Source organism: Ricinus communis, chromosome 6 (genome assembly GCF_019578655.1).
Source record: "Ricinus communis isolate WT05 ecotype wild-type chromosome 6, ASM1957865v1, whole genome shotgun sequence".
NCBI classification, from domain to species: Eukaryota; Viridiplantae; Streptophyta; class Magnoliopsida; order Malpighiales; family Euphorbiaceae; genus Ricinus; species Ricinus communis.
Genome location: NC_063261.1, coordinates 22,753,869 through 22,895,884, shown reverse-complemented (window position 1 = coordinate 22,895,884; position 142,016 = coordinate 22,753,869). Strand labels below are relative to the sequence as shown.

General features: G+C 33.0%; 15 protein-coding genes, 1 long non-coding RNA gene and 1 other non-coding gene across 28 annotated transcripts; 9 read left to right on the top strand and 8 right to left on the bottom strand.

The window, feature by feature from the left end:
• Positions 1–3,981: 3,981 nt before the first annotated feature.
• LOC8287469 (ultraviolet-B receptor UVR8) lies at positions 3,982–10,370 on the top strand. Of its 5 annotated transcripts, XR_003079706.2 has the most exons (12): positions 3,982–4,304; positions 5,137–5,210; positions 5,313–5,397; positions 5,519–5,650; positions 5,729–5,953; positions 6,101–6,337; positions 6,546–6,589; positions 8,070–8,252; positions 8,661–8,751; positions 8,875–8,949; positions 9,422–9,465; positions 9,971–10,068. XR_003079706.2 is itself a non-coding variant. In XM_002524175.4 (11 exons), exons 1-11 carry the CDS (start codon positions 4,112–4,114, stop codon positions 10,091–10,093), a joined length of 1,431 nt encoding a protein of 476 aa, XP_002524221.1. In that variant the 5' UTR covers positions 3,983–4,111; the 3' UTR covers positions 10,094–10,370. The 5 variants fall into 5 exon arrangements, 4 of the variants coding, with proteins under 4 accessions (XP_015577916.1, XP_002524221.1, XP_048231921.1 ...); XM_002524175.4 differs by lacking the exon at positions 8,875–8,949 and having other exon boundaries at positions 3,983–4,304; positions 9,971–10,370; XM_048375964.1 differs by lacking the exon at positions 8,875–8,949 and having other exon boundaries at positions 4,126–4,304; positions 5,347–5,397; positions 9,971–10,370.
• A 1,241-nt stretch (positions 10,371–11,611) lies between these two features.
• Positions 11,612–15,344, bottom strand: LOC8287470 (putative disease resistance protein At1g50180). Its single transcript, XM_025158253.2, has one exon. It carries the CDS (start codon positions 15,157–15,159, stop codon positions 12,343–12,345), a length of 2,817 nt encoding a protein of 938 aa, XP_025014021.2. The 5' UTR covers positions 15,160–15,344; the 3' UTR covers positions 11,612–12,342.
• A 17,752-nt stretch (positions 15,345–33,096) lies between these two features.
• LOC8287471 (wall-associated receptor kinase-like 20) lies at positions 33,097–35,864 on the top strand. The gene is made up of 3 exons (XM_015722415.3): positions 33,097–34,100; positions 34,174–34,233; positions 34,590–35,864. The coding sequence occupies exons 1-3, from the start codon at positions 33,311–33,313 to the stop codon at positions 35,648–35,650; spliced, it is 1,911 nt and encodes a 636-aa protein (XP_015577901.2). The 5' UTR covers positions 33,097–33,310; the 3' UTR covers positions 35,651–35,864.
• A 6,096-nt stretch (positions 35,865–41,960) lies between these two features.
• LOC8287473 (wall-associated receptor kinase-like 20) lies at positions 41,961–44,230 on the top strand. Its single transcript, XM_002524179.4, has 2 exons — positions 41,961–42,858; positions 42,981–44,230. Exons 1-2 carry the CDS (start codon positions 42,066–42,068, stop codon positions 44,099–44,101), a joined length of 1,914 nt encoding a protein of 637 aa, XP_002524225.1. The 5' UTR covers positions 41,961–42,065; the 3' UTR covers positions 44,102–44,230.
• Positions 44,231–44,565: 335 nt separating this feature from the next.
• LOC8287474 (eukaryotic translation initiation factor 3 subunit G) lies at positions 44,566–48,131 on the bottom strand. The gene is made up of 2 exons (XM_048375653.1): positions 47,692–48,131; positions 44,566–45,315 (listed from the first exon to the last, which is right to left on the bottom strand). The coding sequence occupies exons 1-2, from the start codon at positions 48,023–48,025 to the stop codon at positions 44,777–44,779; spliced, it is 873 nt and encodes a 290-aa protein (XP_048231610.1). The 5' UTR covers positions 48,026–48,131; the 3' UTR covers positions 44,566–44,776.
• Positions 48,132–59,764: 11,633 nt separating this feature from the next.
• Positions 59,765–62,811, top strand: LOC8287475 (probable mannose-1-phosphate guanylyltransferase 1). Of its 2 annotated transcripts, none has more exons than XM_002524181.4 (5): positions 59,765–59,950; positions 61,021–61,153; positions 61,290–61,352; positions 61,477–61,716; positions 61,835–62,811. In XM_002524181.4, the coding sequence occupies exons 2-5, from the start codon at positions 61,043–61,045 to the stop codon at positions 62,504–62,506; spliced, it is 1,086 nt and encodes a 361-aa protein (XP_002524227.2). In that variant the 5' UTR covers positions 59,765–59,950; positions 61,021–61,042; the 3' UTR covers positions 62,507–62,811. The 2 variants fall into 2 exon arrangements, with proteins under 2 accessions (XP_002524227.2, XP_015577909.2); XM_015722423.3 differs by having other exon boundaries at positions 59,765–59,964.
• A 3,307-nt stretch (positions 62,812–66,118) lies between these two features.
• On the bottom strand, positions 66,119–70,867 carry LOC8287476 (CASP-like protein 5B2). The gene is made up of 4 exons (XM_025158254.2): positions 70,602–70,867; positions 70,273–70,417; positions 67,618–67,750; positions 66,119–66,452 (listed from the first exon to the last, which is right to left on the bottom strand). The coding sequence occupies exons 2-4, from the start codon at positions 70,401–70,403 to the stop codon at positions 66,252–66,254; spliced, it is 465 nt and encodes a 154-aa protein (XP_025014022.2). The 5' UTR covers positions 70,404–70,417; positions 70,602–70,867; the 3' UTR covers positions 66,119–66,251.
• Positions 70,868–71,276: 409 nt separating this feature from the next.
• Positions 71,277–73,576, top strand: LOC8287477 (uncharacterized protein At2g39795, mitochondrial). Its single transcript, XM_002524183.4, has 3 exons — positions 71,277–71,730; positions 72,555–72,895; positions 72,984–73,576. The coding sequence occupies exons 1-3, from the start codon at positions 71,491–71,493 to the stop codon at positions 73,141–73,143; spliced, it is 741 nt and encodes a 246-aa protein (XP_002524229.1). The 5' UTR covers positions 71,277–71,490; the 3' UTR covers positions 73,144–73,576.
• Positions 73,577–74,424: 848 nt separating this feature from the next.
• Positions 74,425–83,104, bottom strand: LOC8287478 (delta-1-pyrroline-5-carboxylate synthase). The gene is made up of 20 exons (XM_002524184.4): positions 82,722–83,104; positions 82,083–82,154; positions 81,852–81,955; positions 81,533–81,635; positions 81,195–81,356; positions 80,293–80,570; positions 79,699–79,849; positions 79,374–79,538; positions 79,114–79,191; positions 78,755–78,844; positions 78,033–78,119; positions 77,841–77,927; positions 77,637–77,733; positions 77,438–77,541; positions 77,206–77,281; positions 75,882–76,032; positions 75,692–75,760; positions 75,411–75,477; positions 75,256–75,326; positions 74,425–74,833 (listed from the first exon to the last, which is right to left on the bottom strand). The coding sequence occupies exons 1-20, from the start codon at positions 82,782–82,784 to the stop codon at positions 74,710–74,712; spliced, it is 2,199 nt and encodes a 732-aa protein (XP_002524230.1). The 5' UTR covers positions 82,785–83,104; the 3' UTR covers positions 74,425–74,709.
• LOC112535612 lies at positions 76,734–77,199 on the bottom strand. The gene is made up of 2 exons (XR_003079702.1): positions 77,028–77,199; positions 76,734–76,925 (listed from the first exon to the last, which is right to left on the bottom strand). It is a non-coding gene; the product is annotated as an uncharacterized LOC112535612 (long non-coding RNA).
• Positions 83,105–86,347: 3,243 nt separating the features above from the next.
• On the bottom strand, positions 86,348–90,618 carry LOC8287480 (protein YIPF1 homolog). Of its 3 annotated transcripts, none has more exons than XM_015722417.3 (6): positions 90,280–90,618; positions 89,914–89,956; positions 89,663–89,749; positions 88,321–88,486; positions 87,022–87,295; positions 86,348–86,905 (listed from the first exon to the last, which is right to left on the bottom strand). In XM_015722417.3, the coding sequence occupies exons 1-6, from the start codon at positions 90,331–90,333 to the stop codon at positions 86,864–86,866; spliced, it is 666 nt and encodes a 221-aa protein (XP_015577903.1). In that variant the 5' UTR covers positions 90,334–90,618; the 3' UTR covers positions 86,348–86,863. The 3 variants fall into 3 exon arrangements, with proteins under 3 accessions (XP_015577903.1, XP_002524232.1, XP_048232024.1); XM_002524186.4 differs by having other exon boundaries at positions 86,348–86,924; positions 90,280–90,608; XM_048376067.1 differs by lacking the exon at positions 89,914–89,956 and having other exon boundaries at positions 86,348–86,924; positions 90,280–90,613.
• A 735-nt stretch (positions 90,619–91,353) lies between these two features.
• LOC8287481 (phosphoglycerate mutase-like protein 1) lies at positions 91,354–95,087 on the top strand. Of its 5 annotated transcripts, none has more exons than XM_025158259.2 (11): positions 91,786–92,064; positions 92,157–92,189; positions 92,420–92,512; positions 92,607–92,714; positions 93,403–93,482; positions 93,562–93,655; positions 93,737–93,811; positions 93,963–94,051; positions 94,184–94,303; positions 94,698–94,742; positions 94,833–95,087. In XM_025158259.2, exons 1-11 carry the CDS (start codon positions 92,044–92,046, stop codon positions 94,846–94,848), a joined length of 774 nt encoding a protein of 257 aa, XP_025014027.2. In that variant the 5' UTR covers positions 91,786–92,043; the 3' UTR covers positions 94,849–95,087. The 5 variants fall into 5 exon arrangements, with proteins under 5 accessions (XP_002524233.2, XP_025014027.2, XP_025014026.2 ...); XM_025158258.2 differs by having other exon boundaries at positions 94,825–95,087; XM_002524187.4 differs by lacking the exons at positions 91,786–92,064; positions 92,157–92,189 and adding an exon at positions 91,354–91,779 and having other exon boundaries at positions 94,825–95,087.
• Positions 95,088–95,836: 749 nt separating this feature from the next.
• LOC8287482 (PRA1 family protein A3) lies at positions 95,837–98,392 on the bottom strand. Its single transcript, XM_002524188.4, has 7 exons — positions 98,005–98,392; positions 97,780–97,820; positions 97,590–97,668; positions 96,527–96,613; positions 96,357–96,445; positions 96,162–96,233; positions 95,837–96,085 (listed from the first exon to the last, which is right to left on the bottom strand). The coding sequence occupies exons 1-7, from the start codon at positions 98,160–98,162 to the stop codon at positions 95,982–95,984; spliced, it is 630 nt and encodes a 209-aa protein (XP_002524234.1). The 5' UTR covers positions 98,163–98,392; the 3' UTR covers positions 95,837–95,981.
• A 67-nt stretch (positions 98,393–98,459) lies between these two features.
• Positions 98,460–98,533, bottom strand: TRNAV-CAC. Its single transcript has one exon. It is a non-coding gene; the product is annotated as a tRNA-Val (tRNA).
• Positions 98,534–100,820: 2,287 nt separating this feature from the next.
• On the top strand, positions 100,821–102,074 carry LOC8287510 (probable glycosyltransferase At5g03795). Its single transcript, XM_002524189.4, has one exon. It carries the CDS (start codon positions 100,875–100,877, stop codon positions 101,886–101,888), a length of 1,014 nt encoding a protein of 337 aa, XP_002524235.2. The 5' UTR covers positions 100,821–100,874; the 3' UTR covers positions 101,889–102,074.
• An 8,228-nt stretch (positions 102,075–110,302) lies between these two features.
• LOC8287484 (folylpolyglutamate synthase) lies at positions 110,303–117,886 on the top strand. The gene is made up of 15 exons (XM_015722428.3): positions 110,303–110,704; positions 110,779–110,844; positions 110,956–111,065; positions 111,290–111,350; positions 112,443–112,526; positions 112,642–112,698; positions 112,838–112,898; positions 113,211–113,257; positions 113,378–113,455; positions 114,533–114,697; positions 114,801–115,094; positions 115,594–115,672; positions 115,917–116,069; positions 116,449–116,609; positions 117,346–117,886. The coding sequence occupies exons 1-15, from the start codon at positions 110,555–110,557 to the stop codon at positions 117,403–117,405; spliced, it is 1,626 nt and encodes a 541-aa protein (XP_015577914.2). The 5' UTR covers positions 110,303–110,554; the 3' UTR covers positions 117,406–117,886.
• Positions 117,887–123,589: 5,703 nt separating this feature from the next.
• LOC8287485 (putative disease resistance protein At1g50180) lies at positions 123,590–125,822 on the top strand. The gene has a single exon (XM_015722408.3). The coding sequence runs from the start codon at positions 123,590–123,592 to the stop codon at positions 125,801–125,803; it is 2,214 nt and encodes a 737-aa protein (XP_015577894.2). The 3' UTR covers positions 125,804–125,822.
• Positions 125,823–142,016: the final 16,194 nt, after the last annotated feature.

Genomic DNA, 142,016 nt, shown 5'->3' with positions numbered 1-142,016 from the left:
TTCATTTATACTTTCTCAATTTGTATTAGGGTTAAATTGTACTTTATGCCGTTAATTAAAGATGATGCTATTGATTTTTTCTATTAAAGTACAAAAAATAATTATTTTATGATTTAAATCCACTAAAAACGGAAGTAATAATTTCTCACGTGAAAAAATATGATTTGGAAAGTCAAATATTTATTTTAGCGTCTAAAACTAATTAAATCTCATAATATTTAATAGAATAGGCAAACTAGAATAACTATTATTTTTAAAATTTATAGAATAACTTTATTATACTCCTCCATTCATTAGATGTCACAATTCTGATGTAAAAACTTTGCCTTTGATTAACGTCCATAACTTTGTTGTCTCTCATTATATGTCATTGGTTCGGTTCCCAATTGATTCTATTTTTAGTTTCAGATAAAAGCATTTCTCATCATGCTGCTCCTTCATTTATTTCAACTCACTTTTACTGCAAAGTGAAGATTTAGCTGTTATGTCATTGCTGATTAGAGTTTAAATTTAAGTGAAATTTTTAGAAATTAAGCTGAAAATAAATTATATTTGAGTTAGGTCGGTCCAAATCTACCTATGCCTCTTCAATAAACAAGCGAATTAATGTGTAATATGAAAAGTAACAACTGTTTAAAAATATATAAAAATTTTATAAAATAAAATAAAATAACATCATTTATTATCAAAAGAATTAAATAGTATGAATTTTAACTATTCTAATAAATAGATTTAAATCTTCTATTTTAATGCAAAATAGATCTATCATTTGATAAATCCAATATTTGTATATTACAAATATATAATTCTTTATTTAAAAAAAAAAGGATAAAAAAGAGAAAGCGAGAGGCAAAAAAATGAGATTGGAAAAGATGATTGAAAGGATATGTATATTTTATTGTTTGGAAAACGAGAAAAGCAAAAGGGAAAGAATTGTATATTTGGGAAAAAAACTTTTTTTCCCCGTAATCAAGTTTATCACATGTTTTTTTAATAATGTATAAAATACTCAAACATTTACCCATCTTTTACTTTTCAATCATGATTTATTCATACGTAATTTAAGGAAGAAAAATTCATATTTAATTACCTAAATAATCTTATTATTAATTTATGACAATTATATACTTAAGCTAAAGACAATGAACTTTTTCAATTTGCAGAATGGTTGTGGAAACCCTGTTAATTTACTTAGATGTTAACTAAACTAATTCATTCAATCATTTAATTAAAATATAAATAAATAAAATATTATTACTGAGGGACACATGTGAAGTTTCAACTTCACCTATTATAATCAGGGTCTTAGATAAACCTTTTATTACTAATAGAAAAAATCATATAATTAAAATAATTGTGACATTAAGTTTATATAGTTTAATATAGCAGTTTAATAGTATTATTCTATGTAATAAGTCTAAAAGTTTATAAATATATTTATATATTTTTTCAAGTTTGATTTGAATTTTTTAACAAATTTAGAAAAAAAAAAAAAAAGCTTCAATTGTTACAATTTTTTCAATTCGAATGAATTAATAACAAATGGAATCCGAATCAAATTCAGACTGTTGAGATTACAATTATGCCTATGATTGCCAAATTGAGCTTATCAACCAAAACGAAGCTGATTAGAAGGATGAGCTTCCAAGTAGTAGCAGCAGCAATAACATAAAAAGATATTCCAAAATGAAACTCACCCATAACCAAACTTTAGCCCTAAATTTCCAGAAAACAGAATATACAAATTAAATTCTGTGTGATATGAGAAAATAATGGTTGAAAATGAGAAAGAAGACTGAAAAGGTAAAATTAGTGTCAATAAACATAGAATAAAGGTAAGGAACTGAAAACAGGGACACAAAATTGCAATAGTGACAGTGGTAAAAAAAAGGTGACAAATCATATAAATTTATTTTGACACATTTTAGCATATGTTGTAAAAGAGCTTGAAACACAAATACATGATATTAAAAATCATCTCTCCCTCTCTCTCTCTCTCTCTATATATATATATATATATATATATATAAATTTAACTTTTTTTATATGTATGCTTAATTTTTGACATGTGTATTTACTTTTAACACATAGAATTCAAGCTTATATGTTTATTATTGATTCATAAGTTATATTTTTAACTAAACTAATAAATATATTAATTAATATTAACTAATAATTCTAATTTTAAAAATAATATCTTAGATTATATTATTAATATCTCTAATAATAAATTAATTTTTAATTATATAATAAGTTTGTAATTCTAAAAAATAGTAATATTAATTATATTGATGTACTAATTTATAATATTAAAATTAATTAATGAATAAATAATTTATATTATTGTATTAACAAAACTTAAAATTTTAAAAAATTAAAAATAGTTAATTTGCTATTATTTTTAAAATTTTATAAATTAATATTAAATACTAGAGATGTTATTAAATTACATCTATCGACTTAATTTAATAATCAAAATAATAATAACAGTCATAAAATGCACGAGTAAACAACTAGTATATAATTAAAGCTTTAAATAAAGTGTTTTATCATCTGGAAGAGTCTTCTCCATTATGTATTAGATTAATAAAAAAAAAATCAAATATAAAACTTAATACATATAAGATTAAATAAAAAAAAGTATCTTTTAATTTAATTAAAATTTTAAATTTTAAGTTTAGATAAAAAAATTTATTGAAATCTTTGAAATAATATTTTATTATATATATTCTATATTACTTAACTTATTAGATAGATAGAAAAAAGAAAGACTGATATTCAAAATAAAAGACAGACAACGTAAAAGAGTATAAGAGAAGTTCGAGAAATTTTTAGAACATGTCTGAGAAAATGTTACTGAACTGGCAACGTACATAGAACTGTCGATAGTGAATTGGTATAGACTTAATTAATTAACTAATCAAGCACATTAAGATATTAATTAAGTTAATATTATCACAACAGATGGCTAAGTGCATCATTCACATGTGTGCCTTTCATTATCCTTTAGTTTATCATAAGCCTTAGAGAGTTCACATGATTTTTTAGACACTTATATAAATTAAGGCTTTAGGACTATTCTCTTTCTATATAATTTAAGGATTCATTATAATCTTTCAATAAGCTCAAGCTTTCACTAAGTACTTGAAAAGCCAGATTTGCTTCGGTGTGAGTGCTTTTTCAACAGGCCGTTATTAGGGTTATTAAAATGAAAACAAAGGGGCAAAAGTAATGCCAAACTGCCCTTACTGGTTTTTTCATTTTGACGGTTTTAATAAACTTAATATAAAAGGCGCAATTATTTAAACTGTAATTTTCTTTTGATAAATCTGAATTTTAGTTAGTTATATATTTTTTATATTAATTTAATAATTATATAATATTTTTATTTTTTAATTTAATTTAACAAATATTTTTTTTCATTTAAATAATGAAATATGCAATACATATAATTTTATATAAATATCATAAAAATAAATTCTATTAAATTATACTAAAACTAGATTATTAAAATAATTAAATAACTAAAAAATTTAAATGCTAAAATTTATATTTAGCGAATTTAAAAGTAAAAGCTAGGTAAATCATCCCTAATTAAATAAAAAATATTAAAGCAATTAGATACTCACATTGACCCCCAAAGAAACCCTAATGACGCAACGAGAAATGACCCCACAAAAAGAACACTTTCCCTACCTCCAAGTCTAAAGCCCCTCAACAAGCGACACGTGGCAATACTTAATGATTGGAGTTGCATAGAGAAGCAAACACGTCTCGCTTAATCAAGCCCTCCACGCCAATAATTCTGTTTCTCTTTGAGCTCTCCTTAGTTTTACAGAGGAGACCTTCCAGAAACTTCCTGCCAACTCTTGGCTACAATTCACTCAGTCATCTACGGTTAATATTTCGCCACGTGTACTTCTCGTCCCACGTGAGCAATCTATGTGGCACCCCCATTCTCCTGAAAATGATACGATACAACCGAAAAAACAAACCATAAACCTTTCCTTTTTATGTATTCACTTTCGTTTCACCAAACTCCATAACATTACATAGATTTTTCTTTCTTTCTCTTTTTATTTTTGTTCGTGCTGTGTTCGGATTGCAAGAAATGAATGGAGAAGGAAAGGAAGTGATGAAAATGGAGGAAATGGTAAAGGAGAAGTTGGTGTTTATGTGGGGATATCTACCTGGAGCTTTGCCGCAAAGGTCGCCGATATTATCGCCGGTTGTTGTAAGGGCTGATGGATATTCGTGGAAAGATGTTTGTGGCGGCGGTTGTGGATTTGCCATGGCTATTTCTGGTACTTTTTTTTTCTTAAAAAAAAATTATTTTTTATTTTCGAGTTTTTGATTATTTTGATTTATTTGTTTGGTGTTTTGGTGATTTTGAGACCTTGGTTTGGGAAATGTGATTCTCTATTTGATTGAAAAGGGTCTTTCTTTTTCTCTTTTCCTTTTTTTTTTACTGTTTGATTACTGAGAAAATGTGGGAAAGTTGTTAAAAGAAAGATCTTGAACTATGTGTTTGGTGTTTTTTTTTTTGGTTTTATATAATATATGGAAGTTGAGTTTAAAGTAGTGATATTAAACCCAGTTGAAAAGCTTTTAGCTTTTTTTATATTTTATTTTTTATCATGTCAATGTATTGATTTTACACTTTGGTTGCCGAGAAAATGTGGGGAAGTGGTTGAGAAGTCATTTAAGATATGCTTGCTGATGATTGGGTCTTAATTGATGAAAGTTTTAATTCTAAGTAGTGGTATTAAACAAAGTTTAAAAGGTTTTAGGTTTCTGGGTTTTTTTTTTTTTCTTTCCAGTTTTTAATATGACCACATCCGTTTTTAATGTTACAATTAGTTTTCTATGGAAATAAAGCTAGTTTTTTTTATTGATATGCACTAATTTTGTCAGCTTCCTGTAATTTACTTTCAATTATGTTTAAATTTGTGGTCAATGGTCATAATCCTACTTACTTTCTTCTTAGAAGAGATTTTTTTCTCTGGGTTGTTGCTTAATTTGATTATGGCTACCAGCAAATTATGTGTCTCTTGCTTCCCTTTAAAGATAATTATACTTGATTTGAAAGACATAAGTTCTCTTTTTCTTTCTTCTCATGCTTGTTTTTTTAATCAGAGTCCGGAAAGCTTATTACATGGGGTTCAACAGACGATCTAGGTCAAAGCTATGTCACATCCGGGAAGCATGGGGTAGTATAGCAAAACATGAGACCCAAAGTTCGACTTAAATGCATCTTTTATTTTTCTTCTTACAGAACTAACCTACATTTTCTTTTTAATTTTATTGCTAAGGAAATTCCTGAACCTTTCCCTCTTCCAACTGAAGCTTCCATCATGAAAGCTGCGGCTGGTTGGGCCCATTGCATAGCAGCTACAGGTAATGTAATCTTCTCATTGTATATGCTAGGGCATAAAATTGGTAATTTGAGTAACTTGTTTTAAATTATCTGATCAATCGGAGTCCAATGCTCTGAGCTTCTTTTGATTTCTGAGCGCAGACACTGGTGAAGTTTATACTTGGGGTTGGAAAGAGTGTATTCCTTCAGGAAAGGTCTTTGGCGATCCATCGGTGGCGGGGGGCACAGAAAAGGATGTGTTTGAAAGACATAGTCCATTTTTAACTGAGCAAGGTATTTTCAGTTTTGGTTATTTCTCAAACACAGATAATTGATTAATGATTTGGCTAACGCTTTGATGAGTTATTGCAGTGAGCCCTCGTTCTCAAAGCTCAAGATCTACTGGTGGAATTGATGGCAGAGGAAGTGGGGATGAGAGTACAAAACGCAGGAGAATATCATCTGCAAAACAATCAGCTGAAAGCTCATCTTCCGGCGATGAGACACTATCAGCATTGCCATGTCTAGTAACATTGAATCCAGGAGTGAGGATTACTACTGTTGCTGCTGGTGGTCGCCACACTTTAGCATTGTCAGGTAATTTCAATCATGGGGAGAGAGCTTTTCTGACCCAGAGTTCTGTGTTGTAGTTCTCTCTGCAATATACGAAGTATGAAGATTGAAGCTATGGAAGATCTTTTATGTAAAAAAAGAAATTAGTATCCTAATTTACCAAAGTTTCAGATATAGGACAGGTGTGGGGTTGGGGCTATGGAGGTGAAGGGCAACTTGGTTTGGGCTCCCGGATACGCATGGTATCCTCTCCCCATCCTGTACCTTGCGTCGACCCTTCTTATGGAAAAGATAGACCTGCACCATTTTCTCGAGGAGGCATGACTTCAGAAGGACATGGTTTTAGAGTTCCTGGAAGTTATGTGAAGGGGATCGCCTGTGGAGGGCGACATAGTGCAGTAATCACGGGTATGCATCTGATAAAGTAACCTACCTATTAGACAGAAGGAAAGTAATTTAGTCTATTGAACAATTTCTAGTCATGAGTATGACAACATGTTTAGCAGTGAGAATCAAGCATGTTTGGAAACTGGAATGCTCGATTGATTGTATACCTGTTTTACCTCAATATATGTTGATATATTTTGCTTGCTCATATATGTTTTTGCATTAACAGATGCTGGAGCGCTCCTTACTTTTGGTTGGGGACTCTACGGACAGGTAGTTTAGACTACTAAACTTGTCGCAATTTATATTCTCTCTTAGTCCTCACCCAAATTTCTTGCACGCTCACCAGTATGTGCATTCATTTGTGCGTTTGAGGAAGTTCTTATTCTTATCTCTTCTGTCAAAGTGCTTGTTGTTGCTGTCATTCAAGATGTTACTGGGGTAGATTTTGATTTTGCTTATGCTTTTTGTAGCATTAGCATCGCCAAATGGTTTTTGCAGGAGTATCACTGTTTCAGCAAATTGTCTTTCTACATGTTAACCCTGTTTATTTTAAGTCTAACAGAATCATATGAAGTTTATCACCATTTAATAATTGGTTACTTACTGTACTGGTCTGTTGAATGTGTGGTCAATGACTCACTATTTTTGGTTATCTAGAGATGAATCCATCTGCTCCACTTTGTACTAGGTTATTCTTATTAATGGCAAAATTAGCTTTTCCGTCACCTTACTTATGAAGTAACATTTTGCTTTTTGGAGTTTAAGAATATTCACTTGTACTTTTTTTATTTTCTTTTATCTATATACTGTAGCTTTATTGATTAACTTCCTGGCCTTGGGTTTGTTATGTTTTAGTTATACATATTTACTAAAATGCTGATGCAGGATAGCATGCAGGTTAGTTGTTTAGGACTAAATTTGAAGTTCATGAGGAAGTGATATTAGAGTACAACCTCTAGTGGACTAGAGAGGCTGAATTTATAGGCGGAAGCTAGCAGTTATTGCGGAATTTTAATTCTGGTTTCTGTGAAAAGTAAAGAAAAAATAGGAGACCCTCGTGTCACACTCACTTCTCCTTAGGGATCCCACTGAGAATCCCATAAAGACTGTATCAAGACTAGAAAATGCTCATTGAAATCCCAAATTAGCCCATTTGACCCCAAGCTTTTTAAATTTTTCAACTTGAATTGTCATTCTTTCTTGAGATCCTTGTCTGCATATTAAGATAACTTAAAAAAAATCCTTGAATGATATATAAAGAGATTTGCCTCCTATAGTATCCAGTGCTTGCTTGTTTATAGTTAAAGCCTATAATGTTGTCTGAATGTGCAGTTGATTTAATCCATTAACTATTTTACCTGTTGTTGGAGTTGGAAATCATTTTGTTTTTCTGCACATTTGATTTCTTGATTATCAAATTAGTTTATGGTAACTCTGGGATTGGGTGATACTCTCAATTAACTGCTTGCACAAAACATTTCAATCTCTGCAACCTTCACTGTCTGGTTGGAGTTTCCAATATTAACCATTGTTCAGGGTCAATATGTAGGTAAAGTAGATAATGGTGAAGAAAAAAGCTCTGTAGATGTTGAAGATGAGGTTCATCTAACAAGGGATAATCTACTTACTCTATTTCTTTTAAAATGCTTATCTTGTTTTATTTTCTCGGTACTAAATTGTTTCTTGCATGTTTAAGTTATCTTGGAAAAAGGGATAAAATTAATTCCTTTTATTATATTCTTTTGTTAAGTGTGGACAAGGGAGTACAGATGATGAGCTGAGCCCGATTTGTGTATCTCCATTGCTGGGCATACGGATAGCTGGTGTTGCTGCAGGCTTGTGGCACACTATTTGTGTTTCCGCCGATGGTGATGTTTATGCTTTTGGTGGAAATCAGTTTGGACAATTGGGAACTGGTAGTGATCAGGCAGAGGTAAATAACACATGCCAATTCCCTTCATGAGGACAGAACATGCATGGTGTCATTTTATAGTGGGAACTAGGATGGCTTGCTGATCTTGAAGAGAAGAGTAGGCCTAGCTGTATTTAAAAATATTTGAACAACAAAATGCTGAAAGGATAACTACTTAGAATAACTCGCTAATTTTAGTTTCTATTCAGAACACTGAAAAAGTATGTCTAGGTTACAATTATCACCAGTTCAGAGCTTCTAGACATAAGCAGAAATGTTAACATTTTACTGTCATTGCATCTGCACTATAGTTTGAGTGATTGCTGCTAATTTCTTTAGGCTTTGCCAATAACCTTTTGCTAACAAATGCTTTTCATCGTGCAAAGTCTGTGCAATTAACTTCCACAATTTTCTGAATTTACAAACCAGACTACCCCTAGGCTCTTGGATGCTCCAAGTCTGGAAGATATACATGCAAAAGTTGTCTCGTGCGGGGCTCGTCACAGTGCTATAGTTGCAGGTATATAAATCATAATCAAGTATTTCCTTCCACTAACAACAAGCATGTTATTTTAGTGTATGTTTGGTATTTAGTTTTGTAGCTATTATAATAATTTATTTTAGTGGTGTGGTGATTGGGCAGCATTCCTGACTTAATGGACAACTCCACAAATAGGATGGTTGCTTGTGGTGTCTCTTGCTTAAAACTTCTTCCATGGTATCAGCAGCAAACTCATTGAATGCTAATATCTCGGTTGGGGATAGAGCAGTAGTTTAAATGCGTTTCTAAATCTGTAATTTGATGATTAAAAGGATGAAGTAGGCATGCTGAAACAGGAAAATCATGGCCAGTGTGAGACACAGTTAGAAGCCTTGAGGGCACACATTGTTCTGTTAAAAGGCATAGGTAGTAACTGTGATTGAATTAGAACCCTTTAAGAGCTTTTAGGCGCATATACATGGGTAGTCATAATAGTTTTGACACATTTTAATCCAGGATGGCAAACTATCACCATGAGTAGCCCTATCTGTTTTTGGATTTTCATGAATTATATTTTAAAGAAGATTGTTTCTTTTCCCATTGTTTTCTTTTTTGTCTTTTTACCCATCTGAGTTTGATCTAGGATTTATATTCGGATCTTAGTATCCATATAAATTTGAGGCTAACTCTCTGCTTTTGTTTCTTGAAGAGGACGGGAAAGTGTTTTGCTGGGGCTGGAACAAGTATGGCCAGGTATTATGCTTAATGTTATCTGTCAACTAGGGAGCATTTGTAGTGTTTTTGGATTAACCTCTTTCTGTAATATCAGCTCATAAGACAAGTCTTCATTACTCCCACTCAGAAACATTTTATTTATATTTTATATGAATTGATAAAGAATTTAGTCTGTTGGCATTAAATTATACAGGCATGTATATGTCTGCAACTTTTCAACATCATTTTTAGTTTTTGAGAAACAAAGAATAAGAGGCATATTTGTAGACATAAACAAGTTTTCATATGTTTGTGCGGGATGATTATCATATAATGTAAACTACGTTTTGAAAAACAGCGTCAAATTTGGACATTTGAACTCCGCTGTCATGTTATCTTTGCTGGGGCTGTGATTTTCTTTCTGGCTCTAGCAAGCCCAGCAGGCAGGGGCGAAATCACCTCCAATAACTGCAGATGCTCACACTATGTTTCAGTAGAACATGAGATTTATACTACTCTTTAACATGTGTGTGTTGTGTGACAGCTTGGGTTGGGGGACGTGATTGACCGCAACATTCCTTCTCCGGTTACTATAGAGGGTTGCATCCCTAGGAATGTAGCATGTGGCTGGTGGCATACCCTACTTTTGGCTGAATCACCTCCTTGAGTAGCTGACACATACAAGCCCTGGCACAGTTTTGTTAGGTTAGATGTTCTTCCAATTGCTATATTATATATGTATATGTAAATACAGTAGCTGCAATACATATGCATATGCTTGTATTCTTCTATGGTTTAGGTTCATTACTTCTTTTTACAGTATTCTGAGAACAACATATTGTTATCTAGATGTACAACGTTATGTAGGTTCATTGTGTATATTCTTCTAACAGAATTTAAACATCAATGTAATGAGATGCTATGAAAAGCTAACTGTTATTGTATATGGGCTGCTTTGAAGTCTCAAACCTAATGCAAGTTTATCCTTGTGAGCTTCACTGATAATATTATGTGAAGTGTGAACTTATGTAAATCCTAAAGAAATTTCGTATTCTTAATTGCTGTGTATGCTGAAGTCAGAACAGGTGCAGTAATGGCTTGTGCTCATATCACCTTCATAGAATTTTCACAGAGCAAGGCTGTCCCTTGGTTTTCTTGGGCAAGCTTTCCTTTTAGTTGAGCTTTGCATTTGTAAAATTTGAATCACAGACAAAGTGTTAAATAATTTTGTATATAAACATGAGATCTTGCTCAGAGAGCAATTTATCAACCTTGCAACAGCTCTTTCTTTCCACTTTTGTTGCTTTCTGAAGCTACAATCAGTTTCAGTGCTGAAAAGGTTGGCGTTTGCGATCTTCTAAGGGTTTTTGAGGACAACTAGGAAATGTTGATGCTGATACAATATAATAAATCTATAGTCTCATATTTTTATTTTGAGGATTTCAAATAAGTGGAGGGAAGAAAAAGAAAATACAAATACATAGGATTTCAAATGAACACACGAACATATGACACGTTTCGGTTGATCTTTTATTTAAGACGACAAACTATGGGAACCACTTGAACAAGCTGGTGTTGAGGATGACAATCTGTGTCTCAAGAGAAAACAACCGAAAGGAGTAACCTCCCTTCATAATAAGTACCCTGGCAAACGAGAAAAATAGAGTTTGAAATGGTCAGTAATAATTTCTTATTTTGTAAAACAAACTGTGGCCGTATTATCAATAATTTCGACTTTGGAAATTAGAAGCCATGCAGAAAATCGTCTCAACAAGGAAAATATTTGGTGGTAATATATATATATATATATATATATATATATATATATATATAAGACAGGCAATGGGCAGAGCAGACCATTTTACCCTTTTTTTTTTTTGTTTTTTTTTTTTAATGATAAAGGCTAGCACACCAAACGAAAAGGAAATAAAGCAAAAACATGTATTACTATTCTTGATCACCGTCGTGAAGTTGGGTTGCGGATTGGTGCGCGCCTATGACAAATGTCACGCGGCTTGGACTATGATCTTCATGCCTGTGGCTACTGAAAGATGCCTCATCAGTGTATCATCATATGTATATGTAAATACGATAGTTGGAATGAATTTACATGTAACTGCCCTCATTCTTTCATGGTTTACTTTTATCTAGCTATTTATTCTGTAAAGCAACAATGCCATCGAGATGTAGAACACACTCTAGCTTTATTATGTATATATTCTTCTAACATAGTTTAAACATCAATGTCATCACATGTTATGAATTTCTAATTGTTGACGTACATGGGTTGTTTTGAAATTCCAAATTTGCTGCAAGTTTATTCTATGGGACAAAACCGTATAAAGAAAAAAGAATACCATCCCATCAACAAGCGTTCAATACAAATTCACTAGCTATGGCAATCAGCAATTAAAAGGTAATGAAGCAAAGGTTGGCAATCATCCTCAGACCAGACAGTAAAATCCTCCAATCTCCTAACATGACGGGCAAGCTCATGAGCAACACCATTAAAGTCCCTAGAAACATGTGTGAAATGCTGCACTTGAACATCCGCAACAACATACAAAATATCAGCAGTTTAAATACTAGCTTCCATCAAGCTAGAATTTGTTTGAATTAGGTGCAAAGCATTGACAACATCTGATTCAACAACTAAACATTGAAGAGCAACATCTTTAGCAAAGAACAACTCCTCACCACTGCTAATAACTCTGCAATATCTGCTGAAAGTGACAGCAGTCTAGAACGAGACGAGTGCAGCAATATACAGACCGAATAACAACACCAATACATACTTAATGGAGGAAAAGTCAAATGCAACCTCAACATTTAGTTCCTTTATGAGTACCATTTATTATCGAAACCTCATCACTATCATGACCTCATAAAGGAGAGGAAAGTCGGTTCGTGCCACAACTATATGCTGTGGTCACCAATATTTGTTGTGATGGAGGGTATGTGGCGCACCTTGTCAAAATCCTCTCCTTCTACTCCGTCTATCACTCGAACCCGCCTTTCGAATTCTTCTCGGTGGTCACAGACTACCAATGTTCGGATTGTGGTGACAAACTTCAATCCTTCTGGAATTGTCTTCATTTGACCCAGATACATAATGTATAGCACCTTGAGACGTGGCATGGCACCTTCATTTATTTCCCATTCCTCTACTTCTTCTAAACAATTAAGCATAAGAAATTCAAGTTGATGAAAACCACCGAGAGAGCATACCATATTAGACCCCCTATATGCAGAAAAATGCATGGCCAGATACCTCAATTTAGGAAGCTTCTCCAAAATACGCATAGGATCTTGCTTTAATTCAGTCCAAGCCAAAGTCAATTTGGTAAGGCTTTCTGGTAGCAATGTCAGGCTTTGATAGGGGGATCGTGGATCTTCTGGTATGGTTCCCTCTAACCCTAATTTCGTGATATTACGACAACCTAAGAGCAGCTTCCAATTTGAAAATGAGCTTCCAAGCTCGATGAACATCTTCAGGGAGCGGAGACGGCCTAATTCAACTATGGGAGATTTTAGAACCACCTCAGCTTCCTCAGTTGTCTGGAATTCAATTGCCAAATCTCGAAGATTCGTCAACTTGAGCATCGCATCATTTCTAATTAGATTCTTAGCTTTCACCCACTTTAACGTCTCCAAGTTTCTTAATGTATCCAACCGAAACTTCCCTCTATGGTCTCTACTTAAAATTAGATGTCTCAAACATTCTAGTTTCCATAATACATCAGGTATTCTTGCTGAATTATCTCTTAAATCAAGGGTGTACAAACTCTTCATATTCCCAATGGATGTTGGCAATGTTGTCAGAGGAAAACACATGCACATTGAAGTTCTATCTAAACGAGTAATCTCCAATCCAAGGTATCTCAAGTGAATCAGATTACCGATCTTTCCAGGTACATACTTGGGATCGAGAAATATGTTCTGAAGATTCAATACTCTAAGCAATTTGAAATTCTTGAAAATTAAAATTACCTGATGTTTCGTCATGTCATGTACGAAATTTGGGTCGAAGTATAAAAGAGATCGAAGACGTAGACCGCGTTCTTTAGTGGGTATTGCGGTGGGTAAAAAGGAGTCCTTGCGACCATGTTGGCTAGAATGAACTGCAATCCTGCGTGTCAAAGGCAAAAATATGGAAGAACTGCTATCTCTACTGTCCTTTTGAGGCTCAGCCACGGCTAGAAAGTTCTCTTCTTTTGCTTTTAGCAAACACATGTCTCGCATAAGATCATGCATACGGCATGTTTTGATACCAATTCCTGTGTGGTCCCTTCGACTCACTTGAATCATACATCTATTCACCAGCTCTTCTAAGTACTGTTCACCCACATCTTCCATTGTCTCATCTCCTTCTCCTTTTGGTGGTTGTGGTATAAAACCTTCAGCCATCCACATCCGGATTAATCTCTTCTTCCGAATATTCCAATCCTCTGGAAATTGAGAAAGATAGAGGAAACAAGGTTTTAGCCTGAAAGGCAAATCATGATAGCTCAGGCCTAATATCCAATTCACACCTGCATACATGTTACGCTGTTGTAACTTGATGAATTGTACACTGATATCTCTTTCTACAACCTCCCACTCCTTCAATGACTTATTGGCTAATAAGCCTCCAAGGACAGCAATTGCTAGAGGTAGTCCTCCGCATTTTCTCCCCATCTCCTTTCCTAACCTCTCAAATTCTGCCATGTCAATTTGATTGCCTGCAGAATCTTCCAGAAATGCTTTCGTCCTGAGAAGTTCCCAGCCTTGTTCATCTGTTAAAAATGGTGGTTCCACCGGAGAGCTTCGTGGATCAGCATACAGAGCAACTTCTTTGATGCGGGTAGTGAATAAAACTTTGCTTCCCTTCTTCCCTTTTGGAAATGCTTGTTTTAAACTATCCCATGCTTGTTCATTCCAAATATCATCAAGGACCAGCAAATATCGCTTCTCCTTCAACACATTTTTGAGTGTTCTAACCAGCTCATCCTCGATCATGCTTCTCTCCGCACTAGGGGAAACTTCCATTAAGATTCCCAATAAAACATCTCTTGGAGAATATTGCTGAGATATGAAAGCCCAAGAACAGCAATCAAAGTGTTGCTTGACATCAATATAATTATATACTTTCTTGGCAAGAGTGGTTTTACCAAGTCCACCCATGCCAACTATTGAAACAACACGAAGTTGATCTTCCTCTTTCATTAATTGAGCCATAACATCCTTTGTGGTACTATCCAAGCTGATAATATCCTCCTCATCATCATCTGGATCTGTTCTTCTAACTCGTCGTTGCATCTCACTCGAAGAACTAGAACCCTCTCCTTCATCAGTAAATTTGATGCCATAGATTTGCAGACTATTAGAAATACCTGCAAGCCTAGCACAGATGGATTTGATCTTTGTTCCGATTTTGTGGAGATGAAGAAACTCGTTGGCAGTAAATTTGTTGATAAATTTACACATCCCCGCTTCTCTATTCACAACCTTTAGAAGAAAAGTGTCAACAACATCATCAGCATCATAAGCAAGGTCTCTGATTTCAGCAACCCAATTGCGAACACGTTCATCTTGGTCTTGCTTGCGGTGTGTGTCTTTCAGGAAGCACTGCATCCGCTTCAGTTCAGCTTGAAGTCGCTCAACATCTTCCCTCACACTAGAAAGAAAACCAATCTCATGTAGGAGCAAATTGGAAATTTGTTCAATGACAACAGAGATAATAGCATCTGCCATTTTTCTTTCAAGCTGAGGGAAAGAAAATAAAAGCAAAGAGAAAATTAATAAAACGGTTGCTCTGATTGCAAATATGTAATGATTATTATATTAATGAAAGAACATTCAAACAAACTTTCTTCCCCCATCTTTTTTCCGTCTGGTATTTGTTTGTGAGCCACTCTTTTCTCTGACGAAATAGATTCTAATAGAAAAATAAAGACACAAACAGGACCAGGGATATATATAGTCAACCTTTAATTAATTATTGTTCTTCTTATACTTCTACCATTATGTACTTTGAATTTTTTATTTCTATGGGAAACTAACATTTCGTGAACTAAGGATTAGGATTAGGTTGTAACCGAAGAGAAAAATATGAACCTCATAGAGTAAAATTACAGCTAATAATTTGAGAAAATAAAGATAAAGTAAGATAAAATACCCAATAGAACATACAGATTTACGTAGAAAACCCCTAAACAAATTAAGATAAAAACTACGGGCAAAGATAGAAGAATTTTACTATAAAAAAATAATAGGAGTTACAAATTCTCTATTTATAAAGGAGAAAACATTAAAATTCTCTCTTTATAATAGGAGAAAAATAATTGCTTAACTCTTTAATATTTTTCTCTTATTTTTGGGATGATAGAATAACAAGGTGAGACCTCTATTATATAGGCTTGGAAGGTACCTCAACATTGTTAACTTAGCAATATGGGAGAAATACTCCTCAAAAAATTAATAACTTAACAATGTGGGAGAGATACAAATCCCTAAATATCAACAATCTCCCACTTGAAGATTTGATTGAGGATCAGTCAGATCTTCACACCGTTCTTTCTTCCTTGCCTTTCCATGCTGCTTATACTTTTATCAGGCCACTAGAGGATTGACACCAAATAAATTTATCAGTGTTAACTGCCTTCGTCAAAAAATCTGCTAGGTTGTCTTTAGTATGAATTTTTTGCATATCCACAGTGCCCTCTTCCACTTTTTCACGAACGAAGTGATACTGGACTCGTATGTGCTTTGACTTTGAATGAAAAGCTGGATTCCTTGCGAGATGCAAGGCACTCTGACTGTCACAGAATAGAGGAATATGCTCTTGTTCGTGCCCGAGTTCCTCCATCATCATTTTCAACCATACTGTTTTTTTACTAGCTTGTGTAGCTGCTACATATTCTGCTTCTGTTGTTGATGTTGCCACAACTGACTGCAGTTTTGATACCCAGCTCACATCTCCGCCAGTAAGTGTGAACACATACCCTGTAGTAGATTTACTTTTATCAAGATCACCTGCATAATCTGAGTCAACATATCCTCTGATAATAAAGTCTGATCCTCTTTACAGCATTCCAATGCTCTCTACTAGGATTCGCCATGTACCGACTTACTACTCCCACTGCATGTGCAATGTCTGGTCATGTACAAATCATCGCGAACATTAAACTCCCCACTACTGATGCATACGGTACTCGAGACATTTCCATCATTCCTTCTTCACTGCTAGGACTCATACTGAAGGATAATTTAAAACTAACAGGAAGTGGGGTAGAAATTGACTTACAATCTTGCATATTGAAGCGTCGCAAGACCTTCTTCAAATAATTTTTCTGAGAAAGCCAAATCTTTCTATTGTTTCTGTCTCGGTGAGTTTGCATCCCTAGAATCTTGTTTGCTGGTCCCAAGTCCTTCATTTCAAATTCTCTAGCCAACTGTGCCTTTAGTTCTTCAATATGATCTTTGTTGGAGCCTGCTACCAACATGTCATCTACATACAACAGTAAGATAATAAAATCACTTTTACCAAACCTCTTGAAATATGCACAAGGGTCTGCATTAAGTCTGTTGTATCTAAGGCTCATGATGAAGGAATCAAATCTCTTATACCAACACCTCGGCGCCTGCTTTAAACCGTATAAAGATTTGTTCAACCTACAAACCAAATTCCGCTTTCCTTTTAATTCAAAACCTTCTGACTGGAGCATATAAATTTCTTCCTTAAGATCTCCATGAAGAAAAGCTGTTTTCACATCTAGCTGCTCTAGATGTAAGTCAAATGTAGCACACATCGCCAAGACTACTCGAACAGTTGTTAATCGAACCATAGGGGAAAATATTTCGTTGAAGTCAATCCCCTCCTTCTAAGCATATCCTTTCATCACCATTCTTGCACGAAACCGCTCCACTTGATCATCACTATTTCTTTTGATCTTAAAGACCCATTTGTTGTCAATGGCCTTTCTTTCTTATGGTAGTGGCACAAGCTCCCAAGTCTTGTTCTTATGTAGAGTTTCCATCTCTTCTTGCATTGCTGCCATCCACTGAGATGCATCTGAACTGCTCATTGCTTCTTGGAGAGTTGATGGCTCCCCTTCCTCAGTTAGAAGACAGTATGCGACATTACTGCCTATATCATAATCTTTCTGCCAGGTTGGTGTAAATTTTATACGTTTTTTCTTTCCAAGTTCTGACTCTTCAAACTCAACTGGCTCTTCAAACTCGACTGGTTCTTCCTCTTCATGCTCTGGTGCTGCTTCAGAAGAATCTTCTTTTGTAGACTTTCTTTCCACCTGTATAGTTGTAGTCTCTGAATTTTCTTTTGAAGTGCTATCATCTTCTCCTTTCAATTTATCTTCTAAGAAGATTACATCCCTGCTGATTATAACCTTGTGGGCAGTGGGATCCTATAGGCGATACCCCTTCACACCATCAGCATATCCCAAGAACAAACACTTCCTGGATTTTGGATCCAGCTTTGTAGTTTCTTGGGTATTATACATCACATACACATGACTTCTAAATATATGGAGGTTTGAATAATGAACTGGCTTCCCAGTCCACATCTCCATCGGTGTCTTTTGATCAATTGCTGTAGATGGAGACCGGTTAATCACATAACAGGCAGTGTTAACTGCCTCAGCCCAGAATGCCTTATTTAGGCCTGCAGCTCCCAACAATGCTCTAGTTCTTTCTAACAGAGTTTTGTTCATCCGCTCTGCCACTCCATTTTGTTGGGGAGTGTATGCCGTAGTGAACTGCCTCTTGATGCCTCTTGATGCCTTCTTGCTTGCAAAAGCTAGTTACAAACTCTCTAATATTTTTCTCTTATTTTTGGGATGATAGAATAACAAGGTGAGGCCTCTATTATATAGGCTTGGAAGGTACCTCAACATTGTTAACTTAGCAATGTGGGAGAAATACTCCTCAAAAAAATAATAACTTAACAATGTGGGAGAGATACAAATCCCTAAATATCAACAGTAACCAAATTTCTATATTACATTATTTCGACTTTGTTTAGTGTTTGTGAAACTGGAAGGATAACATCTAACTTAATCTGAGTAAATGCATACTCAACTTGGAACTCATTTCTATGGTTTGTAATTAAAAAACATAAAGCTGAAACAACCCAATCCTTTCTAGTATTTCATATTTTACACTTTGAACTTAAATTTTACTAAGGAAATCAAGTTTGCGTTACTTTGTTATATAATTTTGTAACGAAGATTCTCAATTTTCATTAGTCATGTAATCTCAGTACCTAAGTTTTGAGGTTGTGATTACAATATAATATAACACTCGTTAAGAATAGATTCCTAACTAGATTTGTTAGTTGTTTATGTTTTTTTTTTGTGTAATTTTAGATAAAATTGTATCGATTAATTTTTTTATAGAAGTATTTAGGGTCACCATTATATGTATTTGCATAATTCATTCTTCTTTATCTGAAAATGATTAGATATCCATCTATTTAAGAATATTCAAATTCAATTCCGATTAAAATATATGTACTCGAATCCGTCTCAAACCCGTTTAAAAAATTATTTTTGTTATCCGAGTCTGTCCTAAATCCGAATAAAATACACGCATATTACCTGAATCTGATTAAAATCCGTTTAAATTAAATAATTAGTAAATATATTTATAGATATTTAAATGGATAGAGGCTACCCTACCTGTTTATATAAATATTCAGATAATTATTTGGATATCCGTTTACCGAATCCATTAATAATAAATAAATTTTAAAATATATTAATAAAATTAATATAAACAAAAAATATAAAATATAAACTAATCAAATTTAAATATTTAATATATTAATATAATTTAAATATAAATTTAATAAAATTTTAAATAATATACTATAATATAAATTTTAATATAATAAAGTTCGGATATAAATTTAAATCTGAATTCAATTTGAATCTAATACTGAATAATACAATTAAAATTAAAATTCATTCCAAATTCACTTATTATTATCGAATTCTTTTTATTAAAATTTTATCGGGTTAGATACCCGAAAATACGGTCCGACGCCGTTCCCAGCTTTTATCTCTTTCTCCGCGGTCCTAATCTCTATGTCAATAATGGTTTGCAGAGGCAGAAACAATAATGATTCTGGTGATGTCCCATTCTTTTTCTTGTTCTGATGCAACTATTTCCACCATTGCATGTGGAATATTCCAGCTGGAACCTATTTTACAAAAAGGAAATAGAAATTAATCTGCTATATTGTCAGTTTGTTTAGTTATTAATCGATAAAGCCAAAAAAAAAAAAAAAAATGAAATTGACTAAAATCGATCGCGAAGTCAAAAAAATGTCATCCACTTTCTATAATTAAGTTTACCTTTATGGTTAACCTCATCATATACGTAAAACCTGATTCACCGACCAAATTGTGTCTTGCTTCTATCTGAACACTGAGAGTCTTTGGATCTGAGAGCCTATAATTAAGATGTGAATTCAAATTCCTGCAACTGCTCTTTCTTTAATTACTACTCTTCAGTAATTTTGCTGCTGAATATTGTCTTTAAATGTACTCTTATGGGTTTAAAGGACATTCAGAAAAGTGATGGCAAACTGCATGATTTGTTCCTTATTTAAGAGGCAAACTTCAAATGAGTGCCTGAAGAAGAAAGCAACCAGCTCGTTGTTGAGACGGTGAAAGTAGGCATATAATCGAGGGGGAGCCAAATCAAAAGTAGCTTAGGCCATTTTGGTGGAGGTGACCCGGCATGAAGCCCAATATCACGCCTCAAAGACCCAATTGGAAATAAAGATGATGAAGCCCAATTGATGCAAAAGTCCAACAAGCCTAGTATTGAAGTCCAATCAAGTGAAGTCCATGGATCCAAAAATTCAAGGAAAATTTTCACAAATACGGAAAATTGTGCATATTATAAAAAAATACTCTCACAAAATTTATTAATAAAAGATCGAAATCTTTCAAAATAATATAAACTATAATTGAAATTTTTAAAAATAATATAGAAAATACTTGATTTTTTTGAAATAAAGCATAAAATCTGAAAAATAAAGAATAAATCAATACAGATCCACTGGATCAAATAAAAAATAAATAAATTGATGAAACTTTATTTTCCGAATCGATTTTAAAGCCAAAATCTATAACTATATTCAAAAAAATCAGAAAAAAAAATTAGTTTCGAATCTTTAAAATAAAATTATAAATCTCACAAAATCACTTTGTTTCTTCAAATTTTTGTTTGTTTTGGTAGATTTCTAACTACACGGATGAAATTGACACATTTATAGGAGTTTTGAAGAAGATAAAATTTGAAAAAAAAAAGGATAGAAAGTAAACCCATAAATAATATTGATATGTTATATAACAAAAATAAAAATAAAAAATAAAAAATCAACATGCTGAAAAGACATATCTAACATGACAAATAAATAACAATATTAATTTATCGTAAAAATAAACTAAAATATAAAATAATGAAAGATAAACTATAACATAACAAAAAATAAATAAAAAAGTAGCTACTTTAAAATAAAAATATTGATTTGCTGTAAAAAGAAAACTAAAAAAAAAGAAACCCAAACATAAACTAAAGAAACTAAAAAAATAGCATATTGGAAGGTAAACAATAGCGTGACAGAAAATAAACAAAAAAAAATACTAATTTGTTATAAAAATAAACCAAAAATGTTAAATTATTGCAAAAATAAATATAAAAAAATATAATTAAAGCTAAAATCTATATGTTTTGAAACAAAAATATTAATTTGTAGCAAATGAGAAATCAAATATAAATTAAAAAAAATAGAAAAATAATAAAAACCAAACATAACATGTATATGGCATACAATACGATATATAACACATCAAATTATTTTATCATCTAATCCAAATAACATAATAAAAGAACACATGACATGCATATAAAATGTCACACTAAAAACACTTAAAAAGAAACGTCAAACATGATATACATGTAAAAGTAAAGATTTTTTCTCATTTTTTTCTTCTACCATTCTCTATTTTTTGATTCCTTCTTCAAATTTTCTTCTTTAATTACATTTTTATCTCATTGTCTTCTTCAAAATAAAGATTCATTCTTTATTTTCACTTGAAAGATGACTCATTTTACCATTTTTTTTCCACTTAAAGAAATATCATACATAGCATGTATGTAAAGGAAAATATTCTTTCTTCTTTTTTTCTTTGTCACACATTCTCAAAGACTAACAATTCAATTTTTTTTTCTCTCTTCTTCAATATATTTTAAGATTATTCAATTTTCTCTTCTATTTCTCTTCAGTTGATGTTTAATTATTATCAAATATTTTTTTAGCTATTTAATTATAAAGCAATTTATTCTAATTATTATTAATCTTTTCAATACCATATTTAAGAAATATTTACTGATTAAAAGTTTAAATTTTCAAACTCATAATTTCTAAAAATTTAAAGTTTAGTATTCTTTATAAGTAAATATTAAAATTCTGTTTTTCATATATAAAATTCTATTGCACTTTTTATATTAAGAATTATATAGAAGTTTTATAATAAATTAAAATAATTTATATATTTTAGTATTATGAAATATATGCTAATATAATTTTAGTTTTTAATTATGAAATTTTATTTTAAAAAAAAATACTAAACAGTCATATTAAAAAATTCAATTAAAATAAAAAGTCTAGAAGTAAGAAATATTTAAAAGTTATTTTTATTTTATATCTAAATTTATCTTTCTCAAATTAAAATTTTTATAAAATTTTAATTATTTAAAAAACAGTACAATTTTATAAATCTCTACAATTTTTAATTCTATCATTATTTGCTATCGGAAAAACAAATGCTAAGAGAAAAAAGGAAAAAAAGAAAAAAGAAGAGTCAGCAGATGGACATCATATAGGGAAGACATGTGGTCTAGGAATTGTTTGAAGAAGCTAATATTAAATTTTGATTTTATAATCTTTTAATCCTGTCCTAATATTAATATCACTTATAAATGTATCTTCATTTATGTATCGCTTTATCATGACTAAGATTTAATATAACTCTTCAAAATATTATCTAAATCCGTCAGATTTTTTCGTATCAGCTTAGCATATAAATTAAAATTATGACCTAAGTTGAGAGTAGAAGAGATTCACAATAAAATCATACCCTTTATAATTTGACTTCTAATATTATATAATGAACTCTAAGAGTATCATGGACAGAACACACTTCCCATTTCCCAACTAATTTGATTTGATTTTGTCACTAATTTCATAATGAACATATTGTTTAGGAAATTGCTTAATTGGGTAATTTTATAATGGGTATATTTAGATAAATTGCAAGTTTAAATTTTATTGTCTCTGGCCATTAATATTGGTATCATTTTAAACCTCTTTTAAATTTAGCAAGTTTTGTTTAACACTTCTTAAAACTTAAAACTCACCCATCAAATATCACTTATCTCATTAGATCCGACTTTCTAAAAATATATTAATTATTTATTTAAGCATTGTACGAATTATTTTATAAATATAATTAATAATATAAAATAGATTTATGGATAAAATTTAGTTAAATTTTTTAATATTATTATTAGCTATAATAAATTAAATAGTTTGAAATATTTTTTATATTTTAAAATTTTATTGTCTCAAAATTTTATTAGTGTGATGATATAGAAATCATTTTAATAATATTAATTAAGTGATTTTTAGTGTTCTCTAAATTAATACTATAAATATAATTGACGTTATTGTGTTTTAGGATTAGAAATTATTGCAAATTAAAAGATTAATTTATTAATAAAAAATAAAAAATATAATTTAAGATGTTATTTTTAAAATTAGAATCATTATTTAATTAAAAAATTATTTTTATTATTATAATGTTAAAAATATAATTAAAATACTATTTTCTATGATTAGATTTATTGTGAATGTAACTTATTAACTAATAAATTAATAAAAAAATAATAAAATTATAAATAAATATAAGTATTACACATGTTAAAATAAAAAATTTACATGTCAAAATATAGTCACACATGTCAAAATAGTAACACATGTCAAAAGAATTTATGCTCAGGATTTAATATATTTAGATATATAGATACTAATATTGCTCGTTATACGTGTAAATTATTATAATAAAAAATATAATATAAAATATTTGATAAATTAATATATAATATAATATTTATTAAAAATGTTTAGCTTTTTATGAATATTTTTTTATTGTATAATAGAAACTTATGAAAGATATATTGATTACATCAAATAATTCACTTGCAATAATTCTACTAATAAAATATTTAATAATAATAAATATATAACTTAAAATATTAATAAAATAAAATAAAAATATATAAAAAATTAAAATTAAATTAGATTAATTAGTAATTAATTCTATTAGAATTAATATATTATAAATGTATATTAATTACTTGCTCTACTATTCTAAAACCAAAATCATTTATTGTCCGAGCATTTTTCCCTTGTTTCTATAATTCTTTTAACTGCTTTTCCGAGTTAGGTTTTTACAATTTCTTTTTAAGAAGGAAGAGATTTTCAAAATTAAAACATGAAAATCAGACAACAGTAACAAAAAAGAATCTTCCATGAAGTCTACTCAAAATGAGAGAGAAACTATTATATGGACTATTCACTAAGAATAAAACTACAATTTCCTTTTGTTATATCAGTTTTTCTAAAAAAGTTAACTATTTTAATTAATTTATTAACTTTATGACATATAGAAATAAGATTAAATATTATTAATTTATTGGATGAATTTCTGATAATATAATATAATTATAAGCACCACTTCATAAACTCGTAATAAATTTATTGATTCTCTCTAGCATTAAACCACCAATTTATTAAAAAAAAATATTTTTTTAAAAATAATTATAAGTTTAGTGTCTTAATTTTTTAATTTTTCTATTTCAATGTTTGAATTATTTTTTTATTTAATAAAGTATCTAAACCTACTAATTTATATATTATAGTGTCTTTTATAAATTTTATAAATTTAAATAATAATTTAATTCATTTACATATGAAATGGCATAAATATTCTTCCTCATCTTTACTTATAATTTTTTTTTTCTATTTTTTGTCAGATCTTCTTTTAGCATTAAAAAGATGTTAGATTAAATTTTTTTAATTTTTATTTAATTTTTTTAAAAATTTAATCATCATCTTTTGATTGTTAAAATTATTTTTTTTAGAACAATACTTCTTCTTTTTTTAATTATTTTGAGGTGAAATAATATCTTTTATTGATTTTTTTTGAGGTAAATGCACAAAAAAAATTTAAAAAAAGTAAATGATATTTTTTTCTAATTTTTATTTAAATAAATAATAAAATAAAATAATTTTACCTTTTCTTTTTTAATATCTTGAGAAATAAATAAATAAATCTTAAAAAAAAATAGTATTGAAAATGGATAAAAATAAAGAAAAGAAGAAAAATGAAAAAAATAATATTATTTTGAAGGTAATATTTAAATTAATTTTTTATTCAAAATAAATTAAATGAACGCTTTCCTATATAAAACTGACTAGAGACTATGTGAACATTTTTAACAAATTCAAGCATTTAATTAAATAAAAAAATAGTTTCCAAATAGAAAATACGAAAAAGTTAAATTACCATCTTTCTAATTTTCTCCATTCCTCAAAACACCTTAACCATGACACGCCACCACCACCGAGCCACCTCCTCTTCACGGCGTTGCTACTCCTAACGTTTACAACCATCACCACCTTCTCCGCCAAACCCTGCCCAAACTGCGGCACAACTCCAGTCCCCTACCGTTCGGCACATCTCCGACCTGCGAGACCAGTCGTATAAATCACATGCAACGCAAGTACTAACAAACTCATGTTTGACACACTCAATAATTCATATCCAATCATTTCCATAAACACAACAATCCAGCGTCTGGCGATCCAGCCAGCAACTCTCTTACCAAACACATGCGTAACATCAGATTTTATACACCAAAGCATCCAAATGAACAGCTCTCTCCCTTTTAACATCACAGCAGACAACACCGTCATGTTCTTGAACTGCTCTGAGTCGTTACTTCGGTCACCTTTGAACTGTTCTTCTACTAGCTTGTGTCACTCGTACGTTAATAATACGAAATCAGACGCTTCATGTAAGGGTGCTTCTATATGTTGTACCCCTAGCCTCTTGAACTGCTCCAAATTTGTTTCTTTTTGGTACACTCCTATTATTTTTATATCTTCTGCCAGTAACAATGAGTAATCCGACACTTATTTGCTGATGTGGCTGCCGGATTTATGAAGGATAACACACCACTTGGCACATTTGTTGCTGACTCAACAAACAGTTATCCAACTCAGCAATAAACACCCAGATGAAAAAGGCAACAACATGGACCAAATCCTAATGCATTTCTCTCTAAGAAACAGAGTAATCCATATTTGGCAATAAAAGACGTCGAAAATGGAAAACAATCAATCTGATCCCAACTAATTGATAAAAAAGACAACCCAATAAAAAACAACAAAAACCCAAAAGTTCAGTAAAAATCATAGCAGCAGTGCCGCAAAAGCGAAGAGCTTGAAATCTTAATAAAAAAACCGCAGCAAGAAGGGGTGATTTAGAAAGTAAAAGCTTGTGTTGGGATAATGAAATTAAAGAGATAGAGAAAATGGGTTGGTTGTAATTATTATAATTATTCTTGAAGTTGAAAGAGTATTTCGGGTATGATTGAGAAGGGAGGAGAGAAAAAGAATGAAAGAGAAGGAAAGAGAAAGGGAAGAAAGAGAAAAAAAAGGAGGAGAGGATTGAAAGAAAGGAAGGAGAGAGTAAATGAGTCAGCAATAGATGTGTCAAATGGTGTGTTATCCTTCATAAATTCGGCAGCCACATCAGTAAATAAGTGTTGGATTTCTCGTTGGTACTGGCGGAAGATACAAAAATAATAAGAATGGTACAAAAAAAAAACAAATTGAAGGTTTGGTACCAACGGCGCATTTAACCCGATGGGGAAGTGTTTTGCTGGGGCTGGAACAAGTATGGCCAGGTATTATGCTTAATGTTATCTGTCAACTAGGGAGCAGTTGTAGTGTTTTTGGATTAACCTCTTTCTGTAATATCAGCACATAAGACAAGTTTTCATTACTATTCTTGTGGGAACCCCATTCAGAAAAATTTTATTTATATTTTATATGAATTGATAAGGAATTTAGTCTGTTGGCATTAAACTATACAAGCATGTATATGTCTACAACTTTTCAACATCATTTTAGTTTTTGAGAAACAAAGAATAAGAGGCATATTTGTAGACATAAACTAGTTTTTATATGTTTGTGTGGGATTATTATCATATAATGTAAACTACGTTTTGAAAAACAGCGTCAAATTTGGAAATTTTGACATTGGAACTCCGCTGTCATGTTATCTTTGCTGGGCTCTGATTTTCTATCTGGCTCTAGCAAAGCCCAACAGGCAGGGATGAGATCATCTCCAATAACTGCAGATGCTCACACTATGTTTCAGTAGAACATTGAGATTTATACTACTCTTTAACATGTGTGTATTGTGTGACAGCTTGGGTTGGGGGACGTGATCGACCGCAACATTCCCTCTCCGGTTACAATAGAGGGTTTGTAGCACGTGGGTGGTGGCATACCTTACTTTTGGCTGAATCACCTCCTTGAGTAGCTGACTCATACAAGCCCTGGCACAGTTTTGTTAGGTTAGATGTTCTTCCAATTGCTATATTATATATGTATATATAAATACAGTAGCCGCAATACATATGCATATGCTTGTTCTCATTCTTCTATGGTTTAGGCTCATTACTTCTTTTTACAGTATTCTGAGAACAACATATTGTTATCTAGATGTACAACCTTATGTAGGTTCATTGTGTATATTCTTCTAACAGAATTTAAACATCAATGTAATGAGATGCTATGATGAAAAGCTAATTGTTATCGTATGTGGGCTGCTTTGAAGTCTCAAGCCTAATGCAAGTTTATCCTTGTGGGCTTCACTGATTATATTATGCGAAGTGTGTACTTATGTAAAACCTAAAGAAATTTCATATTCTTAAATGCTATGTATGCTGAAGTCAGAACAGTTGCAGCAATGACTTGTGCTCATATCAGCTTCATGGAATTTTATAGAGCAATGGCTTGGGCAAACATTCCTTTTAGTTGATTTTCTTGGCTTGGAATTTTGTCTTTTTGTCTGTCGAGTCTTTTGTTGGTGCAATTCTTGCCTAGTGAGCAATGTATCGACCTTGCAGCATGTGTACACACAAGCTTTGATGTGTATATAATGGGAAATTATGTAACAGAATAATTATCAAAATATTCCATACAATCTATATTCCTTCTAATATTCTTTTCGTTTTGTTTCTCTCTCACTTTCCCTCTCTTTCTCTTCTTCCAAACAGAAGTTATGGCATAGAGCACTCTCGCTTAGGTTAGATGGTATGTATGAGCAAAGCAAGATTCATCTTTGGGTCCCTGAACTTTCCGACTTTAGCTTACTTCGCCCTTGTGGATCTATAGATATTTTAAGACCCCTAAAAATTTTTATTCACAAAATATTGTTATCCTGAAGAGTAAAACCCTTCTTATGAATTAGCAAACAAGTACATAAAAAGAAGAGTCAGCACAGAGACATCATAGGGAAGACGTGGTCTAGGAATTGTTTAACAAGGTAGTATCATATAGTAAGTAGTAGAATACATGTACATATGAATTTCTCACCAACTCTTGGAAAAGAAAAGCTTCTTCCTCTTCGCTGTAGTTATCTGTTAGGCTGAACAGCAGCTTGACAAAAATAGCTGTTTACAAAAAGAGGACTTGTCAAGTCTTCTCCAGCTGCAATGTCATTCATTATTGTTACTTGGTAATGTCAAAACTACTTAGCTCCAGCCAACTGATTTAAGATGCAAAACATTGAATATTAATATATGTAATAAATGTATTTTCATATATCTCATCATTATTTTGACTAAAATTTAGATATAACTCTTCAAAATATTATCCAAGTTTTTTCTTTCCTTTTTATTTATTTATTTATTTATAAAATGGTAAGATATTTTCACATCAGTTTTGCATGTCAATTAAAACTGACCTAACTCTAATAATACCATGGAAAGAACACACTTTCCAACTAGATTATTAGGTGAATAACCATTTTGATTTGATTTTGCCACCAATCACACAATGGGTGTATTCAATTTTTTGATTGGTTGATTTCATTTTTATTTTAAAAATATTGCTTAAGTAAGTTAATGAATGTATTATTGGTGAGGTGGGTAGAATGAAAATCACTGGAGATGTAATTATTTATTATGAATACGGATCACTATCATACATAAAACGGACACATCTTTACTGTAAATGGTATATTACTAAATCAGATTAGCTCTGACATTTAAAAATAAAATTAAATAATAAAAAACTTAATCCAGTTATGATGTATGATAAATAGCTATTTAAGAGGACACAGTGACCATATGAATTTATATATGTGTTCCACTGATAAATATCATTGCCTTGCAGTTAAAATTATGATTTTATTCTGATATATTTATACAAGTATTTCTATACCTAATATAAAATATAATCATCTAATTTTATATTTTAATTTTAATATGTAATAAAATTAAAAATATGGATAAGTTCTATACAATAATAGAATTTATCTATTTAATTTAAACTAAATTTAAATATTTAAATATTTTTATATAAGTTTATTAAAACATATAATGCTTAATTTTATTAAATTTTTATTTTTTTAATTATAAATTTATTTTTTAAAAATCTAGCTAATTTTTTCTTAATTTACAGGCCGTAATCAAAATCTTGTTGCCAAATCAAATTTCTTCTTTAATATATTTTATTCAATTTTACTAGTAAATATACCACTAATAAATTTTTTTAATCTTTTCTTAAAAAAAAACTTCATAAAATAGTATCTAATATTATATTAGATAATATTTCAAATAAATCAAAGTATTTACTAAAATCTAATACCACACTCATTGAATGAATAACAATTATTTTTCTAAAATTATTATCTTATATAATTTTAGCACTAAATACTAATAGTTTAATCTTATATATGTTCTATTATAACTCTACTAGATTTTTATTAACTATTTATGAGTTTACAAGATAAATAATAATTTAAATATTTCTTATTACTTTCAAAAGTTTAGTATGTGTATAGATTCTTACAAAATAAAATATAAACATGAATATCTTCAATAAATTTAACTAAATCACTTATCATCTATTTGTTGTTAATATATAAATTTAAACAAATCATTCCTTTTAATAAATGTCAAAATTCTAAATAATTTATTTTCATATTTAATTTAAAAATATAAGACTAGTCTAACACAAATATGGGTTAGAATAAGGTACGAAAATATAATGATCTATTTTATTATATTTGAAGTTTTTAGATAATTTGATTCAATATTATTAATTTAAGTCTTATTTAATTTAGTATTTACTAATAATTTGTGATTAAAGATTGATGGTTAATGAATAATATAGATTTTATAAAAATATAATTTGATTATGTTAAAAACTTAATGTTTTTTTTGCATATTTGCGTTTGCATATGGGCAATATATTCTTAATCTCTTGCGGAAAATTTATATGTCTATAATAATTTTGGTAACTTAAAATTAAAAGATATATTTAATAATAATGAAACAATAAATAGTTAATATGTTTTAATATTAATTATATATCAAGTATATATCATATCAATTTCTTAAATGTATATAAAAAATAATAAACAATTTATTTGAAGTATTTGATAAAGTAGGAAGTAAATTTTGGATAATATAAGACATGAAAAAAAAAATTATAATTGAGAATACGCTAGTCAACCTTCAAAATAAGAAAAATGAATAAAGTCGGTGAACAAAATTGCTCATTAGTTTTACAATTAATTCGAATTAGTTTTATTAATTACTAATATTTTAAAAGACAAATATTAAATTTTACTAATGATAATATCTAAAAAATAAATATTCTCTGAAAATTAATATTTTATATTAATATATTAATATTCTAAAAGCAAATTGAAACCTTTTTAGCAGGTTATATGTTGTCTGAATGAATAAGGTTTAATGACTAAAATTTAAAAAGATAAATCCAATATTTAGAATTGATTCCAATGTCAATGATGAGACCAAATAATGACCCAAATTTCTTTAATGAATTTAGGTACCGGTTATTAAAATAAAATAAAAAAGTAATTCTATTTATAAGAATTTGAATAAATTGAATTAATCAAAATCAGCAAAATTTAATTTTAAAATTTCAATTAACCAAATGGATAGCTTGGATTTCTTTTCCCTTATAAAAAAGAAAATATATACTTTTTTTTCATTTTTTTCAAATAATACTAAAAAAGAGAAAATCACTTCAATTTTTTTTTACTTTTGATAGCAAACATTTTTAACCCTTAAACTAAGTGTTGATCACTATACTTTGTATAACCTTGTATATAGAGATGTATAAGACAAGACTTAAATTAGAAAATAATTAAGATAGTAGTTTGATGGTTCGACGGAGCGATTCAAGAATCTGAATTTAAATTTTAATAAAAAATAATTTTTTAAAATTATTATTTTAAAACCGCTCAAATTATATATTATTTAGGTTTTTCTATCTAGTTTCGAGGTTAGTATTATACTAACTGATTTTAGCGCCTTCAAAATAGCTATAGTTTGTCGAATTTTCTACGGTGAAAGTTCGTATAGTTACATTCTACTGAAATTTACTTACTTTTTCCTTTTAAATGAAAAGAATCTTATGGTTCGAATAGTTTACCATTTCCTTTCAACCAAAGAAAACAAATCAATGGAAAGAAAGCAAGAAACATATGTTGAAAGAGAGTACATAGAGTCACATTCAATGTATTAAGTATCATCGACTCCCTCTGCTCTTCTTTTTGAAGAAAAACAAACCAAAGGGACGATAAATAAAAAAGAAAAAATTACAAAAATATTTTTGTTGATTTTTTTATGAAAAATACGGTATAAATTTTTTTATTTTTACTATGTGAAAATGCCAAAAATATGATTTTTTAATTTTTATTTAAAATATGATATTGATTGTTAATTTTTTTTATTGTTGTTTTGATAAAATAATTTAAAAAATTAAAAAATAATCATATACCGTATTTAAAAAAATAAAAAATAATATTTTTTCTAAATTACAGAAAATGAAATTTTTTATTAATTTTAGAATACTTTTAAAAAGTTTCTAAAGAAAAAAGAAAAAAAAAAATATGTTGCCATAGTCTAGATTCTAAACCCAATTGTCAAATTTAGTCTATTGCTTTCTAGAAAATGATATCTAGAAGGAAAACAAAAGCACTAAAAATTGCTCCTCGGTCATATCAATACAAGAAAAAGATGATAAAATGAGAAGTGATTGATGCAATGAGCTTCATATAAATCGTATTAAAACTTAATAAAATATTTTACCAAATAAAAGAAAAATTGATTGAAGTGCAACATATTTAAGAATATCAATTATATAAATAAATGTGTCTCATTCACAAATATTCTATCTAATTAAGCATTATCATTTATTCCTAAATTATTGCTCACCCTTAAAAAGATTACCTACTACCGGTACCAATTTTGAGAATTATTTTCCTATACAGTTACATAAATTTGTATTTTTATATCATCAAAATTATATAATTAAAATTCTTACCTGTAAAAAACTCAAATAAATTGCAAGTTTAGATTCTATTTTCCTTGTCCATTAATATTGGTTCCATGTATACAATCCTCCATTTATGGAGTTAAATAATAGAGAATTTATTTGTAGCGGATAAAAATAATACTCAACTCAATACAGTATTTTTAAAGTCTAATGACAGTAAAAATTTAGATTGTTACGTCTAATTGTAAATTTAATTTATTTTTTTATATTTTTACTTGAATAATATTATTTAACTAATTAATTGTAATTATAATCAAATTAAAATTTTGACTAAACTAGAATGGCGTGGTAAATGAGGTGATATTATTTACTATTAATAACTTACACGTTACTGCTATATATATTTGCACATCAGCTATCAAAGTTAAGTTACAAATAAATAAAAGATTAAATAACAAATAAAAATTATGAATAAAAAAAAATGAAGTTCATTATGATTTTATGCTTTTCTAAGAGACAAACTATATTAATAAAGTAAAAGAAACATTAGTATTTAGGATTATATAATTGTAATCAATTAGTCAAATTAGGCTATTTAAGTAAAAATTTAAAAGATGTACTATATTTATAAAAAAATAATATTAAATTTTTTAATATCATTAGGTTTATTTTAAGTTATTATTTTAATTAAGTTATTAGAAGAAATAAAGAAATTTACGCTATATGACATTCCTTTAGTAATCTAATTTAGTCTGATTCGGCTTAATTTGATGTATTTTGAAATTATCAACCGATCGAGAAATTCTTATCTAGACGTGTGATGTGTGCACCATAACTAATAAAAAATTAACACATATATATAAATATTATATACTTTTATAGTTATAATTAATATATATTTTATCATTTAAAATTAATAAATATATATTTAATGTGTTATATTGATTTTCAATATTCTAAATGTCCGTCCTGCTAAAAGTGTACTAGAGTAATTGCTTGTCTATTAGCTAGGTTTTTACATTTTTTTGTCTAAAATAAGAAAACTATTTTTAAAAAAACTTCAAATAGTTTAATATATAGAAAGTCAAAACAAGAAATAGACTGGATTTATAAAGAATTAAACAAGAAAATCAGAAACGGTAGCAAACACCACCAACTCATTAGGAAAAAGAAAAGAAGAAAAAGGTCTTCATTTCAACCATGACGCCACCACCACCACCGCGCCACCTCCTCTTCACGGCGTTGCTACTCCTAACATTCACAACCATCACCACCTTCTCCGCCAAGCCCTGCCCAAACTGCGGCACAACTCCAGTCCCATACCCGTTCAGCACATCTCCGACCTGCGGAGACCAGTCGTATAAAATCACATGCAACGCAAGTACTAACGAACTCATGTTTGACACACTCAATAATTCATATCCAATTATTTCCATAAACACAACAATCCAGCGTCTGACGATCCAGCCAGCAACTCTCTTGCAAAACACATGCGTAACATCAGATTTTTTACACCAAGGCATCCAAATGAACAGCTCTCTCCCTTTTAACATCACAGGAGACAACACCGTCATGTTCTTGAACTGCTCTGAATCATTACTTCGGTCACCTTTGAACTGTTCTTTTACTAGCTTGTGTCACTCGTACGTCAATAATACAAAATCAGACGCTTCATGTAAGGGTGCTTCCATTTGTTGTACGTTTAAAGCTGGTGGCGGTACAACGGCGTATATGATAAGAGTTAGAGATACTGGGTGTAAAGCATACACTAGTTTTGTTAATTTGGATCCGGGTTTGCCCGTGGATAAGTGGCCAAACCCGGGTGTCTCTATCCAGTGGAGGTTACCTCAAGAACCGGTTTGTGGGTCGAAAGCTGATTGTGACGATGGGAACTCTAATTGTAAACCTGATCCGATTTTGAGTGGGACCAGAAGGTGTTTCTGTAATAGTGGGTTTGTGTGGGACCCGGTCGAAGGGATCTGTAATAAACGTGAGTTTCTTTTTTTTCTTAAAATCTTTTTAATGTTCTCAAGGATATGATGGGGGTATGAATTTGTGTGCAGCTGTTACTTGTGAAGGTTCTGGAGGGTGTGATGGTTCTGGACAGACAGGACTCATAGCTGGTAATTTACTAGATCCTTAATTAATAATTTTAATTAAGCTTTTTTTGGAGTCAAAAGAGTTCCTGATGAGTGATGACTTTGCAAAGAAAATTGAGTTTAAGATCAGTCCATTCTATTAAATTTTGAGGTGTTTATCTCAAGGAAAATGATTATAATAACAAATAAATCATACCCAAGAGAGCCAAACTTTGCATAAGATCGAGTATATATAAATACATTTTTATTTATTTGATTCCTGGGAAAACGACGAAAGATTAATAAAAGGAAATTTGAATCTTGACACTGGTTTCTGCATGCAATATTTTTCTTGGATTAAGAAAAAGAGAGATGGGATTCAATTTCAAATAACTGTGCAGGTTTAACTTCGGGTTTAGGCGCATCATTCTTGGCAATCGCCACCGCAATCCTCCTCTACAAACGCCAAAAACGCATAAAAGAAGCTCAAGAACGCCTAGCTAGAGAGCGCGAAGAAATCCTAAATGCCGGTGGTAGCAGAGCAGCAAAACTCTTCACAGGCAGAGAAATAAAGAAAGCAACCAACCATTTCTCAAAAGACCGCTTACTGGGCGCCGGAGGCTACGGTGAGGTTTATAAAGGCATTCTTGACGATGGCACTGTTGTGGCTATCAAATGTGCCAAGCTCGGAAACACCAAGGGCACTGATCAAGTTCTTAATGAGGTCCGAATTCTATGCCAAGTCAATCACAGAAGCCTTGTATGCTTACTGGGTTGCTGTATTGAGCTTGAGCAACCTATCCTAGTTTACGAATATATTCAGAATGGGGCACTCCTTGATCATCTACAAGGAAAAGGATTAGGTGGGCAAGGCCAATTATCTTGGATACAGCGTCTTCGTGTTGCTCATGATACTGCTGATGGTCTTGCTTATCTGCATTTCTCAGCTGTTCCCCCAATCTATCATCGAGATGTGAAGTCTAGTAATATACTTCTTGACGATAAGCTGAATGCTAAGGTTTCAGATTTTGGGTTGTCGAGATTGGCTCACAGTGAATTGAGCCACATATCAACTTGTGCTCAAGGGACTCTTGGGTACTTAGATCCTGAGTACTACAGGAAATATCAGTTGACAGATAAGAGCGATGTATATAGCTTCGGTGTGGTGCTGTTGGAACTACTGACTTCCATGAAGGCAATTGATTTCGCCAGAGCAGAAGATGATGTGAACTTGGCAGTTTACGTGCAGAGGATGGCAGAAGAGGAGAAGTTAATGGATGTAGTCGATCCAATGCTAAAAGAGAAGACAAGCATCTTGGAGCTTGAGACAATGAAGGCATTGGGGTTTTTGGCTTTGGGTTGCTTGGAAGAAAAGAGACAGAATAGGCCTTCGATGAAAGAGGTTGCTGAAGAAATTGAGTACATAATGAGTATTGCAACAACAAAGAATATAGAAAGTTAGGCAGATGGGGCAACCATGTGAATACAGTTTGTGGTATAATGTTGGGGATTCATTATATAGGATTGCCATGTTTGCAGTGATGAGGTTGCATAATGTATACTTGTGGTTGGTAAATAAAGGAAATGGAGTTCATATATAGTGGATATATACAAGCGGAATTGTACGATAACTGGTGAAATCTATATATGCATTAATCTTTCAATTTTTTTTTTTATTTTTTTTACATATAGGATATTTATTTTGAGATGTGAACTATTTTCGATATATGAAATTTAAATTTATATATAATTTTATAATTTTATCTATTAATTTATTAATTAATTAATAAACACTAATTTTAATTTTATAGATATTAATTATAATTTAATATTATATTAATTAATAAATAATTTTCTAATTAGATAATGATATTAATTCTATTTTAAAAATATTATATTAATTAATACATTAGTTTTCTAATTATATAATAATTCTAATTCTCAAAAATTATATTTTAAATTTTATAATATATATTCAATAATAAATTAATTTTTAATTATATAATAGATTTTTAATCTTAAAAAAATAATATTACAATTATATTGATTGTATTAATTTATATAAATACTAAAATTAATATTTTTAAAATAATTTTATATTATTGTACTAATAGAAATCTTAAAATTTAAAAAAAAATAAGAAGGATAAATTTAAATATAGTTAGTTTTTTATTATCTTTTAAAATATCATAGATTAATATTAAATATTAAGAGATTATTAAGTTGTATTTATCAATTTAATTTTATAATAATGTTTATGCAATGGACATGACTAATTTCTTACTAAATTATGTCAACTTTTAGGGAGAGGAAGATAATGAAACTCTAAAAAAACGAAAAAATTCCTTTTAGAAAAACATTAATAAAACTCACTTAATAGTAGAAATAAAACAAACATAATAATAATAATAATAATAATAATAATAATAATAATAATAATAATAATAGTAATAACTAAATCAAATCTAGAAAATTTAAAGTTATTGAAATGAAAAGAAAATTAGAAATACAAATAAGAAAAGATGGCAGATTAATTGTCGTCCCTTAAAATTTTTTTATTAGAAATATAAATACGGCAGATCGATTACTGTCCCTTAAATTCTTTTTTTAAAAAAAATAGAAAATCAAAATTTACATAATAAATTTATTCTGCGTTTTTGTAAATAACTTTTTTCTTTTTCTCATTAATAACTCCTAAAAGAATTTTAACTGCTTACCCACGTCTTGCTCTCAATTGTTCTTTTATTGTTCAAGTTTTGAAAGGCTACAGTGATAGGTTTTATAATTGACACAATACATCACTTGAATTTGGATTAAACTATTCTCTCTCCAAACCTTTTCATAGTCAAGTGAATGTGGTGGGTGATCTTATAACTAGAAATAGGAAATGGAATTAGGCCTTGTTGAGGAATCTATTCTCAAATCCGGAGCAGCAAGCACTCCTTCAAATCCCTATAGGTCCTGAATCCATGAATGATAAAATAGTGTGGCATTTTGATTCAAAAGGAATTTTGTCTGCTAAGTCAGCTTATGCAACTTATGGATTCTGGGAAAGGGGACCTGAATTTCGTTCCTTCTACTTCTCAGGACTCTAGTATTTGGAAGAACATCCGGAATGCAGATCTTACTCCAAAATTGAAGTCATTTCTTTGGCGCACTGCTTCCAATTGTCTCCCAACCAAAGGCAAGCTGTCTGCTAGGAATATTGTTGACTCGGCCCAGTGTCCTATATGTCAGTCATGAGGAAACCATGGAAAACCTTACTGTTTCTACGTGACCATGCGAGAGCTACTTGGGTGGCCTCTAATTTGGGATTTATTCCTACTTTGTTTAATATTACCTCATTTAAAAACTGGTGGATCAGGAAAAGAGTTGGGGAGTGACTTTATTCAAAAATGTGCTTCTGTGTGTTGGAGTATATGGAAGAGTAGAAACTCTGTGATCTTCTCTAATAAAGTTCCTGACCCCCTGTTTATTGTTTCCAGGGCTTGGAAGATTGTGCAGGAATCTTTTGCAGTTAAAGAGGCTTCCAAAAACTTGAGTTCATGCATGGTGATACCAAATGGCGTCCTCCTCTCTCAGGCTAACTCAAATTCAACTCTGATACGGCTATCTCCCTTGAAAAGAATCTTGCAGGAATAGTTGTTGTATGCAAACTGATTGATGGATGTTCCAAGCAAATTAAAGATGTTTCTCCGCTGGTTGCAGAAGGTCAGGCTCTTTTGGAAGCTGTTAGGTTAGCTAAATCCTTCACTGGCAAGCACTATATTTTTGAGACTGACTGCCTCATCCTTTATAAGGCCATCTGCGAATGTTCTTGTGTTTATTGGGAGATAGATTCCATTGTTCAAACTATTAAGGAGGAACTTGGGTTTGTTCTTCTTTTTCTTTTGCTCATGTGCCTAGATACTCCAACAAATGTGCTGACTGGCTTCAGCAACTATGAAGGGAACTCTTCCTAGTTGCTGGTTAGCTACCTTCTGTTGTAATTTTGAGGCTCTTTTAAGGGCTGATTGCAATGAAGTTTTCATTTAATTGATAAAAGACGAAAATACATCACTTTTGTTTTTTATTTTTCGTTTTACCAAGAAGTTGATGATAGTCTACCAAGATCCAGGATAGAGCAGATTGGGTTAATTCAATAGAACTCTGGATCCTGATTATTATTATTGGAAAGTACTAAAATAACTTTGTGTTTGGATTGCTGGAGCTAATGGATTTCTGGATCCTGTTTATTATCAGGAAATTACAAAAAAAAGATACTAATTTATTAAAAATAATATCATTTATACGATAAAATTTTTTTCTTTTTAAATATATACAACTCACACTTTCAAAAATATTATAAATTTTCTTTTTTACGAAATTATATATAAAGAAGCTCTATTTTTCTTTTCTTTTTTTAATTCTTCTTTATTATAATTTTATTCTATTATTTCTCTGTTGCTTCTCTACTTTTTTATAAGAAAATTATCAACATCTTCCTTCTCCACTTTTTTATAAGAAAATCACCAACACTTTTACACAGTAATTAGCAACATCATAGGATCTGAAAGAACTCAACTTCCCGTCGACATTGATTGTTTATTTCAGCGGTGTTTACTCATTCCTAGGTCGCCTCTCCTTTAACAAAGAGAACCACTCTCGTTCTCATGTCATGGATTTTTTGAAGAATTTTATTTTTTATTTTTTATTTATTTTTCTTTTCTATTTCTGTATAATTTCATGTGGGTATTGAAGTGTTTCTATCCAAAAAGTATTGGTTGTATAATTATTTAATTTAGATTTGTTGGTGTTTAATTCAAATTTTATATTGTATTTGTTAAATAAGATGTGAATACATATATTGATAAACATAACAATATTTTGGATATCTTAAAATTGAATAAAATAATAACTTATGTCTTCAAACTCTCTGGTTTTCCACCTGTTTGTTAATATGTTTGAACCATAAATTATATTTATTTAGTGGAAAGAGAATGTCAATCAACTCTACGTTGACAGTGGGGCAACAATAACCTTTAATGTAAATAAATTTATATGTATTTTAGAAGTGGGTGGATTTGTAAGAATGAGTTTATGTGATTTACCCTTTTAGAATTAAAATGCATAAAGAAATAGATTATTGTAATTGATATTTGAACAGCTAAGGTGTTTGATAAATTTTCTCAACAATATATTTTTTTTTTTTTTTGCTTTTAGTGATAGTTTTAATGTATATGGTGTTTATGAGTTTGATATTATATTCAAAAAAAATACACATATATTATATATATGAATAAATGCCAATATATATATATATATAGTAACTATTTTCATATAGTTTTAGAAAGAAAAAAATTTATTTGTAACTTTATTATTTTGATATACTAGAAACTTTTATGTGTTACGGTGAAAACATTAAAAATGAAAATAAATAGTAAATAAGAATAAGGAGAAAAATGTATTTCTAGGTTGATCAAAGAAAGAGTATATGGGTTATTATACAACTAGTAAATAAATGAGATGACATTGAGCATTAATTCAAGACGTGCTAGCTAGTTATTTAGTCTAATTCGATTTTTTTCTTGTAATTATGCTATCTATGTATGGATAAAAAATGATATGACTATTTTTGAGTTGGCTAATAAATTATATTAAATGATATTATATTTTGTCCTGGTATTGTTTGATAATATGCTTGTTCTAAGAAATTAGTAACATTTTTTGAATAGTGGTCAAACTTACATGAAAGATATACCAATAAATCGAAAAACAGTTTTAGATATCATTTATATACCATATATATACTAAATATATATGAAACATATACCAAAATCAGTAAAACGTATACTATTTACTGTAACTCTTTCTGGTATTTTTTATAAAGATATAAATATAGTAAGTATTTTATATATAAGAAACATATATTAAAATAAATTGAATATATTCTACTATTTTGAATAGACACTGTTATTATATCTTTTCTATTGAAAAAAAATTAAATTTTAGAATAAAAACATGTTAAACAAATTGAGACTTTGATTAAAAATTACCTAACATATACCTAATATATAACTAACATATATATTTTATACCCAACATTATAATAAAATAAATGTAATGCATAATATTTGCTAAGGGTTTACCTTTTATAAATATGCAATCTATATGAATTAAAATAGTTGCAGATACTAAATATATATTTAATGTATATCATATTTTATTGAGCATATACCATTTATTGCTTTATTTGGTCTTTTTTTAAAGGTATAAGTATTTATAATATACTATAGATATATGCAATATATACTCAAATAAATATAATGTATATTTATAACTTTTAGTTTTAATTATAAGTAATTATGTATCAATTAATATTAAATATAATACATTATAAAATACAGCACATGTTATCCTTTCAACAAAAGTTTACATAATTCTTTTGAGTACTTTATATTGTATAATCACGACTTATTAGGGTCATGATTGACAGTCGCCTAATAATATGAGAACAGAAGAAGCTGAATCCCATTTTTCTTGGACTTCATATAAGTCATGATCTCTCTACTATTTTAAAACAAAATTATGATCTAACTTACTTTATATTATTGCAGTTAAAATAAAAAATAAAAAGAAACAGGCATGATTCTTATAATAATAATAAAATGATTTAATTATCACCAAATGTTTGAAAGCTTGAGAAAGGGGCGACTTTTGTGTACCAACTTTAAGAAATACTGTGTTCATATCCTTTTTCTTTTACTACAAGCAATGCATCATTTGCATAATTTTCCACAAATGCCTCTTTTTTAATCTAGATTTTTATGTCTTTTTTCTTTTTGGATTATACAATAATAGTAGTAACGTTCTTTTACAAGCGTGTGTATAAGACTTTTACGTATGGCAAAATAATCTTTTAAGAGTTTTAATGCAGTTATATATCTAAAGTCTTTGAACTCGAGATTTTGATTGCAAAAAGGAAGCGAAACCCGCTCATTTTCAAAAGTTTACACTCTCGAAGTAAAGTAAAAAATTCATCAAATAAAGAAAAAAAACCAACTGTGAAAAATGTTTTTATTATTTAGATTAGGGCTCAACTGTTATTATTGACTGTTCTAAACGTCAAAGAAAATATCTTTCACCAAAAAAGTAAAAATCTTCAAGATGTGACCAATGCAAAATTTTGGTAGAATTGTCCACAGCCGATTCTTCTTTGAAGACTATGTTGTCCTGTTTTTCCTAGGAAGTTGTTAGTTATAGAATTAAAAGCTAATTTGTTATCCCTTTCCTAATTATGGTAGTTGGGTGTTGTTAAATATATGATAGTAGCAATCACGAGGGAGAAACAAAAAAAGAAAAACATTAAAGTGCTAGCAGCCTCCAACACTTGCTGCCCACACATCTACTTTTCCTGGTTCTATACTGACAAAGATATCTGATCTATAATCCCTTTAATTCCCATAAACGGTCTATTTTAATTTATTAGGAAATATGTACTTATATAGAATAGCTAATTCCAAGATTAAATATGCATATTTATATGTTTAGGATTTGTTATAGAATTTATTAAATACTAAAATTATAAAATTTTTAATTAGTTTAAACGAGAAAAATTGAATACGAGACCTCTCATTTTTTAAATTTTAAATTTTAAATTATTGTAAAATTTTGAATTGAAAAAAATTATAATCTTGGGATGACAGATGTACCACTTAATATTCCAGCATTTCTACTTTGTAGAAAAGGAATCTGATTTGGAGAAAGAGTTTAGACTATTATGTTAGTCAATTGTTTTAAGTTAGAGAAATGTGTGTGTAGGACTCCCATTTAAATTCTGTGGTTTTGCACAACCTTAAACTCTTACACCTTAATACATTCTTCATGTGACTATTCTCATGAAGCCAACACCATCACCACCACCATATCACCTCCTCCTCACGGCGGCGCTACTCTTGACCTTCGCCGTAAGCACTTTCTCAGCCATCCAATGCCCCAACTGTGGCAACATGTCAGTCCCATATCCACTCAGCACAGGACCCACATGTGGCGACCAATCTTATAAAATCACATGCAACGCAAGTACTCTTGTATTCGATACGGTTAATAACTCGTACCCGATCATTTCTATCGATCAATCCACTCAACGGCTGGTGATACAGCCAGCAGATATCATACCAAACACCTGCATGGTGTCTGATTATATTCACCAAGGAATACAGTTGAACAGTTCGCTGCCTTTCAATATTACTAGTTCCAATACGGTCATGCTCATGAATTGTTCTGAATCAATCCTTGATCAACCGTTGGATTGTTCAGCGACCAGCTTGTGCCACTTGTATGCTAACAGTACTAGAGGAAGACAGGAGTCTCCGTGTGCGGATTTCTCCTTGTGTTGTACCTACAAAGCGGGCGGGTCACCTTCGGCTTATAGGATACGGATTCGCGAGGCGGGCGGGTGTAGAGCCTATAAAATTTTTGTTAATTTGGATACCGATTTACCCGTGGATAGGTGGCAAGATCCGGGGCTGGAGATTCAGTGGGAGCAACCACAAGAGCCGGTTTGTGGGTCTCAGGTGGATTGTGATGGGAGCTCCGCTTGTGGCCCTGACCCGAATATAAGTGGGGTTAAAAGGTGCTATTGTAAGGTCGGACTTCGGTGGGATCCGACCCAAGGCATATGTGCTCAACGTAAGAACATATAATACTCGAGCTATAAACTTTTCTGAGAATTTTATTTATTATGTGTTTTCTTTTTCATTTTCTTATATTTTTGGAAGGTGGCTGATCTCTAATTTTGGTAATTTGTGCAGCTGCTGGTTGTGAAGGTCTTGGAGGCTGTGGTGATAGATCAAGGAAGACTGCACTCATAGCAGGTTTAAGTTCCAGCCTCAGCGTATTGCTCTTGGCTATCACCATCGGTGTCCCACTCTACAAACATAACAAAGGCATCAAAGAAGCACAAGAACGTTTGGCCAGACACCGCGAAGAAATCTTGAGTGCCGATGGAAGCAAAACAGCAAAACTCTTTACAGGGAAAGAGATCAAGAAAGCAACGAACAGCTTCTCCAAAGACCGTCTCATAGGCGCAGGCGGGTACGGTGAAGTCTATAAAGGCGTTCTTGATGATGGCACTGTGGTTGCTGTCAAATGTGCTAAGCTTGGAAATACGAAAAGCACTGACCAGCTTTTGAACGAGGTTCGAATCCTATGCCAAGTCAATCACAGAAGTCTCGTAGGCTTGCTTGGTTGCTGTGTTGAGCTGGTGCAGCCTATTCTTGTTTATGAATATATACAAAATGGAACTCTTCTTGATCATTTAGGGGGGCTTGATGGACAAAGCCGACTATCTTGGACATGTCGTCTCCGAATTGCTCATGAGACTGCAGAGTGCCTCAGTTATCTCCACACCTCTGCTACTCCTCCAATATATCATCGAGACATCAAGTCGAGCAATATCCTTCTTGATGACAAATTAAATGCCAAGATTTCAGATTTTGGTTTGTCAAGGTTAGCTTACAGTGACTTGAGTCACATATCAACCTGCGCCCAGGGTACTATTGGGTATATAGATCCTGAGTATTTCAGGAGATTCCAGCTGACTGATAAGAGCGATGTTTATAGCTTTGGAGTTGTATTGTTGGAGCTATTGACTTCTATGAAGGCAATAGATTTCGATAGAGGAGAAGATAATGTCAACTTGGTGATTTATGTGCAAAGGATGGTAGAGGAGGAAAAGTTTATGGAGATAATTGATCCTTTGCTAAAGGAGAAAGCGAGCAGCTTGGAGCTTGAGAGCATCAAGGCATTGGCACTTCTGGCGCTGGATTGTTTGGAGGAAAGGAGAGAGAACAGGCCTTCCATGAAAGAAGTTGCAGAGGAAATTGAGTACATCTTGACTATTGCAGCAACAAAGAACCAAGGAAACTACTAGCTTAGCTCTCGTGTTAGGGACATGATAGCCATGGCATGTCAGTATTCTTAATAGAGAGTAATAATTTCAGCAGGTCCTTCCTATGCATGTACGTGTGTGTAATTAAATAAAATATAAGTATTTATATAATCCACAAGAGGGTAAGATCATGCATGCATGCAAGCAGTTGCTTCCTGTCTTGAAGATTTCATTAAAATTAGCTTTTCTAATACTGAGTTTGACTGATAATGCTCCTGCTTCAAGACCTCTCTAAAAATTTGATACCATAACATAATCGCCCGATGTTTCTTGGTTACAATAGAGTCAATTGAAACTCATACCCACAAGCTTAGCAACACAATGGGTGCATATCCTAACTCGTTAATTTTGGACTATGAGGAGGGTTGAGTCTCCCTCGCTTCCTTTGTCTAAAGAAAAAAACACACGGATAAAAAGGTAATCTATTTGCTAAAGTATTATGCTGATTTCAGAAACCAATTAAGATGAGCAATAATATCATAAACAAGAATAACAATAGCATTCATTCTTCAAATCCTAAAGGGATCCTATCAGCTCAATCTTAAATATAAGTAACCTTATAAACAACAAAAATCCTGAAGGAGAACAAGGAGGAGACTCGGGAAGCGAATCGAAAGCCAAAAACTGGCTCACCAGCTGATATTGAATATTACCAATCTAATTTGATCTTGGTGTCGCCCATTCAACTCGAAGAATTAAATTGTCATAACCATATCCATTGAGCTTGTTGATAGCCCTCTCGGCGTCTTCCTTGTTTACAAAGTTCACAAAACCAAAACCCCTGCTGACACCAGTCTTCTGATCAATAGCAACATAAACACGGCTGACAGGACCAAATGTACGGAATAGTTCGAGCAAGTCAGGCTCTCTAGTATCCTCTGATAAGTTGGTCACACGAACTGAATTCTCTTCATTCCTGCGCCTCATATCTGATCCACTGGTTCTCTCAGCACCTGCTCTCATGCTTGGTGGCACATAAGCAGCCTTGGCGGTTCCAGATGCCGCAGTAGCAGTCTCTGATGCAGGTGGTTTATCACTGAAGGTATCCGTTGATACCGCCAGATCCTTGTAGGGGCATCGTGATGTCCAGTGGTCACCTTTCTTACCACAAGTTCTGCACACCATGAGAACAGCTCCAGCTTTACCTAACTGAGCCAAGTTATCACCTGGTAACTTGGTTTCTTCCATTTTGGTACCTGTTGGCATATTAAGAATTAAATAAACCACAACCAAAATGTTGGAAATAATAACAAAATAAATATCATCAACAGCACATTGTTCTACATCACAAAATTACCCTTGACCAGAAGCTTAGCCAAGGTAAAAAGTTCCAAACAAGAGAACTATCAGATGAAGTTCTATTAATAGCAACACACAAGGCCAAACTAATAAGATGGGTATATTTTGTGCAACAACCTGCAGTTTTGAGAAAACTAACTAATGGAATAGTAATATCGGAGTGTTATGTCATCAAAGGAAAGACAGAATTTTTCAAGATATTAACTTTTTACAGCACCATCGCCATTAGATTCTTCTGTGAAGGCACAAGAGAGACTCTCCAGCAAGGAACTAACACGGCATTCCATAAACCAAAAAAATAATACAAAAAATTGAGATGATACAGCTGTTCCAAAAAAGTAAACGACGTACTTGGAAAACATATTTGCAATTCTAAGATAGAGTGATACGTGAATAATCTCCATAAACAATTTCAAAATAATTCAACAAAACAAGTTTCTCAATAAGGATATTTAAAATTATATGATAGGACAATAATTCAATGTAGGTGATGACCTAAAAGTGAACAAGAAATTCTTGTTCACTATACAGTGCCAACAACAAAATGCTACTTTTGGTGAGCTTACTGACCATTCACATAAAACAGAAGCCATGCAGCTACATGTGAATGGCTAATTAGCCACCATAACAAGATAAATACAAAGTACTATTAATGATTTAGAATCTATGAATGTTGCTGATAATCTCATAGTGAAATCAAAAATCTTTTTCACCGTCAAAAGCCACCAACAAATATACTTTTGGTGACATACTGACCATTCACATCAAGTAACAGCCACATGGCACTATGTGATTGGCTAATTGGCCACCATACCAATTAAAAACTGAACATCTTACACATGTTGTTGATGACCTAAAGGTTAAACTAGAAGTCTTGTTAACCATGAAAAACCACCAACAGAGTGCTACTCTTGGTGAGCTTACTGACCATTCACATAAAAAAAAAGTGATAGCAAAAAAGTCATGCCGATAGTCTAACATTGCCAAAGAAACATGAGGATTCTAACACAGCAAACCTAAACAAGATAGTGAAATTCAATACAGCCGGCAACCAAATAATAGCAAAAAAGTCATGCCAACAGTCTAAATAACTTGCATACAATGAGAATGTAGTTGATAACCTAAAAGTGAAACCAGACACCTTTTTCACCATTAAATGTCACCAACAGATAATTTTGGTGAGCTTACTGACCATTCACATCAAATAGCAGCCATAAGGCAAACATGTGATTGGCTAATTGGCCACCATAAACAAAAGAATATTGCAGTCACAAGTATTCAAACTCAAGCAACACATTTAAATTAAATATAGCCAGACAGAGTAGTAGCACAGAAAAAGAAACGAGAACAAAACACAGTTGCATTGTGGATATGAATACTAAGATATTAGGTGATACTGTCTATATATGGCAAAAGGAACATTGACATAGCCTTAGCTGCATCTAGAAACATTTACTTGTAAAGAAAAGAAACCTTTTCATCCAAGTTCTCTCGCAATAACAAATATCAATTCATCTATGCAAATACTTTTTAAAGATCACTACACAAATTTCAAATACACTTTAATGTAGTCATTTCTTAACCTTCATGACACGAAGTCACAAGACAATCATTCTTCTCCATATCACTACACAAGTTCAAATATAGTTCAATGTAACACATTTTATGTCGCTAACTTTCGAATCATTATCACTACACAAAGTCAATATCACTTCATTGAAAAACAAGCAAAACAAATTTCCTCAATTTCTTTTCCTTCTAACTTCCTCACAATCATATCAGAGGATAGCAAGTAGAATTCCAATTTCTCACAATTTTTTTCGATTTTCAAATATATTTCAACACCGTGATAAAAAATAAAAAAAATAAGTAAATAAATAAATAAAAACCAGCTTTAGCACAAAAGAACTAGACTTACCTAATTCTTTTATTAATTCCGTTATCACTATTAAAAAAATTTCAGTTATCTCACAAATCTCCTCCATTTACAAACACAATTTAACACCACAATAAATTTTAGAAACACAGCTTTCACCACAAAACAAACCAAAAGCACCTAAATCTATTATGTTTAGATTTTCCAACAAAAAATTAAATCTTTTTCAATTCCAATTCCACCCCCTTAAGAAATCAAAGTTCAAAAGAATTTTCAAGAAAAACACCCTAAATATATGCCCTCTTTTTTTCCCTTTTCCAATAAAAAATCAATTCTTTATCAATTTCCTCAGGTACCTCATAAAGCAAACAAAGAAAAATCGATAGCAAAAATTTACCAGGAGCTCTGGGCCTTTCAAGCAAGATCTCTTCAGTAGAAACCATAGTAAGTCTAGCACCAACATCTTCATGAACAGCATCACCAAACTTAGGCCAGTTTCTTCTCTCAATTGCACTTTTACTTAACCTAGCTTTAGCTAGCTTCCTAACTCTTGTTGTTGTTGTTATCTTAATTTTATTACCATCGTCGTTAAATTTGTACTCAATCACTCTCTTGATCCCGTTATCATCGGGCCCAATTACTTGCTTTGGTGGCAATAGAAAGTCTAAATCCTCTCCGTCGTCCTCATCGAGCTCTCCCCATCGGAGTGGCTTCTGGTTTAGAGCTGACATGGCTTTTCAATTCGGTGAGATCTTAGGGTTAGGGTTTATTTTTGAGAAGATGTGAAGTTTTGATTTTGTTGCTGTTGTTTGTGGTGGTGGTGGCTACCCGTGAAAGATATTTATAGGGAGGGTTTCCCTTCCACTTAAGGACTTGTGAACGACGTCGGTTTTATTTACAGGTCTGAAATTTGAAACGATGTCGGTTGTTTCCTTTTGTTATAGGGGCCCAGTAAGTCTCATGGGCTTTTCTCGGTCCATTAAGAAAGGAAAAATTATAAGATACCTATGTTCTTTTAATTTTTTTATAAAAGGATACGATGTAAATTTTGTTCACTTTTATTGTGTGGATATATTAAAAATATAATTTTTTAATTTTTAAAAAAAATATGATAATAGTTGTTTTTTGTTTATTCTTTAATAAAATAACCAAAAATAAATAAAAAACAATTACACTATATTTTATTAAAAAAATATATAAAATAACATTTTAAAAAAATAGTTTATACAATAAAAACGATAATTTTTTTTATTTTAAAATATTTCTAAAAAATTCCCTTATATAAATTTAAATTCCCCCTTATTTCTCAAGCCACTTTAGCATTATTGTAAGGAATCTATTTTTTTCAAAAAATAAATTTATTTACACAGTACTATTTTTATTTGCTTGAATCTGCTTACTAGTTTTATTTTCTTGAATCTACTTTAAAAAGATCTGATTACAATACTTGTCTGATAGTAGTATTAAGAAAAAAAAAGCTAAGAACTGAGGTAATATTTTTCTTGCATTAAGTGTATACATAAAACGAATAAGTAAATGATGTATAAGAGTGTTTTACATTTTTAACTTTAAAAGACTGATATACTTAATTATTTAAAACTAATAAATATTTGATCGATTTGGAGTATAAGTGTATTGAAAAAAAAATTAAAAAAAATATTACAAATTTTTAAAAAAGAAACTTAAGACATGTTGGAAAAGTAATGTCAAACTAGCTGATATTACTAATTTGATATTATTATGCTTTTGAAATTAAATATTTATGTTTTAATTATTTTTACTAATATAACCTACTTTTAAAAAAGTCTATTCCTTTCTTTTTAAACAAATAAGATTTCAAAAGTTATAAAATACATAAATACAAAAAAAAAAAAAAAAAAAAAAAAAAGAGAAATACTAACCGGCTGATAGAAGGTTTCAACACAATTCAAACAAAAACCTATTACTAATGATGAGAAAAAAAAAATGGAAATCGGTCCAAGCAAATAGGCCCATTACCAATTGCTAAAAGGCCTCCAAATTAATATGAAAACGAAAATATATGGAGAGTTACAAAACTACCTCAAAACCAGTCAAATAATTTTCATTTGCAAATCAAGATTTGCTGCTAAACTTGCAGACAGAAATACAAAGGTGAGGGTGTAAAAATCAGTCATAATCTGAATGACCAATTTTGGTTATGGTGGCAAATGGTCAAAAAGAAATGTCAAACTTCTTATGTAGCAATAGGCAATAGTTGGAAGGTTACAGAAAATGCCAGTATGGTCAGATGATTTCTCCATCATCACCTACTTGCTTCCATACAGACATAAAAACAAGGATGGGTCATCCTTCCAAAGTGGATTCAAATTTGATGGCCCTGGAAAATGAAATGTAGCCAACAAATAACACCATGCCTAGATCTACCCAATACACATAAAACACTATAGGTTAAAAGGGGAGATATGTTTCAGGTTTTATTTACCATAAAAAAGAAAGGTACTAAAAATTTAATCTTTAACCTTGTAGCTCTTTGAATTTAACTCTTATTTTCAGTTCATTCGGTTCATATATTAAATCAAGTTATTCAAGTTTTTTCGTAGTGTAACAATTTGAATTTAATTTTATTTTTAAATTCATTAGAAATTTGAATTGAATTTAAGAAGACAACCGTTTGACTTCTATGCTTGGAAACTATAAAAATTATTATTAATTAATCTATATTATGCATAATAATAAGATGTAGTAAATATATTTCCACTGACAAATTTATAAATTAAAAAATATATAGTCTTCTTCTTCTTTTAGCTATTAAGGAGTTCTTCTTATGCTTATTATTCTTTATAGTTTTTTTCTAGAATTAGTTCCAATATTAGTAAAATTTATATTACTTATAAAAAATATTTCAAATTCAGGTCGATTTTGATTATTAGTATAATTTTGACGAGTCAAGTGTTAATAATATCTTGAATCGAATTATTTTATGGAAAATTATAATGATTAAGCTATTGGGCTCAATGGTGAAAAGAATAATTTTTGTACACAAATAATTAGCAGTTGGGAAAGCACTAAAAAGAAGAAAAAAAAAAAAAGGTAGCAATTGTCCCTTTTAATTTTTGAAAAAGTGAATATTACTTTTGGAAAATCAATAATCATTGACTTCATAAATATGGCATCTCTTAAAAGTTTATTGTTATTTTTTTATTCTTTTTTCAATTAATAAGAAAAAAAAAAGATTTTGGTCTAAATATAAGCATCTACTTTAAAAATAATCTCATAAAACTATTAAAGTAAAATATATCAAGTTAATGAAAATAAAAAGTAATGTTTTTACTTAAAAGTAAAAATAAAAAATTAGTATAATTATCTCAGTAAGTTTCAAACTATTTTTCTTTTTATGGGAGCCTAATTAGCAATGGTTTACCCCTAATTCGGAAAGCTCTTTCATTAGGAATTATAGGAAACTAGGGTGTGCCCTAATTTCGTATAATCATGAAATCAACATTTGCATAAGCACTTAATCAATTAGGAAGTAAAATTATTGCACTATTTTATGCTTAAAGAAAAAAGAACCATCCAAATGCATGAAAATGAAATTGCCCTTATATAATTGTGGTATCTGTGTTTTAGTAAGCATGGATTGTGGCTGCTGGCAGCTTTGTTTTTGGTTTATTATTTTTTGTTTATATGTAATTCTTATATTTTAAATTTTAGGGTGCATTTTTTAGCTATTATTAAATTTAATAAGTAATATTCGACTCATTTCAAACTTTAATTTGAAATTAATTTTATAACTTATTTAGAATTTAAGAATGTTAACTTTATATATAGCGGTTGTTAAGAGTTAATTTTAATTGCAATTAAAGTTAAAATTATAATAACAATTAATTATTTTTAAAATATAAACTTCTAAAAAATTAAAGGTAACAAAAATGTCTATAACACTTGAAGTCTATTTTAAGTGGTAAAAGTGTTTATCTTATAAGTGAAAAGTCTCATGTTTGAGTCATTTCTTCTATATTAGATGAGTTTTTACCTTTATGATATGTATAAGCGAGTTTATTACAATTTATAAAGCAACATTAATATTATGCATAAGGATCAAGAGAAGAGAGAAGGAGAAAGAACTTTAAAAAGAATGGAAAGAAACTGAAGGAGATGAAAAATAAATCTTTTACTCTATTGTGTTTGGTTACCTAAAATAATCATTAAAAGGAAGGGAGAGAGATTAATTAATTTAGAATTTTTTTATTATAATAGTAGAGATAAAAAGAATAATTAACTAGATTTTAATTTTTTATGAGTTATTAAGTATAGGATCTTTTTGTAAATGTTTGTAATATTAAGGATTTATTCATGTAAATATAGATAGCTAATATCTAACTATATATATATATATAAGGTATCTAGATGTAATTGATGAAGTCTCATTAATAAAGACTTTATTTTCTCGTTTTATTTTCTATTGTAGTAACAGAGCATGGAAAGCTCATTTTCTTGTACTTTCTCACACACCAAACATCATTCACTTAAAAATTCTAATTTTTCTTATACTTTCTTCATAAACAAATTACATTTCTAGCTTCCTGTTGTTGCGTAGATCATGAATCTAAGCTTATCTCAAATTTTCGCTCATTTTTTTAAAAATTATGATTTTATTTTTACTTCTAAACTTTAGATTTGACAATGGTGAGCATCAGTTCCCTTAATTCTGTTCCTCCTGGTTTTCAACCGCATTTGTCAGTCATCGAAGATTCTAATTCTCCTTACTATTTACATCATATAGAGAATCACAGTTCTGTAGTGATTTCTCCCGAGCTGACATCAAGTAACTATGCTTCATGGAGTCGATCCTTTCTTCAAGAAATTTCAATTCGTAATAAGGATTTCTTGACGGTACTGTTCAGAAATCTCCTGTTACAGATTCTTTGTTCACGGCTTGGAAAAGATGTAATAATCTTCTTTTATCATAGTTGCTGAAGTCAATTTCTCCTACAATTGCTTTCACTATTTTTTATATGGATGATGCAACACTTATATGGCAAACATTATATTGAAGATTTTCACAATCTGATGATACACGTATTTGTCATCTTCAACATCAACTTTGCACTGTTACTCAAGGAAACAGATTTATTGACACTTATGTCTGTGAGTCGACCACTATTTAGGAAGAACTTCAAAATTTTAAGCCTTTACCTTATTATGAATGTGGTAATTGTAATCAACATTGTTTTCAAAAGTATATTGATGTCCAGCAGAAGGATTATGTTTCCTAATTTCTTAATCGATTGAATAAGAGCTATCAGGCACTTAGATCTTAGTTATTGCTTATGAAATATTTTCCATCTTTAGATCAAGTGTATAACATGACTACAAGGGAAGAGTCTCAGAGGTCATTTCAACTTGGTAATTCATCATTTGCTGAATCTTTTGCTATGGCAGTCAAGAAGGCCAATGAATCTTTGTTCTGTGTTTATTGTAAAAAGAATCGACATATGAAAGATAATTGCTATAAACTTGTCGGTTATCCTACACATTTCAAGTTTAAAGGTAAAAGAGCTACTAAGTCAAATGGAGCTGGACAAGGTGTTAGAGTTGGAGCAGCTAATCAAGTGGTCTTACAAGATTCATCTGGATCTGATGACTTTAGCACGTCTAAAGGTAATGCTACAATTTATCCACAGTTGAATCTCTCTCAAGATCATATTCAGAAACTAATGGCTTTACTCAATGACTATACTGGTACTATTACCATTTATGGTACTTTAATTCCTAATAATGCTCTGGTAGCAAACTTGTTAACAATATTAAATACACTGTCCTATTCTCTTAAAATTCTTGTTATATCCAGGACTAGTCTTCCAAGATGATGATTGGAATTGCTAAACAGCAAGCTAGTCTCTATTATCTTCAAAGCAAGCAACACTTATCTTGCTCTTTTTTTCCCAAGTCTTTTACCTCTTTTCCATATGTTTCTGCTTGTACTACATCTCTCACCTTATGGCACCAACGAATTGGCCACCCATCTTTAGACAGATTGAAACACATACATGTACTTTATGATGTTACTTTTAATAATTTTTCTCTATGTTTGTTTTGTCCAAAAACAAAACAAAAAAGAGATTCTTTTCCTATTCATGTGCAAAATACCTTACATGCTTTCGAGTTGATACATAATGATATTTGGGGACTCTATTCTGCTATTGATCTCTATGGTAATCATTATTTCCTTACTATAGTCGATGACTTTACCCTATTTTGCACTTGGATCTATTTGATGCAAACTACATCCCAAACTTCTCCATTGCTTCAACAATTTTACCATATTATATTCAGCCAATTTAGCATAAAAATTAAGCATATCAGAACTAATAATGGCTTAGAATTTTATTTACCATCTTTTTATGCCTTACATGGCATTATACATCAAAAAACATGTGTCTATACCCTACAATAAAATGGGATAGTAGAGAGAAAACACCAACACTTGCTAAATGTGGCTTGAGCACTCTTGTTTCAAGCCTCATTACCAATTTTTTTTCGGGGAGATGCTATTCTAACTACCACCTACCTTATTAATCGAACACCCACTCCTAATCTTAAATATAAAACACCATATGAACAACTCTTTCACAAACCACCTTCTTATAATAATCTTAAAGTCTTTGGTTTCCTATGTTTTGCCACAACTATTGCTGCACACAGGAAAAAGTTTGATTCAAGAATTACAAAATGTGATTTTATTGGATATCCATCTAATGTGAAAGGGTATAAATTGTTTGATTTGGAGACTTAAACTGTGTTTTTGTTTAGAGATGTAGTGTTTCATGAAACTATTTTTTCCTATGTTTCGTCTATTTCTTCTTATGCTCCCTCTCTTCCTTTCCTATTAATACTTCTACTCACTTCTTTGATATACCTACTTCTAATCCTATTAGTCATTCTTCTTCAGTCACTATTTCTCCAGTATCACCTACTCTAGCATTGTCACCTGCATTACACTCTTCTCCTACACCTAACCTAGTTCCTTTAAGGAAGAATACAAGAGTTCACAAGTTACAAAATTACTTGACGGATTATGTTCATTCTTTACACCATACCTGTAGTACATTTCATCTAATGTAAAATCACATTTCATATAATTCTTTATCTCCTTGTCATAAAGCTTTTTCTTTAGTCATTTCTTCCATTTATGAACCCTCTACCTATGATTAAGCAGTGCAATATAGTCATTGGAGAGAGGCTATGGTTTCTGAATTAGAGGCTTTAGAATAGAATCAGACTTGGACAACTGTAGAATTACCTAAGGACAGAAAGGTTATTGGTTCCAAGTGGATTTACAACGTCAATTTTAACTTTGATGGTTCAGTTGATCGTTACAAAGCCAGGCTTGTTGCCAAAGGCTACACTCAGGAAGCATGATTTGATTATAATGAGACTTTTAGTCTAGTTGTTAAGTATACCATGATTAGAATCTTTTTAGCTTTAAGTGTTATTCATGGCTGACATGTATCTCAACTTGATATTAGCAGTGCTTTTCTCAATGGTGATCTTCATGACGATGTTTAGATGGAAATTTCAAGAGGGTACCAGCTTCAAGGGGCGAGACAAAGCTTAGAATTTGATACTACTAGTACGCTTGTTTGTAAATTGCAGAAGTCCTTGTATGGTTTAAAGCAAGCCTGAAGGCAATGGAATGAAAAGTTTTCACAAAATTTGAAGTCTCTTGGTTTCTCTCAGTCAAAAGAAGATTATTTCTTGTTTATAAAACACACAGATGTTAAGTTTTTAAGCTAAAGGATTTGGGGGTTTTGAAGTATTTTACAGGATTGGAAATAGCTAGGTCTATTGTTGTTATTTGTGTTTGTCAAAGAAAATATGCAGTAGATATTTTGTAGGAATATGCATGTTCTGGAGTAATACCTGTAAGCATGCCAATAGAAGTTAACCATAAACTAGCTCATGTTACTGATGGCTTATTATTAAATCCTTGGACTTATAGATAGTTGGAAAATTACTTTATCTTATTGTTACTAGGGCGGATTTGTGTTATACAGTACATGTTCTTGCATAATTCATGGACAGACCTGCACAAATACAATGGGATGAAACTTTTAAAGTGCTGAGATATATTAATAATGCTTTAGGTCAAGGGCTTCTTATGAAGGCTTCATCAGATTGTTCTCTTACTCTTACACAAACAGTGATTGGGTAGGCTGCCCTGAAACCAAAAGGTCTTTATCTGAATATTGTACATATTTGGGGAGTTCCTTAATAAGCTGGAAATCTAAGAAATAGAATATGGTGCCTAGGAGTTCTGCAGAGCCAGAATATAGGGCTATGTTAGCTGGTATTTGTGAAATAGTATCGATTAAGATGATCCTAAAGACGTTTCAGATTGTGCAAGCTGAGCTAATCAGCTTTGCAACAACCCGGTTTTTCATAAGCATACAAAACATGTTGAAGTAAATTGTCATTTCATAAGGGATAAAGTTGTTGAAGGATTGGTAAAGCCTATACATGTGCAAACTAAAGAACAAATGACAGACATATTCATCAAAGCATTGAACCCTGGACAATTGAGCTACTTGTTATCCAATATGAGCATTCTAAATATATACAACGCTCATCTTGAGGGGGGTGTTAAGTATAGGATCATTCTGTAAAAGTTTATAACAGTAGAAACTTATTCATATATATATATATATATATATATATATATATATATATAGGTACCTAGATGTAATTGATGAAGTCTCATTAATAAAGACTTTATTTTCTCATTTAATTTCTTATTATGAGTTTGCAGAAAAATTATTTCCCTTCAATTCTCTTCTCCTGAAAAAATTCATTAGCCAAGCACTATTAATATACAGCAATTCTCCATCTTATTTTTTTCTATAACGAAAATGATTAATACACATTGACAACCTACTCTTTTATTAGTAAATAAATTCAAGTGTGGATCCAACAAAAACTGCTATGACATCGGGTGGCTTTCTACATGCTACGGGTGGTTTCTTTGCCCTCAAGACTTTTGCCATCTAAAAGAAATTGTTTCTAAACCTTATTACTCTTCTGCTAATTATATAGTATTAGGTAATAATAATCACTAGATTATTGGTTGAAAAAAAATTGAATAAGCTACAACATGCCTTTATTTCCTTAATACTACTTCTTGAATAATCTTTTATTTTGTTTATTATTCATTATAATTAATGTTTGCTAATGATATATATATATATATATTTATTTATTTATTTATTAAGTTTTTATTAGGAAAAACCCTAATAAATTATACACGCGAATAAATTATATTCCTGTCATAATTAGATTATTTTGGAGATGTATAAACTTATGTAAATAAAGGTTATTTGTATGCCTGTGAAAGCAAAAACTTGTTTAGGGTTTTATCATGAAAAGCAAACATAACTTGGGATAAGAGAAAAGAATATCACAACTCAAAAAAAATATATTTAAAAAATGGTTTTTCTGATTCTTTTCAGTTTGTATTTCTAAAATAAGTAATTTAATTTTAGAAAATAGAACGGATCATAAAATGAAAGTACCGAAGAAGTAATTCAAAATGGTGGAGAGTTTAATTATTCAAAAAGTTATTAATAATAACTCATGAGTTTTGAAGCTTAACAACTCATAATTTTAATATTTGGCTATTAAATCACGATTTTAGAAGTCATTAATTTAATAATATCGATTTAGCGGTCAAACAATGATATTTTGAGTTTTTAAATTTTAAACTCATATTATCAAACATGATAAATATGGTAATAATGACTTATCGGACTGAAGATCGTTAAATCATTATTAATTTAGATTTTTAAACTGTAAGGTATTTTTTTTATCACGATTTGTAATCATATATCTCTTTTTATCTGAAAAGAATTAAATACTTAAAATTGTTGAAAGATAAAATTAAAAAACAGTTTTATGTAATTATCCTTTTTGTATATTAGAATTTAATTTAGTAATTTTAGAGAAATTTTTATATTATTTTTAGACTCGGGTTTGAGTCTTATATATATCATATAGGTGGATATGTCCATGTCCATGGTGGAGACCGAAAAGGTTGAATGGTATCTCAAGTGGCCAAAAATATGGCAACATTATTATTATATTTCAATTTGGTATAATAACACTAAAGGAAAATAAAACCAAACTTCGAAGCCACTCACATTTAAGAAAAAAGGGCAACACAATCAAAATCTGACTTCGTGCAACGTCAAAAGTATGTAACACCAAATTAATTGTCAACGTTAGGTTATTTGCATGTAAAGTAGAGTATGAGTTAATTTTTACATATCAATTGATTCTTGCAAGACTTTGACAATGGCGACCTATATTTATGGGAACTGGTCCTTATTTTGGTACCCGCCCACTGATTCAATTGCTTTTGCGTATATATATATATAATGGTCGATTAATTGTCAAGAACATAAAGAGGCTTATTGCAAATGTTCTTGAGCTTAGGAAGTTTGCATGTGACATGCAATAGGATTGCACCTCACGTTAAGGCTTTATTAGCTGTCCCCTTTTATATATATGAATTTGGATTTTGAACCTTCTTTTTGGTCAGAATTGCATCAACTTAATTCCAATTTGCTTGCACCGAGGATTACTTTATCAAGTGATTAATTAGTTAGCTTGTCATTATTTTTAACTATTTGCATTCAATTTTAACAACCCTCGAGCATTATATATAAACTAAGCACAAAATCTCGAATAATTCGGATTTGAATTAATTATAGTTATATTAGAATTACATATTCTGTTAACGAATAATACTATTTATACCAAAACTTATATAGATTAATTTCTCAAAAACATAAATATAATATAGATTAAGGACTTTATATCATAAAGATCTTACTTTATGAACTTTATAACATTAAAATTCCACTTGATCCAACGTTGTCTACGACAGGATTGAAATTAATCAGCCATTAATAAAAGGTTTTTAGTATATGATTAGAATAAAAAAGTAATTTTAGTATGAATTGTACTTTAAAAAACAGTTCAGGGACCAAATTGAGCCTTTAGCCTAACTAAACAAAAAGGAAAGTATATACTGAGGCAAGCTTATTTTTCTTTACAATGCAACCGGATCTATACTGTGGCTGTGATATATACTTGAACACTGCATTGTCGGCTACAATTACAATCACACGTAGGCAATTCCAATCACATCTAAAACCACTCCACTCTCTGCCAATTAAAATTCCAGACCTATTTTTATTTAGAAACAAAAATTAATTGATAAACTAAATCTTAAACATGATTATTATTATTATTATTATTATTATGGTGAGCTAAAATTATCATATAATTTATATTTATCAAACTTAAAAATAAAAATAAAAATAAAAGAAATTAAAAATTAGAGAAAAGTGGTCCAATTCCTCTCCCACATGTAAAATATATATATATATATAAAAGCACTTCTATGTTACTTAAATTCAATGAAACACATGATTTTTGTTAGTTGTTAATTCATATTAATTGATAATGTAAGTGTTCTAGATGTTCTTACAAAAGAAGCATTAATTTTGGCCCCCCATATTCTTTTGAATGGATAATCTATGAATATATGTTAATTGATTTTAATTATTTATTTAATTCAAATATTTGAAAATTAGTACATATAATTTTATAGATTTATAATTATTACTTAGTCTATAAAAAAAATTCATTTTATTTGAGATAACGATATAAAACATAAAATAAAATAAAAATAATAAAATTAAAAGAGATATTTTAGTGTTATAAAATATATTAATTTAGTTATTGAAATTCATTTAAAAATTTCTACTTATTTTGTTAGGATTTAATTTAGTTATAATCAGTTTCACACAAATTTAATTATAAGAAATACTAAATTAACTTTCACTATATTTAAAACATATAAATCCTAAATTTATAAATAAATTTTATATATTTTATAAATTTCAACCAAACACTACATTATCAGTCGATCAAACTTAATCAAATTATTATTTTATTTTTAAAATTAAATAAATTTTAAATTAAAATTGTTTCATTCGTCTTTCTCGTTACTATTGATTAAAATAAACTTTGAAATTTCCATTAAATCCAAAAAAAAGGTACATTACTTATCAATTTTTCTACACTCAGTAAAAAGAAAAAAGAAGATACCATATCCCTAATGAATTATCACATTGCACTTTTCTAATTATGTCAGCTATCGTCATATGCGTGGTACATTAAGAAAATTAAATTCTTATTAATTCTTACGATCCAAACAATTAAAATCAATTTACTAAGAAGAGTACAATTTTATCCACACCCTAAAAAGTCTTTCAAAATACGAAACAGCCCCGAAACTTCCACCAAATTAAAACTTTTGCCCCCAAAAAATTGTACTTGAATAAACAGAAATTTCTTAAGTAAAAAGGAAAGTTCCCCAAAAATAAAATTGAATATTTATTTTCAAATCCGCCCATTTGATGGTAGTTGAAAGATTATCGTTTTGCTGATATATAAATAAACTCCATCATCATCCATATTTCTTGTCCAGCATAATTTGTACACCTCATACACACGCATAGACAAACCGAGTCGACTCGGTTCCCGCCGTCTTGTTTCGACTCGGATTCCGGTTTTTTAGGGGTCGATTCGGGATTTTGGATCTAGTGTAGGTGAGATTCTTTAGGTAAAAATCATCTCTTGATTTTGTGTTTCATCTTTTGGATCTGTGCTTCTATGTTTTGCTCGAGCTCTAAAATGGTGTTGTTTGGTGTCGGTTTGATTTGTGATTGTGTCTTTAGCTAAATGCAGCATTGTGCATAATGTGCACTTTTCATTGTTATTTTATGTGGATTTTGTTTGTAATTAATCAGATTTTATGTGTATTTTGTAAGATCCAGTGGTGGAATAGCAATTTGTTTAAATTTACATAATTTGTTGTTTTTAGTGTAATTGCCTTGTGTTGATATGTTCAGTTACATAGAAAGTTTGCACTTTTGTAATTCAATAATGAGATCACAATCCAAAGTCGAGATCTTTAAAGAAAAAAATTGCAGCTTATTCGCTGAATTGAATTTTCTCCAGTTCTATGCTCTACTTCTGCAATTCCTTCTCTTTATTTTTTCTGTGTGTATCTAGATCATGGGAAGACTGTTGCTTTTCCCCTTTTCTGTTTGATTGAGTTAAAGAAACCCATTGGCTGCTTTGCTTGTTATGAAGAATTCAATGTGTGTGCAATTTCTTGATTACCTAGTAACTAGATTATTGTTTAGATTTATGGAGTAACTCATGGTGAATGAATCAATTTGTTCATTCTCATTAGAATTTCCAGTCTGTTGTTTAGCTGGAGTTGTTTGCTAATTGCAGCTAACTTATGTGGACAGAATTGTGCCACTCTTTTAGTTACACTACGACATTTATTTAAAGTTTTTGGCTGTTTCATTGCTTTTTCATTTTGGAATATCTAACACTTCCTCCCCAAAAATGTGATGATTTTGTTTCTCTTCCAAGTTCTAACGTGTCGTGAATTTGTATCACTACCTTCTAGTAGAGGTTCGACGGCTTTGCTGTAAGAGACAAATTCTTAAGATCTATAGATGTTGGTCTGAAGTATATTTTAACCTTTTGGTGCTATGAATAGAGATGAGTTGGAGTTCTGTTGCTGCTGATAATGTTTCAGCTTCTATTCTGTATCAATCTGTGTGTTAAACATTTGTCTAGTTTCTGATGTTACAATTTACAGAAAGACAAGGGGGCATATCACAATGAAGGCACTGATTCTTGTTGGAGGGTTTGGGACACGTTTGAGGCCATTGACTCTCAGTGTTCCTAAACCACTTGTTGAATTTGCTAACAAACCTATGATCCTGCATCAGGTATACGTTTACAAGTATGTTTTTTGAATTTTCCAAGGCTTTTAAGATCCATCTTGAGAAGCAACACATTTTGTTAAAGCTTTGTAGCCTGGGTGCTTGTAGAAGTATTCATGGATTGACTTTGTATTCCTTGCAGATTGAGGCTCTTAAGGCCATTGGAGTTACTGAAGTGGTTTTGGCTATTAACTACCAACCAGAGGTAAAGAATGGATCCCTCCCTTTTCTTCTTCCCTCATCTCATAATTAAGTTAAAGTTATAATTAAGAGGTTGATTCAGATAAAGTCTGGTTAGCTGCTTATGGTGTTGCTCTATTTATCTGCAGGTGATGTTGAACTTTTTGAAGGAATTTGAGGCAAAGCTAGGAATTACAATCACATGCTCACAAGAGACTGAGCCGCTTGGCACTGCTGGTCCTTTGGCTCTGGCTAGGGACAAACTGATTGATGAATCTGGTGATCCATTTTTTGTTCTCAACAGTGATGTCATCAGTGAGTACCCACTTAAAGAAATGATAGAGTTCCACAAAGCCCATGGAGGGGAGGCTTCCATTATGGTGACCAAGGTAACAACTCCACTTAATTGGCATCATAGACTTTGTCAATTAATTCCTTGGGAAATTTTGAAAATTCAAACTTAAAGACGCCGTTGATTGATTAAAATCATTATACTTTATATTATAGGTGGATGAACCATCAAAATATGGTGTTGTGGTTATGGAAGAATCCACAGGGAAGGTTGAGAGATTTGTGGAAAAACCAAAAATTTTTGTTGGCAACAAAATCAATGCTGGAATTTATCTGTTGAACCCATCTGTTCTAGATCGCATTGAACTGAAGCCAACCTCAATTGAGAAGGAGGTCTTCCCAAAAATTGCAGCTGATAAGCAGCTTTTTGCAATGGTCCTTCCAGGGTTTTGGATGGACATTGGACAGCCAAGAGATTACATTACTGGCCTGAGACTTTATCTAGATTCTTTGAGAAAGAAATCTTCATCCAGATTGGCCAATGGCGCCCATGTTGTGGGGAATGTTCTGATAGATGAGACTGCCAAAATTGGAGAGGGATGTCTGATTGGACCTGATGTTGCAATAGGTCCAGGCTGTGTTGTTGAGTCAGGAGTCAGACTCTCTCGTTGCACTGTGATGCGTGGCGTTCGCATCAAGAAGCACGCCTGCATATCCAGTAGCATTGTCGGGTGGCATTCTACTGTTGGGCAATGGGCTCGTATAGAGAACATGACAATCCTTGGAGAGGATGTCCATGTATGTGATGAAATTTACAGCAATGGGGGTGTGGTTTTGCCTCACAAAGAGATCAAATCAAGCATTTTGAAGCCGGAGATAGTTATGTGACAGAATGGGGCTGAGACCTGTAGACTATGTTTTAGTTCAGGGACAAGTTAAAAATGCATTTGGTTCCTTTTTTTTTTTTTTTTTTCTTCCCTTTTATCTGGTATCCAAGTGTAAAAGTAAGTTTCTGCAAGTTGGTATGATTTGAGTCAAGCTGCTGCTGAGTTTCTTGTCTGCAATGGAGGGTACAAGTGTGTTCTTGGTGTGAAAAGTGTTACTTAGCTATGTAAATAGAAATAAAATTTCTACCCCTCAGATTTTCTGTAATTTATTAATCAATGCCAAAATTCTTTGTTTCTTGGTGGTCATCGTCTTTGGATTTTGTTCTACTGTAAAATTATTCCAGTTGAGTGTCGGTGGCATAAATTATGATTTTTTTTTTTTTTTTTAAATTCATCTTTAAAGTTCTGCTGTATTTCCACTAGTGGAATGATTCACACATATTGTCTCCTAGTGTCACAATTTCAAGGGCCTTTCATATTTTTAACCAAAAATAAAGAGAAATTTTCTTAGTATGCCTTGAAAACGTTATTTCTAAATTCTGCATTATCTAAAAGTCGTGGGGCACAGGACTAAAGTGAAAGATAAGTACACTTGAAAGAGGCACACACACATGGTGGAGCCAGACCAGACATAAAATTAGAGTTAGAGGGAGACTATTGTGAAAAAGATTAAGAATAAAAATTGGGGGACGTGGCCATTAATATAGAGATACACATGAAGATAAGGAGAGGTGCATATTAGGGTCCCAAATTGATAACATTGTTGGCCTTTTGTGGTGCAAAATTCTGATAAGGGAGTGGCAATTAATTAAAATTAAAATCATTTTTTAAGGGGTCCTAGCTATCTACTTAATTTTAATTGCTTGTCTATTTCTTTCCTTAACTCATTCACCACCAAATTCAATCATGTTAGTTCCAGCTTCTATGATTCTAACGTCACACATTGGTAAAAGAAAACATTTTCTTTTCTTTTCATTTTTTAAAAAATATGAAAAATTGTGTCCACTCAACTCAAACATCATTTCATCTTTTATTCATTTATTTATTGAGATTTGAATTCCATTGCTCATTTTTAAATAATTTTATCTAATATAACGTGGCACAATCTATTTTAATATGATTTTTTTTTTTGTCTTCATCAAATGAAACTTGTCAAAATTGCCCATTTTAGTCCTTTATTTCCCCTCTTTACATACCATAAATCTAGCAATAAAATATGCTAGATTCTTCATAATTTTGTGTGCTATTCCAAAAGATTATGCAATCTCAAGTATGATAACAAACTCCAGAAATTTTGAGGTGGGCAGCATATTAAATTATTCCTTTTACCTCCAAGTCTTTCTTTCTATTCATCCAATCACTAAATAGATGGTGATAGGTAACCAATCCATGGCTTAAACAATTGAGATACCCTAATCTCTAGATATTTAACAATTAACAACTTGACCATTGCATTGAAATCATCACCTTTTAAAATAGACACATAATATTGCAAAGAAAAAAGAAAAATCAATGGCCTGCCATGTGAGATACCTAACATGGGCACTCGAAACATATTGTAATTCTTAGGAAAAATGCATGTGGCTCCATGTACTATATTGTTTGTGACATTGAGCTCTCTCATATTTTTATTTGTCGATATTGAATTCTTATATTTATATTTTTTTTTACTAACACTAGCCCGTTTTCAACTACAGTTTAATCCTTAAAATATTACATTACATCCTCATATTTATGACTTTTTAATTTTTTCTATTACGCCATGGACTTTTGCTTAATATCTGATTTCAACTCATTGAGAAATAGAGAGCGTAATTGATCAACATAGTTAAAAGTTTTATCTTAATTAATTACATGATAAGATTCAAAAAAATAAATTAAAAATTCATATATTTAATAAATTTATAGTAGAACTGAAAATTTAGTGGAAGTTCATCATTTTTGTTATCATTAGCCCTATGAATTCTAATAATTGAAGTAAGTTCTTATAATTTTTTTCTAAGACGTCTACATTTAATAATTAATTATTTAAAACTAAATTAATACTAAAATTTAAGAAATAGCATCATACATAGTGCTAACTCATGGTTAATAAGGACATCAAGTAATTGAAAGGAGACATGGTCTATTTAATAAATAAAATAAAATATAAAACTAAAAAACAAAAAACTTGCATTGCTTATAAAATAATAAATTAGGGTGTTAGATTAGCCAAATCACAAATCTATTAATTAGATATATAAATGCTAATATCCAATTAAAATATTATTGAATCTAAAGAGATAAAAAGATAGTTCTCGAATATATGGAAGCTGAAATTTCATTATATTTTATTTTTGAAGTTCATACATAAATTTCTTAATTATTAGAAATCAATTAGGAATGAACGATATAAATATTAATTATAAGGAAAGGATAAAAAGAAAACATGTAATTTCTTAAATCTTTTGAAAAATCTAGTAGGCCATTTAGTAAAAGTTCTCCAAATCATAAAGGGATTTACTTGACACAAATTTTGGTAGGTCATAGAAAAAAAATATAAGGACCTATTTGACAAATATAAAAATACATGGACTAATTATGCCTTTTATTCTCTGACATAACAGCTTTTATACCATCCAAATAAAAACATCGTGGGCACAATATCAAAAACCTAAATAAAAAAGTACAGGGTCCAAAAAAGCAATTTTTCTAATTCTTTATGTGTTGAATACAATTGGCAGGCAGGTATTGCAATCTCAAAAAACAATTTTAAGCATGCTTGAAGAGAAAATACTGCACATGTAAATTCTTGACATCAATATTAAAATATCAAAATCAACATATAATTTCCACTATGGTTTCTTCCTGTTAAGGAAAAAAAAAATGATAAATTACATCGAATATGCACAAGGTAGCAGGTCTGGAGTTTAGTGTATTAAACTCAAGACTAGGTAAGATGGTGCTTTCAGAAGTTCTAATTGAATCAGAATCTAATGGTGAGCTCTCTTTTTTAAAGGCTCAAAACAGGCATATAATATTAAATGGCATTATGGGAAACAATTATTGAGGGACTTTGTGTATAATACTATTCTAATTGTTTCTTTCAAGAGCATATTCATGCAATGGTGACAGATCTTGACTAATGCTCCCACAAGTCGCACACTAATAGATCATTTAATGGCAACTTGCATATCATACTAGTTGGACAAGGATGTATTTGAAAATAGCCCAAAAGAAGTAACTGGCGGCTGGGGCAACCCAACAGTATTTTTACAGGTGACCTCCAATTCTACCCCAAGCTTATCCATGTACATAGCTAGGCTACAATCATTCCATCACTCAATTCAGTTTGGCAAGTTACATTCTCAAAGAGAAGTATTTATCACAAGAAAAAGTAGGAACGGGGGACGACTAGGAAAGTACGTGTTTGAACCCCTGACCACTCGTGCTGCTTTACCTACTGCAATGAGAATATTTTCCTAACAAATCATAAGAAACAAATATTCTGGTTTAATACATCAAGGAAAAAGTAGTGGAAGGTGCAACCAAAAATCTCTCTTAATTTGTCTCAATCCTGTAAATGCGAGAGAGCTAGGGTGTCGTAACATAAGATAGGAACACAACTTGTGGGTAGGAGAAAGAAACTTGCCATTGATAAGGAATAATTCTGACATTTCCATGAAAAAGGGAATATATTCCAGAAATGACAATATTTACATGGTAAAATGATGAATACCGGTTCTGTGTGGTTGATGTAGATTAAATCATACGTTTGCCAAAAGCCAAAACATAACATGAGACGATACAGCAAGGAGAAACCATGAGATAAATGCAAAAGCAATGGAGATTTGGAACCTGCTGCATGGGAAATAGGGTGGTGCTTTGCAGTAATGCAAGTCTTTTGTGTACAAAACTGTTACTCCAGCAGATGCACATGCAGCTGCAAGTGATAGAATAGATGTAACCTGCAATTTAAGAGATCGTTACAACATCATTTAGATGATTCTTTATGTATATGAATTGAGAAAGAGATCTCAAATATCAGAAGCAACCCATGTTTAAAGCAGCTTAAAAGCTCTAGAACAGCATAGAATGCAACTAGATGACAAATCTACTGTGGCAACTATAAAGAACTTGCAATGTCTTAAGATAAAACTAGTTTTCAGCACAATATATTGAGTACAACTTGAATTGGAATATGAAACATCATAAGAAGGTCAGCTACACTAGTCACTAAGCTTCTCAGTAATCAAAGAAAAAAAAAGACATGGCAGAGAGAGCAACTAGTAGTAGAAGAAAAGGGACATGCTTGAATATTAGAAAGGGAAGAAAGGAAAAAAGTTATCAAATAATTAAAACAACTTGGAGATTTTGCAATTGATCAAGGAATTTTCTCACCATGATATATTCAAACAATTCACTAGTGCTATTCTTATGCAATTTTGCATTGTGTAAAAAAAAAAAAAGAACCAACTGCCTGTTCAATAAATTTCTCATAACTGTACAAAGAAGCCAAGAACTTTAGAAGGACAATATGAAATGCCTAATGAAGTAATCATTTACATCCATCTTGAAGGCAAACACCACAGTTAGCTATTAAGGATGCAAATAAGATGGCAAACTTCTGGATGGTGGTCCATCCTGATTAATGGCAAATGTTTATTTCAGGGACTGAAGCTGGGATGGGGGAGAAACGGGGAGGAGGGAATTGAATACCATAGGACTCATATCCACATTTGGCCTTGGTATGCCACATCTCACAATTGGACTAATCTACACATAAATAGAGCAAACCTAAAGCATGTACGGCATAAGATTAAGGCACAGGGGTTAGCTTCTCCTTCTTCAAGTGTTTATCCTTTTGTACCCAATGACCAAAATTAGATTATTTAGAACGGAACTTGAAGTAGGCTTACACTATTTCACTTAGTAAAAACCTTTATTCAATCATTCAATGTTAAAATCATCAATAGTTTTTACAGTAGCAACTTTTCCATCCTGTCAATGATTTAATTGTTTCCTTGCTTACATGTACTTGTACAAAAAAATGACTCACGATTCATAAAATCACAAGCAAGCGTCTGTACAAATTAAGACTCAAGTATAGAAAAGACTTAAGTATATACTTACCCAGTCACCAACAACAAATAAGCTCACTAAGACAGGATTTTGCAGGTTTCTCTTTGATCTCAAAGCATGCATATCAAGGCATGCAAGTCCAAAACTCCAAAGAACTTGAAGCCCCATTGATGCAATTAAATAGCTGAACCCAAGACACACATGTCAAAACTGCAGTATTGCTATATATAAGAAATGATGTAAATGTACTGGAAAATCTATAACATAGTGAGGTTAACAGGAATGAGTAGCAGACACCACCTTGTAAGTAGACCTGTACAGGGGCATGTTTTGACAGAGTCATGTACACGAATTTGTCTTCAGTGACAAGCAAAAATCCTACCATTCCCATGCCCAATGGATGTAAAAATTCTCAAATGAAAATATGCATAAGAACAACATTAGACCCTGAAACCCTGATGGGTAGCACAGTGTTAGGAACAAGAACCCAAAACAGTGTACCTCTAAGGGATGAAATGAAACTATCCTTCATGTTTAAGGATAACAAGAACCTCATGCATGGTCAGGGAAACAAACTTAAGAAAAATGGAGAATTACCATCTTAAGGTGATTGGCAGAGTTCCAGAGAAATTTAAGATTATCAGGTTAGCAAGGAGAATAATTGAGGACTATTTTCAACATTATATTGCTCAGTTATGCCTAAATTCCCTGAATACAGGTGGCATATCTCTGATTCTCCATCTATTTAAATCATTTCACAAACAATACCCATTTAGCTAATCTAGAGTAACACCCAAGAACCTACCATAAGAACTCCCATAATATTTGATCTTCACATAAAGAAACAGTATAGCAACAGAACATTTCCCAACTCTAAGTAATCGTCTATTGGTCTCCAAACCAAACCCATCACCATTAGAAATAGAACAAAAGTATAAAGCTTGCTCAATTCCCATTAACTTCATTGAATTAAGTGGCAGATACAAAATTGACTTGGCAATGCTGTGATACTTTAGAATATACAATAACTAAAATCATTGAACACATTATGTAACATCATACACACACTGAAAGGAATGTATTTCTATTATATGGTCATCATTCCTTCTAGGTCCCCAGTCAATGGTATAATTTGGTTATGTTTGGTCTTAGTTTGCTAGGTAAACAGATCAACACTGTAAAACTTGAGATAACACCTATGCTCCTTTAGACTTTCTAAAACCAGGAAAAAAAGTGCATTTTCCATCAGAGAAACAGTTATACAATTTAGAACAAAAATTTGTATGGAAAGAGAAATAGTCCTTGTATGTCAAAGAGTCAGTCAAGGACTTAAAAGTGAGCAAATCATCTTTCCTTACAATTGAATTATGCCTCTTGGAAGAAAGGCAAAGATCAAATGTTGGTGAAATATTAATATGAAGCATCGAAATTGGAAAGTATTCTAGTCTTTGTCCCTCCATCATTCTGTCATTGAACCACTTATGCTCTTCAATATCTGGAATCTCTAAATTGATAAGAAGGCACAACATAAAATACTCACTTTCTACATTTCATTTGTAAGAGTTTACCGATTTCATATTGGCTAATATATGATCACATATTCAGAAGGTCCAATACCATCATTATATGTTTCTCTGTGCTCCACTAGTTTCACTAGCTTGAATATGATCCCACTATAGTGCAGAAACATATTGCTCTGCACTAAACCCTTCACTTTAATTAATTAATTAATTAATTTTTTATCAGGCTTTTCACATGAATATAAGTTCTTACCACTTCTCATTTAACCATAAGGGGGGAAAAGAATTATCAAATGAAGGAAAGAAGACAAACATTAGGAAGAGCATCCTTCTCCAAACAGGTAAACACGAGGATACAAATAACAAAGTAAAGTTCTCTAACAACATACCAGAGCAGAACACCATCAAGATACCAGGAAATAATAATATCCCATTAATTAAATAAGTGAGCACTGATCACCCAAATAAACCAAATCACTACAATTATAGAACAGCAGAAAACTGCCTTGCACCTTTTCCCTCCAAATCACTCCAAGAATACTAATGAAATTTACTACTCCCCTTAAAAGTAAAACCACAAAGAAGCTAATTTCCAAAAGGACTAAAAGGTCAATAATAAAAACTGAGAATATTAGCTAAATGGAGGACCAATCACTAACTATTGTGTTAACTCATATAGACATCAGTACATTGTGCCTCCTCGTCCATAGCAAATTATTAAGTACTCTTGCTAAAGACAGCCCATGAAACAAATGCCTTCACTTTATAGGTGATGCTAACCTTCAAACGCAATTTGCCTACTACCATTGGCAATATGAAGGGATTGTTCCTTCTTTAACTTTTCCCTATGTTCTTCATCAAATCAAGCCAAAACCAAGCTCACTATTTACCTACCATGACGTTGCTCTCAAATTGGGATTTGCAGATTAAAACACCAACTCATTTAAACTCATGTTATGTGTTTCCATTACAGATTTAGTACTCCATTCTAAACTACATTTCATCCCACTAACTAATATAAGAAGCAACAACGGCATTTTACTAATCAAATGAACTTCTAAACTAGTCACAGATGAATCATCATCAGTTCCAAACTAATATTTATTGAACAGCTATCAAATTTGTAATATAGAACAAAAAAGCTATTTTGTGAAAAGGAAAATAATAAACATAGAACTGAAATTACCAGAAAGCAGTAGAGTTAAAGAATCCACGAGCAGAAACCATAACCCCAATTGAAGCAGCAGCAAACACAAATTGTCCTACTCTAAGTCCCAATCCACTCACTCTCCCTGGACTCCCAAACAATTCCTTCATCTCTTTCTCTCTCTCTGTTAAGAAAAAAAAAGAAAGAAAGAGAGTTGCTCTCTTAAAAAACACCCTTTTACAAAAGACTGAAAAAATTGAATCTTTTGGTAAGAGGTGCTTTAAGACTTTTTTTTGAATTATAAGATTCCCATGAATGTAGAACCCAAAAAAAAAAAAAAAAAAAGCGCCCCTACTAATTATTACTACCTCTTTCTTGTGAAGCTACAGAAATGGGTTTTAACTTTTAATGTTAAAAAAGAAAAAGTGGTTGTGTTTTTAGATTTGGATTTGGGTTTTCATTTCTTTAAGGATCTCTCTTAAGTTTCATGGAATGTTCTTATATTCTACAAAAACTGACACTCTCATTCGTTTTCTTATTTTCCAATTTTTATCGCACAGAAAGAAAAAGGCAAAGAAAGACGCTTGAAATTGCTTATCTTATCATGGGTTACAGTTCTATTTTCCTTTTCTTTTTCTTTATCTAATTACCAGTTTGGTCTGTTCTGTTTGTCTTTGTGTTTCAGCATGGAAAACGTCAGCGTTTCGTAGCGACTGCAAGGCCGGTAGTTCGTTGAAGAATTTTCTTTTCCAATTGGTTGTTAATTTTTAAGGTTTTTTTTTCCCTAAAATCTTTTAACTCATATTCTTTTAGAAGAAAAGTAAATAAGGATAGACCTTCACTCTTTCTATGTTTTTTTTTTCCTCCAAAATTTAAATTTTTTTAATTAGAAATATTAATAAATATATGATTTCTATTAATAAAATAAAATATATTAATATTAACATAATGATAATTTTTTATAAGAAATTAATAAACAGTGAATGGAATTATATAAATAATTATTTTTTACAAAAAAAAAAAGCTTACTAGTTTGGACTTTACAGTCCATTTTTGTTATTTTATAATTTATAACGTAAGTATGACATGGCAGCATCTCAGTGTTCACTGTAATCACTCGCACAAAACAAAAACCGTAGAGAAACACTACACAAAACCCTTTCCGCAAAACCCTAAACCCTTTCTGCAAAACCCTAAACTCAACACCAGCAACAAAAAAAAGAACAAAGGAAAACAAAAAAAAAAAAAATTAAGAAAATGGCTTTGGCTTCAATTATTCGCAAATCAACATGCAAATTAGCTCCGCTTGCTAATCGAATCATTCGAGCGAGTCAAAGAAATTACATTCGTGCCATCACAAAACCAACTATTGTTCCATTTATACAACAAAACTATGCAACTGCTACTGATTCTAATAAACCCAGTGCTTCTGAGTCGCTTCTCCGAGTCATCGACTCGGAAATCAAGATTGCCCAGGAAACCGACGATCTTGACCGGGTATAAGATTTTATTTTTATTTATGGCCTCTTTGTATTTGTTTTAAAAAGAAAAAGGGCTTTCATATGAAAGCCATCTTAATTACTGAGAAAGCTATGTTTTAGATCCCATTAAGTTTGTTTATAGTTTTGATACTAAATTTTTAATGGGCTAAAACTTAAAATGTGAAGTAATTACATAATTTTTTTTTTATTCTTTTGGAGTTTAGAAAAAAAAATAACTAAAATTTTAGAAAATTGTGTATTCTTCTCCTTGAAGGTGTAAAAGAAAAATATAAAGAATTATAAAAGACAATTTGAACATTTTGTTTTAGAACAAATAAAAACAATAAAGACATGTATTCAGTATACTTTTCCTTTGAAAGCCCTACTTGCATCAATGAAGTGCTAGAATAGTTAAATATGGGACGGTGCTCAAATCTGCAAAATATTTTAGTTTAAGCTGTGTAGCAGTTATGAATTTCTGAACTTTTATTGGGAATTCTCTCAAGTGGATTATATTCCCATAGAATTGAACTCTGATATTTAATTAGTAAGTATTTAAGATTCCATATGGGGCACAAATAAAATTGCAATTGACTTCCCACAATTGAATCCCATAACTATTATGTTGGGGACTTTTTTTCCTCCTAAAACTGTTTGGGGTGTGATTCAGTTGACTATACTTTGTATTTGTTTGCATTTTGTATTAAGGGTTGCTAATTTTTGAGAAAGCATAAATGGATCATTTTTTAACCTTTATACACTTGTTTTTTGTTGGGAAAACCTTTACCGCATTTTTTGTCATCATTTTCATCTTTTGTTTTTTGGCCTGTGGTTCAATAGGTTGAGGCGATTCCACAAGGCTTTCCTTTCAAGATTGTTGATAATCCAGGGCAACAAACTATTATTCTGACAAGAGAATATGATGGTGAACTTGTGAAGGTTGAAGTTCACATGCCTGATCTTGTAACTGGGGAAGATAATGAGGTTGATGATGGCACGGATGATGTTGAGAAACCAACACAATCTAGTATCCCATTGTTTGTTACTGTCTCGAAAAATAATGGAACTTCCCTAGAATTCCATTGCGTTGCTTATCCTGATGAAATTGCAATTGAGAGCTTGTCAGTTAAAAATCCAGAACTTTTCGAAGATCAAATTGCATACGAGGGACCTAATTATCAGTAAGCTTACAATCACTGACCATTGGAATAAGCATGATGGTTTATTTTGATCAATAAGTAACAAAAGTGCTTTTTGTTTCTTTTACAGTGATTTGGATGAAAATTTGAAGAATGCTTTTCACAAGTACTTGTTGAATAGAGGAATAAAGCCCAGCACAACCAATTTCCTCCACGAGTACATGATCAACAAAGACAGTCGAGAATTCATAGGGTGGTTGAAGGACCTCAAGAAGTTTATTGAAGCATAATCCTTATGAGGCAAGAGTTATGTGATCATAATTTGAGAATTCTTGTTGTGGTAGAAGACATTGAAGAAATTCACTGAAGGAAAATGATGTCAACTTAGTGCCTTGCTCACCCTGTCAATCTGCTTTGTAGAATTTCAATTGTTAATATCTAATTAGAATGGCTATAATATCTCTGCGAAGTGGAAATCTATGTCCTGGAAATCCTTTCAACTTCTAGTTTTAGTGTTCAATAACATGTCACAGTCGGAAAGTTTATGTTCCATTGATTGGTATGGTAATTTCCTTCAGTTTATTACTTCCTAAAACTTCTCCTGTTCTTAATGGCATCAATCTGTCGATGCATTGCAGTCTGTAACTTTTTTGAAAGAAGATGCAGACTTGATCAACTTTTGTGATGATCATGCTTTAATAATAAATAAAGCATATTTCTGAATGATGTGCAATGTAAGAACTTAAATAGATTGAATTGTTTCCTGCAATTGCCACAGTGAATATCATATAAAAACTTAGTGGTGAGTGAAATTATATGAAAGTGCACCAAAAGTTCAAGTCTCATTGCAATAGTTATCTCACCAAATTTTTGGAAGGAACGTAGTTTCTTAGATGTCACCAGTCATATTCAAGAAATGCTAGCAATTGTTTCAGCTTCCTATGGCAGGACATCAACGAATTCAGATTTGGTACTGGTATACCATCTAGCATACCAAGGAGATGGCGTTGCTGTGTGTTGCTTCCTGTTCATCCAGCCAAGCAATATAAAAGACGTGCATGTTTTATGGATTTATTTTTTCAGTTTTCATCCAAGGTATCCTTTCAGACCAGGGCGTCATAAACGGTAAAACTAGCTTGATGTTGGATTTGCTTTCTGATGGTGACCAACACCATATTGGTGTGATCTGCTTTCTGATTGTGCTTGTGATTAATCATTTATGAATCTTGTTGATATGGCAGAATTCTATACGATTGGTATGCAATTCTTGATCAAATGCCATACAAAAGGCAACTAGCTTTAGAGTTCCGAGCAAAAAGCTTGATTAACAAAAAACTTGATAAATAAACTGCCATTGATAATTATTATCAGATTATGAAAGAAATTAGACAAACTTATGAACTGCCTAAAAAGTACATAATATCAAGAAGCAACAGTGGGAGATCGACTGAAAAACTGCATAATCTAAAACTACAGTAGACATAAAACCAGGCAAGAGCCAATAAAAGGCACCATCACCATTGTCACATAAAAAAGGCAACTAGCTTTAGAGTTCCGAGCAAAAAGCTTGATTAACAAAAAACTTGATAAATAAACTGCCATTGATAATTATTATCAGATTATGAAAGAAATTAGACAAACTTATGAACTGCCTAAAAAGTACAAAATATCAAGAAGCAACAGTGGGAGATCGACTGAAAAACTGCATAATCTAAAACTACAGTAGACATAAAACCAGGCAAGAGCCAATAAAAGGCACCATCACCATTGTCACAGAATGCCAATGCCACCACCATTTTCTTCTTTCCGGAGAGAGGGGAAATACACTCGTTCAACTGAATACTCGTTTCGCATCCTTAATTATCTTCTTTTGTGAGTGAAGCTGGAACAAACCCATTCGAGTGAATATGAGTTACATCCTTGTGGGTATATATGACCCCTTTGTCACCATCCACTACCTGTCCATTGCCTCTCAAAATCCTGCACATGAAACAATCAAAAGAAGTGTGATGGTCAGCATTCGGAATAAAAACTTTTATAGTTGCATCTCTTTAGAATAAAAATAAACCTCATCTGAAAACATTGACGTGCAAATTATCATGGAATAAAAACAAATTGCTTCACCTAAATATCACCGAAAGTACATCATTTTCCTTGCTTGTTCCTTGATAACTATGCTTATGAATTTCTATACTTACTTACGGAGTGCAATTAACATGCTAGAAAGCACAATGAGAATGATAACTATTCTAATAAATTAGTCGAATAACCTTAAGATGCCGACTACATACCATTAGTTTAGTTATGAAAACAAAAAGTTTTTTATGTGTGCTCCATAGAGAGAAGGAAGAGATATTCAAGTCATAAATTATTAAAAAAAAAAATCATATGCATATTCATACCATCTTGTTGTTAACAATCCTTCAACTCCAACAGGACCACGAGCATGGATCCTACTTGTACTTATTCCAACCTATTCAGCCATCAATGCATACTAGTTATGAGAAACATGAACATTTCAATAGACGCTAAAATTAATTGTGAAAGAATAATTTACCTCTGCACCTAAACCAAATCGAGCCCCATCAGAAAATCTAGTGCTTGCATTATGAAAAACTGCCGCACTGCAAATGAAAAGTTTCAGTAACATAAAATATCAGCCCCATTTAATGAGCTAACTTATACTTGAGTACAGAACAAATAATTGTGGACAAAAAATAGAGCAGAAACTAGTATATAGATATTTGACAGTCCAGATAACTGGATAAACATGATGTACAAGGGCAACAAAGGAAGAACACGAGGTAATCTTTATGCACACTGATGAAGCATTGTTACCTGTCAACTTGACATAGAAAAACTTCTGCAACTTCGTGATCTTCCGTTATGATACAATCAGTATGCGCGCTGCCAATAAGAGAAAGAAAGAATATGTTCATCTACAGGTGGTATAGATTTGTGCGTGTACACATGCCCAAGAGAATAAGAAATAGCAGCATAGTTGATTTGAGGAAAGGGCGCCAAGTACCTTCCATGTTCATGTATATGCTCAATGGCAGCATACACATCATCAACAATTTCAATAGTGCAAGCCATAGAATTGTACTCATGATGAAATGAATCTACTTCTGGAACATTTAGCTCCTTGCTAGCCCTCGGTCCACCATATAAATTAACACCTGAAAAAGAAGCAAGAGTTGGCAATACCCGGATCCTTTGCTTAGTAAAGGCAAATTATTCATTCTAGAAAAAGGCCTCAAGCAAATCTAAGTTTTAAATACATCTTATTCCTAACGAACAAAAACAGAAAATTTGGAAAATGATAATGTTCGCTTCCGAGTGTGCCCTTGCCAGAATATCTTTAGATTGATTGAAATGGGTTATGTGAGCCAAATTGGAGAAAATAGAAGGATGTGAAAGGTAATAGGTTTTTACTATCAAGCTCTGGGCCAATAGAAGGGATGGACAGAGAGACACCAGCCTTAACCTAAAAGGGACGGTTCCATGTAAGAGCCTCAACTTCACCGAGAAGCCTGAGTGCAGACCACTGGGACTGCTCAGGATTGCTGGGAAAATGAGTTAATTAACCTAACAGATCAAATTGACTGCTTGTATGTTGAGTTTTATGTATGAATGTTGATGTCCTTTATAATTTACTATTAACAATGTTTATATAGCTGCTCTATCTAATGAAAAAAGGAATGAAAACTTGATTCACATAATCGAGCCGCGCCGCCCCCACTATTATAGAAAGGCTTATCTCAGTTTTAGACAGATCTCACATTCAAGATATCTTGAGATTGAATTCATAGATACCATGTAAACTGATATGGGAGACAGTCTGTTGGTCACAAGTCTTCTGAGTTAAAACTAATGAACATTCAAAGGGAAAAAGATAACTTTATTTGCCAGCTTTAATCCAACAGACAATAACCACCGACTGTTTTAGAAGATGGAAGAGATAACATTGAGAAACTGGAATTTGAAAACTGAGCACTGAGCAGAACTCTAAGTCTCTTATTTGACAGTTCTTCAGTGTAGAGAGTTATAACATCAATTGCTACTGTAGCGCCTGTACAAAATTACCTCCTATTAACTCATCATTAAACTTTTATTACGTAATTAACCTACATCAAGATCCCAATTCATATCCTAAAATTCTCAGTGAACTTACTATCCACAAACAAAATTCGCAAGGTACACTTAACACCAGATTGCCATCAACTACGCAAGAATTATATCTGACTGAAGTTGTCCTGGACCAAGTAACAGAACACCAGAAGAGAAACGAAGATGTGCATTCTGAAAATAACATAATCATGTTGTGATGTTGCTCACGAGGGAACCCTTACCTTCAGTGCGAAGATCAACTGTAAGCTCATTAAGCCCACCAGTCTGCACAAGATCCTTGTGCACAAGGAGTGTTTCCTGTGTATACAAAAAGAATGATGAATGTGCTAGAACGAAAGAGCATTCACAAATGTGAATCCAGATCTACACCTAAAACTCATGGAAGTTATGAGGAACAAAAATCATAAGGAACAATTACATATTTTGCCATAAAACAATATGGATATAATTTACCATAGCATTGCATGCTGCTGGGTAATCTATTTTGGCATCCAAGACAATGCGCTTTGCCATTTCCATATTAGCAGACTTATCAACATACACATGACAAATACCATCTGCGTAGCAAAACTTCAGCATTACTATGAAATCCAGAATACTATCAATAGACATCATACTGAGTTAAAAAGATCCCAAATATGTCCCATCTCACCAGCATGACCCAGTACAGGAATTTTAGTTGATGCCTTAATTTGAGAAACAAGTTTATTGCTGCCTCTTGGAATAACAAGATCAATCACATCATCAAGCTGGAGCATCAAGAGAAGACTTGTAAGTTTGGTTTCTGGTTTCTTAACACCATCATTCTCAAAACCCACACAATTTTCCATTTATTTGACTTGAGAAGATTACCAACCTTAAGCAGATCAGGAATTTCATCTCTTGAAGTCACTAGTCCAATAAGTTTTCCACCAATTGTTTCTGGAATTGCTGCAGTGATAATCTGCAAATTTTATGTAATAGAGAAAAATTAGACCTGATTTGAAAAAATATTAGATGCCTACTATTACTTACAAGAATAAATCATCTCGCTAAAGCACTAAACCACCTTGTGCAAAATTTCATTCGAACGCTTGGCCTCCTTCCCTCCTTTTAAGAGAAGCCCATTGCCACTTCGAATTGCCAAGGAAGCTATCTATTTCAACAGAAACAAAGAAAATGTTTATGACAACCATAATATAACAACAAGGAACTTATTGCAAAGAAGGTTCAAAGTTCGTCTAGTAGTAGAGAATATGGAACGTCAGGCAGGAAAAAGCTATTCTCTAATTAGTTCCTATGGAGAACATTGATATAGTGATATTTTTCAATTTTTTAAAAAAAATTTCCAACATAGCTTCATGTTTGTAATTATGGGTTGGTCCTACAAACGATTAAACAATAATGAATACAATACTTGAGTTCACAATAAAAATTCTATTTATCAGTCATCGACAAAATTATAAAAGCACATAGGCAGATGTTCAGTCCATGATATGGCCTATGATGCCTGCACAACCAATGCTTTCAATATAGCCTCTGCAGCTCAACAAGAAGCCCACATTCAGAAGGGAAAATTACAAGAAAGTCAAGAATCATGCAGATCTTCTTTAAAGTGACTAGCAATTACAAGATCCCAATTTTAGAGCTTCAATTTAAATCTATCCTCATATCAAGGCCAATAAATAATAAATGAGTGTTCAAATTACCAGATGATAATAAAATGAAACATTCATCAATATCCCGATCAGAGTTGACTATAGACGATTTAGAAGATGTATTCTTATATACCTGCACCAGAGCATCTGGTCGAGACTCAAAAATAATCAGAAGAACACCTAAAGGAGATGATGTCTTCTCTAAGAGGAGTCCATCTGCAAGCTGCATTCATGGATTTATAGAAAGTGTTACAGAACTCTCTCAAAACTGAATGCAATTTTCAGTTTAATAACCTATTTCCTAATTCTGTAATTAGTCTGATAAATACTTCACTACGATGCCCTGATTGTGTCACTATTATTCCTTAACCTGTAAATTAGCAGTTATTATTAAAATAACAGCTTTTTTATTACCCTTGTGTGTCAAATTACCTAAAGCCTGAATTGAGATCCTTAAAGCTATGAACCAGACACAAGAATATAAATGATTACCTCAGTTCGTTTCAAAACACAACCAATAGGATCTTCCATGTTCGCAAGCACACGAATCGAGTTTGCAAGACTTTTGATCTGCCGAGTTAATTAAAATTATTCAAATGCAAAAGGAAAGTACATAGACTTGATGAAACAACACAAAAAACAAATATATTTTTAAGTAGCAACAGCAATTTGGAAAAAGCATTAGCAGTAACCAAAAAAGAACAAATAAATAAATGATTACAAACAGCCAAATTAAATCAGTACTGTCTTGCCTTTCCAGACTTTAGAGCCAACCGGGATATCAAGGACTTTTCTAATCCAGCCAGTTGTGCAGCAGCGACATCAGCTTCATTTTCAATTTTGATTTGTTCTTCATTTGCTTCTAATGCATCAGCTATGTCCAGCAAAATTCTTTTCCTCTCTTGTGAAGACAAGGCCTACAGAACAAGATACTACTGTCATCATGCTGCTGAAAATAAAGTATTTGTATACTAAAAGGTTATGGAGCATAATAACACCTCAAATTGCATCAGAAAACAAAGGATTCCACAACAACATAACATAGTACATCCCTAAATCATTATATATTGGTATTACCTGAAGCCTTCTAGAACTTTCCCTTGCAGCGACTGCCATCTCACGCCCGCAAACTTCTTTAATTGGGACCCATATATGTGCATCTTGATGAAAGAGGGTGCCAACACGCTCTCCTTGAAGGACTTTAAGTATATTTTCCCGAGCAAACCCACTTCAAAAAATAGAGAACTATAAAATCATCGTATGTTCATAGAAAAGTGCTAGTTCAAGCCAGTAGCAAATGTGTATTTGCAGCTCAATCAATTGGGATAAAATAAAAATGCTACAACCTTCCCAGAACAAAACATTCAATAGCATTATTTTTCAAAATGGAGAAAAGGTGGGCAAACATCTCTTTTCCAATTCATTTTTTCTAGTGGGACACCACCCCGAAATGATTTTGAGCAAATAAACTAGCAACATAAGAACATGATATACTTGAACTGTTTAAGAAAAGGGCAGGAGAACATTGCAGAACTCAGAAACTGTTGACAAATTGAGTTTTATGTTTATGCTAATGACGGGACATTTTTTTAGTGTGATTGAATCCAGAATGCAATTGCACTTTCACCCTGAGGTCTGAACCATGCATGACAACATAACATAGAGGTGTACCTTGTTATTATAACAGGGATGCCGGCATAAGCTGCATTTACAGCAGCTTTTACTTTAGCTGTCATACCCCCTCTTCCGACTCTAGACTTGTCACCGAAAGTAATTTCACCATGATGTATTTCCTTAATGTATGTATGAATCAGCTTTGAGCGTGGATCGCTTGGAGGGCCACTATAAAGACCGTCTACATCACTTAACAAGACAAGAAGATCAGCTTTTAGCTCCAAAGCGAGCAGAGCTGATAAACTGTCATTATCCCAAAAAATACCGGAAGCATCCTGCATAAGTTCCCACAATCAGAACATAGATGAATAGCTTGTCATTAGAAAAAGAAATAGATTGCATTGGAACTGATATATAATCCATACACAAGGTAACATAATGAGCAACTTTTTTGTATTTAAAAGGGCACAAAGTGTACTCCAGCAAAAATCAAGGACAAGGAATAAATGCAGTAGACATTTTACAGATAAAGAAAGATAAATATGCTTGAACAGGAGGGAGAGAATCATGATTTTGCCAATTTCAACAAATACCATGCAATGAATGATTATATGAAGGGAGAGAGAAAAAATTGGAAAATTTGAAACACACGCAGACACAAGAGACCAGTTGGGACCTTTAGGACCAAAACTCTTAAAGCTTTTGAAACTTTAAGAACCATTTGTATGCTTTGAACATATAATGTGTCATTGAATTTTATCCAATTAATATTCTCATTTTCTAAACTTCAGAATGATCAACAATCATGCATTTGATTTTATAATTAAATGGGGTAGAACTATATCCACACACACACATATATTAACATCAGGAAAATATAAGTCCAGAAAAGCAGAAAAAACAAAAAAACAACACTTGAGACTAACAAACAACAAAACTGACAGAGGTAAGTCACCTACCTCATATGGAGCTTTTCTAGTACTGACTGCATCATTTTCGTTAAATATAGGAATAACCCTCAAAGATAACAGTGACTCCACAGTCTCATTAAGTTGCTTTCTGAAATCTTTATCCCTAAAATCATTATCAGTCACAAGAAGCTGTGCTGATGTCACATCCAGCTGCACAAAAAGAAAAAGTGTAGACATTCCAAAATAAATCGGGATCTAATTGGTGGGGAAATAGTTTATTATGAAAATATATATAAAAGATATAATCCTCACGAAGGTTAAAAATTTCAAAGCAGAAAACAACAAAACCAAGTTTTAGTTCAGACAAATAGCAAAGTGAAAGTCACCTGACTAAACATTGTATCATAAAGAGCCATGAGACTGCTTTGCCCAACAGCTGCAGATGCCTTTCCATCAATTTCAACTTGTGGCTTTTGGAGATCAGCAAAGCTGCAATTTTCACAAAACATATTAAGTACAACCCACTTCAACCAGTTTATTTTTTTTCTTAAAAAAAAAAAATCACATTTCTGTCTAAATAAACAAAATCCACCAATCCTAAGTCCAATCCCTCGACTTTACAACAAAATGCAAATTACAGAAAATAATATAAACAGAAACATTCCAGCAAGTTCAATCAAACGAAATTGAGGAAAAAGAAAGAACCTGCTATTGACTAATTTGCGGTATCTAAGCCTCTGTCTACCGAGGCCAACAGCTCCTGATGAAACCACAATAACTTCATATCCTTGAGAGTTCAACTCTTTAACCTGCAGATTACATAATCATAAAATACACAACCCAAAAGAAAAAAAGGATAAAGATCAGAACTTTAACATCCAAACATGAATCAAACAGTAGCCTGGCCATAAAAGCAAAACTTAAAAACATAATAACCTGCTCACAGAAGGCTCCTAATCTTCCAAGGGCCAATCTTCCATCACCTCTTGTCACAACAGCAGTCCCAACCTTTAAGTTACCAAATCACAAAATACTGTCAGTGAACAAAAATGTAAATATAAATGTACACCACGTAAACACCTCCCAGATTTCACATCATATATCCTTCTAATTTTATTTTGAATTCCAAATCACACAACATCAAGACTTTATAAATCAAAAAGAAGAATAAATTCTTGAAAATGACATAAATAATTCATTCCTTGCAAAACAAAACCTTCTTCTTTAATACTAAAAAGGCAAAAAGATCGAATATTCTTGATAAAAAATTAAAATTTTAGCAGAAATATAATCAAAACGCAAAATACTCAGTCAATGAACACACAGAAACAAGTCCGAAATTACACATTTTTGTTGGAACTCTTTTTCATTTAGAATTAATACATGAAACCAAAGTAAAAATCAGTCCCATTCGGTTAAGAATTTAAGAAAAAAAGAAAAGAAAAGAACCCAGTTCTCGCTTATGTCGACAGAAGTACTGTCATTACTTGATGCTAAAAAAGGCAAAAATCAAATCAAATCTTTCAAAAGAATAATTGAGGCTTTAGCAGAAATAAGGAAATGGAGCGAAAAGACCTTGATAACGAGACGCTTAACGTCTTTGACAAAAGCACGAGACCGATCCATGCCACCATTCATGGCTAAGATAGGAGCCCAAATAGAAAGAAGAGAAGAAGAAGAGTGGGAAAAAAAAAAAAGCAAAGGAGCAAGAAACCGAGTCAACTCGATAGAAGTTATGAGGCGACTCGGGAATGAAAGCGAGAAAAATAAACAGACAGATAGAGAAAGAGTGAGAGAGAGACTGATTTAAAGAAAAAAAAAAAAACAAAAAAACAACGAAAGGGGTTTTTATAAATTTAAGTGGCGTTGATAGAAAAGAAGATACAACAAGTGACCTGTGAGGTGAAGAGAGAAGAAGAAATGGATATAGACACGACACATTCAATCAAAAACCCAAGACAACAAAAACAAAAAAAAAGAAAGAAACGTTTCGTCGTTTTGTTTATATAGCTTGTGAACCCATTGTATATGAGTCCAAAAGCAGCAGTGACACGTTAGCCTTTGTTTCTCTTGTTTTTATTATTAATAAATTATGGGATGGGGTGGGGGAGTTGGTAGGTAATGTTTCTCTCTCTCTATCTGTGACTCTGTTAGATTCTTTATTTTCATGCGGAGCCTTCCTCGGCCGCCGCAGCCGCTTCAACAGCTTACAGATGTCTTTGCACTTATGGCTTCTTGATTGGTTAAGTCAGTCCTTTTTGTAATTTATTGTTATTATTTTTGTTTTCAACAGATCTTGTCAGTTTACTTTTGTTAAAAATGAGACAGATATTTAGCTAACGGAGTTGCTTTTACCGTTCAGTACATGCAACTTCATCAATTTTATTTTTTCTGGTTTTAATTGCCCTTTATATATACACACACGTAACCTTTCACTAAATTATTCGGAATTTGGCTCGTTAAAATTTATCAATAGAAATTTATTAGTATTAATAAATTAATTCAAATTTATCAATATTTTATTAGTTAACTTACAGGTTAGTTCGTCTATAGACTTGTAATCCTATTTGTAAATTAATTTATTAATGAACTTATATTTAAGCTCATAAAAAATATAAAATATATTCTGTTACAATCATTTTAATTTACATATATAAATATTTATCAATTCATATAGACTAACATGTAAAGATATTTTTATTTTTATTATACATTATAATTAATATCTATTAAATATTAAATATTTGAAACTAATTGATTTAATAAGATGAAGTAAATTATATTATTAAATAAATCAATAGAATTAAAAAATTAAAATTTAATTTAATTTTAATTGACTCGAGTTTGTTATTATTGGATCGAGTTCAATTTAAATTTGTACAAAATATAACGAACTAAACTCAAACTTATTAAAATTTCACTTGAGTCAATTCGTTTATAACCTCTCAATTTTAAACTGAACTGGAATATTAGTCACGAGTAGATTCAAACATAAATGGATCTTTGATTTGGAACCGATTTCGAATCAATCACTGTTATAAAATACAAAATTAAAATCGCATTCACCGTTATTATAAAAAGAAAAATCAAAATCGAACTATTTTTTTTTTATTAATTTAGGATCGAATTACAATCCATCTTTGCTTTCGATTTCGGTCTAATTTAAAATTCAGAACTGAACCACAATTGAGTCTAATTTCTTTGATATGTCGTGACCTTACTCCTGAGTGTAGATCATAAATGTTGAGCTCAAATATCTTCTCTCTCTCTCTTGATACGTAACGTATTAGGCCAATTTACTAGCATGTGGCACATGATATGTATTATTGACAAACATTAGAATATAGACACTGAGATATACTATAATTATTAATTAAAAGCTTAAACTATTAGATAATAATATACAAATATTATATAAGATTTTTAACTTTTCATATTTAACTAATGTGGAACCTTTTAATTTGAACACGATTAACTGATAAATTATGATAGAACATTATATATAATGTAAATTTCTTTGTTGTTTTTCTTTTTTCTAATACATGGCATTACATAATACGACTGAGCTTCAACTTCAAAAGATTGTGTGTCCATTTGGAAGAAATCAGATAGAAGTTCAATGCATTTTAGACTCTTGATGTTTGTCAATGGATTTGTATGTTTGCAGTGGAAAACATGATTTTTTCTTTTGGTGTGACACTGCAGTGACTACTACTCCTTAAATAATTTCCAGACAACTAATGCTACCTGTAATTGAAAGACAGGTTTAATGTTTGACTGTTTATAGTTCTGAAAGTGATTTTGATGTGACAAACTAGCTAAAATGATTTGTCATCACCAGTGGTCGAGCTTGATTTTCTTTTATTTAGTACAGGGGCCTTGAAACGATTTTTCCTTTTCTTTTTATAAGGGTAGGGGCCAATTTACTTATATGAAAAATTGGGTAGGAATGAAATAAGGGTTTAATTACTTTCTGATGTACCAAAAGCAAAGAAAAGTTACTTAATTTCTACATATCAACATTAATTTAATCCTCAATTTTATCGAAGATAAATCGAAAACTGTTTTTGGGGGGCTAATTAAGAATATGTTTATATTCAATTCTTTCTATTGCAGTAATGTTTTAGTTTGTCTAGTGGTAAGATGAGATAATTTTAGAAAGTAAACAAAAAAAACTATTGCAGCACAATAGTATATTCCTTTTTGGTGGCTCTATTTCCCTAACCAAAAATCAGCCTGGTGAGAGCACAACCGGTGATGGTAAGTCATTATCAAGATAGAGATAAAGAGTGAGAGAAAACACCATTTGTAGGGTACCCATTTAAAATATGGATAATTATCAAATTAAGCAAGTGATTGTTTATTGAAAATTTGAAACTCTTAATGATGGGAGATCATTATCTTTTAGCATTATCTTTCTCTATTTCATATGATAATGGCAAGTAGTTTAATTAAATTATCTATTACACTTAGCAAGATTACAGTTTAGCACAACCAATTTTTGAAACTTGAGTTTGATAAGTGGGATATGGTTACCATAAGAATAAGCAAGCGCCCAATAACAGATCAGATTTACTGTTACTGCTAGGCATTTCCAAATGCATTATTTCATTGCTTTTGCTTTCTATGTCGTTGCCATCTGGTGGGTGATCCCTTACAAAGTCTTTATCAAAACATAGACGGGTCTTTGTTTATATCCTTTGGGAGACGGTTTCTGGAAACTAGTTACCACAGAAAGAATGCAGTTGCTGCCCGTATCAACGGCTCTAATTAAGAGTAAAAAGAAATAGAAAAATCTTATGGCCGAATGCATATAAGAGTCTATCAACTTTGTTATTTAGTCACTATTAACACTTTTAACTTTAGTCATTTAGTCATAACACTTTAATTAAAGCCATTTAGTCCATTTAATAACATTATGTGATATTTAAACACGTGATTAAATATCCACTTGTAATATACATATATGTTTTAATATTATTATTTAACGGAGTTTAAATACCTGTTAAATTAAAATAAAAATTAAAAATATTATGAAAATAAAATTTAAATATTTATTAAGATAAACTAAAAATTAAAATATTAAAGTCATTAAAACATCATATTTGAGATTTATAAATATGTATATATGTATTGGGCCAAAATTCTATCCTAGTCTAGCCCATTTATATACTCTAAGGAGGACAACCGGCGTGCTCTAGTAGGATAGAATTTTCCTATAATAAATTATAAACACCACTCTTATGTCATTTGCATATATACATGTCCAAGTTCAAGTGTGGACAAAATCAAGCTGACAGAAATTAGTCTTTTTAAGTTTTGTAACAAAAGAAGTTGCAGCTAAACTCAACCAGCTTTCCCCATCTGCTTGCTTTAGCCTGCAATGCAAACTGTAAGCTAACATCAAATCCAAAGCCATTGAATCAAGTCCATTAGCATCACTCCTCCGCACTCGTTCTCCCATGTATTCCTTTCTTTACTAAAATACTCAAGACTGTTAAAGCAATATGGAGGGTTCTCTTCTAGAAAAATTTTCCTCCAACTGATTCTTTTACTTGCAAATTACACGGGGTGAGTATAAGTGGCTTAGGCAAAGAACCAGGCCTTGATGAAGATTGCTAGAGCTAGTTGCAAACAGAATGCTGAAACCACCACAATTGTAAGATCATTGCCCCCAATACAGAACTTGAGGTTTGTGGCAACGAAGCACGCTGAATCTATCCCAGCAGCAAGTATAATGATCCACCGGAATGCCTCAACTGGAACAACCAACAGAAACTGAAAACGATCCATAAGGTATGAATGAGATTGAAAATATTTGAATAGACAACAACATACTAAAGCATGAACCACAGCAGCAATGGTGGAAGCTTACGGAGCTTATAACAAAAATGACGAGAGAATAGCCCCACATGCACCAAAACCTTATGAGGCTAGCATTTGCCCCCAGATACTGAAACAAGAAGTAAAATGCCAAAGGCACCAAGATAGCATATCCATAGATTGCAAAGGTAGCCACGTTTACATATCCGACATCGAAGTTCCAAGAAGCACTACTTTCAGTGTGTTTCTGCATGAGGTAGGTAGCGCAATTTCCAAGACCAGCTAGCAAACATATCAATGTTGTTGAAATCCAGATAAGCCCATATCTACGAAATCATAAAAATTATCATGATTAAGCCTGTTTGGTGAAATATACAACTTTTATGTTGTCTTCTACTAATTAGATTGTAAACAAACCCGATTAACCAGATGAAAGGCACAAATTTACTTATCTCCCAGTTTTTGCTCATTCATGGTGTAGTACATAGAAGAGCATTTGAAAGAGAAAAATTTTACCATTTAGTGTGCAAACTACAAACTGGAAAAGAGAATTTCAGCCTTGAAGGTGTTCAGCTTTGTGGCTGTTTAAAATGAGAAAATGTGGAAAAAGACAAAAGATCCATGAAACTTCTAGTTCATGTTCTTCATGTAACTCGCTCCCTAATTAACACGATGAAGGAAAAAAAAAAGATCCCTATCTCGTTCACAGATTCTTATAAGGAAAGATAAAACATAAGACATAAATCTTATTCAATTTCCCTTTTCTCCTTGTCTCCATCACGTCACTGGCAATTTAAATCAAGGAAATCACATTCAGTGTGTGGGATGAGAGAGACAGAGGGAGGAAAAAGAGAATCAAATAATAACATAATCAGAAATAAAGATTATATAACTTACCACCTTACCTTTTTTTTCCTTTTTCTTGGTCTGTTCTCTCATTGTTTTTCTTACAGCAAGTTCTACTTGATACTGATAATGAAAAAAAGAAGTAAAAATCATATTGGCATATTGATTTTACTGATATCTGTTTCAGATTTCGATTAATGAAGTTCCATACTTTCAGGTCAATGAAAAATGAAGAACCATCTAACTCTTGTCCTAAATCTATTGATGCGCATATGCTTTTGATATAGCACCTGCAAATCCTTCTCCTCAACTTAACTAACTCTCAGTCCCAAACCTTCTCATTGACCAGAAAATTGTTCTCCCCCTTCAACAAAGTTCACATATTTCAGCATTAAAATACCAGAAATACATGTATTTCTTGAAACAAACTGTTTCCATATGCATGCAAAAAAAGTTTATCTCAAGATGTTGGTAGAATATAAAAGGGGAAAATTGTCAAACTTACAGATCAGGGTGCGCATCAATCTTCCTGAAAAAGTCCCCACCAATAGGATAAAAGGAACTCATTATTCTGTTTATGACAATGTCTGTATCAACATTGAAATACTGTGTGTATGATGAGATGCTGAATACCCCCTTCCAATTGTTTGGTGCTTGTTGTTCAAATCCTTCTGTATGGACAAAAAGAGATCTTAAATATGAGCAAAATTTAGTACCATGCAGATGAATGATGCAAAATATGATGCATTGCCAATAACTTATGTCAAGTTTCCCTTTTACCATCATTTAAATTCCACAAAAGATTAACAAAATGCTAGAAGAAATGGTCATACACTTACATTATACACATGCAATGATACCTACATCTCTGAAGAGCAGAAATTAAAGAATCATACAAGACCAAGGTGTACCATATTCCATAGATCTCTGATTTCTAAAATGGAGAGATGCCATGCATCATTAGTTTCATCTTCCTATATGTATTAAATCCTTTTTACTTCATCTATGTTTTTGTTTAATTTGAAAATCAACTTAAAGAAAATAATTTCTTAATTAGTCCAGATGCAAACATTCCCCAGCCTCAAACTACTTCGAAATATCCATTGTCCCATGTGATACAATTTGCACCAACTATAAACTTTATGCTTCTAAGTATTATTATCACTAATAGATGTAAATGCTACCAACCCATGCAGTCCTATTAACAATCCATATTGAAAAATGTGGCATCTCAACTTATTTCTAGAAGAAGCATACCTATGCTACTTGCCAATTAGGTATTCTTGACTGCTAAATTAGACAAACAATAGGGCACAGTGAAACCCAACAGCATGAACCTAAGAAATCTATTTCTTTGATGCAATAATATAATTACAAATTCACCTTATCTGGAAAGGAGCAGGGGGCAGAAATAATCAATAAGCACACAGGTGTTGTGGTAACTAAATAAAAGTAATCATGACTGGAAAATCATCTAATAATTTCAATTGCACAAAAGTTAGTAGCTCTCGGGGTAGACAATTTCCTAGTTTAGCTACAAAAGGAAATCCTCAAAGAAACAAAAAGGCAAATCTGAACTGCAAGCGTGCGTGTAAGAATCCCAAATGTGCTCTCAGTTACGAGTAATTGTTTGATAACCTGCTTGCATAAATATAATGAACTATGGAATCAAATTTCCTCGCTACTTGACTTGTTATTTTAGAAGGGAAATTACAAAATTAATGATTCATTTAGGCTGAATAATGTTCAATAGTTTAAGAAAAGAACATGGAAATGAAATAAACAGACAAAACTCTATATATAACATACCAGGTGATCTTTAATTATTCAAAAAAAAAAAAAAATACCAGGCGGAGTCCCAAGAGTTTGATAACCACGAGTGGTGCCTCCTCCGTTGCTATTTGGAGGGAAGGTTTGCATGTTTGCTTCAGGAACTGCATTCAACCAATTTCATAAATAAAAATAAATAAATTAAAAAATAAATTAAAAAAAAAAACTTTTCACTTTGGAAATATCAGAGATTAATACAACTTTCAGATAACCATAAACAACACTACATTTCACAAAAAAGAAAAAAGAAAAAATTAAAAACAAATACCTTCATAAGTAGTCGTTGTACTTTTTTCTTCACTAACTACAGCCTATAAAAAAAATGTAAAATAATTTCTTAACATTACTTGTAAAAATCAATGTCATTAGAGCAAAAGAAAATAGTAACAAAAACAAAGAAGGAACCAAATTAATCACACAAATTGCGTTATCATTTATACCTAAGTCACATTTAAAAACATATTCTTTCAGAAGATAAATCGCTTTGATATTACTAATACAAAATCAACAAGTTACCAATTTTTAAGTTATGAAATTGATCAAAATGGCAAATTAATAAAATCGAAACAAGAAAATTAACTCAAGAAAATGATACATAAATAGAGAAGAAAAAAGAAAGAAAATTCGAGCTTACAGGTACTGAGCCTAACAAATGACTAGTAGGAAGATTGCTATAAGACTCCTCCATCGATATTACTCAAAGATCCACCACCACAAACACTGAAACAACACTTCTCTCTCTCCTTTTTTTTTTTTGGCTTCGAAATTTAAAAAAAAATAATAATATAAAATAAAAATGAATGGGAAAATCGAGCCTAAAAAGCAGTTGGCTTTTCGTAATTCAGAAGGAAGATGAGAGAGGACTGACCAAGGGAAACAGAGAGAGAAAGGTTTATCCACGCGCCGCTAAAGCGACATGATCTACTGTCGTTTTGTAGGTCCCGTGACAGATTTTCTTTTCTGTTCTTCTTTTACTATGTTTTTAGCTTTCATGCTTCACACGTGCAGAGGAACAAGGATTAATCATGGGCTGACTTGATTGAGTAGTGGTTTATTCAATAGCTTGAAATTGGGCTTTTATAATTTTATTTTGTGCATTGAAGCCCTGAATTGGATAGCCCATCCATTATAAACTAGTTTTTAACGTTATCCGATTTGATTGAGGTTTATGGAGTTCTTACCACTGCCTTCTTATTTAAATTGTGGATAGAGATCTTCCAATTCAAAACTTTTCTAATTTTCATAAGGAAAATTATTATTTAAATTTGGTCTATATCTCAATCTCTACACCAAACAATAGATAATTAACACATATTTATTAGTTTTAAATAGTAAAATATGTATCAATTATTAAATAACAAAGTGTAAAACACTCATACACACGTATTATTCTCCTATATAGTTGCAATGTATACATTAAATTTAAATAATAATAAAAATTATAGATAAAAATATTAATAAGTTTAGTCGAGTTACAATGCTCTTTAATTAAAAGAGTTCTAAATATTTTATTTATTTTGAATTGAGTGTTATAACGTGAAATTTGAATTCTAATGTTAGCCCCCTAGGTACCTTTAGGGAATTAAGCATTTACTTGAACATATTACTCTACACCTAATAAAACACATTATTCCAAACAAGTAATTTTTAGTTTTACAAAAATTTATAAGCTAATTGGACATATACCCTAGTGCGAATATTCTTAATGTTTATTACGTGTAAAAGACTTAAGAAATTGAGGGAGTGAGTCCTATCTAACACACTATAAATTACCTCTAGATATAAATTAAATAAAATTAAAATGAAAAAAAAGAATAAAATCTAATTCACAGTTGGTGAACTATTCTTGAATGGTGGGAGCCCATTTTAGCTAAACTGGGGGCCCTACTCAAAGCTAATCCTCCTGTTCTATGTTAAATACGACTGGACCACAAAGCTCATGCAATCACTTCCAATTGTTGTTCTTGGCAATGTCTTCAGTCGTACTGAATAAAGAAACGAGAGATTCAGTGATCTTGAAACCAACAAGTAAAATAATCAACATCGGCTCTACCCAATAATTGAAGCTTCCTACATTTACCTTAAACTGACCATCAACAAGAGCGGAGATTATATCCTGTTTTTATCTGGTTTGGTATGGTAGTCCATCAAAATTGATTTCACTCAAGTAAAAAAGAAAATTTCTTTATTGGGTTAACAGGGTTCAGTTTTTATGCTGGTTTGATGAGACCTGATAGGCAATTGCACTCATCTTTTCACTGCTCTTTTCATTGAAAACATAGAAACCCTATATACATTCAAGTCATAAATGCAGATCTTTTGTGTAAAAAATACAATATTATGCTTAGGTGTCAGTTTCATAATTGATTGTAGATGAAGTAAGAGGTAAGCAGGCAAGATGAGTCGTCTGAAGCACAAGGTCTGAGCACATTACATAAAGATTCTATCGAGAATTCAATATTCATTCTTTGACTTGCATCTGGTTTCTGATATTTTTTTCTTTGATTATAGTTGAGGTTTTCTAGATACTTTGAAGGAACCCATGTGAGTTTCAAGTGATGTATTGGTATTTTGGGTATTTTTATTATGTTTAGTATTAACTAGATATAATTGTAATGCATGTGGCATTCCTGGTCTTATGGAATTTGTCTACATGATGTCTTAGTTGGAAATCAGTGTTAGAATCATGATAATGTACTTGTTTATATAATCTGTCTTATAAATATATCAATGGGAATGCTTTGCTTATAGTCAGAAATCTAAACCTTTTTCAGGTACATCTGATTGCTGATATGGATAATACTACTACTACTACTACTACAGTTCAATGTCTACACCCTTTAGGCCATTCTAAAATTCTTCATCTCGTATGTACTAACCAACTATTGTTCCTTCTTTCTAATTTTACTCAAAATGTAATTAGTTTGTTGAAACTATATATGTTACATAATATTTTTCCAGGTGAGGCATGCACAAGGAACTCACAATGTAGCTGGAGAGAAGGATCATGATGCATTGTTTTCTCCTGAATTTTTTGATGCACAGCTCTCCCCTTTAGGCTTGCAGCAGGTAAAACTTTACCAGTTTCCGTCTGACGTTTTTTATTCTGGTGGGATTTATGAGTCTGTTTATGAAATAACTTTTTTTTTTAGAAAATTGAATATTTGGAAATGAGATAAAGTTGACAATATCACTATACACGTCTATGCTTTTTATTGAGCCAAGCATATCAGACAATTCTTTCATGTTCAGTTTGTATTTGTTTGTTCTATTTTACTATTTGACAGTTTCCTTTGTGACAACTGAGGTCAATGATCTATCGCCGGATGAGGTTATCTGTATAAGTTTCGTAAATATTAGAACACTCTCATAATCTATAAAATAATAAAATTACGTTGTTCTTTGATAATGATAATTCTTTTGTTGCATTATTTAAGCTGATATGGATAGGCAAATGAATTTAAGTATGACTTCAAGGATCAAAATTGTCTTACATTGTTGTCATATGGAAATTTGTTTCAAGGACCTGCATACCTTTTCCTTCTTAACTCTTTTCAATTTGGTGGTAATCATGTATAAAGATTTGGGTTTCAGAGAGAATATATAAATGTCTTCCATATGCAATGCCAGCCAAAACCCAAGTCAAAAGCAATAATTTAAGTATATCTACCATTATATTTTTTCTCTCATTTGGTTTTATGTAATGCAGTCTTCCTCTAAAAAGAATGCTTTAGAATGATCTATCGTATTTTAACAGGTTGTCAATCTTCGGAACCGTATTCAGGATTCTGGATTGCTTAAGAAAATCGATTTAGTCATCACTTCCCCTTTGTCAAGGTATTGATTAGGCTGAAGTCTGCATCCTGGAAGAATACTTTGAGAACACAGCTCTTCTAAACTTTACACATCGTTGCAGGGCTATGCAAACAGCAATTGAAGTCTTTGGTCATGAAAAATCAGGTCTCAAGTGCCCTCCGATTACAGCAGTTGAACTTTGCCGTGAACGTTTTGTATGTATTGTGACATTCCATGAACCATACCCCATCCTTCATCTGAACGCCTTTCTTGTTGTCTAACTTCTTATACTGCAGGGAGCTCATCCATGTGATAAGAGGAGAACCATTATCGAGGCTCAGTCTCTTTTCCCTCAAATTGATTTTTCATTGGCAAGTGTTTAAATAAGGGTAGCACTTAATTGAGGACTAATTACGGACATTTAAATGATGAGGGTTGTATTAGTTTTGGTTGCATAAGTGTCAAGTTCTAATTCTGCTCATATCAGTAATGTTTTCTTCTGATAGTCTTTTTCCTTTATAGATAGAAAGTGATGAAGATAATTTGTGGAAAGCTGATGTTAGGGAGCCTGATGAAGAAGTAGCTGCTAGGGGATTAAAGTTTATGAGCTGGTAATTGCATTAGGATTCTCTTGATCAATGTCGTCTCATTCTGTAGTTTAATAAACAAACCTTTGTTTTCATTCACGCATGATTAAGAGCACACAAGTCTAAGCTGACTCGAACAGTTTATCTATTATTCAGGTTGAAGACCCGCCAAGAGGTGGAAATTGCAATTGTTACTCACAATAGGTTCCTGCAGCATACATTAAATGCTTTAACAATTGATTCTCATCCATCAGTCAAAACTGAAATATGCAAAGAGTAAGTATATATTAGCATTAGCTTGCTTGGTCTTTCTCATTAGCAGCAAGTCGATTTCGAGTGTTAACCAAAGGTAGAACTAATAATAATACTAGGTGATTTCTTGCCGACATATTTTACATTAAAATTGACTCTTCTGCCATGCCTATTTTAACATAATTATCTACAATCAAGTTATCCACTTCAGGACATTTCAGAATTATGTAGATGACTGTTATCTGTTGATATTTTAAGTAGCTGTTACTAGCCACCCAAAAGTTTTTTTAACAATCTGAATATGAAGATTATCTTTTCAAATCCTGTGTAGTAGCTCATGTAAACAATTTATTCCATTCTGCTCTTGAATGCTTGCTTTTATTGACCAACTAAAAATGTTTCTGTAATTTGTGTCTAGATTTGGAAATTGTGAGCTTCGCTCAATGGTCTTGGTTGATAAAAGGTGAAAACGCTCAATGTATAGTTGAAAATCTTCACTATCCAATATCAGAAGCTCATTTCCTGCCTTATCCTTGATTATGCAGGATAGCAGATTCCTCAGCAACTGATGATCTTGGAGAAAGTTCTTGAGGCATGATCTCCCAGCTGGCTCTGCAGGAAAACTTCTAGCAGAGGATTTTTATAGTCGATTGTTCTCCTTGATAATTGCTGGTGAATTTATATACTAAATAATTCCTGCTTTCTATCGTTTGAAGCATCTTGTTGCTCATAAGATAAATAATGCTAAAACAGCGGTTCTTTTCAAACAAATAATGTCATCAAATTGCAGGCTTTATTTTTATTTTTATTATTTTGTGCTGCTTGTCTATATTTAGTCTAGCCTTAGAGAAAATTGGAAACCTGTATTTGAAACTTGCAGCACATGCATGCAAACTGATCAAACGCAGGACTATCTGAAGTTTGGCTTTGAAGGCTCACTTTGATCTCAAGGTAATATGGTTAATGAGTTCAACCCGACTGGAGATAATTTGTTGTTCTTGCTTCAGTATAGTTTTCGACTAAAAAACAAACAATGGCGATCAAGGCAATCTGCGAGCATAATTAACATAACAGAGCAATGAACCCAGTGACTAATTTGTCTTGCCACGACTTCCCCGAGGACCACAAGCCCTGACCTGTACTGTAGCCTTCTTGACCACCAGCTGTGATAGAATACCAGCACAACCCAACAACTACCCAGTACATCCTAACAACTGCAGCAAAATAATTTCTGGCCTACTATCACGGGCATCCATTTCCCTCGGTGCCATCAGTAGCCATCACCTTCCAGTTTGTCAATTCACAACTGCTAACGTATTAGGCAGTACCATCTATGGTCTTAAGTTGATAGATGCTCTGCTAACCAAATTTTAACCAGTCACTCATCCAAATACATTTATGAAACAATTACAAATAAAAATCACAATGATAGAGCATTTGAAATATAAGTGTCAGTCTAGAAAAAAGGTGAAAGAAATTAATAAGAGAATGAATTAACATGCTAAATGTAAGTCATGAAACTAAGTAGTAAACCGAGCAGGGCAGGGAAGAAAAGACTGAGAAACAAGTAAGAATTTATAAATCCTCAATAGTCTCCAAATAAATGACTAAACTATTTGTTTACATTTACAAAGAATTTGCAGCTTAATTTAGGTGCAAATCAGGAATTACATACCCCCAAAACCCTAAACTCTAAAGCTAATCAAAGCTCACTGTAATTGCGCCACACTTGACGAAATTCTTCGCGGAATGTGTTGAGGCGGGCCTTCAGATTAGGTGTTCTGGCACTTGCATGAAGAACAGTAACTGCAAGCAATGATATATTTAAGCCGTAAAGAATGATAATGTTGATGAGTCATAAATGAGGAAACGTGAAGATTACCAAGGAGGCCAATTCCAAGTGCCCACAACACAGTCCACAGACTACTGGAAGTAAACCACAGAATAAAACTGGCTGCAGAAATTAAAAAAAAGAGAAAAGAGCAAAGAGAAAAAAGAAAAAACCAATCAGGCATCTATCTTTACAACCTACTGAAGCCAATATATTTAAGAAGCAAAAAATTTAAGGATTAATTACCAGCTGAAAATAAAAAGACAAACACCCCACGGGGTTGGCCACAGATGTATACTGATTTTTTGGCTGATGGACGACCGCGAATAACAGGCCTGCATATTATTACTGTAGTAGGTATAACTGCTATCACTCAGGGGAAAAGAAATGAAAAAGATGAATAAGCACCAACTCACATGTGAGGTGGCCTCATCTTTGCTGCCCAATGTGGAGAGACCTTTCTCACAGTTCTTGTTACCTTCTCACTGAAGGTAGCTGCAAAACTGCAACATAAATCATTAGCCCCAAGTAATAGAGGAAACACCTATTATATGCTATGTGGCACGTCATAGCTTAAGAACAACTACATGCAAAGGTAACACACTGGGGAGAGGAGGGTTGGGTTCGGTGGATGAAGCTGCAGAGTCCAAAAATAACATGGCAAGGCTTGAAAAGGACAGTTGATAAGCCTAAGATGCATGGATTTCGCAAAGAAGAAAATTCGTATTGTTGATGAAAGATGCATCACAGAATGGGAAATCTGACAAAATAAACAAATACTTCCCAATAATTTGATTATGTGAGCTGTTTTCTCCACTATCATCATTAACTTTTCAAATGCCTCTATCTCACACACATACACAAGCGAGCAGACACACATGCATACGCACACCAAAAGGAAAAAAGCCTATACTTTTTTGGCTGCAAGTAGCACAGTCCATGCTGTCACTGTTAGAAACTTGGAATATAAGCTGTAAAATAGACTTCCAATGTTACAGAACTAAATAAATTAAACTAGAGCTCATGGAGCCACCACCATTTTAGAAAAGAAAATATGGATAAAGTCCAACCTTCTCTCACTCAAAATCTACTCAAACTTCAATTCTAAGCATAAGCCTTCTATTAATCTTCAAAATTACAAACACAAAATGTTCCTAAATACAAAAGACTTGATTTTAGATGCTCTAGAGTCAACATCTCTAGTTGTCTCAAAAAGCAACCCAAAATGTCATTTTCAGTCATATTAGAAAGCCTAAAGTTTTACCCAAGTTCAAGACAACTTTGAATTCCAATTCACGTCAATGTATTTATGAAAAAAGAATCCAATACTTGTTACTAACAATCCCTTCCTGGGATGAGTTTAAGGCTACAAAACTAGCTTCTTCTTTTTTTGAAATTACAATGATACAATTGCGACATGATCTACACTGCATACCATTAACAAATAGATTTCGCATAGCAGAAGTAGCAATAACATACCTATCATTAAGAAAAGCAATGCTTAAAGCTGTCAAAGCAGTAGCAACAATAGCCATCGGCCTTGTAATACATGCAACTCCTGGACAATAACAAATGTAAAAGGAAAAAAGGAAAAAAAAAAAGTCATTCCTACTTATAAATAAACTCTTACCCAATAAATAGAATATCAAGCCAAAATAAATTCACTTACCGAGAGCCAACATTATCAAAATAAAATAGTTCGATCTATAGCTGCCCAAAAAATAAAAAAGAGCCCATTAAATTTCATTAAAACAAAATAATCCAATTCAAGGAAAAAGAAAAACAAAACCAATATACGAAAGCAAAAGGGATAATAAAATTAGCAGAAATAAATGAGAAAGATCAATTCTTTTTCGTGAAAGGGGCAATTTAGGAAGGAGAGAGAAATGATTACTAGTAGAGATTGCACTTGAAGCGGCTATCCCACTTGGGGTAAGATCTTGGGATAGTGAATTTAGAGAAGAATTCATTGACCGGACGCGGTGGCGTCGACCAGTCAACTTCCCTTAAAGCACCGATTAGATCTTCAGCTGTTACTGTTCCCCAGTCCATAATACCTCTATCTTTCTCTTTTCTCTAACTATTGTTTATCAGATCGATGAATAAAAAAAGAAGTTCTTTAATTAAAAAAAAATAAAATTACAGATTTCTGAGCTTTAGTATTACAGATGAGGAATTGGGAAAGTTCTGATTTCTGTATAAAGAAAAGAAGTTTCTGGAGTTGGAGTCTCTGTACGGTGAGATTAAGACATCAGTGCCGCGTGTATTGTATTTTAGGCCGCTTCCTGTTGGTGTACAAAATTGAAGCAAAAATGTTTAAGGAGAATGATTTGTATTTAATCCTGATCGTGTCTGAGCCCGGGTTCGAACCGGGGACCTCTAGTGTGTGAGACTAGCGTGATAACCAACTACACCACCCAGACATTTGCTACTGTGTCCCATTATTACAAAAATGATGCCAAATAAGCAATACCGTTTGCTGTTTTTTCATTTTTACTGATTCGGGTTTGGCCTTTTGGTTCGCAATTTTGTTAACCCAGGCTTGAACCCTTTTTTGCACATTAGAAAAATTAAAAAAAAAGTAAACACCCTTCTTTTTACCTCAGATCAAACCTTTCTTTTATGGTGTTCCTGCTTTCTGGCTTGTTAAAAGGGAGAAGGTGCATTCTGGCCCCTATCATTTTGGTTGAGGAGCGAATCTGCCCCTAAACTATTTTTTGGCGTAAATAAGCATAATATTATCAAAAACCAGCAATTTATGCCCTTCTCTTAACTTGAGAATTAACTCCGTTTATCAAGAGCTGATGTGGACAATGATGACCATTTCAAGTTAAATAAGAATTATTTTCCTTTTCTATTCTCTTCCTCTCACCATCTTTCTTATTTTCTTATTCCATTACCACCGCCTAAAATACTTAAAATTATAAAAATTATAAAAAAAACACCTCATAATTTAATTCTTTACACTTAAATGACTGTAATTTTTTTTAGTGACAAAAAAATACTATTTGAATTAATTTGATTATGTTTTTACTACCTTACAAACTAATATATTTAAATTTTTATAATATAATATTAGTATAATACTCATTTTCAATAATAAAATTACTTATTAAGTAATTATCTACATTGAATTTATGTTTGATGAAATTAATATATATTTTTTAATTTTATTAAAAATAAAATAAATAAATTTTAAATAAAATTATAATATATTTAAAAGTATCATGATAATTAATTTAATGATAAATCACCTAAAAGATACTTTTATTATATAGAATAAATATTATACTAATATTAAATTATAAAAATCTAAAGATATTAATTTATAAGTAAGTAAGAATATAAGAAAACTAAATGACAAGGTATTTTTTTATCACAAAAAAATTACAGTCCTTTAAGTACAAGAGCACTTAACCACATGGTATTTTTTTTATACTTTTTTCTAAAATTGATCATATAACAACTTTAAAATTTTAATGATACCTTCAAAAAATATATTTTAAAAGCAAAAGAGGATTTTGATGGGTTATCCAAATAAGAGAAGTAATTGTAAGGAAAGTTTTTTTTTTTTTTTAAAGACAAAATTTCCTGGTTCATTTTCAAATTCAATAATCAAAGCTAAATCAATCACTAGCTTAGCCATTTAGCTTTGTAGGCCTTTGTTAATCTAGCAAATTTTAAATTTTGCTTTGAAATCAATGTTAATTAGTAGCCTCTTGCTTGAGATTATCACCTTTACATATATATATTCACTTGCATTGCGATACGTTCATTTATTTCCCTCACTCACACTTGCACAATGGACCAAACTCTTACTCCATGTAAACATAATTACAGTATCACTGCCAAATAACAAGATGAGAGAATTAGAGCTTCACAGCCTGAAACGATGAACAACTCATGCTTTCACAGAGCTTTTGAACTATGAACTTAAACATTATAGAGTGGAAGTGAAAAACATAAAGAAAAAACATAAAAAAAATAGATAGTTTCTCTCTATAGAATTGATGTACTTGTCTTTATTTCTCTCGCCCTATAATTTCACTTTCTCTATATATCTAGCATCTATCTATTTATATGACTATATTTTTCTTTTTTCTTTTTGTAAATTAAAAAAAACTGAATTGAAAAAAAGCTATGTTATTTTTATTAAGTGAGTATGCTTTTTTCTTTTTTTTTAGCAATGATGATGTAATGAATGATTGGGTAAGATTTGATCCATTTTCTTTGAGAATGAATTGGATTAGAGTTTGAAATTTGGAAAGGAAAAAAGAGATGTGCTGGTGAAATGATAGAATGGTGAGAAAAAAATATATAAATTAGAAAATTATAAATATAATGAATCAAATAGAGAGAATGTATATCACATTCCAATTTGAATTTAACAAATATTTATTTATTTTTATTTAATATGTCAGTGGAATCCACTTTTAGCCACATAACTCAGAGGCCTAAATTTTAGATTTTAAATGATTAAATGTATATTTGCATAAAAGACAATTTAGCGGTAAATACATTCCTCAGCTTAAACGTTAAGGGGCAATTGAGCTTTGTCCTTTTTCTGTCTGAAGTTGAAAAACCTGTTTTAACCGCTAACAGACTTATACAAGCCGTGGAACTGTTAGGACCCACCTAACGGCGCATGAACGTGTTCGTTTGCTTGTCCTATTACAGCATTAGCTTTGGTAGTGCCTTAAAGTTTGACCTTTGCTTTTATTTTCATCTCTTACCTTAAAATCCCAAAACAGAACTCAAAACACAATGACAATGTCAATCTCTCACTTGAGTCTCTTCCTCGTCTTCTTCTCTCTTTACACTTCACTCTCTCAATCCTCCACCTCACTCTACCTCTCCCCCGCCTTATTCTTCCCTAATTACCAAAGAATGCTCCAATCTTTCAAAATATACACTTATACCCCTCCACAACCCTTCTCTTTCACTTCTCCAGTTGAATCACTTTTCTTCACTTCACTCCAAAACAGCCATTTCATAACCCTAAACCCAGAACAAGCTCACCTCTTCTTCATCCCTTTTCCTTCTGATCTCTCCCCGCGTTCTCTCGCGCGTGTAATCAGAGACCTCCGAACAGAATTTCCTTACTGGAATCGTACACTCGGTGCGGATCATTTTTATATTTCCTGCACCGGTCTCGGCTATGAATCGGACCGAAATCTCGTTGAGTTAAAGAAAAACTCAGTTCAGATCTCGTGTTTTCCGTCTCCTAACGGTAAGTTTGTTCCTCATAAGGATATAACACTGCCTCCGTTAGTTCCTAGTACTATTCACAAGTCATCAAATAAAAGGAGGCCGTATAAGGCTTTTGTAAAATACGATGGAGTCGAAGAGTTGAGAAGTGATTTGGAGGTTTTGATTGAAAGTCAGCCGTCAGATGAGAAGACGAGAAGCGAGTTTTGTTTGTTTGACTATGCAGCGAACATTTCGGGGATAGGAGAGGCGCTGAGCAGTGGGTGTGTCCCTCTGGTTATCACTGACCGTCCGATTCAGGATCTGCCGTTGATGGATGTGTTGAGGTGGCAGGAGATTGCGGTGATTGTAGGGTCCAGTGATGATGGATTTAAGTGGGTGAAGAGGGTCTTGAATGGCACGTGCAGCAGAGGTGATACGTGTGAGAGAATGAGGAGATTGGGTGCGGGAGCGAGTCAGCATTTAGTTTGGAATGAGACTCCTGAGCCGTACGATGCGTTTCATATGGTGATGTATCAGCTTTGGCTTAGGCGTCACACCATTAGATACGCACGGAGAGAATGGATCTAAAGATTTAATTCTTTATTTTATTAATTATACCAAATAATTGGTTGACTGAGGAATTTGTAATCAATTTCACTTCTCTTTGGTGGATTAGTGGCTATGGCATTGATAATGCTGCCATTACATTGCTTTCAAGTTCGCCAAGGAATGTTGTACATGCTTATTTTGCAATAAACAATACATGTTAAGTGATGTAAAACCTTTATAGATTGTTCAGCCTGAAGGTCTGAGTTTTCAGTGTCAATGAATACTTTGTAGAATGGCAGAAGTGGAACTTTCGTATTGGATTCACTCCGAGAGAGGGTTTGTTTATACATTCTGTTGCATATGTTGATGGTAGTCGGCGGTGAAGACCTGTAGTTCACAGGTTAAGCTTTGTAGAGATGGTTGTGCCTTATGGAGATCCAAATGAACCACATTAGAGGAAGAATGCTTTTGATGCAGCGGAACATGGCCTTGGTAAAAAATGCTCATTCACTTAAAAAGGATGTGATGTTATGGGTCTAGCCCATCTTGCAATATTTTTTATTGCTTTTAGACACGTGTATTATGAGCTTTTATGATGGACTTGTTATGTCTTATTTTTGGGTCCACTTTGGCATGGGTTTTGTGGCTTCCAAGAGAAGCTTGTAGAGGCTATTGTGTAGACACTTAGTGTGTGAAGGGAGCAGCAATTTTCAGATTAAAAACATACACAAAAGATAGAGGAAACTAGAGAGTTCCAAAGGGTGCTGTCCTGCTTGTTTTTTCTCAGCACCAGTCCTAGTGTTTTGGTCGCCGGAGAAGATCCCACCGTTGGATTTTGCTGAAATTTTGTCAGCTTGTTGAGAACATACGGGGCTACATTCTGACCGTTCGGATCGTCAATTGGAGATCCGGTTCATTAGGAATTGTCTCTGGACAGAGCTGCTGTTTTTGGGTGAATTCTACACTTTTTTGTTCTCTATTTCAATTCTCTTGTTGTTGGTGTTTGTTGGTGGGTTGTGAATCCTTTGTAGACTGATTTGGGGTTCTTTTTCCTTCAATTTATAAATAAGAGAAGTTAAGGGTGGACTTCTCAAAAGGTCCCGTGGTTTTTACTCTTCACATCGAAGGGGTTTTCCACGTATAAATCGTGTGTGTTGTTTGCTATTATTTTGTTTTGTTATAGCTGGTTATTTACTGCATTTAGTTGCTGGTTTCCTTTGTTAATTTGGTTGTGTGACAATTTGGATTGATTGGATTGCATAATTGGTTGGTTGTCTTGATTGTGTGACATTGTGGGTGTCGTTGTGACCCCCTTCCGATCCCTACAACTTGGTATCAGAACCGGAAGTTAATTAGTCACATTATGGAGTCGAGTAGTAGTAGTTCGATGGTTAAATTGACATCAACCAATTATTCTATTTGGAGACCTATGATGGAGGACTTGTTATATTGCAAGGACTTGTATGACCCAATTGAAACTGTCACTAATTCGGATGGTAGTGTTTCTAAACCATCTAAACCAGATAAAATGGAAGAAAAAGATTGGGTAAAGTTGAAAAGAAAGACTTTGGGGACTATTAAGCAATGGGTTGACATTAGCATATTCAACCATGTGTCACAAGAGTCCGACCCTTATGATTTGTGGAAGAAGTTGGAAGGTCTATATGAAAGGAAAACTGCTCATAACAAAGCTTCACTAATTAAAAGACTTGTTAATTTGAAACTTAAAGGTGGGAAGTCTGTTTCTGAGCATCTTAGTGACTTCCAGGATATTATTAACAAGTTGACTACTATGAAGATTGTTCTTGATGATGAGTTACAAGCTTTGTTCTTGTTGAGTTCTTTGCCAGATAGTTGGGAGACCTTGGTTGTGACTATTAGTAACTCTGCTCCGGATGGCGTGCTATCTTTAGATGTGATTAAAGAAAGCATGTTTAATGAAGAGATCAGAAGGAAGGAGATAGGAGTTGACAATTCACAAGCTTTTGTTGTGGAGAACAGAGGAAGAAGCAAGAGTCAGGGTCCCAAAGGCCGTGGTAACTCAAGGAGTAGGTCCAAATCCAGTGATGGAAAAAATATGGCTATATGTCATTACTGCAAGAAGCCTGGTCATATCAAGAAATATTGTTTCCGCTTGAAAAGAGAACGAAGAAAGAAGCATGATTCACAAAAGGAGGGAGATGACAAAAATACTGCAGCAACCGCTTCTAAAAGTGATGATGAGGTCACCTTGATTTGTGCAACTAGTGAGTGTCATCATGTTGATAGTTCAGACACAGAGTGGTTAGTAGATACAAGTGCTTCATACCATTGTGTTCCTAGAAGGGAGTTCTTCATGAATTACCAAGCTGGTGATTTTGGCAGTGTCAAAATGGGTAACTAGAGCTCAGCAAGTATTGTTGGGTTAGGTGATATTTGTGTGAAGACCAGTGTTGGGTGCATGCTTACATTGAAGAATGTGCGCCATATTCCTGATCTACGCCTTAACTTGTTGTCTGCTAATGTTCTTGACCAAGAAGGATTCAGACACACCTTTGGTGATGGTAAATGGAAATTGTCCAAGGGTTATATGACAGTTGCACGAGGCGAGTTGTATTGCTCTTTGTACAAAACATATTTGAGTGTATGTTCTGGTGAGCTCAATGCAGTGGAAGAGAAGAATTCTCCTAACCTGTGGCATCGTAGATTGGGACACATGAGTGACAAGGGTTTAAAATGTCTAGCAGGTAAAACTCTCATTCCTGTTGATACTACAATTTCACTTGACCCTTGTGATCATTGTTTGGCAGGCAAGCAACATAGAGCTTCTTTTTCAAGGAAGTCTACTAGGAGACAAGCTAAGCTTAAGCTTGTTCACTCCGATGTTTGTGGTCCCATTGAAGTGGAGTCTAATGGTGGCAACAGATACTTTGTCACTTTCATTGATGATGCGACTAGAAAAACTTAGCTTTATATGTTGAAGACCAAGAGCCAAGTGTTTGAAACATTCCAGAAATTTCATGCTATGATGGAAAGGGAGGCGGAAAGAAAATTGAAGTGTCTTCGTTCTGATAATGGTGGTGAGTACACTTCACATGAGTTCGAGAACTATTACTCGCGTCATGGCATTCGACATGTGAAGACAGTTTCTGGCACCCCATAACATAATGGTGTTGCAGAGAGGATGAACAGAACCATTGTAGAGAAGGTGAGATGCATGTTGAAGATGTCAGAGCTTCCTAAGATATTTTGGGCTGAGGCAGTTAAAACTGCAGTGTACCTGATCAACCGCTCTCCATCCATTCCTTTGGGTCTTGATATTTCTGATAGAGCATGGAAGGGATGTGATCCTACATATTCACATCTTAGATTTTTTGGATGCAAGGCATACATGCATGTGCCAAAAGATCAGAGATTGAAGCTTGATTCCAAGACTACTCCATGTGTGTTTGTTGGCTATGGTGATGATGAGTATGGGTTCAGGCTTTATGATCCCGAGAAACAGAAGGTAGTGAGAAGCAGAGATGTGGTATTCTTTGAGCACGAAAAGGGTGCAGATCTTCTGAGTGCAAGGTATCACACTAACTCAGATTCATTTGTTGATACTACTGATGTTTCTCCTGTTCCTACTTCTATTTCTGTTGAACAACCAACACATGAGAATGTTGAAGCAACACACGATGGTGTTGAGGAGGTACAACCTGATGATGATGGTGATGTACCAGAATTTGATGATGCTCATAATGATGCTCCTGATGATGCTCAACCAGAAGAAGAAGAGGTTTATGATCAGGGGGAGCAACCTACCCTACCGGTGGATGATGTACGAGTTCGAAGGTCAATCAGAGATCGCAAACCTTCTTCTAAGTATTCCAGCTCAGAGTACATCCTAATCACTGATGAGGGGGAGCCCGAGAGAATTTCAAGAAGTGATGTCTAGTGAAGATAAGGATCTTTGGCTCGAGGCTATGAAAGAGGAGATGGATTCTTTGATGAAGAATCAGACTTATGAGTTGGTCAAGCTTCCTAAGAGCAAGAAAGTTTTGAAGAACAGATGGGTTTTCAAGAACAAGAAGATGGTGAGAAGATAGTAAAGAGGAAAGCCAGATTGGTGGTAAAAGGATGCAACCAGAAAAAGGGCATTGATTTTGATGAGATCTTCTCTCTGGTTGTCAAGATGACTTCTATCAGAACTGTTTTGGGGTTAGCTGCAAGTCTTGATCTTGAGTTGGAGCAGCTTGATGTGAAAACTGCTTTCTTATATGGTGACTTGCATAAAGAAATCTACATGGAGCAACCTGAAGGCTTTGAAGAAAAGGGGAAAGAGAAACTTGTTTGCAAGTTGAAGAAAAGTCTTTATGGGCTTAAACAGGCACCAAGGCAGTGGTACAAGAAATTTGATTCGTTTATGACTAGTCATGGTTATAAACGAACTTTTGCAGACCCTTGTGTGTATTTCAGAAAATTTCCCGGTGATAACTTTATTATCCTTCTTTTGTATGTGGATGATATGCTGATAGTTGGACAAGATGCAGAGATGATTAGCAACTTGAAGAAAGACTTGTCCAGGTCATTTGACATGAAAGATTTGGGCCTTGCGAAGCAAATCTTAGGCATGAAGATTGCTCGTGATAGGAAAGCTGGAAAGTTATGGTTATCACAAGAAAAGTATATTGAATGAGTGCTTGAAAGGTTCAATATGAAGCATGCCAAGCCTGTTAGTACACCATTAGCAGCCCACTTTAAGCTAAGTAAGAGAGCTTGTCCTACAACAGAGAAGGAGAAAGCAAGTATGTCTTTTATTCCTTATTCTTCTGCTGTTAGTTCTTTGAAGTATGCTATGGTGTGTACTAGGCCAGATATTGCATATTCTGTTGGTTTGGTGAGTAGATACTTATCCAATCCGGGTAAGGCTCATTGAGATGCAGTAAAGTGGATCTTCAGATATTTGCATGGCACCTCTAAACTTTGTTTGTGTTATGGAGGTGGCAAACCTATTCTTGAGGGTTATACAGATGCAGACATGGCTGGTGATCTTGATAACAGAAAGTCTACCTCAGGTTATGTGTTCACATTTTCAGGGGGAGCCATTTCTTGGCAATCCAAGTTACATAAGTGTGTGGCTTTGTCAACTACCGAGGCAGAGTATATAGCAGCTGTGGAAGCAAGTAAGGAAATGCTTTGGTTGAAGAGGTTCTTTCAAGAGTTGGATTTGAAGCAAGGTGAGTATGTTATATTATGTGATAGTCAGAGTGCTATGGATTTGAGTAAGAACTCTATGTATCATCCTCGTACCAAGCATATTGATGTTTGATATCATTGGTTGCGAAATGTGATAGAGGAGAAGAAAATGAAACTGAAGAAAGTCCACACTGATAAGAATGGTGCATACATGTTAAAAAAGATGGTTCCCGGAAGCAAACTTGAAGTTTGTGGTAAGCTTGTGGGAATGAGCTTCAAGTGATGATTGAAGTGTGATCGTCTTCCCCGTGTTGGGCTGAAGGGGGAGATTTGTTATGGGTCCAGCCCATCTTGCAATATTTTTTATTATTTTTGGACACATGTATTATGAGCTTTTATGATGGACTTGTTATGTCTTATTTTTGGGTCCACTTTGGCATGGGTTTTATGGCTTCCAAGAGAAGCTTGTAGAGGCTATTGTGTAGACACTTAGTGTGTGAAGGGAGCAGCAATTTTCAGATTAAAAACATACACAAAAGAGAGAGGAAACTAGAGAGTTCCAAAGGGTGCTGTCCCGCTCGTTTTTCTCAGCACCAGTCCTAGTGTTTGGTCGCCGGAGAAGATTCCACCGTTGGATTTTGCTGAAATTTTGTCAGCTTGTTGAGGACACACGGGGCTACATTATGACCGTTCGGATCGTCAATTAGAGCTCCGGTTCATCGGAAATTGTCTCTGGACAGAGCTGCTGTTTTTGGGTGAATTCTATACTTTTTTGTTCTCTATTTCAATTCTCTTATTGTTGGTGTTTGTTGGTGGGTTGTGAATCCTTTGTAGACTGATTTGGGGTTCTTTTTCCTTCAATTTATAAATAAGAGAAGTTAAAGGTGGACTCCTCAAAAGGTCTCGTGGTTTTTACTCTTCACATCGAAGGGGTTTTCCACGTATAAATCGCGTGTGTTGTTTGCTATTATTTTCTTTTGTTATAGCTGGTTATTTACTGCATTTAGTTGCTGGTTTCCTTTGTTAATTTGGTTGTGTGATAATTTGGGTTGATTGGATTGCATAATTGGTTGGTTGTCTTGATTGTGTGACATTGTGGGTGTCGTTGTGACCCCCCTTCCGATCCCTACATGTGATTGTTTGGGCTAGATCAAATACTTTGATGCTCACTTCACAAACTTCACAGGAGGGGTTGAAACTATTGAGAATTATGTGTGCTTGCATGAAGAGGATCACAGAATTCTGCGGAAGCATCAAGACTAGAGAATAGGCTTAGCAGAAGTAGGAAAGGCTAGAAGGCTCACAGTGTCTTTTATATGTACAGATGCAAATTATGAGTATGAACTCTACTGTCAGTTCTATCAGGATGGAAAAATCGAAGTTGAAGTTAAACTTACGGGAATCCTCAGCTTAGGAGCATTGTAACCTGGAGAGACTCGAAAATACGACACGAACATATAGCTCCAGGTCTATATGCACCAGTTCATCAACATTTTTGTTGTCGCTCGAATGAACATGGCGGTTGATTGCATGCCTGGTGAAGCTTTCACAACAATGCATTTTATGCGGAAGAGACTCTTCTGAAGTCAGAATCGCAAGCAGTTCGGGCCTGTAATCCTCTGACAGCTCGCCGTTGGATTGTGAGAAATACTAGGACTTTCAATAGGATGGGACAATTAACAGGGTACAACCTGGTACCTGGAGCTAACTATTAGCCGCTAGCTGGTCCTGAGGTCAAATTTTTTAGAAAAGATGTTTTTTTAAAGCACAATTTTGGGTCACACTTTATGCACGTGATGAGATGTTTCTGGGAGGAGAGTTTCCTAACCAAAATCCATGTGTTGGTGAAGGTCTATCCGCATGGGGTAAAGCAGAATCAATATTTGGAAGAAACTGATGCAGTTCTTTAGTATGTATTGGGATCACACATGTTCTGCGATTGGCCTGCGGTGCCCGTAGAACGCATTGGTTTTATGCTTATGCGGCATGGGTTTTTCAATTGCTTTCCTGCTGCGGATGTTCCGCCCAATGTATGCGAACTGGATATAAATGAGAAATGATATCAAAGAAAAGGGCGTAGCTAAGCCTCTTCAAAACGGTTTGCTGGCAACGCTCTGAATATACGTTTCTTAACTTACAATTTCTTTACATGAATTAGTAGAGTTAATTCAATAATGTAAGCGAAAAAACTGATACATAATGCTTTACTTTATTTTAAAAAGAAACAGAAAAGTAAGGCATAGAATAACAAATTGGGTCGCATTTTTAGATCAGGATAGTTTTCAAGCTATATATCATTTTGTCCTTGTGATTTAATACAGCTGAAATTATTTTTTTAGACTATGAGGACGTACATTTAAGCCAAATTGGAGCTAAACTCGAACTCTCCAGATTGTTTATAATCCTAAGCTATGTTTAACCCATAAACTAATCTTTTTAGCATTGCCCGCTAACTTGTCAACTGTGTCCCATTAGACCAAATATTTATTTTTCCCTTCCTCGTCTTTTTCCTCTTCGTCTTCTCACTAATTGATGACATCTATGGTTAAATCAGTATACGTGCAATACACAACGGGATTGCATGTGCACTGATCTATCTAACTTCACTTTTTTATCCGTGAGATTGATCTTTCATACATCAATTTGGAATTCCATTTTGAATTTCGCGGGCTGATTTCAGGTGAAGAGAAGCATAAATGATGATTGATAAGACAAGATAGATTACTTATTTGGGCATAGGATCAAATCCTCCACAAACTTGTATTTTGAGGTTAAATGCAAAATTCAATTATTTTAGCAATTAAATCCATAATTTGTATTTAAAAACTAAATAGATTTAAAAATTTACTAAATTTAATAAAATTAATAGTAACAGTGTCGTCGATGATGGTTTGGCAAAATCGCCGATATTAATGAAATAGCGGCTTTTTTAATTTTAATTTTTTTAATGAAATTTATAAAATAATTTTTAATATATAAAATTAAAAATTTATTTATTTAAATAATTTAAAAAATATGATAGACACGCTCGTAATTTTTATAAAATTTGAATATATTTAATTTTTAAATAAAAATCCTTGACCTATTTATTAAAACAGTTAACTTTAGATTTATTTAACCCTTAACTGCAAATTTAAAGGACTATTTGATTCTTTATCCATTTTTATTTGCAGCGCTGAGATTAAGGAAAAAAATGGAGCGCACGCAAGCAAGAGCTTTCCTTTTCATTGATTAAAATGGTGGGTCCCACATGATTCCACATCAGCATGTTAACAGCCATAGTTCATTAGGGGCTGCCTGCAGTGGCAGAAATATTCTCTACTAGTAGACGTAGGAGGAGTGGATGTGAAAAATTCGCATCTGATAGCACTCTCAACTCCAACCTTCCAACCCAATCCACCAAACTCAACCCCCCACTCACTTCCCTTCCACCATTCTTTTCTTATTCCCATATCTCAATTCTTCTCTTATTCCTTCCTCTTCCTTTCTACTCTCTCCATCTCTCTCTCTCTCTCTCTCTCTCTCTCTATAAAGCTAAACAGACTATGGCCGAAAACGACGCTGGATCGCCGAAGCGTGGAGTTACTTCATATGAGGAAGCAATGGATGCTTTATCATCTTTAATAACAAAACGCAGTCGTGCTGATAAGAGTAATAAAGGAGATCGCTTCGATTTTCTCTTCGATTACTTGAAGGTAAATTGTTTTGTCCATATCTTATATCTCATTTAATTTTCTCATCATTTTAAACTGATAATTATGAAATTCAGATGCTAGACTTAGAGCAAGCTATATCAGAAATGAAAATAATCCACGTGGCAGGAACTAAAGGAAAGGTAACTCTTACTATATTCATGCTTCTTTCTTCTTTATATTTATTTAATTTTGAATTTATATCCAGTTTTTTAGCTTTCTTTTGTTTTTTTTTTTTTTTCCTGGTTTGGCAGGGATCAACATGTACGTTCACAGAATCTATACTAAGAAATTGTGGTTTCCGCACTGGACTTTTCACTTCTCCACATCTTATTGATGTTCGTGAAAGATTTCGTTTGGATGGGTAATTATGCTATACTGTTCTGATATCTACTAGAATTTGTTCTTTATTTTTTTTTTTTTAAGAAAAAAACTATTTCGCTTACTTTTCATATGATTAAATTGTGTGAATTTTGATACCTTCCATAAGTAAGTCTGATTTGCAACTCAATTTTCAAGCAATGGTAATTTTTGCATTTGGAATGCATCATAATTTTAGATATTCTGGTTTCTTGTTGGCTGCTGCAGTGAAGATATTTGTGAGGAGAAATTTTTGGCATATTTCTGGTGGTGCTATGATAGATTAAAGGTAATCTATCTATCCATCTCTCTCTCTCTCTCTCTCTCTCTCTCTCTCTCTCTCCCTTGTAGTATTTGGAAAGTCTAGAAGTGTAATAACTCAACTCAATCTAGTTTTTTTTAGTCAATTCTTATATTTGGAAACACACATGTATCTAGAATTCAATTATTCAACTTAAAAAGAAAACATCGACGTGAAAGAAATGAAATCATGCAGAGACTGATATGATCTTGCAAGAATTCAATTCAACTCGATTTTTGTAAATGTTATATTCTTTCCCCCTCTTTCTTCCCCCTCTTTTCATTTTCAATCTTCTCATCTTAATGTGACTTAGATTCCATTAACAATGTAGTTAAGAATATGGTTGATATAGAATATCTTCAATGTGGGTATTTTAACAAATTTGTGAGAATTCGGAAGCAATCAAATTTGCAGCGAAAAGAAGGTTTCTTTTCTTAGGTGTCAGTAAAGAATGGGGTTGTTCAAGGTTGAGTTTAGAAGTAAATTGAGACATTTGGTTCCATTATACAGGACAATAAATTGGTTTGGTTTTCTAGGAGCTAACATCTTGCTGAAACTTACTTAATCTCAATTAAACAGTGGATTAAGAGAATGAATTGGTGATGATGTATCCTTGGAAGACTGCTCCTTTTTGCTCATTGTGGTACAGTTAGGGGCTAGGTCTAAAAGCATTTTTTTGCAAATTTATGCACTGGGATGGAGGACTTCTTTGGGACATCTTTTTCTCAGTCATATTTTATTTTTTTGCCTAATATTAGTCCTCTTTCTCTGAGATGGTTTACTTCAGCATGCTTCTATAAATATAAATAAACATTGGTGTTTCTCATGAATTTGCTCATGATAAGAATATTTCAGATTGTAGCTAAACAAAATGTTGGAAAAAGAGACAAAATATCTCTTAATTCACATTCTTTAACTTCCATGTTGTAAAATCGCTGAAGGAAAATTTTGTTGTCTATTTTGTTATCTTTAGAGTGTATGTGTGTGCATGGATGTGCATGGACTCGCACACAGTTGTGTCTGTGGACAACGAATCTCCCTGGTTGTTAATTTAAGAATTCTAAGTGCATATGTTTGTAGGAAAAAACTACTGAAGAAATCCCAATGCCTACTTACTTCCGTTTTCTTGCCTTACTTGCCTTCAAGATATTTGCAGCAGAGCAGGTATGATTGGCATAATTTTCATTTTTAAATGTATCTTTTCTTTCTATGTGGATATTACCTGCCTATTATTTCTCATGATGAATAGAATTACATGTACTAAGTTTATTTATTGTAGGTAGATGTTGCTATATTGGAGGTTGGCTTAGGCGGAAAGTTTGATGCAACAAATGTGGTACATGCCGTATTTATTTGAGGAAGACATTTACTGATTAAACATATTAAAATCCATATATTGGTTTATGCTAAATTCTTCATGCTACAATTCTATTTTTCATAACTGTGACACTGGTTGACATGGGTTCATATTTCAGGTTCAAACACCCATCGTATGTGGTATATCTTCCCTTGGGTATGACCACATGGAGATTCTTGGTTAGTGTTCTATTTCTATAAGTTAGGTAATTGCTCATAATAGTTTACCGTGAAGTTATTTATTGGTTTTAAAACTCTGACAATTGACCAGACTTGTATTTCTAATTGGAGTATTCCTGAATTTAGAGTTTCCCATAGTCCAGCTGGACTTCGTTCTTTAATCTTCATCAACATCCTATATATGTTCGCTTAATCATGTTATATTACTTTGTAAATTTTTGAGTATTATAATTTGTTGCCAATATGCTAGTTAGATTTTAGTCAAATGTTTCCAAAAGTTTTTAACTTGTTCCTTCATTAATGCTTTAACAGGAAATACTCTTGGAGAAATTGCCGGGGAGAAGGCTGGCATCTTTAAGGTGTTATTTTTTTTTATTAGACACATGATCTCTGCCAGTGAATTTGCCTTAGCTATCCAGCTCGAGTCTCCATTATCATTTTTTCCTTAAAAAATTATCTTTTCCATGTCCTGAATGCAGCACCGCATTCCAGCTTTCACGGTGCCGCAACTTGATGAAGCCATGCATGTGCTTGAAGATAAGGCTTCTAAGTTAGATGTAAGTTGCATATTCATGCACTATTGGCTTCAATCATCTACAAGACTTGAAAAATGCATGCTTCAAAATTTGGCTTCAGATAAATGCTGACTAGTGCAAGCCAATTTTATATGATACTCCAACCTAGTCTTTTGTGAAGTTGGTGTATGTATTAGAAGTTAAATAATGAATATAATTTTGTTTGCCATTTGGTTTTTCTCAAGTTGTTAAACAATCAGGATCAAGTGATAAACCTTTATTAACCCAAACCATTCACATTTGATTCTCAGTCTTAAAGTTTGTTAAGATAATTAAGATGGTAAAGCACGACCAAGTCACTTTGTGAGAATTTGAGCTCTGTCTCATAACAGACATCTCAACTATTTGTTACAGTTATTCCTTGGGCTTTTGCATTTTCTTTTGAGCAGAGAAGCACACTACTCTCTCTAAACGAAGTTGTTGTCCAGGTAACTTGGAGTGTGGAATGCTCCAGTATGTAGAATGAAAGCAGAAACGCCTATGACTAGGTGTGGTTTGGTAGTGGGGTAGGTTTCTTTCAGATTGCTCAATGGAGCAAAATACAACTATCTAGATTGGATATCTAAAACATACATGGAAAATGTCATATTATATCTAAAACATATAGAAAATGTCATACTGGAATAAAGTTAGAATAACTACATCGATTTGCTGCTGTTCTATAAGTTTAATACATTAATTTCAATTGGAAATGCTATATTAACCCCTCCAAAATTCAATGCTTGAAAAGATATGAAAATCCCTGAATTGGCAGCATAATAGAGATAACTATAAAAAAACTTTCTAATATTTGTGTGACTGAAATTGTGTAATTCATGGTTGATGTTTGTTTGCAATTTGGAACACTTATTTTAGCTTTTCCAAATTGCTAATGATCCCTATATATATAAGAAAACATATTACTAGGGTGTGGCATTTTATGGTAAGATCAACACAAGGTCTGCATAAAAACTTGTTGTAATGGCTTCTTTCTAGAGCAGGCTAGTTTATATTATGCAGAATAGGAAAGGTTCAGGTTACAACCTTCTATATTTGGCTAAGAGATCGTACTGATGATAGGTACCTCTTCAAGTGGCACCGCCTCTAGATCCCAGCTTGCTGAATGGTCTAAAACTCGGGCTTGAAGGTGAGCACCAGTATCTAAATGCTGGTCTTGCCATTGCATTATCTTCTAAATGGCTTCAGAGGACTGGTCATGTTGAATTCAGCTACTTGGAACAAAGTGTAGGTTCTTTATACTTTTTCTTTGAAATCTTTGTTTTACTTGTTGGCTATCTTCTTGAAGTGATCTGGTAGTTATCTTATAAAAATTATCTGGATGAATCAGAGCCCACTACCGGAGCATTTTATTAGGGGACTAACAACAGCATGTCTGCAAGGGCGGGCTCAGATTGTTCCTGATCGATGTGTCAACACTGAAACTAATGGAGATCTTGTGTTTTATTTGGATGGAGCCCATAGTCCTGAAAGCATGGAAGCTTGTGCAAGATGGTTTTCTCTTGCCATTAAAGATGACAACCAGCAACACACCTTAAATTCTCCACCACATAGAAATTATGAATCCACTCTTGGGTTGGTTGGGAAGCACCAAAATGAAAGATACAGGAATGATTTCATGCAGGTACACAAAAGTTTATACTGTCTCCACTTATCTTGGATTGAATTATAACTCTTGATTAAGAAGCTAGTTAAGTGGGTTTTGGGAAAGCTTAAAACTCATTACCTAGTACTGATCTTGAAAACTAAATAAACTACCTATATAATAGCTTTAGATGGTTTGTTGCATACTGGAGAATGGGATGCCATTGTCTGCGCATGCCAAGGAAGTCCTGAGAATGCCAGGATAAGGGCCATTATTTACTGAGAAAGCTATTTTGATCATTTACGCACACTGCTATTATGCTGGTTGACTGAAGTTGTGTGCTTGATCTAATTTTTGAGTCATTTGGATAAATGTTCATATAGAACAAGTTGGGCATAGTAAGATAAAACAAAGTTCAGCACTTTCCACTAGATATCAGGCATCATAGTTCAAGCAGATACTGTTTTCCATTCAATTACTCTTTTCATTTGACAATTAATTACTCATTTGTTTGACAAGTTTTCATTTATCCATGCAGATACTGTTGTTCAATTGTATGTCAGTGCGGGATCCTCAACTACTTCTTCCACGTCTGATGAAAACATGTGCTAGTCAGGGTAAATACTTGGGCAAGAAGTATCTTTAGATGTAATTTCTTGAACTATTTTAAGAAATAGCCTTTGCATAATGAAATATTTTGACAGAAAGATTAAGTGTTTTAAACTCTTATTTCTTTAGTTTATTTAACCATCTACTTTTTCATTTCAAAGAGTCACAAACTGGAACTTTTAAATTTTATGCCACATAGGTTGATGAAATTTATTTATGACTTGTATTCATAACATTGAATTGATACTTTAGGCGTCTACTTCAAAAAGGCACTCTTTGTACCGAATACATCAGTGTATTACAAGGTTGGATCCCAGGCTTTACCCCCAGTGGATCCTCAAGTTGATTTGTCATGGCAATTTACTCTGCAAAGATTATGGGAAAGCCTTATCCGAGGCGATAAAGGTATCAGTTCTATACATAATGAATTTTATATATAGTTCAATGTTGAAATACAAATTCCTGGTCTCGTTTAGTGAATCTGCTTATTCACTTTAGTAGTTTTTTTTCTTCCTTATACATAATTTCGACTTCCATGCATTGGCTTGCCATATAATTGGGTATTTCGAAAACGACAGAATATTAATTCACTTTAGTGGTTTTTTTTCCTTATACATAATTTCAACCTCCTTGAATTAGCTTGCCATATAATTGGGTATTTCAAAAATGACAGAATATTAGCAGCACTTGGAACTATGGATAAAGAAAGTTAGCAACAAGATACATTTAAATGGACTTTATCCTTTATATTGTAAACAAAAATGTTTCTTTTTGGATTTCTTAGGAGGGGAAGCCAATAATGTGGATGCTCTTTGTGAAGAAGTTAAAGATGAAACAGGTGCTACTGTCAAGAATTGTGAAAACAGTGCAGTCTTTCCTTCTCTGCCATTGGCTATTAAATGGCTTAGGGACAGCGTCTTACAGAATCGATCAGTTCGCATCCAGGTATTGCTGAGTAATATGTTCAGCTCTATTTTTTATAACTTGCTAAAATTTTTGTTAGTTATTTCTAGATGTATGATCATATTGCTATTCACAATTCATTTTCATCTGCAATGTGGTTTCATGTGGCATTAGTATTTGGATGCTTGAAAAGTTTTTGAATAGAACTATAATATATCAATTGCACCTTCCTATGTAGTGGAATTCTTTGACGTGGATAATCTGTGCAGTTGCTATTCCTTATGCTTGAAAAATATATTCCTAGCAGACTTTTTTTCCCAGGATATACTTGCGAAGAAAATGAATAATACCAATCCAGTTCTAGCTACATGTTCTCAAAATGTGAGATGAGCATATGAATATTTATTTTTTTGGAACACCATGGTTATATGTTGTTGTTATTTTTCTAGTCATGACCTGATAGTAAATAAATGAAACTCCGATGCTCAATAAGGAAACATATCTGCATTCCCTGCAAATTCAGGTGTACAAAGGTAGAAAATGCTATTACTATAATATTGCATTTTTTAAGCTGCAGCAGCAATAGAGTAGGGAGCGTTGTATACTGCAGGTGCCCTCATAGTATTACATGCTACTCACTTGGCCTAGGATAGTAGGACTGACAAAGGATAAAATGTCAAGCTGCTTGCTGTCAGACACGATCTCGTTATCTAAGAAGCGATTATGTTATTCTATGTTATTTATACTGTTATGTAATCTCTCCTCCATGATTCATCAGGTCCTTGTCACTGGCTCATTACATCTTGTGGGTGATGTGTTGAGAATAGTGAAGAAGTGAAGAGGCAAAATTTGAAGGTCTCTAATTGCATAGGTGGATCATTTTTTCTGAGATACTGGGTGTTACAGATGGCAAGTTGTTCGAATGAGTTGGATCACTTTTCTAAGTGAGTTCAGTGAGTTCTCTGCCGGTGCTTTCCAAAGGCATTCCGATAGTATGGTTTATGGTTGAAGCTGTCGACTATTGAATGTTTATGTACCGGGAGAGTTTGAAAGATGCAAAACAATCGATCAATCTTGATGACAAAGTTTTCATTATTTCTTTTCTGTAAGCAAGGAAATATGAGGAGTTCTTGGAAAGGATTAAAAATTACTTCGGAAGAGAAGTTCATGTTTTCCCTTTCTATGACATCCTGAAATCATGTAAGCAAGTTCATCTTTCATTTATGATAAACTTTGTTGCTAAACAAAGAACCTTATCAAACACTTCATAAGAAGTTTTAATCAGCCATATTGGTATTTGAGAAGAATGGTTTTTTGAACTCGCAAATTGTTTGTCTGATGGTTTCCGCACAAACAAATTGAGAATCTAATATTGGACGCGAACAATGTATCAGGAGTGTTAACTTTGTTTGTGTATTTGACACTGTACATTGCGTCCAGATTGGTAAATTTTCTTTTTTCTTTTTTTTCTGGAGAAACTTATTTTCTATGTTTAATTACATATGAGAAATTACTTAAAATATCACCTATTCAATAATAAATTATTATGGAAATATTTAAAACTTATTAAAAATTATTATGAGAAATTAGTAAACTTGGGGAAATTAAAGAAAGAAAAAAGAAAAAGAGAAGAGGTACATGACGTATAGCTATTAACAGAGTTATTTATTTGGGGACAAGCTATTGATAAAAGATTTAAAGTCACTGAAATTTGGTAGGATGATCTTGCAGGCACCAGTTATATATCCTTTTCAGTTTCAGTTACAAGAGTGAAAGAGAGAAACAAGCTTTGCTTGCTTATTATAGGGGCTCTTTGCTGGTGTATATCTCAACTTTTTTCTTAATATTTGCCTGTGAAAACAACTACGAAAACAGCCACAAGGTGAATCGGACTGAGGCTCAATCAGTCAATGCCTCCAATTGACTAGAGAGCTAGTGAGGATCTTGTTGGAAAGAGAAGCAAAGAACAAGAGAGATTTGTAGAATTTGCTGAAGACTTTTTACTAAATTGCTTAATAAATGATAAAGAAGTGCAGTGCCTATATATAGGCTTACAAAATAAATCCAAAACTAAGTTTACTAACTGCCGGCGTAATATTAGCAACATTATGCACTATTTTATTGACTAAAACAAACTCATAACCCATTACTCAAATATTTGTTTGTCCCACAAAACTCTATCAACCTTTGAATCATTCTTCAACACTCCCCCTTGATTCAAAATTGCACACACTAAGCAATCCTCTGAAATAACAGAACTTCTCCTTTGATAAAGCTTTCGTAAGTATACCCGCCAACTGCTCATTGGTGCTACAATATTTCAAGATTATCTCTTCTTTTGCAACAAGATCACGAATGAAATGGTGACGCAGTTCGATATGCTTTGTTCTGCTGTGAAAAGCTGGATTCTTTGTCATGAAGATTGTTGCTTTGTTGTCACAAAGTATCTCCGTTGGTTCTTCTTGCTCATGTTGAAGATTAGCCAATAATCTTCTTAGCCAAACGGCTTGACAAGCTGCTGAAGCTACTGCCACGTACTCAGCTTCAGAAGACGATAGTGCCACTGTTGCTTGCAATTTTGAGCTCCAAGTGATTATTCCCGATCCTAGAAAGAAAACATTAGCTGAAATGCTCCGCCTATTATCCAACGAGCCTGCCCAATCACTGTCAGTGAATCCACACAATCTGAAACTGATATCTTTAGAGTACCATATTCCATACTCCATAGTTCCAGCAATATAACGCAAAACTCGTTTAGCAGCTCCATAATGATCTTTTGAAGGTCGCTGCATAAACCTTAAAATAGCACCAACAGAAAATGCAACATCGGGTCGACTGTTTGTTAAATAAATTAAGCCTCCAACCAAGCTTTTGAACCTCCATGCATCTGTCATTTCTGCCCTATCTCCATGCTGCAATTTTTCATTGATATTCATTGGTGTAGCTACAGGCTTACAATTAAGCATGCCAAATTTACTAAGGAGGTCCTTGGCATATTTTCTTTTTGAAATAAAAATTCCATCTTCATCTTGATGAACTTCAAGACTAAAAAAATAATGCAATAAACCCATATCTGACATCTCAAATCCATTCATCATTTGAGATCTAAACTCATCCACAAGAGAACTAGAGGAACTAGTATAAATGATATCATCGACATAAAGACAGACAACGATGAAATCATTTTTACCTTGCTTTTTTAGATATAAGGTAGGCTCATTCTCACTTCTCTTGTAACCAGTTTTCTGAAAATGCCCATCAATCTTGCTATACCAGGCTCGCGGCGCTTACTTCAACCCGTACAACGCCTTCTTTAACTTGTACACCTTTGCTTCTCTGCCCTCTTTTATGAAACCTTCTGGCTGCGCTACATAGACCTCCTCCTGTAAATCTCCATTGAGGAACGCTGACTTGACATCAAATTGATAGACAGGCCATTGCTTTTGTGCAGCCAATGCTAGAATAAGCCGCACAGTTTCGAATCGAGCTACCGGGGAGAAAGTTTCTTCGAAATCTACACCATATTGCCGTACATAACCTTTTGCTACTAGACGAGCTTTGTGCTTTTGAATGCTCCCATCTGCAGCCCATTTAGGCTTGAACACCCATTTCAAGCCAACTGCATTTTTTTTCTTCCGACAAATCAACCATCTCCCATGTTCCATTCTTTTCAATAGCATTAATTTCTTCCAACATTGCTCTCCGCCATTCTTCTTTTTCAACTGCTTCTTCATAATGTATAGGATCTGAGACAGTAAGAGCAAACTAACATGATGCATATATATCAGTCAAAGATCTATACTTCCTTGGTGGTGTCTCATCTGAAGACTCCTCAAGTGTTGCTGAGATAGATGAATTTGCTGACGTCGTAGGGAAATCAACAGATGAACTTGGATGAACAACTCCTTTTTCTTCATCTGAAGACATCTCAGCAGACACAGGAACATCTTGTTGCACTTGTTTGTCACCCCAATCCCAGCTCTTACTTTCATCGAATATTACATCTCTTCTAATTGAAATCTTGCCGCTGAGAGGGTTATACAATCTATATGCCTTGGATTGAGTACAATAACCGATAAAAATGCATTTTTTAGATTTTTCATCAAGCTTTTGACGAACTTGAGAATTTATTAAGGCATAAGCAACACAACCAAAAATTTTCAAATGACTCACAAATGGTTTCCTTCCATACCAGGCTTCATATAGAGTTTGATTCATGACAGCTTTTGTTGGTGAGATATTCAACAAATAAACTGATGCCGTTATAGCCTATGCCCAAAACTGATTCGAGAGTCCCTTGGCTTTCAACATACTTCTTGCCATCTCCACAACAGTTCGATTTTTTCGCTCTGCGACACCGTTTTGCTCCGGAGTGTAAGGAGTTGTTAGCTCTCTATTGATTCCATTTTCTTCGCAGAATAATTTAAATTCTTTGGACATGAATTCTCCACCTTTATATGTGCGAAGAATTTTGATATGACAGCTGCTTTGCTTCTCTACCATGGCCTTAAATTTTCAAAAATTCTCAAAGGCATTTGACTTGCTTTTCAGAAAATAAACCCAGCTCATGCGACTATAGTCATCAGTAAATAGCAAGAAATAACGACTCCCACCTAAGGACTTAGTTTGCATCGGACCATATAAATCAGCATGAATTAATTCTAGGCATTCTGAAGCTCGCCAAGCTTTCCCAACAGGAAATGATTTCCTTGTTTGTTTCCCATAAATACACCCATCACATAAATCAATAGAACCAATTGTTGGAAGTCCGTGAACCATACCTTTATCACTCAGCAGCTTGAGGCCCTTGACGTTGAGATGGCCGTACCGCAAATGCCATAGCTCTGAGTCATTCTTTGTAAGTGCAGCAAGAGCAAAATTTTCCATGTTAGAGACATCCAATGGGACATCTTGTTTGAAGTCATGATAAGACGGACCTGTTGGCCTGATTTTTTTATTTTTAATGACACAAGCATCGTCATCAAATAAAACAGAATATCCACCATTCATCAATTGCCCAACACTCAATAAATTATACTCAAGATCAAGTACGAATTGAACATTATTCAATACTGTTCCATTCCCAGTGCTGATTCCCACAGTGTCTTTTCCTTCAACTTGCAACTTTTTATTGTTGCCTAGCTGAACTGTTATCTTATGAGTTTCATCCAATTCTTAGAACAAGCTTTTGGTGCCAGTCATATGATTTGAACAACCGCTGTCTACAAACCACAAATCACTTGGTGTATGGTTAGTATCAAAGCACGCCATAAAAAGCTTGTTTTCATGCTCACTTTCTGATTTTGCGACAAAATTCATCTTTTCATCTTTATACCAACAGTTAGCTTTAATATGCCCGTACCTCCTGTAATGATAACATTGAATGCCATTGTTTGTGTTTCGCTGCTCATTAGACGTCTGCCTGTGCTCTTCATTCATCCTTCCTCTGCCATAGCCATTACCGCGACCACGACCACGAAATCCTCTTCCTCTACTGCTAGTAGCTGGATGGTAATCTGCTTCATGTTTATTTGCTGCCTCCACTTGAAATGCCTTTTCTTCATTCTGTTGATTCTTGACTCATGCGCTTGAAGAGATCCCATCAGTTCATCAACAGAAAGAACTGACAGATCTTTAGATTCTTCTATAGCAGCTACCACATGATCAAATTTTTGAGTCAAGCTTCTCAAAATTTTGGCAACAATTATCTCTTCTGAAAGCTGCTCACTGTAAGAGCGCATTTGACTAACTATGGCCATAGCTTGTGATAAAAAATCTGCAACTGATTCACCATTCTTCATAAGCAAAGTTTCAAAGTCACGTCTTAGTGCTTGCAATTTCACAACTATGACCTTTGAACCGCCTTGAAACTCCTTCTGCAGGATTGGCCATGCTTCTTTTGATGTGGTTGCTGCAACAATTCGAGAGAAAATTGTCTCATGCACTGCTTGCTGGAGAATGAATAATGCTTTGGCGTCTTTCTTCTTGGTTTCTCTCAGTCTGTCCTCCTCTTCTTGAGTGAGATCTAAAATATCAACAAACCCATATTCCACCAAGTCCCACAACTCTTGCAATTTGAGCAACGTCTTCACCTTGATGCTCCACCACTCATACTTCTCACTATGGAAAATCGGTATAAGTGGTTGAGAGGACGAAAAACCAGCTCCTGCCATTAATTTTTTCGTTCATCTCTCTTCAAACTCTCTCGTGTTTCACTCAAGCACCCAGTAAATCCAAACTTTCTCGTGTTTCACTCAAATACCCAGTGAACCCAAACTTCATAATTACTTTTATTGCCCAACCCTGCTCTGATACCAAACTTGTTGGAAAGAGAAGCAAAGAACAAGAGAGATTTGCAAAATTTGCAGAAAACTTTTTACTGAATTGCTTAATAAATGATAAAGATGTGCAGTGCCTATATATAGGCTTACAAAATAAGTCCAAAACTAAGTTTACTAACTACCAGCATAATATTAGCAACATTACGCACTATTTTATTGACTAAAACAAACTCATAACCCATTAGTAAAATATCTATTTGTCCCACAAAACCCGATCAACCTTTGAATCATTCTTCAACAGATCTGACATCTTTTCTTTACGTCAAGTTAAAATAAAAAAAATCATTGCTGATGGATTCTTTTTAAAGTTTTCTGTCAACAAGGAAGAAACTTAAAGAATGCAATAACTAGTTGATTTATCAGGAATAAGTGATATCCTTAGTATCATATTCATATGTTAATAATAGTAGAATGGATCAGCTACCATGATGACATTCTGATATCCTTATAATAATCAAAAGAGTCAACGAAATCAATCCACAAGACCTTGAACAGTTAGAAGATCTAGAAGTCCTTCGATCCAAGTTAAGACTTTTCTAGCCCACCAGATTTTATTTACTATACTTTCACCCTGTGAAGTTGCAGATGTCCTGAGCTCCAATTGCTAGCAATAAGACTAAAAAGAAAGCCAGAAAAGAAACTTGACCTTCTGGTTTTCCCCTTGCCACTGTAATTATAATAATGGCAGAGGCTCTGGTTTATTTAGCTGTTGAAAGAATTGCTAATTTGCTCATTGATGAGGCAGGTTTTGAGCATGGAGTGAAGGAGAAAATTGTGCGCCTGCAAGATGAGCTGAAGCGGATGCAGTGCTTCTTGAAAGATGCAGACCAAAGGCAAGAACGGGATGAGCGCGTGCGCAATTGGGTAGATGAAATCAGAGAAGTTGCCTATGAAGTTGAAGATGTCATTGATACCTTCATTCTCCAAGCTTCAACAGGTAGAGGAAAAGGGCTATGCGGATTCTTGAAGAGGCTAACATCAACTTTTGCCAAGGGTCCTCATCTCCATCAAATTGGGACTAGGATCAAATCTATAAAAGCAAAGATAGGGGACATTTCTACTGGTATGCAGACTTATGGGATCAAATTTGTTGGGGATGAAACGGGCCCTAATTCTGCAAATGAGATGCAACAACGACTGCGAAGATCAGATCCGTATGATGAGGAAGAACATGTTATCAGCTTGGAGGGCTGCAGAAGAGATCTTATGGCACAGTTGATGACAGAGGAGGATCAACTCCGTGTTGTTGCGCTAGTGGGCATGGGAGGACTTGGCAAAACCACTCTTGCCAAGAATGTATTTAATCACATGGAGATCAGGCGGCACTTCGACTGTCATTCCTGGGCATTCTTATCTCAACAGTTTTCACCAAGGGATGTTTTGTTTGGAATCTTGATGGAAGTTACCACTGAACAGGATAGATTAACCTTGGCAAGCATGAAAGAGGAAGAGCTGTTTAAAACACTTAAAAATGTGTTGAAGGGGAAGAGATACCTGGTTGTCCTTGATGATATATGGGATGAGAAGGCATGGGATGTTTTAAAATGCACTTTCCCTAAAGGAAAGAAGGGAAGCAAAGTTCTGCTTACCACCCGCATCAAAGAAGTTGCTTTATATGCTGATCCATGGTGCTCTTTGGTGGAACCACCATTTCTGACAATTGAACAGAGTTGGGAACTGCTTATCAGGAAAGCATTTCCTAAAGATATCATGGACAAACGTAGTTACCCACCAAAATGTGAGAGGCTGGGGAAGAAGATGGTAAGAAAATGTGGAGGCCTACCTCTTGCAGTAGTTGTACTTGGAGGCTTGTTGGCTAATAAGTCGATGAAAGAGTGGGAGGTGGTGCAGAGAGATATAAATACACAATTCATCAAGTTGCAGCAGCATTATCAATATGCAGGAGTGAATTGGATATTAGCTTTGAGCTACGGTGATCTGCCTTGTCACTTGAAACCTTGTTTTCTCTATCTTTCACAATTTCCGGAGGACTCAGAGATTCAGAAGAAAGCATTAATTCGAATGTGGATTGCCGAAGGCTTTGTACTGCCAGCACTAGAAGGAGCAGACGTGACATTGGAAGATGTAGCTGAAAAATATTTAGAAGACCTTGTTAGTAGGTGCATGATTCAAGTTAGTCATAGGGACCATACTGGCATAAGTATCAAAACAATCCGAATTCATGATCTTATGCGAGACATGTGTTTGTCAAAAGCAAAAGAAGATAATTTTCTCAAGATTGTTAAACATCGAGAGGACACCACAACAAACAGTTCTTCCAACATCCTGCACATAGGAACAACCAAGACCCGCAGAATTGCTGTTCATCCTTGCATACATCCAAACGATGTTAATAAGAGGTCTTATGCACCCTTGGTAAAATGCGATCCACACCTTCGGACTCTTCTCTACTTCGTTGAAAAGTACAGGTATGGCATGACAAGGCAGCAAGAAGTATTTGTTTTTAAGAATTTTAGACTGCTCAGAGTCCTGAATCTTCAGGATGTCCATCTGTACGGTGGATGCATAGCTAGAGAAATCTGCAATTTGATTCACTTAAGATATCTTGGATTGAGAAATACTAAGTTGCGCAGACAGAGCAAGTGCATCTCTTCAATGTCCACATCATTGCCAGCATCCATAGGTAACCTGAGGAGTTTATACACTTTGGATCTGAGGTATAATTATTGGCTAAGATTACCTGTTACCTTGTCTAAATTAGAAAGTTTGAGACACTTGTTAGTAGACAGAGATGATGTGGGGCATTTTCGGTTAGATACGCTAAGAAACCTAGAGACTTTGACATGGATTGAAGCTAAAAATATTATTAGAAAAGATGCAGTGTCCAAATTGACCAATCTTCGAAGTTTAGGAATATACTTTGAAACAAGATAGGAAGTTGAGGTAGTTTTAACATCTCCGATTTTCAGATTAGGCCGTCTGCGTTCGTTGAATATGCGGATGAGACGACAAAATTTTCCGAATTTCAAGCCACTTTGTCATTGTCATCAACTGACAAAAGTGAAGTTAGAGGGAAAGATAGCTGAAGATGTACGATCTTTGCATCACAGCCTTGAGTATCTACCTCCAAGCCTTGCTAAGTTAACTTTGTGTCGCTCTCAATTAAGGCAAGACCCAATGCCTATTCTAGAGAAGCTCCCTAATCTGAGGTTTCTGTCCCTAGAAGGAGATTCATACAAAGGACCTGTAATGGTATGTTCTGCTTACGGTTTTCCTCAACTTGAAGTTGTTAAACTTGGGTGGTTAGATAAACTAGAAGAATGGATGGTAGAAGAAGGTGCAATGCCATGCCTCAGGACTTTAGATATAGATAGTCTAAGAGAGTTGAGAACAATTCCAGAAGGATTGAAGTTTGTGGGTACCCTCCAAGAGTTAAATGTTCGTTGGATGCCAGAAGCATTTGAGAAGAGGATTCGAGTCATAAACAACGAAGAAGGAGAGGACTTTGACAAGGTGCGCCACATACCCTCCATCATGTTCTACCCTTGAGAAAGTTGAAGTCTGCAAATTCCAAGGTGAGCATTTCTTCTCCTTTTTCAGAACAGTGCAGGCGTGATTGAAAGATAATGTTCTTTTTTTCTTTAACGAAATTCTTTGTCCATTTAATGTTATGTTTTATTTGCTCCATGAAACTGAATCACTACACTGTCAAAGAAGCAATATTCAAACTTCTGGACAATCCAATCATTTACTCTGAGCGTTGCCCAACTAAATGGAAAGATGCAATCCTAAAAATTATAAATCAATCCAGCAATTCATCCTAAACCAACTGAAATCAAAAGCTCTCATTTCATAAGCTCAAAGGCGTCTATTTACATGCACAAGGGATAAGAATCCTTCTTCTAATGATGCATTGAATTTGTGGTCCTCATCTTTAATGTTTATCCTTTCTCCAAACTTTCAGCAAGCAACTGTATTTACTATCGAACAGAAGGCCACAAATCAAAGTGCAGAACTATTCGAACCAGCAGATTTCAGAACTCATCAACAATCACAAATAATAATACAGCCTTCACTATATCTCAAAGCAATTGGCGAAGCTCCTGGTTTTCTTTCCGAAGCGACTTAATTTCTTATATGAGTTCAGCTTGATTTTCCAGAATTGAGCTCATCGCACTAGAAAATTCCATCTGCTCATTTCAACAACAATATTACATTGAAAAACAGCGAGAAACAAGTAAATTAACAACCAGACTACATTTATACCTCCTGCATGTGGAACTGCCTCAGAATTTCAATGTGAAGGTTCCTCATATCTTCATGGATGGATTTTTGAAATGAATCAAGAGTTTCTTGGAGAATACGTTGGAAAAGCTGAAGCGTGAAGGAACTTCCCTGCTGTGGATCCAGCTGAAGGGCTTTATTTGCTTGTGACATTCCTCCCTATCATCATGTAGCAAACTAAGTAGCCATAATAACATGTATGGACTATTCTTTGACAGCAGGAAATATATTCCTTCCACTGAAAACACGAGTAAATGTTTATCAAAGTGATATAGCATACATACATTCAATATTAGTAGACTTCCAGACTCAGTCCCAGCCAATGTGTCGGAGCTTGACAGCAAACTACTCAAAAGCTCTTCCCTTGTTTCAGCTCCTGTTTTCTTCATTTTTGGTGAGTTTACTGCTATGGATGTCCCATCACCAAAGGAATAAATGGTGCTTGTCCTCTCAGCGTAAGAAGATAGCTTACTAGGGAGTGTAAAAGTCGGGTGACAAGTCACAAATAATTATATTTATTGTGTTTAATTCCCTTGCGATTTGGTTGAATAATGTACTTAATTATGAAAATTATGTTTATTCTAAGTTAGATGATGAAATATCAAGGATGTAGCAAAATCTAGCCTGAAGACATGTTTTAAGTCATCATTTTGTCAAAAACCAAGTCTTTTGGAGGAAGTGCAGAAATCTGCATAGAAGATGACTATCGACAAGGCGTGACCACGCCTTACAGCCTATAAGCTCCGCAAAAATCTGTGCAGAAGATTACTGTCAGCAAGGCGTGACCATGCCTTACGTCCCATGAGATGCTAAAAGATGCGAAAGAGAGCTTTGAAATTTTCAGAGATTAATTTGTGGAGGACCTACCCCTAGTTAATTTCCTTTATTTTTAGAAGTGTTAGATTAATAAAACTTTCTTCCATGTATTTAGGATTTTAATTTATTTACATCACTCTTAATCTTATCCTTTCTTATAGGGATAAGATTAAACAGGAAGCATATTTATTTTTGATAAGGATTCTACTATTAGGGTTTAGGGTTCTACTTCCTATTTAAGGACGGCTAGATACTTTAAGCAAGAAATTCATATTCTTATTCTTCTTCTACTCTCTACAATTCTTGTGAATTCTTACTCCACCATGAGTGGCTAAGTTTTTAGTTTAAAATTCAAGAGTGAATAAATTCTAATTGTGCTTAACAGAATTCTTCTTTAATTCAAATATTCTTTATTTCTTGTTCTTATTATTTATGAATTATTGATATTGATTGAACTGACGACTCAACTTTGATATTGATTTTTCTATTGCTAAACTTTGAACTTGTGATCCGTAATTGTCATGAACAATTGACACAAGTAGCAAGGAGCTGGCTCATGTGTGTGTGATTACGGTTTATTCGAATTATATAGCTTGCATGATAGGCTCTAGGGAAATAAAGGAACAAGGTTTTTTCAATTGCAGTTATCTCAATTAAATTAATGTTGGTTTAGTCATTCTCATTATTCTTAATGCTATCATTAAGTTGATATGAAACGCTATCGTGCCCAGTTAACTAATGATAAGTCTTGATTTGGATGTTGGATTTGAGTCAATTGTATTAGGAGAATTACACTTATTGCAGCTTTTTCGAGTAAGTAGACTAAGTACTTGAATAGAAGAATTGATATTTTAGCCTATGATCATGATTACAATTGGATGGAATTAGTACTCTTGAATTGAAAATTGGTTAAGATTGATTTTTATTTACTTTAATATTCAGCCTTCATTATTTTCTACTTATTTATAATTTTGATTCAAACATTCAAGATCCCCCCTTTTATTTTACTTTAAGAAGCTATCCACATTGGTTCCCTTGGGATTCGACTTGATTTCACTATTTCTACAAGTTAGTTTAGGAAAATCAGTAATTTATTTTGAAGGGCTTCGACAACCCGTTCAAATTTGGCGCCGTTGCCGGGGAACCTATTTTAGTTTCTCATTGATTAATTTATTTATTTATGACTCGTTCTTCTCAAGATATTGATTTGCAGTTTAATCTTGAAATTGAGAAGACAACGCGTCGATTAAGAAAGGAGACTAAACAAAGAAAAAGTTATCGTATAGAGGAGTTGGAAAATAGATTTGGCTATTGGTGACACATCTATCTTTCAAGAAGTTGCAAAAAAAATGGCGAACAGAACTCTTAAAGAGCTAGCTGCACCGGATTTAAATCAACAACTTTTATGCATTACATTTCCCAATATTGCAGTTGATTTTGAATTAAAATCTGGTTTAATTCACTTACTCTCTTCTTTTCATGGATGTGCAGGTGAAGATCCTCATAAAAACTTGAAGGAATTCCATATTGTATGCTCCGGAATGAAGCCACATGGTGTGACCGAAGAGCAAATAAATCTTAGAGCTTTTCCATTTTCTTTGAAGGATAAAGCAAAAGATTGGCTCTATTATCTACCCTCTGGTTCAATAACAACATGGAATAAGATGAAAAGATTGTTCTTAGATAAGTTATTCCCTACAACAAGAGCTGCCAACATCAGAAAAGAAATTTATGGCATAACAGAGTTCACTGGAGAAACATTGTATGAGTATTGGGAAAGGTTCAAGCAACTGTGTGCTAGCTATCCCCATCATCAAATTTCTCAGCAACTCTTAATCCAATACTTCTATGAAGGATTATTGCCAATGGATAGGAGTATGATTGATGCAGCAAGTGGTGGAGCTTTGGTAGACAAAACACCTAAAGAAGCCAAGCAATTGATTTCAAACATGGCTGAAAATTCTCAGCAATTTGGTACAAGAGCTGGTGGAGCTATTAGGCGAGTTAATGAGGTAAGCACTACAAATCTTGAAAATCAAATTTTTAATTTAACTGCTTTGGTTCGTCAAATAACTGTAGGGCAATTGCAAATGGCAAAAGTTTATGGAATATGCTCAGTTCAAGGACATCCCACCGATATGTGTCCAACATTGCAACAAGACTCGATACAAGAGGCTAATGCTCTAGGCGGATTTACTAGTCAACCTCAAAGGAAGTATGACCCTTTTTCCAATCATTATAATCCTGGATGGAGAGATCACCCGAATTTGAGCTATAGAAATCAAGGAGGACAACAAAATTATTCTTTCCAAAATTTCATTAGACCACCTCAAGTTCTCCAAAAACCTCAAGCTTCAAATTCAGGTATGTCTTTGGAAGATATTATTAAAAATCTTGCTAACAATGCTCTTCAATCTCAACAGGAAATAAGGTCAAGCATTCAGAGTTTAGGCAATCAAATTACTCAATTGGCTACGTTGATTAGTAAATTGGAGGCTCAAAATTTTGGAAAACTACCTTCACAACCAGAGATAAATTCAAAGGAGAATATTAGTGCAATTTTTCTTAGAAGTGCAAAGGAGATTCCTTCAGGGTCGATTCCACTTAAGAAAAGTGAACCGAGCAAGGAAAAGGAAGAAGAAGCTTCTTCTAAAGCATCACGTAGAGTAAAATTTGATTCTCCCCTATCTCTTTCATCTCACACTCCATTACCTCCTTTTCCTAGCAGATTAGCTAAGCCAAAAGAAGATGAGCAAGAAAAGGAGATCCTGGATACATTTAGGATGGTGAAGATAAATATCCCATTGTTGGATGTTATCAAGCAAATTCCTAAATATGCAAAGTTCTTGAAGGAATTGTACACAAACAAAAGAAGGATGAAGGAAAAGGAGAAAGTGGTTGTAAGTAAGAATATGTCGGCCATCTTGCAAAAGAATATACCAGAAAAATGCAAGGATCCAGGTATGTTTTCATTACCTTGTGTTATTGTTAATACAAAACTTGAGCGTGCCATGTTAGATTTAGGAGCTTCCATTAATGTCATGCCATTTTCTATCTATCAAGAGTTGAAACTAAATAACTTGTAAAAGACTGGTGTAATGATTCAATTAGCTGATCACTCTTATATTCATCCCCTTGGAGTTGTAGAAGATGTTTTGGTGCAGGTTAATGAACTCATATTTCCTGTCGACTTTTACATTTTGGAAATGGATGGTAATTCCTCATTAAAATCAGCTTCAATTTTATTAGGACGACCATTCATGAAAACTGCTAAGACAAAGATTAATATAGATGAGGGTACTCTCTCCGTAAAGTTTGATGGAGAGATTGTTAAATTTAATATTTTCGATGCAATGAAATATCCTAATAATTTATATTCTCTTTGCCATATTGATATAATTAATCCAATTGTGCAGGAAGTATTTGCAAAAGAAAATGTTAGTGATGAGCAAGAATTAGATGCACAATCTAATTTAGAAGTGGAAATTAGAAGCTTGGATTCGGATAAAATTTTCAAACTGAATTGTCATAGATTGAAGATCTTTCATGAGGGTGAAATTGCTTTATGTCCCATTAGTTTTCCTTCGGATCACCTCACTTATTTGGATGACTCAAATATTTTATCATTCTGTCGAGCATAACGACGTTAAACAATTGCGCTATTGGGAGGCAACCCAAATACTTGCTTTATTTTTTATTATTATTATTTTTTTTCTTTCACTTAGTTTATTTTATTTTTAGTTTTTAGTTTTTAATTTTTTTAATAAAAAGAAAGAAAAAGAAAAAAAAATTCAACTTTTTTTTTTTAGTAGGAGACTAATTTCTATAAGGCATGACCACACCTTGTTTCCAAACATCTTTTTTCTGTAAAAAAAAAAAATTGTTGTTACTCTTACAGAAGCTCGCTTCTTACAAAACATGACGACTCCTTGTTTCAAGCTGTCTTCTGTTTTGTTTTGAAAAACTGCACCTCAAAATTACAGAAGCTCGCTTCTTACAAGGCGTGACCACGCCTTGTTTGAAGCTGTCTTCTATTTCGTTTTGAAAAACTGCACCTCAAAATTACAAAAGCTCGTTTCTTATAAGGCGTGACCACGCCTTACCTTAAACCACTCTTCTTCTTTTTTAATTTTTAATTTTTTATTTATTTTATTATTTTTTATTATTATTTGCGTATTCTATTTTATTATTATTATTATTATTATTTATTTTTGTGCCTAAAAAAAAGAGATAGAAAAAAAGATAATGTTTTATTTTGTCATAGCCACCAACGTTTTATTTTCTTTTGTAGCAGCCATCACCAAAACTTTCTATTTTCACTAGGCGGTTCTACCTCCTTTCCCACCATCACCATTGACTATTCAGTCCGAGTTGCTCGCGAATCAGGGGAGTTTCATATTTCTTTTCATTTCTTTTGTAAGCCATTTTCTTTTTGATACATTGAGGACAATGTATAGTTTAGGTGTGGGGGAGGAATATGATAATTACATGATTCCCTTTTATTTTTGAAAATATATTTTTTTATGCTTATAATTAGGTATGCTTTAATTCATATGTGCTACTTTTCTTTTGCAACCTTGAGTTTTATTTTGATAACCTGGAATACTATGTAAGTTAGAAATACATTTTTGGTTTGAATTTCAATGCATGAAAGGGGGATAAGCATGATTAGTGTTTCTTTAAAACTATCCGAAGGTATCTCATTAGTTTATTGATTCAAAAATGCACAAGACTTGATACAAATGTAAAAATTCAAGTGAGCTTTTGAGCCTTAGAGCAGTTCATTATATTTTGCTCTTATTGTTTTTTATGAGTGTTATCAAACTAGTATGATTATTCTAGAACTTGCTTCTGAATTCATGTTGAGACCATATTTTTTGATTGATGCTTTAATATGATAAGGGCATTTAGGATTAACCTATTCTTTGACTCTTAAAAGACCTACCTTGTTGATTTTCCTTTTAGTTAGCCACTTTGAGCCTATTTTCCATTTTCTTTTTAACACATGTTGTTTAACCCAAGACCTTTCCTTTGCTACCTCTATTTTTCTAACCTTGTCAAGACAAGAAGGGAAGTGTTGCATGGTACAAATGAAAAAAAAAAAAGAAACAGAGAAAAAAAAAAGGAAGAAAAAGAGGAAAAGAAAGTGGATATCTATTCCTTTCATGAAGAGGAGAATTGAAGAAGTATTCATCAAATATACTGAATTAAATTGTTACTCCTCACAAGTTCTGATATAAAATGTGGGAATAAATATCAACTTTTGAAATTTTTTGTAGTATGTTTTATGGACGTGGCATAAGTTATCATGCAAGAATCTAATCTTTTTGTCTTGATTATGAAACATTTCAGCTCTTCCTTTATCACACCCTTTTCTAAGCCCTATTACAACCTTTGTAAAGTCCCTTTGATTTTTGCATCTAATTCATGTGTAGTGGTGGAGACTTGATTCATTTGCAAGCTTATGGTAATAACATGCTATGTTTTGATTCTGAGAGTAAATGCACCCTAAACACTTTGAGAGTATTGAGTAAAACCATGTAAGGGTGTTAAGTCTCGTTGCTTTGATTTTGATAAATTATTGAGATACCTGTTCTTTTTACAAAATTTATTCTATTAGTGCTAATCTCTTGATTGTCATTATTATTCAGCTCATTCATGTATGTTTAATTTATTTGGTATTTGAGGAGACTAAAAGAGATGAAAGGAAGGTTAAAAGGAGAATTGGTATTGTTGAATTGAAGTATGCTTGAGGACAAACATAAATTAGGTGTGGGGGAATTTGATAGGTCACAAATAATTATATTTATTGTGTTTAATTCCCTTGCGATTTGGTTGAATAATGTATTTAATTATGGAAATTATGTTTATTCTGACTTAGGTAATAAAATATCAAGGATGGAGCAAAATCTAGCCTAAAGACATATTTTAAGTCATCATTTTGTCAAAAATCAAGTCTTTTGGAGGAAGTGCAAAAATCTGCACAGAAGATCACTGTCGACAAGGCGTGACCACGCCTTACAGCCCATAAGCTCCGCAGAAATTTGTGCAGAAGACTACTGTCAGCAAGGCATGACCACGCCTTGCGTCCCATGAGCTGCTAAAAGATGCGAAAGAGAGCTTCAAAATTTTCAGAGATTAATTTGTGGAGGACCTACCCCTAGTTAATTTCTTTTATTTTTAGAAGTGTTAGATTAATAGAACTTTCTTCCATGTATTTAGGGTTTTAATTTATTTAGATCACTCTTAATCTTATCCTTTCTTATAAGGATAAGATTAAATAGGAAGCATATTTATTTTTGATAAGGATTCTACTATTAGGGTTTAGGGTTCTACTTCCTATATAAGGACGGCTAGATACTTTAAGCAAGGAATTCATATTCTTATTCTTCTTCTACTCTCTACAATTCTTGTGAATTCTTACTCCACCATGAGTGGCTAAGTTTTTAGTTTCTAATTTAAGAGTGAATAAATTCTAATTGTGATTTTGTGAGGCTTTGTGCTTAACAGAATTTTTCTTTAATTCAAGTATTCTTTATTTCTTGTTCTTATTATTTATGAATTATTGATATTGATTGAACTGACGACTCAACTTTGATATTGATTTTTCTATTGCTAAACTTTGAGTTTGTGATCCGTAATTGTCATGAACGATTGACACAAGTAGCAAGGAGCTGGCTCATGTGTGTGTGATTACAGCTTATTCGAATTACATAGCTTGCATGATAGGCTCTAGGGAAATAAAGGAACAATGTTATTTCAATTGCAGTTATCTCAATTAAATTAATGTTGGTTCAGTCATTCTCATTATTCTTAATGCTATCATTAAGTTGATATGGAACGCTATCGTGCCTAGTTAACTAATTATAAGTTTTGATTTGGATGTTGGGTTTGAGTCAATTGTATTAGGAGAATTACACTTATTGTGGCTTTTTCGAGTAAGTAGACTAAGTACTTAAATAGAAGAATTGATATTTTAGCCTATGATCATGATTACAATTGGATGGAATTAGTACTCTTGAATTGGAAATTGGTTAAGATTGATTTTTATTTACTTTAATATTCAGCCTTCATTATTTTCTAGTTATTTATAATTTTGATTCAAACATTCAAAATCTCCCCTTTTATTTTACTTTGAGAAGCTATCCACATTGGTTCCCTTGGGATTCGAACTGATTTCACTATTTCTACAAGTTAGTTTAGGGAAGTCAGTAATTTATTTTAAAGGGCTTCGACAACCTGTTCATCGAGAAATTTGCCCAGCTAGTACCAATCCTTGGCATTATAAATCAATTTGATACCAAGATTTTAATTTGAATCGATTTGGTGATAAACGTACATAAAACTATTTCAATTTAATCCCAATGGTCAAATTCCGATAACCGGTGGTGACGTGGCATGCTGAGTAGGAATATTCTGGGTGTTTTGCCCGCTTAGCGTGTGCCACGTTAATTAATGACGCTGACTCACCAAATCTCCAAATTAAACCCCAATTCTCCTAATTTTCCCTAATTTCTCCTAATTAAACCCTAATTCTATTTCTCTCTCTTCTTTCCCGTTCCTCTTTCCCGTAACTCCTATTACCCCCACTGTCACAACATTCTCGCATTCGAAAATCTCTCATTCTGCTTAGTTCATTGTCGATTGTTTCACATTGCAGAGTGCGTTTTACATTATACATTGTTGATCGCATCACACAATGTCTCTTGAATGGAGGCGAAGGGAAGAAAGTGAAAGGCAACCTGTGTACTGTAAGTCATATAACTTGCATTTTATATTTTACTTTAGCTTCAGTAAAAATAATGGTAACTTGCATTTTGTTCTTGTGCTCTGTATGTTGCATGTTGATGGTTGTGCTTGGTTTTTGGTAACTTGCAAATGATGATCTTCTATTCTGTGTTTTGTTGTGGTGTTTGGTGTTTTGAAACCCTTTTCCTTATTGATTTTCATTGTATGATATAGCTTAGTGTTTGCATTGAGTGACTGTAATATAGAGAATGACATTGATTTGTTTTATCCATTTTACCATATGTAGTGCCTCATACAGAGTACTTCAGTATAGAATGGCATTGTTCTGGGTAGATGGTAGGGGTAGGCCAGAAATTAGAGATGTTGGGAGCATAGATTTTTGTTCTGCTGATATGATGTCAAAATTAGAGATAGATGTAATGGCCAGAGAATTAGGTCTGGTACCTGCATCATTTTCTATGTTTTGGAAGCATCCAAAGAAAAGTGACACAGATGGTTTGAGAAATTTAGATAATGACAGTGATAGTATTGAGATATCTTTAAGTGTTGATAAGTTAAGAGTGATTCATGTTTATGCTAGGGATAAGGTAAATATGCAACAAGATCATTTAGAACCAACTGAGAATGTTATGCATGCTGATAATATTGAATCATTTGAGGAAGTGAGAATGCTAAGTAGTAATGACACTAGCTTAGAAGAGGAACAAATTGAACAGGATGGTCATGGGGATGATGATAGTGAGGAGTTTGAAAGTGAGGCTGATGAGGAGGACCCTGAATTTGTTGATTCTGATTATGACTTGCATGATGAAGATGATGATGATTTATTTAAAAAATTTGTTGATATGGAGTTAGAAAGGGATAGAATAAGGGTTAATGAAGAAATAATTGGTGGTGAGGGTTCAGATGAGACTGTTTATGCACCAAGTGATGAGCTTAGGTCATGCTCCTCATCTGATGAAAGTGATATTGATTCGAGGAAGACAAAATGGCCAATTTTTAATGAGAAGACAGATATGGCCAACCCTAATTTGAAGATAGGCATGTTGTTTAGTACTTTTAGGTAGTTTAAAGATGCAGTGAAGAACTACTCAATAAGGAGCATGAATCAAGTAATTTTTGGTCTAAATACAAAAATAAAATGTAAAGCAAAGTGCAAAAAGGGATGTGGATTTTTTATTTGGGCTTACTTGAAGACAGATGATAAGAACACTGTGCAAATCAAGTCTGCAAAGTTTGATCACAGTTGCACTAAAGAGCACTATAACAGACATGTTAGTGCTAACTACATTGCCATGAAGTATGTGGAAAGGTTTAGGGCTGATCCAAGTTGGGCAATTCAATGTATTATTCAAACTGTTAAGGAGGATATGGCAGTTGATGTGTCTAGACTAAAGGCTTGGAGAGCTAGGAACATTACTCTGAAGTTCATTGATGGTGATGAAAAAGAGCAATTGGGTATACTGCATGATTACAAACTTGAGTTGCTAAGGAGTAATCCTGGGTCCACAATTGTGCTACATTTGGAGGAACAAGTGTTCAAGGGTTTATATGTATATTTTGCTGCCCTAAAGGATGGATTCAAGTATTATAGACCTTTAATCTCAATTGATGGTTGCTGGTTGAAGGGGATTTATGGTGGGCAGCTACTAACAGTTGTGGCAATTGATGCCAACGACTGTATATATCCAGTTGCTTGGGCAGTTGTTCAAAAGGAGAACAAGGATAACTGGAAATAGTTCCTAGACCTATTAGCAGCTGACTTGGAACTTAACAACAGTCACCACTGGACCTTTGTGAGTGACAGACATAAGGTACAAGCTTCTAATCCTTTTATTTTAATATTTTTTAGTATTTATGTGAACTATTATATGTTGGAGTTGTTAATTGTGGTTTATTGGTTTTAATGCTTAATTAGGGTTTAATTCTTGCAATTGAAGAGATGTTTCCCAATACATAACACAGATTTTGTGTTAGACATGTCCACAATAATTTCAAGAAAAATTATAATACATTAGGACTAAAAGAGTTAGTTTGGGGGGCTGCTAGGGCTAGTTATGTGCAAATGTTCCAGAAAATAATGGATAAAATTGCAGAAATTTCTACATGAGGATATAACTACATGAACAATATACCCCCCACTATTGGTCTAGGTCACATTTTAGGACAACCCCTAAATGTGACATGTTATTAAACAATCTTTGTGAATGTTTTAATAGCTTCATTCTAGAGTTAAGGATTAAGGGAGTTATAACAATGAATGAGATCATTAGGACAAAGTTAATGAAAAGAATTCACAAAAAAAGAGATGCTATAAAAAGAAATGCCAGTCAATATTATCCTAAGATTGTAGCTAAGTTAGAGAAGTCTAAAGAATTCTGCTGGATGTTCAGAACTAAGTGGGGGGGGGGGGGTAGGTTTCGTGGTTGGTCTTAGGGGGCAGTTGGTGGTTGACATTAAGGACAAAACATGTACTTGTAGGAGGTTTGATTTAACTGGCATACCATGTTGCCATGCAGTGTGTGCAATCTGCTACAAGCATGATAATCCTGAGAATTATCTAGATGATTATTACAAGGTCAGTACTTGTTTAAAAACATACAGCCACTTGTTAAACCCTACTACTAGCTATGAATTTTGGCCAAGAGCCACAACACCACCTGTGCTACCTCCTGCTCCAGTTCAACCAAAGCAGAGAGGCAGATCTGTTACAAAGAGGAGATTAGAAGAAGATGAGATGACAGCTCTACTACAAAAGGGCAAAGTAAGCAAAAAAAGCTCAGTGATGACTTGCACCATTTGTGGAGCTAAAGGCCACAACAAGAGATACCATGATCATGGCAAATCTAGATCAAAACAGTCTAGGATGAAAAAATTACAAGGAATAGTATTTTCAATTCAAGCTTTTGTACATTAAGTTTCTTTAAAACATAATGAACACTATTATTTTTATGTTTTACTAGGTACAAAGAAGAGCAAACCAAATAGACAGTAGCTGCAACCAAGAAGTTCCTCATGATGAGATTGATCAACTCCATAATGACCCTATTAACCAACTCCCCAATGCCTAATACTTAGAAAATGATCTAATTGGGACTACACAGGTAATAAGTTCATTTACTTAACTAAATGTATTTGTAAATAACCTAATGTACATTTACTTTAACTTATGCAGGTGCAAAATGTAACTCCTTCACTGTCAAGCCAAACTGAGTTTGACATACCTGGTCATCTAGTAGATCTAGATGATTTTAATCTTCATTGAACAAGTTTGTCCCAAACTGTTGCAGGAACACAAAGACCTCATCAAAATACAAGAAGCATCAATGAGTTGCTAAGTGATATTCCAACTCAATCAAGTGGCCTGAATAAAGACTTCCAGCCGAGTAATATGAACACAGTTAAGAAGAAGGGCAAGGGCAAGACAGTGAAGAACAAGGGCAACAATCCATTTCTACCTTCTAGATCTGCATCTCTTTCCACAGCATCAAAGAAAGCTTCTAGATCTAATCCTACTCCAAATGAAAGTTTGGGAAAGGGGAAAGATAAGGTGCAAGCAACAACTCAGAAGGCTAAAAGGAAAGGAAATGTTGAGACTGCAACCTCAAACAAGAAGAAGCCTTGGATGCCTGCAGGTCTTGGAGACAATAGCAAGCCTTAGCTAGGCATTATTATTATTTAATACATTAGGAACTTGTTTATGTGTAGGAACTTTTATTTTTTGCTTTTAGGACTAAAGATGTTTTTGTGGTCTTCTAGGATATATTTCACATGCTTGTTTATTATGCTCAGTGTCAATACTGTTTTTTGATCAGGACCACAAAATCATTTAATTATTTTGTCATGTTCCTGTGTTCCACACTTAATACAAGTTGCTATTTTGTAATTACTTAAAGTGCACTACTTAATACTTTTGCAACACCACCACTTCAGCATTTGTAATTTAAGAATTATTTACATATATAAATAGAAATAAATATTTCTTTTATTGATTTAATAGCAGGTTCTATAATAAAAAATCAACTACTACAACTGTAAAAGAGGTGTTTAAATTATAAACTACCAACACTAACACCTCTCCTATACACAAACAGCTAACAAAAGGTGCTACAATACTAACAATTCAGTCGGTATACACAAACAACTTTTTGCTAACTCCATAAGACAAATTTTTGCTAACTCCTCTGTCGTTGTCTCCAGTTGAGACTTTTAGTTTAATGAAAGTATACAACCACAAAACTACTTCAACCACAAAGTATACATCATTCTTCAGCTGCAAAACAGAACCGTACCAACTTCAACTGTATAACCAACAATCCAAGTTTGTCTAAGCTTGAATTCAGTCGGGTTAACTATGCTAATTCAGTCACAATGCCAAGCCTACAACCACAAAACCAAAGATTCATCACAAATTCAGAACAGAAGAAAACGCAAATTGATAGAAAACTCAGAACAACAGAAGAACATCCTTTGCAACTAACATACAGAACGGAAGAACAAAATAGAACTTACCAATACTTTAACCGAAGCTAAACTACGACACTTTGTTAAGGCTTCTGACGAAGCTAAGCAGGTGGAGAATCGAGAACGAACTAGACATAGGACACATTTTCAGTTACTCGAAGAAGGAAAGATTTTCGAATGTGAGAATGCTGTGACAGTAGGGGTAATAGGAGTTACAGGAGTTACGGGAAAGAGGAGCGGAGAAGAAGAAAAGGGAATAGAATTAGGGTTTAATTAGGAGAAATTAGGAGAATTTGGGGTTTAATTTGGAGATTTGGTGAGTCAGCGTCATTAATTGACGTGGCACACACTGAGCGGGCAACACCCGGAATATTCCTACTCAGCATGTAACGTCACCACCGATTGTCGGAATTTGACCGTTGGAAATAAATTGAAATAGTTTTATGTACGTTTGTCACCAAATCGATTCAAATTAAAATCTTGGTATCAAATTGATATATAGTGCCAAGGATTGGTACCAGCCGAATAAATTACCCGTAAAAGTCCCCGGTCCTATGTTGCTTTTTGTACCCAAAGATTGAGAAATAGAACCAGAACTATGTTCCGGAAATCCTGTTATACTTCGAAAGCCCAAGTCAGAATTCGCCAACGGGCTCATTGTTGCTTAACTCGTCTAAGAGGACGAATCTTGCAAACCAGAAAATGATGACCCTGACGTCAAACCTCAGAAGGAGAGAGTGGCTGGCCAAGGGCTAATATTGCTAAAAATAAAATCACAAGAATTTGATGTCAAAAAAATAAAAGTACTTAAGGTAATTGTTTAAAAAAGTTTAATAGAGAAAAATTTAAAAATTAATTTTTATTTCATTAACAAAATATGCGATACATGTACCAATCTGTTGATTGCTGCCGAATGTTAATAAAAATAAAAATGTAAAGACTCAATAATGACAAATAAAGTGCAAGAGGCAACCCTGAACAACATTAAAAGTGTAAAGGGCCAAATATGCATTTTTCTCAGTTTTACATGATGTAGTTGCATACATGTGAAATTGGCAATTGGAAAATCCCAGTGGAGTGCCAGTTAGAAAATAATTCCCTAATGGAAAAAGAAGGAACAACTTGCTAAGTAAAAAGACTACCATAAGAATATTCTTAACAATACTAAACTGATAGATGATTAAAATATATTTATTAATTTTAAACAATCGATATCTAATATCAAAATATAATTCATGTGTACGTGCACTCTCCTATAAATTGTGATGCATATATACATTGAGTCTAGGTAAAGATTTCTCGTAAATAAAAGAAACAGAATAAAAATGTCTGAAAGATAAAGCAATCCTAACATCTTGGATCAAAATACCAAACTCAGAAATATCATAAGAGAAATGAGAGGAGATAGCATAAGGAAGAGCTTTAGAGTCAACTTCAAAGATAGCCTTGGAGACATGAGAGAATTGACCCATATAATAGCCTCCAAGAGAGAATGACCTTCGCCCTCTCTAACACTGCACTATAGATCTTAAAATCCCCATGCTCATCAAATCACGAAGAACCATTCCAAGACACAAACCGAGTACCCAAAGCAACTGAGGCATCAACCTTGCTTTTAAAGATATTTTCCTGTGGAGGAATTGTAATACCCGAAATTTTTATATATTTAATAATGAGTTTCTATTTAAGTTAATTTTAGCTTTATTTTTATTTGGTTTAATTTGAAAAGATTTAATGGAAATTTTAATATTAGTCAATTAAATGAATTATTTTTCTATATCCAATTAGTTTGAAATTTTAAGAAATAATTAAGTAAATTATTTGAAAGGTAGAT

Excerpts from the sequence above, each read along its gene's own strand:
- LOC8287469 (XM_002524175.4), top strand. The coding sequence starts at position 4,112 with ATGAATGGAGAAGGAAAGGAAGTGATGAAAATGGAGGAAATGGTAAAG. Across the intron at positions 6,590-8,069 it reads GTTGGGGACTCTACGGACAG|TGTGGACAAGGGAGTACAGA; the intron begins GTAGTTTAGACT and ends TCTTTTGTTAAG. Across the intron at positions 9,466-9,970 it reads GCTGGAACAAGTATGGCCAG|CTTGGGTTGGGGGACGTGAT; the intron begins GTATTATGCTTA and ends GTTGTGTGACAG.
- LOC8287470 (XM_025158253.2), bottom strand. The coding sequence starts at position 15,159 with ATGGCAGATGCTATTATCTCTGTTGTCATTGAACAAATTTCCAATTTG.
- LOC8287471 (XM_015722415.3), top strand. The coding sequence starts at position 33,311 with ATGACGCCACCACCACCACCGCGCCACCTCCTCTTCACGGCGTTGCTA. Across the intron at positions 34,101-34,173 it reads CGAAGGGATCTGTAATAAAC|CTGTTACTTGTGAAGGTTCT; the intron begins GTGAGTTTCTTT and ends ATTTGTGTGCAG. Across the intron at positions 34,234-34,589 it reads ACAGACAGGACTCATAGCTG|GTTTAACTTCGGGTTTAGGC; the intron begins GTAATTTACTAG and ends ATAACTGTGCAG.
- LOC8287473 (XM_002524179.4), top strand. The coding sequence starts at position 42,066 with ATGAAGCCAACACCATCACCACCACCATATCACCTCCTCCTCACGGCG. Across the intron at positions 42,859-42,980 it reads CCAAGGCATATGTGCTCAAC|CTGCTGGTTGTGAAGGTCTT; the intron begins GTAAGAACATAT and ends TAATTTGTGCAG.
- LOC8287474 (XM_048375653.1), bottom strand. The coding sequence starts at position 48,025 with ATGTCAGCTCTAAACCAGAAGCCACTCCGATGGGGAGAGCTCGATGAG. Across the intron at positions 45,316-47,691 it reads TGAAAGGCCCAGAGCTCCTG|GTACCAAAATGGAAGAAACC; the intron begins GTAAATTTTTGC and ends ATATGCCAACAG.
- LOC8287475 (XM_002524181.4), top strand. The coding sequence starts at position 61,043 with ATGAAGGCACTGATTCTTGTTGGAGGGTTTGGGACACGTTTGAGGCCA. Across the intron at positions 61,154-61,289 it reads AACCTATGATCCTGCATCAG|ATTGAGGCTCTTAAGGCCAT; the intron begins GTATACGTTTAC and ends TATTCCTTGCAG. Across the intron at positions 61,353-61,476 it reads CTATTAACTACCAACCAGAG|GTGATGTTGAACTTTTTGAA; the intron begins GTAAAGAATGGA and ends ATTTATCTGCAG.
- LOC8287476 (XM_025158254.2), bottom strand. The coding sequence starts at position 70,403 with ATGAAGGAATTGTTTGGGAGTCCAGGGAGAGTGAGTGGATTGGGACTT. Across the intron at positions 67,751-70,272 it reads TTTAACTCTACTGCTTTCTG|CTATTTAATTGCATCAATGG; the intron begins GTAATTTCAGTT and ends TCTTGGGTTCAG. Across the intron at positions 66,453-67,617 it reads TATTTGTTGTTGGTGACTGG|GTTACATCTATTCTATCACT; the intron begins GTAAGTATATAC and ends CTTAAATTGCAG.
- LOC8287477 (XM_002524183.4), top strand. The coding sequence starts at position 71,491 with ATGGCTTTGGCTTCAATTATTCGCAAATCAACATGCAAATTAGCTCCG. Across the intron at positions 71,731-72,554 it reads AAACCGACGATCTTGACCGG|GTTGAGGCGATTCCACAAGG; the intron begins GTATAAGATTTT and ends GTGGTTCAATAG. Across the intron at positions 72,896-72,983 it reads TACGAGGGACCTAATTATCA|TGATTTGGATGAAAATTTGA; the intron begins GTAAGCTTACAA and ends TTTCTTTTACAG.
- LOC8287478 (XM_002524184.4), bottom strand. The coding sequence starts at position 82,784 with ATGAATGGTGGCATGGATCGGTCTCGTGCTTTTGTCAAAGACGTTAAG. Across the intron at positions 80,571-81,194 it reads CTAGAAAAGCTCCATATGAG|GATGCTTCCGGTATTTTTTG; the intron begins GTAGGTGACTTA and ends GAACTTATGCAG. Across the intron at positions 75,761-75,881 it reads CATATACATGAACATGGAAG|CGCGCATACTGATTGTATCA; the intron begins GTACTTGGCGCC and ends TCTTATTGGCAG.
- LOC8287480 (XM_002524186.4), bottom strand. The coding sequence starts at position 90,333 with ATGGAGGAGTCTTATAGCAATCTTCCTACTAGTCATTTGTTAGGCTCA. Across the intron at positions 89,750-89,913 it reads TACAACGACTACTTATGAAG|TTCCTGAAGCAAACATGCAA; the intron begins GTATTTGTTTTT and ends GGTTGAATGCAG. Across the intron at positions 88,487-89,662 it reads AACTCTTGGGACTCCGCCTG|AAGGATTTGAACAACAAGCA; the intron begins GTATTTTTTTTT and ends TTGTCCATACAG.
- LOC8287481 (XM_025158258.2), top strand. The coding sequence starts at position 92,044 with ATGAGTCGTCTGAAGCACAAG. Across the intron at positions 92,190-92,419 it reads GATACTTTGAAGGAACCCAT|GTACATCTGATTGCTGATAT; the intron begins GTGAGTTTCAAG and ends AACCTTTTTCAG. Across the intron at positions 94,743-94,824 it reads ATGGTCTTGGTTGATAAAAG|GATAGCAGATTCCTCAGCAA; the intron begins GTGAAAACGCTC and ends TTGATTATGCAG.
- LOC8287482 (XM_002524188.4), bottom strand. The coding sequence starts at position 98,162 with ATGGACTGGGGAACAGTAACAGCTGAAGATCTAATCGGTGCTTTAAGG. Across the intron at positions 96,614-97,589 it reads ATTGCTTTTCTTAATGATAG|TTTTGCAGCTACCTTCAGTG; the intron begins GTATGTTATTGC and ends TTTATGTTGCAG. Across the intron at positions 96,234-96,356 it reads TGTCTTTTTATTTTCAGCTG|CCAGTTTTATTCTGTGGTTT; the intron begins GTAATTAATCCT and ends TAATTTCTGCAG.
- LOC8287510 (XM_002524189.4), top strand. The coding sequence starts at position 100,875 with ATGACAATGTCAATCTCTCACTTGAGTCTCTTCCTCGTCTTCTTCTCT.
- LOC8287484 (XM_015722428.3), top strand. The coding sequence starts at position 110,555 with ATGGCCGAAAACGACGCTGGATCGCCGAAGCGTGGAGTTACTTCATAT. Across the intron at positions 113,258-113,377 it reads AGAAGGCTGGCATCTTTAAG|CACCGCATTCCAGCTTTCAC; the intron begins GTGTTATTTTTT and ends TCCTGAATGCAG. Across the intron at positions 116,070-116,448 it reads CCTTATCCGAGGCGATAAAG|GAGGGGAAGCCAATAATGTG; the intron begins GTATCAGTTCTA and ends TGGATTTCTTAG.
- LOC8287485 (XM_015722408.3), top strand. The coding sequence starts at position 123,590 with ATGGCAGAGGCTCTGGTTTATTTAGCTGTTGAAAGAATTGCTAATTTG.